This window comes from Ovis canadensis, chromosome 23 (genome assembly GCF_042477335.2).
Source record: "Ovis canadensis isolate MfBH-ARS-UI-01 breed Bighorn chromosome 23, ARS-UI_OviCan_v2, whole genome shotgun sequence".
Taxonomy (NCBI): Eukaryota; Metazoa; Chordata; class Mammalia; order Artiodactyla; family Bovidae; genus Ovis; species Ovis canadensis.
In genome coordinates this window covers 59,548,048-59,672,544 of record NC_091267.1, presented here as the reverse complement: position 1 = coordinate 59,672,544, position 124,497 = coordinate 59,548,048, and the positions used below count along the sequence as shown (strand labels likewise).

General features: G+C 42.6%; 1 protein-coding gene, 1 long non-coding RNA gene, 1 other non-coding gene and 1 pseudogene across 14 annotated transcripts; 1 reads left to right on the top strand and 3 right to left on the bottom strand.

Annotated features, from left to right (window-relative positions):
- Positions 1-29,304: 29,304 nt before the first annotated feature.
- Positions 29,305-110,244, bottom strand: ARK2N (arkadia (RNF111) N-terminal like PKA signaling regulator 2N). Of its 12 annotated transcripts, none has more exons than XR_011252295.1 (6): positions 109,385-109,727; positions 75,148-75,930; positions 54,837-55,019; positions 42,951-43,077; positions 37,381-39,827; positions 33,026-33,410 (listed from the first exon to the last, which is right to left on the bottom strand). XR_011252295.1 is itself a non-coding variant. In XM_069568456.1 (6 exons), the coding sequence occupies exons 2-5, from the start codon at positions 75,860-75,862 to the stop codon at positions 39,800-39,802; spliced, it is 1,053 nt and encodes a 350-aa protein (XP_069424557.1). In that variant the 5' UTR covers positions 75,863-75,930; positions 109,385-109,727; the 3' UTR covers positions 33,026-33,410; positions 39,760-39,799. The 12 variants fall into 12 exon arrangements, 11 of the variants coding, with proteins under 11 accessions (XP_069424553.1, XP_069424561.1, XP_069424560.1 ...); XM_069568456.1 differs by having other exon boundaries at positions 39,760-39,827; XM_069568457.1 differs by having other exon boundaries at positions 39,767-39,827.
- LOC138428149 (uncharacterized) lies at positions 109,823-111,031 on the top strand. Its single transcript, XR_011252296.1, has 3 exons — positions 109,823-110,260; positions 110,339-110,438; positions 110,569-111,031. It is a non-coding gene; the product is annotated as an uncharacterized lncRNA (long non-coding RNA).
- Positions 111,032-111,237: 206 nt separating this feature from the next.
- On the bottom strand, positions 111,238-111,341 carry LOC138428559 (U6 spliceosomal RNA). Its single transcript, XR_011252499.1, has one exon. It is a non-coding gene; the product is annotated as a U6 spliceosomal RNA (small nuclear RNA).
- A 1,942-nt stretch (positions 111,342-113,283) lies between these two features.
- LOC138428147 (glutaredoxin-3 pseudogene) lies at positions 113,284-114,539 on the bottom strand (annotated as a pseudogene).
- Positions 114,540-124,497: the final 9,958 nt, after the last annotated feature.

Genomic DNA, 124,497 nt, shown 5'->3' with positions numbered 1-124,497 from the left:
CCCTTTTCTCCACACCCTCTCCAGCATTTATTGTTTGTAGACTTTTTGATGGCAGCCATTCTGACCGGCGTGAGATGGTACCTCGTTGTGGTTATGATTTGCATTTCTCTGATAATGAGTGATGTTGAACATCTTTTCATGTGTTTGTTAGCCATCTGTATGTCTTCTTTGGAGAAATGTCTGTTTAGGTCTTTGGCCCATTTTCTGATTGGGTCATTTATTTTTCTGGAATTGAGCTGCATGAGCTGCTTGCATATTTTGGAGATCAATTCTTTGTCAGTTGTTTCATTTTCTGTTATTTTCTCCCATTCTGAAGGCTGCCTTTTCACCTTGCTTATAGCTTCCTTCATTGTGCAAAAGCACTTAAGTTTAATTAGATCCCATTTGTTTATTTTTGCTTTTATTTCCATTACTCTGGGAGGTGGGTCATTGAGGATCTTGCTGTAATTTATATCAGAGAGTGTTCTGCCTATGTTTTCTGCTAGGAGTTTTATAGTTTCTGGCCCTACATTTAGATCTTTATCTCCTGGCAATCTTGATTCCAGCTTGTGATTCATCCAGCCAAGCATTTGACTAAAAACAGGGCAGAATAATTATGGGGATGTTTTTAATTTTCTTTTTTGTGCTTTTCTTCTTTTAAAATACATTTTCTACAAGTTATTTGTTACCAGATTAATAAAAATTTCAGGTACCTAAAACTTTTCCAGGTACCTAACAATTTTACTACTCCAAACACCAAAGACTCCTCGGAGCCCACATAATTAAGTTAGTGAGAGACCTGTCTTGCTGGAAGCATCTGGGCAGTGATTTTTAACTCTTTGGGAGCTGCCCACCTCTTAGAGAGTCTGATTGAAGTTGCAGGCCTCTCTCCAGAAAAATAAACATAGGTGCAATTAGAAATCTTATGTGATTTGGTAGGAGGTTCTTGGACTCCATGAAGTCTGTCTAGGAAGTTCACATTAAAAGTTTCTGATCCAAGTAAATTCCAACCCAGGAGAGAGAAAGCAACTTAGTAAAGGTTGCCAGCAGGCTAGTGGCACTCAGGGTCCTTTAAGGCTGTCCACAGTCTGGCCCCCACCAACCTTCCCAGCTTTACCTCCCATTACTGGTCTCCACTTAGTGCATTGGGCCTTCTCCAGGCTTTTCTCAGGCATGCTCTCCACCCTTCTGTCCAGTGCCCTTTCTGCCCTCTACCTTCCAATCCTTTTCATCAGTATCAAGGTTGGCTTTAGCTGCATATAAGTGACCCCTAATAAAAATGGCTCAAATACCCAAGGGTATATTCTATTTGGGTAAAGTCTGAAGGTGAGCGATCCAGGGTTGGTCTGGTCATTCCATAAGTTTCCAGGAACTCAGGCTTCTTTTGCCTTTTTTCTCTGCCATCTTCAGTGTGCACAGCCAAGGTTGCCTCAGGGACCACGACATCTACCCAAAAGCAGAAAGAAGGGAGGTGGGCGGAGAAATAAAGGCACACCTCCCCCAAGTCTCCCTTCAGGAGCTTTTCCAGGAGTCCCAGGTACCACCGAGAGAAGCAAAGCTCCTAGACCCACCTAACCTCAAGGGAGGCTGGGAAATGTAGTCTTTCCCACTGGGCACTGTCACTAAGGAAGGAGGGTGGGATGGATACTGGCCAGGCAATCTTTAGCCTCTGCCATGTCACCTCTTAGACCCACTTCATTCGTGCAACCTTGCCCACCCACTCCAGCTGCCACGGGTGTCAGGCTCCCGTGCAACATTCTAGGCTGTCTGAGCCTTTTATTTTCCAATTTCCATCTCCAAAATATTTCATATTTTATTGCTATCAAATTTGGGGGACTTGATACATTGTAAACAGCTAATTTGTAACATTAATGCAACTCTTTTTCTTTTATAACCTAAAATCTATGTTCCAATATTGTCAATTGTCCCAATGTTCTTTATACCACTACAAAAAGCAAGTTTAGTAAGAGATAAGCCATTTCCGGTTCTTTTTGTCTGTAGATTGAGGGACAAAGCACTGTGTTCAAAAATTACATGGATTACTTTTTTTTCTCTCAATGTGTTTATTACATTTATTTCAAATACGGTCAGATCCATTTATTTTCATTTGCACTCAGTTTTACAGCTCCCTCCATCTGGTTGATTTCATACTATATATTTTTTAATGTATAGAGTATTAACATAATTTCCAAAGTCAACCTACAAAGTCAAAGAAGCACCACTCTCCTAAACTCCTCTCTGACCTCCCTCTCCCACCATCCCTTTTGTAGATAGCCAATTTCAGTAGTTTCTAGTTTATCCTTCCTGTGCGTCTTTTGAAAAAAATAAGCAGATACCATTATGTTTTCTTTCCCTTCTTTCTTACATGCTATATGCTCTCTTTTGCATTCTGCTTTTGTCACTTACAGTATATCCCAAAAATCACTTCATATCAGTTCAAAGAGATCTTCCTCACTCATTTCACAGCTGTGCCGATGTGGATCCCTTGAATGGACGTTCAACTAATCTCTTAAGGGCTTTGACATTTAGGTAATTTCCTATAGCTTGCAATCACAAATCATGCTGCCATGAACCACGTGTATTTAACTGATTTCCATGTTGTTGACCTGTATCTGCAGGGTAAGGGCTTCCCAGGTGAGGCAGCGGTAAAGAATCCACCTGCCAACCCAGGAGGCACAAGAGACATTGACCCCTGGGTTGAGAAGATCCCCTGGAGGAGGAAATGGCAACTCACTCCAGTATTCTTGCCTGGAAAATTCCATGGACAGAGAAGCCTGGTCCACGCGGTTGCAGAGCCAGGCGTGGCTGAGAGATGGAGCACTCAGGCACCTCTTCCGTGTGAGTTTCTGCAGCTCAGCTACTCAATGGAGGGCAAACCTGTATGTAGTTTTCTTTCTTTTTTTCTTTAAATCCTGGGAGCCCGTGTGCATTTTTTCCCTTTGAAACAGTCTCCCATTTTATTGCTTACATTTGAGAAATTTTGTTCTATTTATTTATTTGGCTGGGCTCTTTCTCAGTGTGGTTCAGGGAGTCTTCAGTTGCAGGGCATGGGCTTAGTTACTCCGCAGCATGATGGATTCTAGTTCCCCAGCCAAGGATCAAACCTGCAACCTCTGCATTGCAAGGTGGATTCTTAACCACCAGACCACCAGGGAAGTCCCTGTATGCAATTTTCTTAGGTGTTCACAAATTCTCCGTTGTGGAGCCTTGGGTCCCGCAATCCCACCAGCAACGTCTAAGACAGCCTGTTTCCCCACTGCCTCACCAACAGAGTAGATTATCAAAAGTCTGAAGTTTTGCCAATCTGATGAATGAGAAATGTCTCAGTGTAGTTTTAATTCAGTTCAGTTCAGTTCAGTCGCTCAGTCGTGTCCGACTCTTTGCGACCCCGTGAAATTAGCACTTCTTTTAATATTTTCACTTAAGTGTTATTGTTATATCATTTTGCGTGTGTGAGTTTTCTGTTAGATCTTTGGCACATTCTTCTAAAGAGAGATATCTTTAAAACTTCTTTTAAGATTAAAAAAAAAGTTAGGGAGTTCCCTGGCAGTTCAGTGGTAAGGATGCTGCATGTCCACTGCAGGGAACCCAGGTTTGACCCCTGGTCTGGGAACTAAGATCCAACATGCCCCTCAGCAGAGCCAGAAGCAAAAAAAAAATTAATCTTTTTTTTTCCTTCAGTTTTTATTATTTATGGAGAAGGAAATGGCAACCCACTCCAGTACTCTTGCCTGGAAAATTCCACGGACCTACAGCCTGAGAGGCTACAGTCCCTGGGGTTGCAAGAGTCGGACATGACTGAGCAACTTCATTTTCTTTCTTTCTTTTATTATTTACATGTTAGAGATATCTCATTTTATTACTGCCATGTAGCATCAACCTCCTCTATGCCAGGCACCATGCTGGGGACTAAGAATCTTACACCTGGGTGGTCACAGTTTAGAAGGAGAGAAGAATTTGACACAGTGTCCTGAGAGTAATAACATTGTTGTTGCCATTTAGCCACCAAGTCACATCTGACTCTTTGTGACCCCACGGACGGTAGCCCACCAGGCTCCTCTGTCCTTGGGGTTTGAGACATGAAAGGTGGGAGGAACTTCTGCTCCTGATGGAATCCAGGAAGCCTCCACTATCAAAACTATCAAAACATATCATAATCTATCAAAACTCCAAAACATAGACAGGTGAATAGACACAGGTGGGAAAAGACCCCGGGAGAGGAAGGCATGGCCGGGGTTCCAGGGCCCTTTCCAGCACTTTCTGCCTGACCCTGGGGCTTGGAGGCTGAGCTCAGCCCCTCCATCCCAGCCCTCTCCCTGGGCCTTCTCTGTGCCCTCCCATGAGAAAGAGTGCCACCAGCTGCCACAGCTACTCTCACTTACCAAGTTGGTTACACTAGTGGGGGGTGGGGGGTGGTTTCTGTTCTTCACTACTTTAGACCCAACTGCTCAGCTGTTTCAGGCACAGCTGGCCTTGCTGCCTTGACTGTGGGCCTGTGTGTGTGTGTGTGGAGGCGGGGTGTTGGGTGGGGGGCACATGCCCAGGAACACCCACAAGAAGTGCAATCCATTACCGAGAACTCATGTTTCTCTCACATGCCTACAACCTGTAGGTTTGCAGTTAACATTAGGCTACACCTCTCCCCTGCCACCTGAGACTCCCACCTTCCCAAGCTGGGGAGGGCTCTGGTCCTGTCCCCTGCCACCCTGGAGAGGGAGGGGACTCGTGGATTCACTGGGTTAAGTCTGAAGTGGTCTGGTCTGAAGTGGTCAGGGAGGGCTTGCCGGCATCTGTGGGGTCTGCAATAGTCTGGGAAAGCTGGGTGGGATTTAGAGAAGCCGGAGAGGCAGTGGGGAGCGTGAGCACCCTGAGGAAAGGCAGGGATCCAGTGTCCAGCACAGAGAGGAAGGTCCCCGGGAGCACAAGTCAGGACGAGCTGCGGTCATAAACAACCCTGAAACAGATCGCCAGTCCAGGTTTGATGCATGAGACAGGGTGCTCAGGGCCGGTGTGCTGGGATGACCCTGAGGGATGGGATGGGGAGGGAGGTGGGAGGGGTTTCAGGATGGGGGATACACGTACATCCATGGCTGATTCATGTCAGTGTATGGCAAAAACCACCACAATATTGTAAAGCAATTAGCCTCCAACTAAAATAAATAAATAAAAATTTAAAAAAACAACCCGGATTCTCGGAAGGGCTTGAACACAACAAAAACCCGTTCTCTCGTCTCCTCTGGGTCCCGCTGCCTTCTCTCTCCCTCTGCTCTCCACGGGGCACCTTTCTAGTGGATTTCGTATTTTCTATGCATGGACATTCTTGCTTGGGCCACATGTCATTGTAATGAATACAAACGGACTGTGTCAGGGATCTCCCTCTCTGACTTTTTCCTCTCAGCTCTGTTTTAAGCTCCTCCATTTGGCCTTCTGGACATCAGATCTGTTAGTTCCGAGACAGCAGCATGCGAGGTGGCATCACACAGACCCGACAATAGAACAGGGAGGCTGGTGAGCAGCTCACTGGACTTGTGAGCGCCGGTGGGGGTGGATTATCCCAAAGGGTGCCAAGTTATCCCAAAGGGCACCGCCCCGAGGCCCTTGAACATCAGAGTCTCAGCAACAACAGGGCCCGGCTCCTTAGACACATTACCACGTGGCCGCTGTGGCTGCCGTGTGTCCAAGTCCACCCAATTAAGCCCGGATTAATTCTACAGGTGTTGGCCTTCTGACCCCAGGGTGTGAGGCCAAGAGGGCCTGGTGCTGGGCTCACATCCAAGCATCCAGGAGGGTCCCCCAGAAGCTTCCTGGCAGGGTGGGCAGCTAAGAGGGCCATGCCTCAGTTCCCACTGCCCACCTGCCAAGAGCCCACCAGCACTGCAAGCCAGAGTTCTGATCAAGAGCCATCTCGGCCCCAACTGGCTTCAGGAGGGAAGTGGGGGTAGTGGGCCTCATTGCCGAGGAGACCTTCCCGTGTAGAACACGCTTCCCCAGCCCTAGGGGCTTCCAAAGTCACCTCAGGCAGACTGCCAATCTCCCAGTCCCTCCCCAGTCTGAGCACTTGAGGGCGGGCATTTGAAAATCACTCCAAGGCATTGCCAGTCTAGATAAAAGGCATCTAGACCTCAACACCTTCATGAAATGAATCGAAGCCTCTTTCTCCTGAGCAGGCACGTTGGCGGCGTGCACACCTGAGCCCCTCGGGGATCAGGGCTTCCAGGCAAGAGGGAAAGGGGCAGAATGGGATGCCCGAGAAAGACTGCCCCCTTCGCCACTCCTCACCAGCCAGCCCAGGTCCCTTCTCTGGTTCCAGGCTTCCCATCTGTTCCAGCTGTAAAGGGAAGATGGTCTGTGGGCTCTTCCCTCTCCTGCGACAGCCCCCAGCTGCCCATAGGAAGGATGGAAATGGATGACACCGGAGACGCTCCCCCAAACCCATCTCCCCAGCCTCAGACAAAAGAGAGTGGTCCGAGCAGAGCTGAAAGGAGACTCCAGCTGGACTGGATTTCAGGATGAGCCTCTGGCCGTTGGCATCTTGCCTCCTTGGTGGACAGGAAGGAGAAGAGGCTGCCACATACACCTTCCTCTTCACTCGTGGCTGATGTCAATGAAGGAAATTTATGTTAGCAGTAGCTAACATTTCTGAGCAGTATGTCTCTAGTTCTTTATGTGTTTAGGGCTTCATGTGCACCATCACATTAAGGTACGATGCTTCGATTATTTGCAGTATTTTAGGTAAGCAGGGAGATCCCAAGGTCAAGCGCCTGGCCAGGGTCAAATGGCTAGAGAGGAGGTGGGTCAGGGGTTCACCCCAGGCAGTCTGCCCTGCTCTGTGCTCCTCGGGAGCGGATGGCTCTGTTCAGCGGCAAGCAGGTCTGGGCTCTCCCAGGCTCCCGCTGACTCCCGTGAGCCCCTCAAGCCATAGTTCTCAGCCTCAAAGTGAGTGGGTATCAGATTTACTGGCTAATTCCCCCAAATGCCCCGTCCTCTCGCTTCTCCAGCCTGTATCAGAACAGGACCGGGTGAGGCGCACAGCCTGTAAGTGGAAGAAGCTCCCACAGTGATTTTGATGCTTCCCCGGGCCTGCCCCCAGAGCCCTGCTGCCTGGGGACCTGGCCCCTGGGGTCCCTGAGAGAAGCAGCCTTGGTCCCATCTCATGTTCTGAAGGAGCCCCAAGCCTGCTGCTGGCTTCCTGCACCTTCCCGGTAGTTCAGAGTTTTTGCACGTTTCCAAGGCAGGCACAGGCGTGTGGATGTGAGCACATCAATACCTGTGCCCCGGGCCAGGAAGCTTGGTGGGGGGTGAGAGAAGATTCTGCCCACAGAGATTTAACTTCTGGCTCCCCACTGCCCAGCCCAGCGCTCCCCTCACCTCACTGAGCCCAGCCCGCAGCACAGAGCTGGGGTTACTCCACTTAATTGTGCATAAATTTGAACATTTCCATAATTAAAAAGTGAGTTTTTTTCCTAATGGCTTGCAGGAAGGATCAAATGAAACACTGGCTGACATGTGCTCTCCCCGTGCAGGCGTGAGGCATGATGGCAGGATTATCCGGCTCATCTCTCTAATTCTCCCTGGAAGAGGGTCTGGTGAAAGCTCAGGGCACCGATCCTCACTGGGGGGAAAGACACAGAGGCCCTCGGAGAGTCACCAAGTCACCCATCTGTGGGGCAGGGACAGAGGGGCTTGGAGCTTACACAGTGTAGTTGTTTTGTCTGTTTGGTTGGAGGTGGAACTCTGTAACAAAAAGAATACAAAATGACAAATACTAAATAAAAGAAGTGCAAACTTCAAAACTGATCTCAGTTCAGTTCAGTTCAGTTCAGTTGCTCAGTCCATGAATCGCAGCACGCCAGGCCTTCCTGTCCATCACCAACTCCCGGAGTTCACTCAGATTCACATCCATCGAGTCAGTGATGCCATCCAGCCATTTCATCCTCTGTCGTCCCATTCTCCTCCTGCTCCCAATCCCTTGGAAAATAGCATGCTAAATTACAAATATTAAAAAAACTAAGAGGGAATACTGGTGATTCAGTCGTTAAGATTTCTTCCTTCCAATGTAAGGGATGAGGGTTCGATCTCTGGTCAAGAAACTAAGATTCCCACATGCCTTGAGGTAAAAAAAACCAAAACATAAAACAACAGAAGTAATATTATAACAAATTCAACAAAAACTTTAAAAATGGACTACATCAATAAAAGAAAAAGAAAAGAAAAAGCTAAGTAATACTACAAATTTCACAAAATATAGAAAAATAACATTTTAAATTCATTTACAGCCCAATCCACCTCTATTGTACTTTTCTTCTATCTTTTTTGGAGCTTTGTACTCTTTGATTACCTTTTCTTGAGAAAATTCTGTAACTGTTCTGTTTTCCACAGAGAAAATAGAAAGATAGCCAAGTCTTTCCTCTAATGTGGTTGATCTAAATTTGTTCTATGACTATGGATAGTTTAGAAAATGTTCACATTCACAAATTATTACTGGTATTGCAGGGTAAACGTTTACGATTATTGCTAAATTTGGGAAAATGTCTATCAGTTTCTTTGGATGTAAACAACAGGAATTCAGGGCATTTCAAGTTTTTGTGTTCAGATCATCCAAAAACTTAAACACACAAAAAAATGTGATAAATTATATTTCGTGTGCTTCTCATTTTGAGAAAAAGTATGGTGGGTATCATGTTTTTAAAAAATCATTCATGACACTGCTTAAGATGGTAAGGAGGGGGCGGGTTGGCTATTACAATGAAGTTTTGTAGAAGGGAGAGAGCATGCTCAACCCTAAATACAGCAAGAAAAGTGGGCATTTGCAGCCAAGGAGCAGGAGCAGGGTGGTGGTCAGTGGATGGAGAATTATGAAGAGGAAGCATCAAAGGGAGGGGTTACCTGCTGAACGCAGGATAGGGTGATCAGGCATCACCAGGGGGTACTGGAGGATGAGAGTGATCAAGTAACGGATTAGGGGAATCTGGCTAAATGGACTGACATAGCAGGAGTCTTGGGCAATGGAGAGACAAACACAGAAGCCCAAAAGTCAGGGCCAAGTTAAGAGAATTCAAAGGAGCCTGACTAGAGTCTAGTCAAGGAGAGAATCCTTATCAATCCTAGGACTGCACTTCCATTTTGAACTGAGATTGATAAGAATCAAAGTTTCTGATTTTATGCATTTGATGATCAGAAGAATGTTTCCCAGACTAGCTTCTGGCTTCATCGCTTCAAAGTTTATTTCTCCTGCCTACCCACCTGTTCACAGCCCAGCCTCAGGGGACACACTCACGTTGGGATACAATCTCTGGCCCTGCACCTTTCACAGTAAATGGCAGGAATATGCCCAGAAGCCATTTCTACACCAGCTAACAGTCAGTCCTCCACATGTGCAGGTTCTTCAAATTCAACCAACTGCTCATGAAAATATTTGGGGACAAAATTCCAGAAAGTTCCAAAAAGCCAAACTTGAATTTGCCATGCAAGTATTTATATAGCATTAAATGTATTGTATTCACAGACATGACTGAGCAACTGAACTGAACTGAACTGAAATGTATTGTATTCACAACTGCATAGTATTTAAATTTTATTAGATATAAGTGATCTAGAGATGATTTAAAGCAGGGATCCCCAACCCCCGGTAGGGTCCTTGACCTGTTACAAACTGGGCCACACAGCAGGAAACGATCTGGCAGGCAAGCAAGCTTCATCTGTATTTACAGCTGCTTCCCACTCATTCTACATTATGGTGAGTTATAAAATTATCTCCTTATATATCACAATGTAATAATAATAGAAATAAAGTGCACAAAGGCTTCCCTTGTGGCTCAGCTGGTAAAGAATCCGCCTGCAATGCCAGAGACCTGGGTTCGATCCCTGGGTGGGGAAGATCCCCTGGAGAAGGGAAAGGCTACCCACTCCAGTATTCTAGCCTGGAGAATTCTATGGACTTGTATAGACGAAAGAGTTGGACACAACTGAGCGACTTTCACTTTCAAAGTACACAATAAATGTCATGCACTTGAATCATCCCCAAACCATCCCCCCAACCCCCAACCACCATCTGTGAAAAAACCATCTTCCACAAAACTGGTTCCGGGTGTCGAAAAGGTTGGGGATCACTGATTTGAAGTATATGGGAGGGGACTTTGCTGGTGGTCCAGTAGCTAAGACTTCCGCACTCCCAATGCAATGCCTGGGTTTGATCCCTGGCTGGGGAACTATATCCCTCATGCTCACAAAGAGTTCATAAGCCACAGTTAAAGATCCCACATGCCTCAAGATCCTGCATGCTGCAGCCAAGTCCCAGTACAGCCGAATTAATAAATATATAAAAATAAAGGGAAGATGCTAACAGGCTACATGCAATGACTACACCATGTTATATGAGAGGCTTGAGCATCCCCACGGATACAGAGGGATGGTTATTCATGCAGCGGCCGCAAGGCCTTCTTCACACCACATGCCCATCTGCCTGCTGTGCACTCTGCCCTTTTCAAAGCACTGAAAGGGACATTTCGTGCAGCTTCACGACAAACAAAGACTATCTCTAAGTATCACCAGAACTTCCTGCTTCTGAGATTCAGAACCTCTAACCTGGATTTGCAGGGACCTTCTGATTGGCCGTTTCATCTCCATGTTATGTTCCAGTGTGTCCTGCACTCAGCTCTCAAAGGACCTGATTGCATCAGGCACATAGCACGGTATCTGGTATACAGATAGGGCTTAATAAGTGATATTCAACTGGATGAATGAATAATCAAGCGAGTATCAGTCCTTTAAGAACTCCATAGGGCTTCCTACTCTGACACTGCTTCTCTGTGAGTTTTGCAGTTTCAGGTACTATATTCTGTCTTTTCATCCCCACACATGGGCTGCTATCTGCCCAATTATCAGTCCTGAGTTTGGCCCAGCAAATAAGGTCATTTGCTGACCTTGTCATTGCCATCATAGTGACCATAAAACCTAAACAATCTACTTGACTTTCGAGGCCTTCTACAATCAACCCCACCCTAAATATTTATCTAGACTATGTTCCCTCTGACCCCCTCCCTAGGTTATTGTTTCAGTAAAGGAAGTAGCCTCACACATGTAAGAGGTACATTTACTTTATGTTAACATGACATTGACTGTATTTTAAATAGGTCAATTGTAGAAACGTTGGGGAAATCAAAACAGTCCAAAGTGAAAAGCATGTACGAGCATTAACATTCATTTTCTCACCCTCTCTTTTCAGTGAACACTTTCTGCTTTCATCAGAGTTCAGAGCACACCATTTTGCAAATGTTCTTCTTCTCTCAGTGATAACTGAACACGTTTTATTCTGCCTCCATGTTTTCACCTCTAGACACACGAATCTTCAAGGTTAAAGGAAGTGGAGCAGTGCAAGGGATCTTTGTCAACATTGTCTCAATGTTGAAATGTTGAAAAAGTGGCCAAGAACCAGCTTCTGTTTAAACACTCCCAATGAATGGAACCTCCCCCTCCCAAGGCAGCCGGTCCCACTGGTGGGGGAACTACTTTCTGGAAGGTGCTTTCGTTCTCTGTGTGCTGAGTGGCCTCTGGGAGCCTCCGTGTTCCGGTTCTGCTCTCTGGAATAGCACAGGAGAGCCTACATGTCTTTCCCGCCAGCCTGTCCACTCTTCAAAGGCTGATACAGCATGCACCTTTTCTAGGTTCAACAACCCTGATCTCTCATCCTCTCCAGTAGCCCCTGCACTCCCATTTGCACCAGTATTCTTCATAGGCTATTAAATCACTCGTTCAGGGAGAATTATAGGTACCTTTTACGTACATCTTCATGATCTATAATTTCTAGATTTTCTTCCATGAGCTTGCATTTTCCCATTAGAAAAAACATACAATGACATACACTGTTACGTCTCTGCTCTTCTGCTATTACTTCTTCTTTTTCTAAATATTTATTTATTTATTTGCTTGCATTGAGTTCTTTTGCTCTTATCAGGATCTTCATTTTGTTGTAGCACAGTAGTTGCGGCACATCGGCATGTGGGATCTCTGTTCCCTGACCAGGGATTGAACTCATGTCCCCTGCAATGACAAGCTGATTCTTAACCACTGGACCATCAGGGAAGCCCCTGCTGTTACTTCTTGCTCCTAAACAGCTGAATCCTTAATGCTACAATGACGTTCTCTGCTGTGCCTCCCTCCCACCACGTGCTTCCTCTGGCTCTTCAGGGGCTGGACCAGAGCCCTCTGGCTGCCACTGGGACCGCGCTCCAGGTTGACATCCGTCCCCTCGTCCCGCTCTGGGGGCAAAACTGTTCACACTGTGACAGACCTCACCTCCCCATCACCCTGCTCACGTCTCTCTCATGTCCACACGGACAGCACAGGAAGCTTTGCTCAGTGCTTGCCAAGATACTCTTTGCTTTTCCTAACATGCTAACAATAAATATGTTGAGTGATTGAAAAAAAGAATCCTTTGGTAATGGGGATTTGGGTTTGACATGATTTAATGAATTAATTCTGGCATGAGTATGGTTCTCTGTAAAGTGCTCCCGGACCATCTGTCTAATAATTCTAGAATGCTGTGGAGTGACATTAAGCTTACATCCCAGGAAGCATATTATTCTCTTTTTGAAAATCAGGACATTTTGCTCCCTCGGGCTGGGTAGTCCTTCTCTTCTCTAACCCATCCTACAGTCCTGTCTCCTCAGGCCATTCGGGATCATTCCAAGGATTTACCCTTCCCTGAACTCCTGTAATGACTCATAACCAGAAGGAACAGCAGCAACAGTAACAGCTACCACCTATTAGAGCTTGTTCTGTGCCAGACTCTTGGCTGAAGGGCTTTATATACCTTTATCATATGTATCAATTAATCACTGTATCATACTTTTGAATATATATAATTAAAGTTTTAATCACTTGCATAATGGATGCTATCATCATCCCCATTTAGCAGATGAGGAAACTTGAGATTCTGAAACGTTCAGGTTCCAGTGTTGCTCAATGTGCCTTAGCTAGTGAATAAACTCAGGTTTGTCTCAGTCCAAAGTCTGAGCTCTTACATCCAATCCCCCAGGTATGAGTATCTGTGTTACACAGTTTCACCTTTCACTTTGTACCATTCTCCTATTGTTTCTGGGACTTTCACCTTAATATTTCTGGCACCTCCTAGACAGCACCCAACCCACCAAAATGGCCTTAGGTACACTCCTTAGCTGCTAAGTGATCTTTCTTGAATGCTGCCCCTGGTTCTGTCTCTTGCTGGGAGCCAGCAGTATCCATCCCCTAAATGGCCAGGCACTGGAAGAAGCCGCCGTGGAGGGGTTGGGGCAGGGATGCCCAGGACCTGGCTGTCTCCACCTCTCACTGCAGGATGAAGAAGGGACCACCATGCAGAAACCAGAGGGATGTTCTCAGCCCACTGAGCCCCTGGGAGGATTGACACTGTCACGTTTTCCGCCTTCTGTTCTCTCCCACTGAGTCCCTAGGGGCCGAGGCCTCAACTGATAATTCTGATCCTCTAATTCTCAACAAGGTCTTTCTGGCTGGTAATTGAATTCCATATTTTCTCCCCAACCTAGTCAGGGGGCCTTACCCGCACATCTCTTGAGCAGAACACTGGGCCAGGCTTGCTGGGAGGGGCGCAGAGGCGTGGAGACCCTTCTCAGCCGCCACAGGTTCGTTTCGGGGCCACAGGTGCAGGCCGACCATGGGACCAAGTGGCACGTCCAGGACCTGTCCTTTGCAGGGCAGTCACTGCACTTAGGAGACTTCCAGGCCACAAACTGGGGAGGGTGTCTCGGAGGAGAGTGGCCTGCAGGCAGGATTCTGATAGACAGGAGGAGAGGGGGAGGACGGGCCAAGGCCTGGAGGTGGGAACACGGACGACACATTCAGTGACGAGTCAACCCGCCTGGACAGGCCTTCAAGCCTTCAGCCAAGGAATGACTCCGCAATGCTCAGGCCGCTGTCAAGCAGTGCGTGCAAGTGGTGGGGGTGGGGAGGCCGGGGGCCACGTGCCCAAAGGCCCAGTCTGACCATGCCTATCTCCAGGCCTCCTTCTACAGAACCAAGGGAAAACCTAGTGGTGGAGCTGGGTGCAGAGGGTTCCCCAGCTCTGTGCACAGATCACCCAGTGCATCGAGCCCGGAAACGGGCCATTTCCTCACCCTCAAGTCCCACCTGTTTCAATCTCTTCGGCAGGTGGGCCTCGGTCACATCTGACCTGTCTCGGGGTCACTAGCCCCTCCCTGACCTCTCCGCTCCAGCCAAGTTGTTCTCTAGCACATTCTCCACACACACCTCCTCATGGGCCCCCAGCGCTGACACTCCCCAGTGGCTTCCCAGGGCCCTCGGGTCCAGACGTGGTGATGACGCCTTCTGAGGCTTTGTTCCCTCGTCTCTCCAGGGTCATCTCTTGTCATATGAAGCTCCCAAGATACGGGGTTGCTGTGAGCCTTCAGCACATATAAGAAACCTCCTCCCTTGTTACTGTTGAGATGACCCTGCGGTCCCACTGGCCAGTAAGGATGGGTGCAGCGTTGTTCACACCCAGACGGCTTATCTCCAGAGCCCAGCTTCTTCAACACTAGATTATAGTCCCTTGGAAACTTCTATGGGCACCCCTCCAACCCAAGTTCACTCACAGGCCTCTGCTGCATTTAAGGCTTCTGCCTACATGGTGCTCCTCCCAACCCATGAAAGCTTTCTCTGATGCCTCACCCCAGGAGTGGGTGCGGGCAGTGATTGCCCTGCTTTGCTCCACATTGGCATCACCTGGGGATCTTTTTTAAAAACCTACTCATGCCTGACTCCCAGACTCCATGATCAGATTGCTGCTGGATGCCCCCGAGATGCAGCAAAGTCTGGTAACCACTGGCAGTCATTCTTAAATCAGAATATGCACCAGCATCCCCAGGTGGACTTGTGAAACAGATAGCCGGGCCCACCCCTGGTTTCTGACCCCGAGTACCCAGGTTAAGGCCTGAGAATTTACATCTCTAACAAGTCCCCAGGCTCTGTTGCTGCTGCTGGCCCTGAGACCATGCTTGGAGATGCCCTGAGCTAAGGAGTCTTCCAGAAACCCAGCTGTCTCCAGAATGTCCCGTGCTAATCACCACCCATGCACCCATCACATCTGTCTTATCTGTGTGCTTCTTTTCTTGGCCACCTCAGCCTGGCCAGGAGCTTCCTGCTCAGTTATCTGCAGCAACAGGTGTCAACACATGTTGGATCAATGAGCCCATGAGATGCCAGGCAGGCTCCGACTGGCACTCTGCAGCCATCATCCTGTTTCTGAGTGGGAAAGGAGCTGTTGTTATGACTGGTGCTGTCTTTACTGAGCACAGAGTGGGTGGAGTAAGTCGTTTGGGTCACAGGAGGAGAAAAGGGCAGAGCTGGGGTGACAGGGGCAGCCTGACTGTCCTTCCCTAGGAGACCAAGACCTAATCTCCATGACTCCCTCACCGAGATTCCCAGCGAATTTCAGAGCATAGGTCTCCATCTATTGGTAGGAGGGAGCAGTATGCTTTAAAATGACCTCATAAGGGACAGAACTGAGAAAACGAGATCAGAATGCACACAAAACGTAGTAGAGTAAGTATTGTTTAGTAAAATACACATGTGCGTACATCCATACTGGGTGGTGAGATAAAACGCACGTTCTACTGTGGCTCATGGTCCGAAAAGCCTGCAGAACCTTTTCCAGGGTGCTATCAGCGACTGCACTTTCACTTTTCACTTTCATGCACTGGAGAAGGAAATGGCAACCCACTCCAGTACTCTTGCCTGGAGAGTCCCATGGATGGAGGAGCCTGGTGGGCTGCTGGCTATGGGGTCGCACAGAGTCGGACACGACTGAAGCGACTTAGCAGTAGCAGCAGCAGTCAGCCAGAGAAGAGCGAGGTCGGCCCCTGCTGGGCGCCGCCAGTGTTACACCAGGAGCCTCCGTGGCAGAGGTGGGAAGAAGGGCCGGGCCTGACTTTCAGGACAGGTGTGGGAGGCAAGACCTGTTTTCTCTTGGGAGCAGTTCAAAATACAAAAAACTAATAATAAAAAATAAGAAATTTAATGAAATGTTCATCTGTCTTAATTTCTAAAGTAGGTGCTGCTCTGGTTGTCGGTCCCACACCGTCTTCCCTGTGGTCCGATTGCTTCATCCCATCCTCTCATCTCCCCAGGAGCTGAAGCTCTTGGGGGCATGCTGGGATCTTACACCCACCCCACACACCGGTGAGGCGCGGTGCTCCAGGCCCCCTCGCTGACTGATGAGCCAGCTCTGCAGAAGGAAGCTGTTGAGGGTCACCGGACACTTGGCTAATCATTCTGAGCACCAGGCAAAAAATGGTAAAGCTCCCTTTCCTTGTGGGCAAAAGCAGAGGGAAATGTGGCCTCTGGAGTGTATCAAGTAGCAACTATGAGGCAGGGGTTCGTAGAATCTATTTCATCACGTCTTTGTTCCTCCCTTATTATCCTCAGTGTACAGATGAGAACACGGAGGTCACGAGGCTGACAAGGTGCAAGTTCCAGAAGCTGGGCCTGCTGACTTCTAGGCCAGCCCCCTGGAGACAAACGAGGCCGTCGAGGGGACTGGGACCATTTCCCAGGTGGGCCTCTTCCTCCTGTAGCTTTACTCCATCTCCCACAGTCCCCCTGCGCTGTCCCCGAAGGAGCTGACACCTTACAAGGTGACAGACAGCCGCAGAGTGGCCCTTCCTGGCTTAGAGCGAGTTGCTGTGGTGGGTCTGGGCTTAAATCTTAGAGGTCCCCAAGCCCTAACTGAATCTGCAGTCCTACAGAAAACACATTTGGTGGGGGGTGCGGGGCAAGGACCCAGCATGCCCCCAAGAGCTTCTTTCTTCCTGGGGAGATGAAAGGATTGGATGAACCAGTCCAACACAGGGAAGTTGGTGTGGGACTGACACCCAGAGCAGTACTCACTTTAGAAATTAAGACAGATGAACATTTCATTAAATTGTTTATGTATTTTGTATTTTGAACTTCTTCCATGAGAAAACACATTTTCACAACTTTAAGCCACAACCACTTTCTGCTGGAGGATGAATCTGTCTAAAGGAAGCTTTCTTGTCTACTATGCGCCGGGATGGTTTGGGGTAGCCTGTTTGGGAGCTGAGGATGGCTGAGTTACTAGCGGCAGAAGGAACTGGAGATGAGGGCAATTAGCAGGAGGCAGATGAGGATCTGGGAAGGGATGAGGAGGAACAAGGTGCTCACAAAATGGCACAGGTGTGGGCTCTGCAAGGACCCAAACCCTCCACACGCCTAAATGTTTTGTGTGAGGTGATTTTGTAGAATGAGAGCATTTCATGTCCAAGCTTAAATCCATGCCAGAGCAGAGGGCACATGCAGACACAGGAACCAAGAGACAGAGGTGACCCCCAAACCCAAGGCCATAAGCATCTTGACGGGAGCTCGGGATTCCCAGAGGCACTCCACAGCAGACAGGCTCAACTGACGTTGGGGGGAACCCGAGTTTCCACAATTGCCTTTTGCTCACTTTTGGAACATCTGAGGCAAGAAAACAGACAAACTGCTCAAGGAGACTCATTTGGGAGAGCAGAGCAATACAAAATCGCAGTGCAAAAAAGGATCCCCTATAATCCATCAACGAGTAGTTATTTGTAGCCTGTTACCCCACCACCTCTCCCCTGCAGAAGGCCATGTCTCGCAGACATGCAAAAAACAAAAAGCCACCAGGTTAACCCTTGACAGTCTACACTCCCCTACCCAACTGTGTGTATAACGATGCCCACCCTGCCTCCTTCCAGCCTCAGAGGAAGTTTTCCTTACCTGATTCAACTTAGGGCACCTCTACTCTGATTTTTGGTACCACAGATGTCCATGGGTCCTCTCTTCCATCAATCATCCCCTTTCTGAATCCCTACTTGTTCTCTGTCATAGGCATATACAGGGTGTTTGTCTTTCTAACATCTTCCTAAGCTCTTCCTCTCCTCTATAGCTCCTTGTAGCTCATCCCAACACCCCTTTTGTTCACCTCAAAGCTCCTGGAAAGAATCTGTCCTTGTCTTCACTGACTGCCTTTCAGTGCTCCTTCCCCAACTCCAAGCTGACCTCTGCCCCCACGTTGCTAATGAAATCACATTAGTAAAGGTCCTCATTGCTAAACTAAATGGACAATTATCAGTTCCCACCTCCCCTGCCCCTCTGTAGCATGGACCTGCTGGCACTCCTGGCTCCAGGGAACTCTGGTTTTCACAGCCTCTCTCTCTCCTGGTTTTCTTCCTACCCCTGATCTTCGCAATCTTAGAACAGTTTCTCAGCTACAGCGCTACTGACACTTGGGACTGAATAATTCTTTGTCATGGAGATCGGACTTGTGTGTTGCAGGGTGTTCAGCAGTGTCCCTAACCTTCACTCACTCGATGCCAGAAGCAGAATCAACCCACCCCAACATTGCAACAACCAGAAATGTCCTCAGGCATTGTCACATGGCCCCTGGGTGAGAACCACTGCTCTAGAAGGGTACTTTTCTTCCACGGGGTTTTGCAGGGTTTTTTTGAGGAAGGGCGGTGTGGTGGTGATTTTTATCTGTGCTTTATGCTCATGTATAAATCTACATCTCCAAACGTCATACAGCCACCACCTGCTGCCTGTTTCTGCCTCTTCAGCACATCAAGTTCTTGGTGAACTCGGCCTCTTCCTGTCTTAGCTGAGATTCTCCCAGAAGCAGAGTCTGAGACAAGCATTCAGGTGTAGGCAGTTTAATTAGGGAGTGATCTCAGGAAATAGGAGTGAGGGATGGAGGAGGGTGAGCAAAGGAGGAAAAGCCAATACGAGGTCCAACATCAAAGTTAGTGCTGTGAGCAGTGTTGGGGTGCAGGGCCTCAATCCCACTGGATTCTCCAAAGAAGCATGAAGAATGCCTCCCAGATTTGTCTACCCACCCCCACAAATGTGAGGCTAGGCACTTATCCCCCACCTAGTGCAGGTGACGTGGGAGCACCCATCCACTGGCTCCCATCCTCCATTCTAGCGGGTTGTCCCAGGGCCATCTGGCTTCCTAGTTGGCTCAATTAAAGAGTTTTCCTGGTAATACAGGAGGCACAGGAGATGCGGGTTCGATCCCTGGGTTGGGATGAACCCCTGGAGGAGGAAATGGCAACCCACACTAGTATTCTTGTCTGGAGAATCCCATGGACAGAGGAGCCTGGTGGGTTATATAGTCCATGGGGTTGCGGAGAGTTGGACACAACTTAGTGGCTGAGCACGTATGCCCACGCCATTAACTCCCCCAACTTCTGGGCTTCTGGGTTACCTGTTGGTTAATATTTATTTTCACTCATTAATTTGGCTGTGCTGGGTCTTAGGTGCGGCATGCGGGATCTTAAGTTGCAGCAAGTGGGATCTAGTTCCCTGACCAGAGATTGAACCTGGGCCCCCTGCATTGGAAGCATGGAGTCTTAGTCACTGGACCACCGGGGAAATCCTGCTGGGCTATGTTTGAATGCCACAAGCAAAACAGATTCCTGTGGCTTGGAAGAAGGCTCTAGAATAGATAGATACCAGAATGGCGCACACCATGTGCTTGAATTGGGGGTGCTATCAACACGAGCCTAGGCTCACGAAGACCTATCACGGTTGCAGCTGAAATCAGGGGCTAACGAAGGGGATGCAGTACAGGGTACCCCAATCAGTCTATCCCTGCACACTACTCAGATCTACAGTAAGTCTATTCAGTCACAGAGGCCTCAAGGTAGCACTCAGTCACTCTGTCGTGCCCGGCGCTTTGTGACCCCAAGGATGGTAGCCCACCAGGCTCCTCTCTGTCCACGGGGTTCTCCAGGGAAGAATGCTGGAGTGGGTTGCCATTTCCTTCTCCACACAACGTAGTGGTCGGCCGTAATTATTCTAGTGAAAACACTTTGTACAGAAGAGTTAATGGGACAGGTTACAACCCGACTCGCTGCTACAGCAGGTCCAGAGGTTGATACTGCTAACCGCTACCTTCCTTCTCCACCACCTATTCAAGATTCTCATTGGTCTAGGTGGTTTGCCTGATGGGGTGACTCAGACCTACATCCCTGAGGAGGCTGAGCCCTCAGTGGACTCGGCCATGTCAGCTCAGAGTTGTTACAAGAGCCCATTCTTCTGATCCCACCAGGCATGGAAGCCCTGTGTTCGACATGTTTCTGAATGCATCTCCCGAGTTCCAGACGTCCTCTCACCTGTTACGAGTGGACCACTGAGAGTGATGGGGAAAGGGACCAATTCTACATTCACCCTTGATTCCTGGACCTATTCTTGCAACTAAGGACTCAGCGCCATAGAACAGGTTCACTCTGGGTGATACCAACCAAACCTAGTGTCTTCCTCAAGCTGGGACCTTAGCTGAGTTTTTGCAAATCATTCTATCATCCTACGAGATCCGCAACTTTCAGCAATTTGATATATACCAGACCAGAGGATTCCATGATCACATACCCATCGGCACACTTCCCTGGCCATAAGGTGGGTCTCTTAGGTGTTAGATGTTATGAGGCATCACACGTAAATAAGCCAGGCACTCTGTAAACCCTCAGATGGATGCTAGGATAGGTAGCAACCCCAGGAAGGAGGGTTCACTGCTCTTTCCAAGGTGGAAGGGGCCAAATGTAATGAACTGTCCTCAAGTAGCTGGCTGCTCAAGGACTTGGAACCTGTCTCTGAGCTGACAGTCAGTCAGCAATGACCGGCACCACCTTGAAGAGAGCCCCTGCCTAGCCTCCATGGCTACCCTATTCGTGGGCTCACTGTGCAAGCCCCAGTGGCCGAGGACAAGGCTGACCTCCACAGGGCGCCACGCTGTTCAGCACCTTCTCTGTGCTGGGTGGTCTCTGGCAAACACTAGCAGGAACATAATGACGACCCACATGCTTTGTGCCCGCTCCCACAGGGTTGCCCACATGCTGCTTCCCCAGACCTCCTTGCCTTTCTTCTTTTTCCCTTCAGGCCTGACTGACCAACCAAGCTCCTTTGTCGTAGCCCCCAGTACAGATCCTTATGGAATACAGACTTCTCCCTCTAGAGCATGCTGATGGACAGACACGCTGCTCCAAGTCCTGCTCACTGGGAGAGGCTCCACTCATCTTTCAGGCTACCCTGCTGGGGCTTTAGTGAAACCAGCAGTCTGTTTTTGGCTCACACCAACACATTGAACCAGAACTGGGATCTTTCTTCCTCCGGCAGCTCGTCACAAGAAAATGCTTGGTGTGAACTGAGGGAGAGCCATCTACACAACGGGGGTGTGCCTGGAAGGTCTGGGGAAGAAGCCTGTGCAGTTAGCCTATTTGTGCAGCTTACTTGTGCCCCTTGACCTTTTGCCCAATCCTAGATGTACTACTTCCATCTTAGACTGGACTCCCAACAGGAGTGACACATGAATGGTACAAAACCCAGCTCATCATGAGCAGTTGATGCCTTGGTCAATTGATACTGTGTGGTCAGGGCCCACGAGCATGCTGGGAGCTGCTTTTCAAGTGGTGAATAGTTCTCTGCTATGGAAGGCACAGCCTTGCCTCCAAAACATGTAGGATCCCATGGCACCCCGCTCCTACTGGGGCTTGCCAGACTCCACACCACACCCAATCCATCAAGAATACCTCCAGCACCACTCAATTTGCTGTGTCATAATGGTCCAAGCAGCAAGGCAGCTTATATTCTAGCCTGGGTTTGCTGAAGAGCACTTCCTTGCTCTAAGTGGCTCAATGAATGACGGCAACAGTACTTCCAACTGCAATATGTATTGTGTCCCAAAGCCGAAGAGGGACATAGCACGTGGCGCGGTCTCCTTAAGGCAGAGAGTACAAAGGGCAATAACCTCTCATCTCAGAGGGCTATGACACGGGACACCCCAAAGCCTCTGCTGCAGTCCCTATACCCTAGTCCTTCTCTGCATCTCCCACTCAGTGGATATAATAACCCATGAACCTCTCTTCCTGACTCTTCCTTCCTCACTCACATGCTGAATACCCCCATATTCTAACTAAATCGTGAAGACTCAACCTCATTAAGTTGATTTCTTTATTCTGACTTCTCCTCCCCGTTCTTCTTACCACCTGAGACAGCCTTGTTCATGTAACTGTTCAATTCCTGCAGAAGCTTCCTCATCAAATTTCCCACTTCCAATTCCCCATTTCACTGCTAAGAAGAGCTGCTTCCTCCTCCTCCATATAATAATTTGGGGTTATCATCATTTGAGGTACAGCTCCATTGCTTAAGTTTAGATGTTCATTTTCTGCTTCAAATTGCAGGCTTTTTGAGGGTAATACATGTTCTATTGGTGGAGATCAACAGCCAGAGCATCTGAGATGCTAGTGAGGCATTGAAGACCCTTTGCCTCATGGCTCCCAACTCATCTCCAGCACTCACCCACTTCCCCGCCAGTTGCAGCTCCTCCAGAGCCATGCTTTCCTTCTCACCTCAGTGTTTTCCAGAGCTTTAGAACAGCATCCACCCACACCCTCCGCCTTCTATCTCCCCTGACCTCACAGAGTTCCTACCATCCTGCAGACTTAGCTCACCGACATCACCTGCACGAGCTCTTCCTCTGTTTGTTCACTCTACCCCAAAGCTGGCTCAGGGAGCCTTCTTGTTTCCACTGCATTGAGCACTGTCTTAGCGCTTGTCAGGCTTTGTGACAATAGTTTGTTACACCAGACAGAGTAAGTTACCTGAGGGTGAGAGCTGACTTCCAGTCACCTTTGTGTCCCTGCGGTCTGGCCCAGTGCCTAGAACATAACAAGCATTTAGTATTTGCTGCAGCAGTGAAATATGCATGGTACAGAAGCAGCAAACTGGCAGCCTGCAGGCTAAATCAGCCCTGCAGACAAGTTTTATTTGGCCCACACAGACCCTGGCTGAGCTAAGTCAAATAGGATTGATTCATGTTACAGGGCTGGTGAGACTGATGACATGAAATTGGCCTCTCTTCTCTTCAGACTGCCTAGCCAACCAGAGCGATGTACTCAGGCAATATACCAGACCAAGGATGAGCGTGACCACAGCTCCCTGAGCTATCTATTCTCTGTCCCTTACTGAGACGCACCTGGAGTTTGGAGGTTTCAGTAGCCTCCTCACTGAGGTGGTCCCCCCTCACTGCAGTGGTAGGCCTGCAAGTATACTCCCTTCACAGATGAAGAAGTTGAGATCCAGAGAGGTGGCTGACCCCAGGAGGTCACACAGCTTGTTAGCAGTTATGGCAGACCTTGGGACATTGTAATTTTCACCACCCCATGCCAGTTATCACATACCCAAACTGCTGATTGCTTCCTTTGAAGCATTTCACTTCTGAAAAGATGTTCCAAGAGTTTAACTTTGCAGCTATGAGATCTCTTAGTAGCCTAAAGACAAGTTTAATTTGGTCGACGTGCTTTCTGGCTGAGTCAGCCAAATAGTGTTGATTGGTGCAGAGCTGGTAAGATTGCTGCCATCGACTTGGCCCTGGATTCACTTACTCCTTAAGACAATCCATAAGGCGAGTACTCCCAGCCCCACTTTAAATGAGTTAGCAACTTGAGGCACAGACAGGTTAGGTGAATGCAAGACTGACTCAGTGACAGTATTCACCAGTTTGCTCCTATCAGTTGTTACAATAATGACACATTTCAATCGCAGCTGACCTACGCCCTAGCCCTGGCGTATCCTTCCCACCATCCTGGTCACTCCCCAGGATCTGCAGTCCAGCAATGTTAGGGTTAATCCAACACCTGCCACAGGAACTTGCTTGAGCCCTACTTTCAGTGCTGGTTCTGACTGGTTGATGCCTGTGCTGAAGATTCTGCATGTTTTACCGCTGAGTGCAAGGTTCCCATTTTTAATTGTATACAACTTCAACGTCACAACAAACAAACGTACACTGCCAAGAGCCCAAAGAGCTCATCAGCAGAATTCAGCCCTCTACTTTGGGAAGTGGAAAACAACTAGATGAAACTGGGTAACTGGATAACCCAGCACTACATAAAACTGAGGTCCTAAGGGTGTTTCCTGCCTCAGCATCTGAGGGACACCACACACTCTCAGCAGTGAGTGACTCTCAGGAGCTGGAGACCAGGCAAGGGGGTGGCAGTTGCAGCAGAATCTCACAGAGGGCGAGGGCATGTCTGGCAAGAAACTGCCCCCACTGACCCCACGTGACTCACCGCCCAAGGGATGCTGTGAGGGCCGCTGCAGTGGGGTGTCAGCTGTCAGAAATGGGTCTCTCGCGACGGCTTTCTGAGCAAAAACCTGGGGCTGGTCTCAAGAGCTCACGGGCAATGGTCCTGACCTTGCCTTGAGGGCAAGCACTTACATTTCAGTGGGGAATGGTTGGTTTCTTGCTGAATTATCTTTGCCCTCAGCAAGCCGCCTCTCTCCCCATGGAGGGTAGATCTCCAGCTGAACTTGCATCTCAGGGTCAGGGCAGGTCACACCCCATAAGAAAGTTGGTCATGCCTGCCTTCCATTACTGTCACATTTAACCATTTGAGAAAACAAATTGTTTTCCAAAGTAGCTGTAACTTTTTTATATTCCCACCAGCAATCTGAGGCTTCTGGTTTCTCTACTTCCTTACCAACGGTTGTTGCTATTTGACTTTTTGACTTTAGTGGTCCTAGTAGGTGTGAAGTGGTATCTCACTGTGGATCGGATTTGCAGTTCCCGGATGACTAAAGATGCTGAGCCTCTTTTCAACTGTTATTGACCAACTGTATCTCTTCCTGGGAGATATGTCTATGGGTTTTTTTAAATTGTTTTTTTTTGTCTTTTATTATTGACTTGGAACAGTTTTTATATAGTCTAGATTCAAGACCCTTATCAGATATAAGATTTACAAGTATCTTTTACCAATTCCACAGGCTGTCATTTCACTTTCCTGATGTTGTCCTTTGAAGCATAAAATTGGTTTTGTTAAAGCCCAAATTATCAAATTGCTTTTGTTGCTTACGGTGATACATCCAAAAGGTGTTGTGGGCATCTAAAATGAATCAGCTTCAGATCTAACTCATTTCCATTAATATCATCTGCAATGTCATAAAGAACTTTTATTCCTTCTACTGAAGACAGAAAACAATCTTTAATTTTATTATGAAATATTTAAGATATACATAAAGGTGCAAATAATAACATACATCTGTGTCCCCACTACCCAGCTTAAGAAATTCTGCCAATAAACTTGAAATCCCTGTGTCCCCTCCCTACCTCCCATATCCAGAGGTATCCATTACTCTGAATTTGGTGTTTATTATTCTCATGCATTTCTTTATACTCCTACTATGTGTGCATCAGTATTTTACCAAAATGTGGTGTTACTTTGTCTGTTTTAACTTCATATAAATGGCATCATGTAGTACATATTCTGCAACTTGCTTTCCCCCCCCCCATTTCACAGCATTGAGGTTTATCCATGTTGATATAACTAATTTAAGTGTATAAATATTGCTCTAGTTCATTAATTTTCAGTGTCTAAATGTTCTATAAATACAAAGTTTACCTATTCTATAGATGAACACCCACTGAAATAGCCAAGACCTAGGAAAAACTAGACACTAAACTACTAACACTAAACATCTCTGAGCACGTAAACCAGTTCCTTTAGAACCACGGCTTTCCATATCTTCTTACTGCAATCCACAGTAAAAATAAATATATTTTATATCTTGACCCTAGGTACACATACACATATTTGTATGTAGATGTTTATCAGCATATAACAGAAGTTTTGTGTAACAATATTGTCTCCTGTTATTTCTATGTTGTTAATATCTCCTTAAATAAACAAAAGATGGTTTACGGACACTGAACCGACTTCATGACTTCTCTACCTAGGTTACTACCACCATTTAAATAAAAGTTGCTCAAGGTTATTATCCCAGATAGTGTAACTGCTGGGTCTTGGGTATCTTAGCCAGCTTGGGCTGCCGCAACAAAACACTATAGAGAGTGGGTGGCTTGAACAAAAGACACTTTTTCTCACAGTTCTGGAGGCTGCAAATCCAAGATCAGGGTGCTGGCATGGTCAGGCCTGGCTGAGTCCTCTTCCAGGCTTTAGACAGCTGCCTTGTACTGTGTCTTCCATGGAAGGCTGAGGTCTCCCTCTCTTCTAATAAGAACACAGATTCATCACACCATGGGGGCTCTGCCCTCACGATCTCATATACATTTAATTATCTGTCAAGGGTCTTACCTCCAAATAACCTCACATTGGGTAGGAGAGCTTCAACATACGCAAGGGAGGGAAGAGAGACCCAGTCAGTCAGTCTGCAGCTTGAGGTATATACATATTCAGCTTTTTACTAGACAATTTCACTGTTTTCCAAAACAGCTGTAGCAAATTATGCTCAAACAAGCTGACAAGTGAGCTGCCACTGTCCTGCCTCCTTATTGGATTTAACTGTGATCCTAACTGCCTCTTCCTATGTGGGGTGGTGTCCTGTAATAGGTACGTATTTCCATAATTAGTAGTGAACCTGTTTTCTGTGTTTACTGACCATCTGTATTTCCCTATTCCATAAACTGTGAGACAGGAAATCTGTCTGCAGAAAGAAGTTCCATGGCCATCCTGAGCTGGGGCTGAGAGGCATATGCAGGTGTGTGGTTCTGATGTTTAAATTGGTGACCACTTGCCTGAGAAAAAAGGCAACCAATCAAACATTACCTTCTTGGGAAAGGCTTCTTCCAATTCAGTTCAGGCCAGAACAAAGTAGAATCAGCAGCAATAAGAATGAAGGAAAAATAAGGTGGAGAAAAGACGTTTTTGTTTTTCTTAAAGTTAGAAAGTCCTAATTTGGACCACAAGAAAAAAAAAAAACCTACTCTTGCCACGTCAATCTTTGTAAATCTGGATATATTATTCTGCTGTTCTCAGTCTTCCAATCTGCAAAATGAGGAGATCAATCTGTACCACTTCTTAACCCCATGTGGAAATTCTGAAATACATAGTCTTTTAAAACTTTGAAAATAAAGTGTTTGTAGACATTCAAGGTATTGTGAGTATTAGTTATCCAATGCCTTCAAAACACTTGTGAGATGACAAAACTGTAAAACAGCCTTTTGGAGTGAGCCATTCTCCTGTATTACTGCCTGAAAAGCGATGCTTCTGCAGAACAATGAATTATCCCCTAAAATAACACAGCCCTGTCTTTTAATCTAAGAAAAGAAATTTTAGAAATGCTCCATTTTAAGGCGTAGACATCAAATCCCTCAGCAGTCAGATAGTCTTTCTGGGGTCTCCTGCATGCTGGCTCAGGCTTTCTAAGTATCAGTCCCTCTGCCCTCTGGTCTGATGTCCCTCGTACTGCAGATGCAGATCCATCCTAAAGTCAGACTTGCCTGCTTTAGACACAAGTCCAGGCGTAAGGGCTCAACTGTCCACAACATTGCACCTTCCCATTCTTATAACAGCAATCACGGAAAGGAAACAGAACGACTCCTCTGAGGTGTCAATTATCAAAACACAAAGGAAAAAACTGGTACCAGATAGTTTCCTTTGCCAAAGAATGGCAAGTTAGATCAACAGAATTTACAACCAAGAGATGCACCCCACCTGCAAGCCAGGACCTGTGAGCAGAGCGACCCAGCTGCCACCTCCTCCTCCTTTCCAAGGGTTAACTTCATTGCCAGCACTCGCTCTCATCCTTGACTCACATCCACCTACCAAATGAGATTTCAGGGCTTGGCAGAAAGGAAAGAAGTGGTGAATCCTTGCTACACAAAGGGATCCTTGCCTAAAGTCATCTCCACCTCGAAGGCATGCTACCCACAAAGTGGTGCAATGGCAGCTGAATTGAGCCAACAGTGTCACCACCTCAGCTGAGCTACTGGATGCTCTTTCCACATCTCAATGATGTTCACGATAATCACAAGCATCTCTTTCTGAGTTCATTGCTCCTTCCAGCATCTGCCACTGCCTTCTTCTGTTCCAGGCAGATTCTCCCAGTCAAAGCTCCACTGTACAGTCCAGGAACTCCTCTAACTCTGTAAACCAGGGCTCCCAAACACAGAGTCAACGAAGTAAAGAAAATCCTACCTACCAGTAACCTAGGAGAATCACTCTTTTATAGATCAGCAATATTGTTAAAATAAAACCTAAAAGAAATTCACCGTATTACTTCAGTTGCAAAACTGGAGCTAAAGAGATATTTCATAAAAATTTATGTAATTTTTCTCTATTAAGATTAAAGTTATAAATAGCTGTCATCTACTGTGAAAAAGATACAAATAAGAGAAGGCTCCCTAGTGGCTCAGACAGTCAAGAATCTGTCTGCAATGCAGGTGATCCACCCAGGTTCAATCCCTGGGTTAGGAAGATCCCCTGGAGAACAAAATGGCAATTCACTCCAGTATTCTTCCCTGGAGAATCCCATGAACAGAAAAGTCTGGCAGGCTACAGTCCACGGGGTCGCAAAGAGTTGGATACAACTGAGCGACTAACACTTTGACCTTCAAGAGAAGGCAAGGCCAAAAGCCAGCATAAGATAGAAAGAGGAAGTCAGAATGAGATTAATTACTAGCTACTGATTATTTTACTTACTCATGCCTTGTCTATTCAAAAGCAGCTTCCAAGAGCAAAAGGGTTCAGAAGCAAGACACTAAGTAAAAAAATTTCCTCCAGAGCCCAAGAAAAGAAGTTTCTCATAGGCACTAACATGTCTAGGTCTCAGACACAAGGTAGTATAAAAGAACCATTTTCAAAAACTAAAAACATTTCCTGATAACAGATCTCTTTCCAGTGCAAGTAGAAGAAAAATTCGATGAACATGAAGAGATCTAGGAGTGAATATTTTAATAAACATAGGCCCAACTCTCTCTGGTTCCTCATTCTCCTTGATGCGGAGTTACAAAAGTAATAAAATGCTAATACAGTAGCTCCTATCGTTTTGATAACCAAATTAAAAACCTGAAAATAGAACCAAATTAGGAGGAAAATTCTTTAGGCTATTTTTGAAACATCCTACATTTGCTTCAACCACAAGCAAAGCGCACGCAGTCACGGCATCTTACCCTGGCACGTTGGACTCTGGGAAGTAACTGTCAGCTGACTTTAGTTCCCAGGAGCAAAGGGGTCAAGCACTAGGGAGCCTTTAGTTGACTTTGAAATCTCACTGGTTCAAACTGGAACGGAAGTGGGGGCTACAGGAAAGCTGGTACAAAACTATTTTTATCTAGATCTAATACACCAAAGGCTACTTGCAAAACATTCTAGGAGTAGGATACAGCTGTTGCTTGGGAAAAAAATCAGGCAACTTAAACAATAAGATCTGATAACAAAATATAATTCACTCTCACATCCAAAAGCTAAACTTGGGAGCTGCTCCAGGCACCATCTAATTAACTGAAGCAGACAGGAAAAAAAAAAATCCTCAGAAATTATCTTTGTTTAAATACACTCTATTTTATTTTGTCTTAAAATAGTTTAACCTTTATGCTACAGACTTATTTCAAAAAACAGAAAATCTTATCTTGCACCAAAAAATATATATATAACACTCTGTTTTATTTTTTTTTCTCCAAAGACCATTAAATACTAAATGAAAACAGAAACTAAATAATGAACGTAAAGAAGAACCAAATTCTATTTTAAAAACTAGAGTTGCACATTTTAAAACATTAATTCCAAGCAATGATTTGTCGTCACTGCGTCAAGTCCACGCTCCAGCAACAGCAGATCCGTTAACCACCAAGTGCATTGGTTCCTAGCCATACAATGGCTAACATTTCATTTTCACGGTAAGAGGAGCAAAAGGCTCGAAAGACCTTTGTACTCTTTAAAAAACAAAACAGCAACAAAAAGTTATTTCCTAGTTATCCAGTGATTTTTTTTTTTTAAGATCACTATCCTTTAAAACTTGTTGAAAGAATAAGAAGTACGTAGTGTTTTAAATAAAATGAAAAATACAACAGCGTTGGACTAAAATACATGATTATTTTAAACAAACAGTGCACAATCTGAGGAGTCTGGTTAGGGCGCAGTCATTCTCATATATACATGGAAGTCGCATCATACACATACTGAAAAACAGGGATTGGGGGAGCTCTTTGCCTTTAAAAAAAACAACAACTTTAAACTCAAAGACAAAATTGTGCCCCCAGCTTTTTCAAGAACCTTGTGACACAGTATATGTAAAAAGCAGGCAACAAATTTGTTTTTAAATTACCTATGGTGCTAATTTGCTAAAAGTAACAACGAACAATTGACTAAATTAGCAAATTAGATGGTTCATACTCACAACTGGTAAAATGAAAGCAGAGTTTACAGGATGATCAGTTGCTATGAATAATGGAGTCCATTCAGTTTGGCCCCTTCCATCAAAATGAAGCAAGCAGCAATTACATCGCACAGGGCAATATGCAATAGCTAAGTTACCATTCTGTGGTTTCAAATTGAGGGAAGGGGGCCACTTAGCCATGTTCCTGCCAAAACCAATCTGTGACCAAAGTGTATCATTTTAGCAGAGATATTACTTTGAAGAGACTGTGAAGTATAAAGTGTTTATGTTACCAAATGCAAAAATGGTTAGAAAAGATCCCCTTTAAAGAAATTTTAAATGTCAGAATATTTACCACAGAATTTTATCATTAATAGCTTGCCAGAAACCACATCCCTACTCTCCTGGACCTGGCAATGAAAGAAGAGTTGAAACACAGTCTCTCTGTAGACAGTTAGAAGGTGGAAAAGTCTCAAACCAGTAGGGAGAAAAGCTGACTATTTCCACCATCTCTTCCCCTCCCTGCTTTCTGCATCTTAATTTTTGTTCTGGTGCACTAAGCCAGGCAGTCAGGGTGGTGGAAAAGGGACAGGTAAGGGCGAACTTTAACGCAATGCAAAAGCAAAAAGCCAGAAAAGAGCTTGGTTAAAACTCCACTCTCTGTTCCCAGCCCACAGTGCATACAACACACCGAAAGAATTCTCATTAAAGGGTGACTGTGAGGGACTAAAGAAAGTATGTCCTGGGAAATCACCTGCTCTATGGAAGTGAACAAAACACACTGCTAACGAAAGAACAGGTAATGCAAAAATGGTCTTTAAAATGGGGCTCTTGGGAATTCCCTGGCAGTCCAGTGGTTAGGACTCTGCGCTTTCACTGCTGAGGGCGTGGGTTTGATCCCTGGTTGGGGAACTAAGATCCCATAAGCCACCAGGTGTGGCAAAAAATTAAATTAAAAATGAAATAAAACGGGGCTCTGCCCTGATACTGGGGGAAAAATAAGCTGCAAAAACTTCAAGTCATATAACTCACTCTATCCTTTTCCCAATGATATTCCTGGAAAATACAGACCAGAAATTGTACATTTCTGCTTTGTCTAGCATTTTAATTCAAGTCAAAAACAATGTGTAACAGTAAAATCCAATAAATTAATCCTAAAGTAAAATGTGAAGGTCCAAGGATATACCAGTAGTGAATCTGCAGAAGGCCCTATTTTGCTCTGGCCTCTGGGTCTTTGGTTTTTGCCTGGAATTGTGGCCATGTATGAGGGGCTAAAACTGGAGGTTCACGATCTCTTCAAAAGCCTGATCTATTAAAAGTAGATACATAGGAAAATTAAAAGTTGATGAACAACAGAGGCCAGATCAAATGAGATGTTATCAGAAGAGAAGACATGCTTAAATATACTCCCATAGAAGGATACACAGACGAACTCAAACAGCAAGAAGAAGGGTGAAGGAATAAACGAGTCTTTACAAAACATAGAAGAAAAGGTCAGGCAGGTGGAGCCAGGCAGACTCTGACTCGTGTGCATGTGGGGGCTGTCTTGCTCAAAACAGCAGCCCCACAGCACCACCCCACACAGTGCCTCATGCAGAACAGGCACTTGGTAAACACGTGTCCACTGAATGGAAACTGAACACGGTCGTCCTCATGCTCTCACGGTGAGGAAGAGCCACCGAGACGCTCGGGAAGGGAGGCAAAGGGCTATAGCCACACTGTATGGTGAAAATGGAAACCAAAAAGAAAAAGCAAACAAAAACTGTGGAAAAACACAAAGTGAGGTCTTCTACGCCAATATTACTTCACTGTTCCCTGTGCACAGTATATAGTGTTCTAACTCTAGGTATTGCTTGTAAAATAATTCACTAGTAACTACAACGTTATAGGAAAAAAAGGTAGTAACTAATGCCATGAAACTCCAACACTGGCATTTCCTGAATTCCCTGAAGCTCCTACTACCCCTTATAATTCCTGTTAGATACTGCAAAATCTACAGTGCCATTAATGTGCTTTGTATCTGATTTTTATGATACATTTTGATCTTTCCACTTTTAAAAGGTAGAGGAGAAAAATACCCAAATACAGCATCAGGTCAACTTCAGCTCAAGCATTGAACAGTTGTTATGCATCCTTTTTGGAGAGACTAACTATGGAAAAAGGCATTGTCCTCTCAGATTTACAAGTGCCCGTAGCCTTAGAAGTCACACAACTTTCATATTACTAGCTATATACTTAGGCATAGTCTACCTAAGTAATAGGTTCTGTTTCTCCCATTGAACAAACCAGGGAGGGGGAAAGGGATCTCTCAATACGCTCTTCAGATGCTCAAACCTCATGGTGGGTATCTATCTGAAATGCCTCTGCCCTACAAGGAGATAGTTTCCAAAGGGTTATGAATTATTGCAACAAGGAGATCAACTAAGTCACCTAAGCAGTACTTATAAACACAAAGAGGGCATGTTAATTATTTGGGTTGTGGGAAGTCAGCCAGGAGCAAAGTTAGGAGAGAAGGCAGAAGACTTAAGCTAAAAGAAAAAGTTAACTTCTGTCTTCTATTTTTGAGGACAGGTTTTCAATGCACATGCCCTACTAGGTGCCAATAAGGACCTGACTAATATGTGTGCAAATGCCCTAAGACAGGAGTGCCAATGGGTGGGCTGACAGTGGTCAAGTCTACATATTAATTTTATTACACAGAAAAATAAATACAAGACTCAAAAACTGAAATCCATTTTACCTGGTAATTAAAATACCATTCTAAAAGGAGGGCAGAGTTTCCTAAGACTGCAAGTCACCAAGTAAAATGAAGTTGTCTAATAAACATCATCATTCTCATATTCCTACTGAGGGAAACAAGAAAAGAAATTCTTTTCTCTGTGATAAGTTATTTTCCTACGTGACTTCTTTTAATTTAAAAAAAAAAGGAGGGGGAAGGAGAGCAATTTTCCATGAGTTTTTGATTATACAAATGCCACAAACAGCTTCTGAGGCTGAAGCTATGACAATGAACTTCCATGTCACAAAGAGGAGGAGGAGGAAGTAGAGGGGAACAGTGCAGAGGACACACAGTGACACTGTATCACAGCAGGTATTTGCGTCTGCTGTCCTCATCCAACGTGAGGTCAACAACTTCTGCAGGTGAAGCCCAAGTCTGCTGAGGAGCCACAGCAGTCCATGACTGTGTTTGCCGGGCGCTAACATACTGTGTGCTGGAGCCATGCTTCCATGAAGAAACACTCTGAATCACACCTCCTCGAGGATGGACACACCTGCAATTGAGATGAAGAGCAAAAGCATGGTTAACCCTACCAGAGGAAGAAACAGAAGGCAATACGGCTTCACTGTATTAATACTTTTCCTAAGATAAGCCTACTACACAAGCTCATAAAACCCACAACCAATATCCTTCCCCCTTTTCCTCCTTCCCTATATGTCTGTCTGTCTGTCTGTCTCCCTGCCTCTCTCAGTGTAGCCTCAGTTCAGTTCAGTCGCTCAGTCGTGTCCGACTCTTTGCGACCCCATGAATCGTAGCACACCAGGCCTCCCTGTCCATCACCAACTCCCGGAGTTCACTCAGACTCATGTCCATCGAGTCAGTGATGCCATCCAGCCATCTCATCCTCTGTCGTCCCCTTCTCCTCCTGCCCCCAATTCCTCCCAGCATCAGAGTCTTTTCCAATGAGTCAACTCTTCGCATGAGGTGGCCAAAGTACTAGAGTTTCAGCTTTAGCATCAGTCCTTCCAACTAAGAAATGCCAAAAGCCTTGTCTCAGTCACAAGCTCCTGAGTTATATCTAGATCTAATACTGATAATGGACAAGATGTTGTTTCTCTGAATTCATTTAAGTCTCTGGAATCTTCAGGGTAGGGCAGCATATAAATCCCAAGCAAAATTAAGATGCCCAGTTAGTCTGAGCAAATGAAACAATAAGAAATATACGTGAAATCTGTTCTTAAAATAAGTTCCGTGCCATATTTGTTAATACTACTTCCAAAAACAGTTAACGGTAATACCCCTTTCACGGGTTAGACTTTTAGATGTCTATGTAAGTACTAGGTCATGAGTTAAAGAGGATTCCCTGGTGGCTCAGTGGTCAATCTGCCTGCCAGTGCAGGAGGCATGGGTTTGACCCCAGAGTTGGGAAGATCCCCTGGAGAAGGAAACGGCAACCCGCTACAGCATTCTTGCCTGGGAAACCCCAGAGACAGAGGAGCCTGGCAGGCTATAGTCCATGGGATTACAGAGAGTTAGATACAACTTAGCGACTAAACAACAAAAACGTGAATTAAAGATCAATTTTCCTCCTCTTGAAGGTGACAACAGAAAAGTCTGGCTAGTTCATCACAAACACTTACGTTTTAGTTCAGTGAAAATAACGAGGCTGAAGTACTTAGTTTAGATTCTCTAAAAGTGTTCTATAAGAGTGTCAGAACTACCAAGCTGACATATCTCGAAGTTCACCGACTGGGAGAGAATTGTTTCAGAAATATCTCCAGACTGAATTGCATATTCCAGTCAAATGATAGAACCATGAACCTCCAGGATGAGCCACGGAGTAAGTTTTGATTCAAATGGGAGGAAGGCAAGCAGCACAAGCTATCACTGCTCCTTACGCCGTCCCATCTCAACTGTAAGAACCATTATTACGCAACAGCCGTGAGAAGGGGCAAGCGGCATGATTCTAATCACACAAACTACTACAGTGGATCGCAAGCAGCTGTTCTGACAACCTGTATACAGTGAATGATGCTTAGTCACTTCAGAACTCTAATTTCTATTCCAAGCCACCTGCACCTCTAGGTTCAAAAGCAACATCAGAGTAACAACAGACAAAGTTTATTATAAGGAATTCATGGAGGCTGAGAGGTTCCCAGGTCTGCAGTCAGTAAGCTGGAGGCCCAGGAGAGCCAATGGTGTCGTTTCATCTGAGTCTGAAGGCGGAGAAGCAGGAGAACTGATGGTGTTTCAGTTTGAATTTGGCCTTCTCAGGTGGCTCAGTGGTAAAGAATGTGCCTGCCAATGTAGGACACACAGGAGATGTGGCTTCGATCTCTGGTTGGGTTAAGACCCCCTGGTCAAGGAAATAGCAACCCATTCCAGTATCCTTGCCAGGAGAATCCCACAGACACAGGAGACTGGTGGGCCATAGTTCATAAGGTCGCAGAGAGCTGGACATGACTGGGAGATTGAGGACGTATGCACAGACAAAGTTTAGCTACAGAACTGCCCCTGAGGATCCTTAAGATCACGGAAGGAGGCCCAGCTCCTACAAAGTCCAGCCTGAAAAGGACTCCCTTCCCAAGAGAGGTACCAAAAAACAGATCCCTTGGGGCCAAGTAGGGGTAGAATATGGACTTGTTCTAGTTATCAGAGGGCCATCATCTTTCCAGAAATGAGTCAAGCAGCTACTAATCCAGAGGCCACCATATTTTCAAAGAGTAGCTAGTGAAAAGCATTAAAATAAGACACACAAAAACCCACAGTCTGATCCAAATCTGTCCACTCTTTAAATACACTGAGATTAAATGATCAAGTAGTCATGGAAGAAAGTCAGTCAAAGGAGTCCATTCAACATTTTCAAGAAATGGTTCTGATGACTAATGACAACAGAATACCAAAATTATTACGTAGTTTCTCCACATTTGACACACCCAACAGACCCATGAAGTAGATGTGGAAGCTATTATCCATACTCTCACAGGGAAACTGAGGATTAAAGAGATTACATGACTTGTTCAGGGTCATACTGTTTGAAAGTGTAGGCAAGAGAACTTCAGGCCAAGTTGATTTCTGGTCCAATGTTTTCCACAACAGAATGTTGCCACTTAACAAAGGTGTGTATTAAACTGGGTAAGGTAAAATACAAAAGAGTCAGCAGGGTGCAAAGATAAGCCCAGACCAACAATTAAAAAACATAACGTTCTTCAACAGTTCAAATGCTCATTTATACAAGCAGTAATTGAAGTAAAAGCTGGCTGGAAACTTAGAAAAATCAGGGAATGAAGAGCTACCAAAAAGTCAATGTAATCTCTGACAGAACTGCAAGAAATAATTCTGAAATAAAAGCAGTATTCACTCCCAACTTTGCACTGCTCCTAAAACAATCACACAATGTAACATCAGGACATCAAGGAGTGGCTTTAAAAAGGACCTAATCCAATCTTCCCATTTTACAGAAGAGAAAACCAAGACCAAAAGACAACTTCCCAGAAAGTAAACCATGGAACCAGAACAAAATTAGGTCTCCTCTGGGGAGTTTATTTCCAACTAAATAACCATGTCTTTCCCAGACTGCACCTGAAGTATTATACACTATGGTTTATTTTAAGAAGACTGCTTAGCCGCCAGGAATGATACAATAAAAAGCAAAGCAGATTCTAGAAAGTGTCTAGAGTAGGAGAGTGAGAGGTTTAGAGAGGCTATTTATTAATGAGGAAAGGTTGAAGGACACATAATAAGGAGATAAGGCATTTCTTCAGCTAGATAAACTAAACCGCTTCTGTAGTTATGTCATAAATAGCTCCAGTTACTGGAAAACAAATTGGGCTACTTTAAGCAAAAAAGAAAATTTATTAGAAGTCACCTTTACTTGAGCACCTCAAAGAACCATCACTTCATGGCAAACAGAAGGGAAAAAAGTGGAACCAGTGACAGATGTTATTTTCTTTGGCTCCAAAATCACGGCGGACAGTGACTGTGGCCATGGAATTAAAAGACCCTTGTTTCTTGCAAGGAAAGCAATGACCAACCTAGACAGTGTATTAAAAAGTAGAGACATCAGTGCACCAACCATGGTGTGTCTAGTCAAAGCTATGGTTACTCCAGTAGTCATGGATGGATGTGAAGAGTTGGACCAGAAAGAAGCCTGAGCACTGAAGAACTGATGCTTCCAAATCACGGTGCTGGTGAAGTCTCAATCAAGTAAGTCAATCCTAAAGGAAATCAACCCTGAATTCACTGGAAGGGCTGAAGCTGAAGCTCCAACACTTTGGTCACCTGATGTGAAGAGCCAACTCATTGGAAAACACCCTGGTGCTGGGAAAGATTGAAGACAGAAGGAAAAGAGGGTGGCGGAGGATGTGATACTGGGGCAGCATCAGTGACTCAATGGACACGAATCTGAGCAAACTCTGGGAGGCAGTGAAGGACAGGGGAAACTGCTGTGCTGCAGTCCATGGGGTCGCAAACAGTTGGAAACGACTTAGTGACTGAACAGTAACAATCACCAATCCTCTTACTCTGTTTCTCTTCAAAATTTTAGATTCTCTGGAGAATGTGATGGTCCTTTCTTTGGTCAAAAACTTTTCTGTCTCCTATTAACTGCAACTGAAGGGCAGCTGCCAAAGAAGGGAGAATCACCATGGAAGGCAGCTCCTCTACGTACACAATCTTGAGAGCATAGTTAAGAACCAACAACTGTTTTCTAGAAGGCAAGTTTTGAATGGTCATTATTACACAAAACAGAATAATCTGTCTTTTAAACATTTAAGTAATTGCTGAGGCATCTGTCAGGAATTTGAATAAGATTCTGAATATAGGCGAACTATCCTGTTAGAAGTCAGGACAGTAGTTTCGGGGACAAGGAGGGGGACAGGGGAAGGTATAACTAAGAAGTGGCACAGGGGGACTCCTGCTTCTTGCTCTGAATGCTGGTGACTTGGGTGTCGCTACAAAAGCTAGAAGGCACACTTATAGCTTTTCTCTGTGTTACAAGCCAACAAAACATTCAAAACAATTTTTATGATTTAAGACCTCAACCACCTTAAATAAAATGGTAGCTAGGAGATGGATGAGGATAGAACAAGACTTTTAACACACTTTTTTAAGTACGGGGGGAAAAGGTCAAGCTGTATTTTATAAGATGGTACATTACAGAATAACTTAGATAAAAAGGAAAAAAAAAAACTCAGGAAGAAATGGGACTACAACAACTGTTATTAACCCCACAGACAGGCCCTATACAGGAGGCTCATGTGAGGCACCTCCCTGGTGGTCCAGAGGCTGGGACTCCACCCTCCAAATGAAGGGGCTCAGGTCTGATCTCTGGTCAGGGAACTAGATCCTGCATGCAGGAACTAAGCTCTGGTGCAGCCAAATAAATAAAAGTACATTTTTTAAAAAAGAAGGATGTGAGAAGCTCAAAATTTGGGAAGGTTAACTACCATAAAACAGTTCCATGTATTAGCACATATCCTTTCTCTATTATGAAAGATATGGGGTGGGAATATACTCATCTGTCTTACAATCAGTCCAATCAGATTCTAGTGCAGACACAAGCTTCTTCCTCACAAAGCATTTAATCTGCATATGACTGGCAACAGGTCTACAAAACGAGTCACATTTTGAGTCTTACAGCCAAGAAAAACTGCTTAGGCCTTACTTCCATTTCCCCCACCAATCCACTATTTATAAACAATAAGTTTTGATATAATAATTTCCTGCTCTTCATACACTAAAACCAATAAAGGAGAGACTTTGGAGTAGAAAGGAAGAAAAACACAGGAAGAGGGCAGGCTCTGATGATGATCAGCTGTTGATACAGTTAACTTACTATTCTAAGAAAACAACATTAAAAATTAATCATTTTTTGCTCTCATTTACAGATCCTGAAGGTGACCTCTTAGATAACATTCTTACTTATTTTTCTGAACTGAAGGTGGAATGAATCCTTGTAGCTTCAGGGAAATGCTCACCCACCCCCCTTGCTTTTTTAGGGTCAATGTTATCAAGTGGTTCTAAGATACAATCAGTCTTAAATGCAAAAGCCTTCCCACACTAATTCTTCTGCTGACAGGTCAATCAACATTAACCAACGACCACAGGACCATGTTTGTGAAAGGAGATAAGAGTCTGATTATTCATAAAAGCTTCAGAGAACAAGTACTAAGAGAACTGTTCCAACACAGTTTCATAACATGAAGACCCATGCTACATGCACTCATCTTCCTAGGGGAATTACCAATGAGGCTGGTAGAAGGAAAGAAGGAAAAAGGACAAAGGATAAAGAAAAATACTGGCAAGAGGGTCATAACTTAAAACTTATGGCAAAAGTAAGTGGGTGCAGAAGAACCAGAGATTTTAGGGAAGTTCCCACCTCACTAGCAAACAGCATCTTATAAAACTGGACTGTCCAAAAATAACACCTAGAAATGACATGTAAACAATGACGAGAGTTCATCACAGCAATCCAAGGCAGCCATAAAAGATGCATTCAAGTTAAGAAAGCATGCTTTCTAGCCTATAACTAGAAGACACATGTAAGCTAAGGGAATACGTCAAAATCTAAAATAAAAGAGCAGGGAAAGACGTTAGCATGCAAGAAAAGAAAAATGACTGTTTAATGGAAAAAAAAAAAAGACACGTCATAACCAGAATTACTGAATGCAAAGGTCAAAAAGCAATGTTTCTAACATGGAAAAATGGTATCCAATGCAAGTCAGAACAACCACAATCCCCAAAGAGAACAACTCATAAACGAAGTCTGAGTTTTTTAAAGCTCTCAGAAAGCCCACAAGGTAGAATACCAAAAGGAAAAACAAGAAAAGGTCAGCTAAATCCAAACAAAACATCTATACATGCAAAAAATCAAATTAGAACACAAAGATGGGGATCAAAACCTAAAACCTTCTTCCAAGTGATAACCCTGCCAGAAGCCCATCAATACTTCATAACTGCAACCCTAGACCTGTAAAAGAAACAAATTCCAGATGAGATACAGCCAGCTCAAGGGGCAATTTCAAAGCAACCAATAAGAAAGCCTCTCACCCGCCCCCATCCCCCAACCTGCTTCTCAGCTTTTTAACCTCAGTGTTTGAAAGACTACCAGGCTTCTTCTAAATAAAACTGCTGGACAATTTTTGAGAAAGGCACAACAGTCAGTGAGATTCTACTCATTCCTAGACCAAGGGCCAAAATAAGAGATCCCCTCATAATGATAAGAGTCCATTCAAAGTACTCCAACAGAATTTGTCAACTCTACCCACACTGAGATTTTAAGACAAAGCTGTTACTGCTAAGATATGATTTCCCCAGGATTCAAACTAAAAGATCAGAATTTAAAAAACAAAAACGTATCTTTATATTTCAGAGCCTGGTAAGAAAAAGTCCTCAAAAGTAATGTTATAGCATGTTATTTAAAATGTACCCAAAGTCATTTGGCTTAGTTAAGACTGAAATAAGTATGTTTGTTCATAGAGTAAAATGACAATCTGAATAACAGGCTGTAACAAGTTCAGAGAAGGGTGTACTAAAGATAATCTTTGAGTGTGTGTGTGTACTGAAGGTGAGAGAAACTCAGAATTTAAATCTACAAGTTTTAACAGAAATAATATAATTTCAACTACAGATAACAAAAATATTGGTAGGAAAATAAGCTGAAGATTTCATTACAAAAGGAAAGTTAAACAAAGAATCTGAAAAGGGTGTGCGTGCTCAGTCACTTCAGTCGTCTCTGACTCTGCGACCCTACAGACTGTAGCCCACCAGACTCCAGGGTTCTCCAGGCAAGAAATACTGGAGTGGGTTGTCATGCCCTCCTCCATGGGACCTTCCTGACCCAGGGATTGAACCTGTATCTCCTCCATTGCAGGCAGAGTCTTTACCGGTGAGTCACTGGGGAAATTCCTGAAAAGAAGAGTAGCATCTGTAACATTTCTAGGCACAAAGAAACAATAAAGAAGGGAGAACTGGCAGGAGTTATTAGAGAATTGGACCAAGTGATATGTCTCAGAATGAGCAAGAGCTCAAATAGACAACACAGGTCATGACCTAGTCTTTCCTACTTAAGTAGGAACACATGAGTAACACTGAATTAAAATTTGAAAAGTAAGTCAAGAGGAAGTTGGTAACTGGATAATGTGCTCCTGGCACAACAGAAGATAATTAACCTACATCAATCTATCAGTCAATAGGCAGAGTAAGTTTTATAGTACAGAGTTGGAAATGGAAAATATATTCTAGAAAGATCTTGACATGGGGCTTAAAGTCTAATAATGTCTTTTATATTTATACAGTGCTGAAATAAAATAATGACAAATGTATGCTAAGGGAAAAAACCTGGACTTCTATCTTCTTCATCTGATGAATAAGTGAGCTAGCTGGAAGGAAATACATGAGAAAATGAAAGAGAACATAACAGGAAAAAGTCTTTTACTAAGGAAGAGAACAAAGTATGAGGTAAGGAAAGGTTAAAGAATGAAAGTTCTTTCCCACCAGAATAGAGGGGAATAACCATTTAGAAAGACAAGAAAAAAGGAAGCAGCTATGCAGACATTTATGCCCTTGTATTTAGGGCATAAATACAGGATAGAAGGTAAAGTATTCTGATGGAGAATTAGCCACTTACGGGGAGATGGCTTGATAAATTACAATTTAACTCTACACCCTTAAAGCCCCAATTGTTTAACTAAAAAATCCTCTCAGAAAGTAAAATCTGTTCTCATTAGAGAAAGGATTCTTCAATTTACGTGCATGTGTATTTTGCCCCCACTTCTCCATTCCTAAATGCACCTTTTAAATAAGTCAACAGAAGAAATAAGTGCTGGTGAATGTTTTATTATCTTGCTAACCAAAGATCAAATCAGATCTAAAAATAAGGCAAGATACTATCTTGTATACCTACTTGAGGAAATCACAAAATCGTAACTCTTGTGGCACAGGAGAAAAATTGTTCACTACAGAGAATACAGATTTTTCCAAAAACGAGATTTTGTTTTGTATGTGTGTGTTAAATGTTTCTCAGGTGTATCTCTGACAGGGCTGCAACTAATTTTTAGGAGCATATCTTAAAGGAAGAGTCAGTAAATTTTTTCTGCAAAGAGCTAGACAATACATATCTTTGGCTCTGTGGACCCTAAGGTGTCTGAAGAAACTTCACAAATCTGCCACTGGAGTGTGAAATAGACAATACGTAAGTAAATAAGCATGGTCTGTTCAAACAAACCTTTATTTATGGATAAATAAATTATACTTGAATTTCATTTAATTTTTTCATATCAAAACATGTCTTGATCTTTTCTCCCAACCATTTGAAAACGTAGAAACGATTCTCAGCTTGAGGTCCATATGGAAAGACACAGCAGGCCACATCTGGCCCGTGGGCTCCAGCTTGCTCACTCTTATCTTAAAGAATGACAAACTTCACAAAATCATTTTTATTACTGCACACTAAGTCAATGTCCTACGGCTTTTTTAATTCCTAAGAAACAAGATACCCTAAATCACATGAACATCACCAGAAATATACTGTTAAGAACTGACTAAAGTAACTTGTAACTCTTCATGGAAGATAAGGGGAGGTGCTCTAAGAAGAGGTGTGATGTCAAATGTAGATTTTCCAATTATTTGTTCCCGATATATTTCAAGATAAACTGAAAGGCAAGAAAATATGGGTGAGAAGCGGGCAAGTATGGCAATACTTCTGCCGCAACTGAATAATCTGTTAAGCCATCTAGCCATTTGCTAAAAATAAGAGAAAAACATTAGTTCTGGTTCACATACATGTGTGGCCAAGATGCTTCTGATATAAGACAATCTGCAATACATTCTGAAGCCCATCAAGTGTCTATAATCAAAATGTATTTCTTTTTTTAAATTTTATTTTAATATTTTTTATTTTTTTTACTTTACAATACTGTATTGGTTTTGCCATACATCAACATGAATCCACCACGGGTGTACATAAGTTCCCACTCCTGAACCCCAAAATGTATTTCTTAAACTACAGGAAGCTGAGAAATAGCTCCTAACATTCATGCCAGCCATGCCGTGGCATGCCATACCATTTTCTTCTCTCCAATTAATTTCCTACCTTGCGTGTTCCTGAACCCCCACAATCTCCACTTCACTATCTGAAGAGGCAATATTAATTTCTTCATTGAGTGGTGCATTGCCAGCAGATGTTTTCTCACTTTCTAGGAATCCTGGATCCAAATGACCTGAGAGAGAAAGGGGAGAAAAAACTTAGCACTATATTTTGATTCCGTAAGAGCAGCAGAAACATCACACTGATGGATTTCTCCTCTCAGTTTAATCACTGAAACAGAGTGCCCTTATAAAAGCTTGCCTCCATGAAACTGTTACCTATGTCAAATAAAAAACAAAACAAAACAATACATACTGATTGTTAAAAGAATGTTCAAATAACATAGAAGTACCTAAGAGTAAGAATTCCAGTTCTCTTGCTTTCTACTGCCATTCCTTAGGAGAAAAAATTCTAGAGTATTCTGACAAGTGTGTGTATATAAATGTAGGTATGTATATACTGCAATAATACTCTATTTTGTGATGCTTTTTGCATTAAATTCTACTCTTTTAAATGACCTGTGGGTAGGTTTGTCTCCACTCAGGTCAAAGGAGTTCTCTACTGCTTATCATTTTAATATAACAAAATTCTAAACCAGACAAACTCAAGGGCACAAATGGAGTAAATAAAAGGATTATTAATATCATAGTTACACTGGGAAACCTTACAAAAGATTTAATAATTTTCTCTCAATTTTAAACAATTTTAACAATTTTCTCTCCAGGAATCCAGACTTGACAAAATCAAACCCAAAGGAATTCCCTGGGCAGTCCAGTGGTTAAGACTGCACTATCACTGCCGGTGGTGCAGGTTTGATTGATCTCTGGTGGGGGTGGGGGGTGGGGGAGTGGGGAACTGGACCCACAACAGCATCTAAAAGGGAAGACTAGAAGCAAATAGCAACTTTTGCCCTGAGAAACTGAAATATATAACCTGTATGTTGTTGACACTCCCCATTAGACAGAAAGCACCACACAATGCTTCACCCTGGAAAGCCCTGGAGCCTATAAGGACTTTCTCACAAAGATCTTCACAAAGCATCTATTTCATGGTGCAATAAAATGCATTTTCCAACACTATACATGAATTTAATAGAACTGACTCTCAATACAGGTTAATGGCACAGCACCAAAGTACACAGCTGTTTAAACAATTCTAAAAAGAGTTAAAATTCAGAGGGATTCCTCGGCACTCCTCTGGTTAGACAGGACTTCATGCTTCCAATGCAGGGGTTACAGGTTCAATACCTAGTCAGGAGAACTAAGATCCTACATGTCACAGCCAAAAAAAAACAAAACCAGAGACAAAGAGTTAAAAACCTATGTATTCAGTTCTTGAATATTCTGACTTAGAAGGATGAATTTCAGAATGTCTAAGAGTAAACATGGAGTAAACAGAGTTGTAACAGGTATAAATTTTCATTTACTCTTTAAAGATGTATTTTTATTTAAATATATTGTCATCTGATACAAAATTATTTCTATTAAAAAAAAAAAATCCAACAACTGTTGTTGTTATTCAGTCACTAAGTCGTGTCTCTTTGAGATCCCATGGACTGCAGCACACCAGGCTCCTCTGTCCTTCACCATCTCCCAGAGTTTGCTCAAATTCATGTCCATTGGGTTGATGATGCTATCTAACCATCTCATCCGCTGCCGCCCCCTTCTCCTTTTGCTTTCAATCTTTCCCACCATCAGGGTCTTTTCCAGGGAGCTGCCTCTGAGCATCAGATGGCCGAAGAACTGGAACGTCAGCATCAGTCCTTCCAATGAATATTCAGTTAATTTCCTTTGGGACTGACTCAACTCCTTGCAGTTCCAGGGACTCTCAAGTCTTCTCTAGCACCGTATTTCGAAAGCATCAATTCTCTGGTGCTCAACCTTCTTATGGCCCAACTCTCAAATCCATACCTGACTACTGGAAAAACCATAGGTTTGACTAGACAGATCTTTGTTGGCAAAGTAATGTCTCTGCTTTTTAACATGCTCTCTAGGTTTGTCATAGTTTCCTTCCAAGGAGCAAGTAGCTTTAAACTTCACAGCTGCAGTCACTGAACATGACTTTGGAGCCCAAGAAAATGAAATTTGTCACTACGCCCACTTTTTCCCTTTCTGTTTGCCATGAAGTGATGGGACTGGATGCCATGATCTTAGCCTTTTCTTTTTTTCATGCTGAGTTTTTGGCTAGTTTTTTCACTCTTCTCTTTCACCCTCATCAAGAGGATCTTTAGGTCAACTAAACCAATATAAATAAGATTTTATATATACAACTCTCTCTTCCCTTCTCACCTTACTCGTATCTATGCTTCAAGGTCAAGACAAACCTTGTACTTTCATACTCCTGCAAACTTGTAGTGTAATCCTTTTTGAAAATTTTGGACAGTCCCACAAGCATAAAAGACTTATAATTTATATACCCTCTGACCCTATAATCTCACCTCTGATAATTTAGCCTTACAGAAAACACTTTAAATAAGCAGAGTCATGATGTCAAATGATACTCACCAGATTGCTATGTAGAAACTTGGGAAAAATATAGGTATAACACACACAGAGTTACATATAACACTAAAACTATGCATGTGCTGGTTAAAAGCTATGAAAAGTAAATGATTGTGGGTCTTTTTTTTTACAATTCTTTAATATTATTATTTTACCTTTTTTTCTTCAATTGAAACTGATGCATATATGAGAAAACAGAAGGTTAAAGTCTTCTAGATACAACCAGTGACTGAAACTGCATTACAGTCTGCACAGGCTTGTTAGTGGGCTTCTCAGGTGGTGCTAGTGGTTAAGAATCTGCCCTGCCAATGCAGGAGATGGAAGAGACACAGATTTGATTCCTGGGTCAGAAAAGATACCCTGGAAGAGGAAATGGCACCCCACTCTAGTGTTCTTGCCGGGAGAATTCCATGGACAGAGGAGCCTGACGGGCTACAATCCATGGGGCTACAAAGAGTTGGACACAACTGAGTGTCTGAACACACGGCACATAGGCTTGTTAATCCTATCTATATTAAAGAACAGATAGGATTCTGTGTGGTATGGGCAGTGATGTTGAACTCAACAAGCATGCAAAGGTGACATCCACCAGACGGACCCAGTTTTGTTAAACCTAGGGCGGCTGCTTAAGTGGGATTCGGTAAACCGAGATTCTTGCTCTGACCCCAGTACTTTGTTTGCGGCAAAGCTTTTTGTCTCATTTCCACTTCAGTGCTGTAGTTAGACTGCCATCATGCACATAGTCCCAAACACACTGCTCGGGAGAAATACCAATTGACACTCTCCCTTTTCTCCCAAACTTCAGCTTTTCCACAGTCAGTATTTCAAGCAGACTTGCTGTGTGCAGCTCTAACAGTATACTTCATCTATTTATTTCTAAAGTAAGTTCTTATTTATGACATGCTATGCACTGTGCTTGGGTTTCCCAGGTGGCTCAGTGGTTAAGAATCCGCTTGCCAAGCAGAAGACATGGGTTCAATCCCTGGGTCAGGAAGATCCCTGGAGAAGGAAATGCCAACCCACTCCAGTATTACTGCTTGGAAACTCCCGTGAACAGAGAAGCCTGGCGGGCTACAGTCCGTAGGGTCACAAAACAGCTGGACACGACTAAGCAACTAAGCGACAGCAAATGCTCTGCGCTCAGCGCTAGGACTACTACAGGGAATAAACAAGGGAGGCAGAGCTGCCACCCTCAACCAGCTTACAGTATATTCACAGATACCAAGAACCAGTCCGTTGGCATTACGGTGTGAAAACTAGTCTGAGAGGGAGGCAAAGAATGCCCTCCATGCACAGAGAAAAGGACCATTTCCTAGACTGGAGAACAATCAAGGACACTGAGCTCGCAGGGAAGAGCAGGCCCAGGTGAAGGAAAGCAGCACAAGGAACACCATGTAGCCTTCAGGGTTGAAAATCACCCTTTAGGGTAAGATCTGGGGTAATGGTAGTAAAAAAAAAAAAAGTAATGAAAAATGAGCTGGTAAAGTCAGCAGAGGTCAGATCACGGGTAAGGAATCTGGACTTGACCTTGAAAACTAGGAAACCAATGAAGGATTTCGGCAGAGAAGTGACATGATCGGATTTTGAATTTAAAATTTTTTCAAGTATGGAAATAGAATGAGTAGCGGGACAAGAAATATTAGAGGCAAGGAAACCAGTTAGACTGCTATAGTTTCCAGGGTGAGAAACGGCTATGGCTGAACCAGGAAAGAAACAAAAGGAGGAACAGTCTGCATTTCTGTAGAACACACAGTGAGTAACCTTGGAAATTAGGCAAAGGAAAAACTGATGCCAAGGTTTCTGATGTAGGTAACTGGTGGCATTCAGTGCACCAATGGGCGTGTTGAGGGTGGCTGCTTAGGGCATGATGCTGCTGCCCAACAGGCAGTTGAAGTTACTACTGTTTTAAAGCTCAGGTCAGCAGTCTAAAGAGGAAATAATAGGTAAGTCCTCCCAATAGTGGAGGAGACAAAGTTCATCCAGAGGAATGAAGGGGGCCTAAAACAGAACCCTGACAAAAACCAGTAATTAAGGGATGGGCACAGGAAGAGGCGCTCACCAAGGTCAACCAAGAGACAGAAAGAAAACCTGAAGATATGAAGCCAGGGCACCATAAAGAGAGCACTTCTCGGAAGAAGTGCCTACAATGCCCAACAGAGAGACACAATAGGAGGAGGGATTAAGTATAGCCCAGTAGAACAGGTGATAAGATGACCATACACAACCCTGGCCTGGGGAACCTCAGAGGAATGATGGGACTGAAGCTACTGCAGCAAAGCAGGCTGAGGAAGAACAGAAGGGGAGAAGGAGCAGACACACTCGAAGACATCTGGCTATGGAGGAAACGGCAACAGACGGCACTAACAGGAATACGGGTTTGAGGGACAGGGATGTGTGCGTGCATGCAGTTATTTTTACCGGCCACATCTAGAAAACAGGCAGAGAGCAAACAGCTTTGATGGCAGAAAGCTGAGGTAATCTTGATCTGTAAAGAATGCAGAGGGCCATCTGCAGAGCACAGGTGTGAGTAGGATAGCAGAGTCAGTTTAGAGTAGGGTTAGAAAAGTGAGCTAGCCACTGTGAAGAAAGAATGATGCCTAAGGAAAGGAGGAAAGTGCTGGGCAGTACTGAGAGCCAAGGTGAGGCTACAAATCAGGAAGTTAATATGACCCTCAACTTTTCATCTGACTTTCTCCAGCATGGATAAAGGCTCTAAAGTGTGCATCCAGGGATCAGACTTGGCCAGCTGAGTACAAGAAAGTCAACTATGTAAGGAGCTGAGGATATCAGTAAAGGAGAGTTGAGCTGAACAAACTAGATAGAGGAAGAAAAATGCAACTAGGGGAGCTAAAAAAGGACTGTGTGATGGGTTCAATAAGGTAGAGGAATAGCATAGCAGGAAGTAACAGTCTAAGTATAGCTAAGCAAAAGGAGAGAGCATTAGGAAGAGATAAGAGGGAAAGCAATGGTTATGAGAAGTAAAATGTACTTCTACCCTCCCGGCCACTCACAAAATACAACCCTCTGGGGCTGCCCATCTGTCCGTCTTGTCCCGTGTGCATGTGTGGTAAGTGGCTTCAGTCGTGTCCGACTCTGCGACCCTATGGACTGTGACCCATCAGGCTCCTCTGCCCATGGATTCTCCAGGCAAGAAGACTGGAATGGGTCACTGTGCCCTTCCGCAGTCTTGTCCCCTACTCAACTGTCTTTCTCCTTTGCTCCAGCCACCTACTACTCACCTTCCTACAACTTTTCCACTGCCCTATGGAATGCCAGCTCTATGGAAAAGGGCACTGAACGTTCTCTTTGCCTCCTTGTGGAAACATGACTTTCTTGAAAATGCTGCCTCTCGCGCAGGCCTTTGATTCTGACACCTCAATGCAGCCATTTTCTTTATTGCTTGGTCTAAAAGTCAGTGTAAGACAAAACAAGGCCAAAGGGTGGGGTGGGGTCGGGTGACAGGATACAAACAAATTTCCTGGTGAGTGTTTACAACTCTAAACTAATGATGTGAGTATTCTGCCACATTTCCTCTCAGAGCCACTAACTAAAATGTGCCACACACCAAGCCTGTGGGGTGCCATGCTCTACAAGAGACCCCATGGCATTTTCCAGTAAGTCAGGAATGCATCCACTCCTCTATTTCAGAGCCAGGACGATCGGGCCTTTTCTCTCAATGTTACCCTCTTTGGAAAGTCGCACGTTCCTTTGGAAGCCCCTGCGCAGAGGTGAACCCTCTCTGGCCTTCGGGTCACCCCTACACGGCCCCAGCCAACACCCCTAGACCTCAAAGGAATCCAACAGCAGAGCAGGGCCTAAAGCACACACAGAAGTGAGTCAAAGATGCACGAGGTTCTTCAAATACTGTCAGTCGTAGTAATCTATTCCTATTCTAGAATAAGCTCTGCACGAAAAGCGTAAATATCACAGTTACCATATATTTGACTGAAAATAAAGCAGAAGATTTATATTCAGTTATTGTGGCAGCTGGGTGTCTGTGTAGTTCTTTGTGTGTGTAGCTTTTTGAAAAGATAACTTCTTTCATTTCATGAGAAAATTCTAAATTTCTGTCCTCCTACCTCCTACCTCTGACCTTTGCAACACATAAGTAAATCAGAAAGTAGACCAGAAAAGGTAGTAACTAAATTATCAGGGCAAATATTTCCTTTTTAAATCAGCTATCTAATGAGAACTAGTCGTAAGCCTATTTGCAGTATATAAAATTATTACACAGTGATGACAGTGGAATGTTAGGTATAAAAAAGGTTACTATCTTAAGTATTCATAGTTTCAAAAGAAGCAAATTATTACCTTGTGTTGAGCTTTTTCAACAAAAGTATTAAAAAACAACTTTAAAAAGTGGTAGAAAAGGAGATTAGAAACCTGAAATCTTACAGTCCACATGTAGCAGATAAACAAAATCTCCTTCACAAGACTTGATACGATAATTTTAAAGCGCTAACAACTGAAGCATGGTCATTCTGGTCTGGTTATAAAAAGCCCTGCTCTAAGAACAGGAAACCCAAGATTTTTTTTCTCTTCACTACAACTAAGCTTGTACTATGGACAAATCAAGATTACCAGCCCAATTTCAAGGATGGAGAGAATGTTCATAATCCACCTTCTTAAAAAGAAGGCTGATGGAAAAAATGAGATTTGCTTAGAATTTTTAATTTCTGAGGCAGGAGGACCTCTAAATTAGTTCAGTGTAATGACTGTACCAAGAGTACTTCAGACTAGCCTCTCTCGGCCTCATCTGCATTTACAGTGAGTGAGCCTTCAAGTCTTTCCAATGAACACTGAGAGTTATCTCCTTTACAATTGACTGCTTTGATCTCCTTGCAATCCAAGGGACTCCAGCACCACACAGTTCAAAAGCATCAATTCTTCAGCACTCAGCTTTCTTTATGGTCCAACTCTCACATCTGTACATAACTACTAGAAAAACTGTAGCTCTGACTACATGTACCTCTGTCAGCAAAGTGATGTCTCTGCTTTTTAATATGCTCTCTAGGTCTGTCATAGCTTTTTTTCCAAAGAGCAAATGTCTTTTAATTTCATGGCTGCAGTCACCATCCACAGTGATTCTGGAGCCCAAGAAAATAAAGTCTGTCACTGTTTCCACATTTTCCCCATCTATTTGCCATAAAGTGATGGGACCAGATGTATGATCTTAAGTTTTTTAAATGTTGCGTTTTAAGCCAGCTTTTTCACTCTTCTCTTTCACCCTCATCAAAAGGCTCTTTAGTTCCTCTTCGCTTTCTGCTGTTTGGGTGGTATCATCTGCATATATGAGGTTATTAATATTTCTCCCGACAATCTTGATTCCAGCTTATGCTTCATCCAGCCCAGCATTTCGCATGATGTACTCTGCGTAGAAGTTAAATATACAGGGTGACAATAATACAGCCTGGGCGTACTCCTTTCCCAATATGCAAAAGAAAATACCATGGGGGTCTGTTGAACAGTGATGTCCATGTCCTACGATTCACAAAAATCTACATGATTTATGGCCCAATACATACATGTGCTTTCATCCACTCCAGTATTCTTGCCTGAAGAGTCCTATGGACAGAGGAACCTGGAAGGCTAACAGTCCACAGGGTCGCAAAGAGTCAGACGTGACTGAGCAACCAGCGCAGTGTACAGAGACCCTCAACAGTCCAACTCAGTGCCTGGAGTTTATTCTATTGGGAGGGAGAGGAGGAAGATTATGATTAACCACTACAACAGTTATCTTAAACTCCAAACACAAGAATGGTGATCTAATTGATACTAATAGTCCAAGTCTCAAAACTATAAACTGGCAATGAAGCATAAATTCTATGAACATTTTGTTATGATACGGTAAGTATATTCAAATTCTCAAAACAAGTTCCGACTATGACAATTACATCAAGACTAGAAGGTATTCACTTCAGTTCAGTTCAGTCGCTCAGTCGTGTCCAACTCTTTGTGACCCCATGAATCGCAGCACGCCAGGCCTCCCTGTCCATCATCAACTCCCGGACTTCACTCAGATTCACGTCCATTGAGTCAGTGACGCCATCCAGCCATCTCATCCTTAGTTGTCCCCTTCTCCTCCTGCTCCTAATCCCTCCCAGCATCAGAGTTTTTTCCAATGAGTCAACTCTTTGCATGAGGTGGCCAAAGTACTGGAGTTTCAGCTTTAGCATCATTCCTTCCAAAGAAATCCCAGGGTTGATCTCCTTCAGAATGGACTGGTTGGATCTCCTTGCAGTCCAAGGGACTCTCAAGAGTCTTCTCCAACACCACCGTTGAAAAGCATCAATTCTTCGGTGCTCAGCCTTCTTCACAGTCCAACTCTCACATCCATACATGACCACAGGAAAAACCATAGCCTTGACTAGACGGACCTTAGTCGGCAAAGTAATGTCTCTGCTTTTGAATATGCTGTCTAGGTTGGTCATAACTTTTCTTCCAAGGAGTAGAGTAAGCCTCTTTTAATTTCATGGCTGCAGTCACCATCTGCAGTGATTTTGGAGCCCCCAAAAATAAAGCCTGACACTGTTTCCCCATCTATTTCCCATGAAGTGATGGGACCGGATGCTATGATCTTCATTTTCTGAATGTTGAGCTTTAAGCCAACTTTTTCACTTTCCTCAAGAGGCTTTCTAGTTCCTCTTCACTTTCTGCATATCTGAGGTTACTGATATTTCTCCCGGCAATTTTGATTCCATCTTGAATTTCTTCCAGTCCAGCGTTTCTCATGATGTACTCTGCATATAAGTTAAATAAGCAGGGTGACAATATACAGCCTTGATGCACTCCTTTTCCTGTTTGGAACCAGTCTGTTGTTCCGTGTCCAGTTCTAACTATTGCTTCCTGACCTGCCACCTGCCAATGCAGGAGACACAAGGGACTTGGGTTTAATCCCTGAGTTGGGAAGATTCCCTGGAGACAACAATGGCAACCCACTCCAGTTTTCTTGCCTGGAAAATTCCATGGACAGAGGAGCTGGGCGGGCTACACTCCACGAGGTTGCAAAGAGTTGGATATAACTGAGTACACACACACATACATTACTCACATACCTGCATGTCAGATTTAAAACTCACATACCTGCATGTCAGATTAAAAAAAAAAAGACTCTGAATGATCAATAAATGGCTTCATAAGAAAATACCATGGGGGTCTGTTGAACAGTGATGTCCACGTCCTATGATACACAAAAATCTACATGATTTATGGCCCAATACATACATGTGCTTTCTTGATACACTACATCCTAGAGAAATTATCACACATGTACCAAAAGACATGTACAGGAAATGCTAATGGTAGCATCATTTCAAATAGCACCATAAATGTTCAAGAAGAGAGTGGGTACGTCTGTTGTCATATATGCATATGCTGGAATACTAAACAGCAGTGAAAAGTGAATGGACTACAGCAGTACTTAATAAGAACAAACTTTACAACATGTTGAACTAAAAAAAAAGCAAGTGGCAAATGATTACCTTCTATGTAATACTACTTAGTATTTAAACATGCTTGTTTACAGATACAAAGCAAATGCAGTAAAACTATGAAGGAATACCAAATATTAAGTATCAATTTCAGGGGACTTCCCTGGTGGTCCAGTGGCTAAGACTCTGAGCTCCCAGTGCAAGGGGCCCCGGTTCGATCCCTGGTCAGGGAGCTAGATCCCACATGCTACAACTAAGACCCAGAGCAGCCAAATAAATAAATAAAATTTTTAAAAAAAATTAATTTCAAGGCAGTGCTGGAGTGGAGAGAGAAGAATAGAGGAACGAAGTCATGCATATTTGCCTCATCAAATACTTCTGTCATGTTTTATTTCTTAGAATTTAGAGCTAAGCACCAAAGGCTAATGTTGTTTTAAATGATCAAGCTAACAATTACCTGAACCTGAAAATGTGAAGCTTCCCCACCCCCACCAATGCTAATGACTTTAATGATATGGTAAGATGCCCAAATGCTGCACTATTAGGTTAATTCATATTAGACTGCTAAATTGGTTGTAGATCAGAAACTCAATTATTAACAATTCCAAAGAGTTCAACCTAATATTAAAATTCTCTATGAAAAGCAAAAAAAAACAAACAGTAACTGTTCATATTTTCCCTAACAATTCACAATAAAGTGGTCTACATCTACTGACCAGACTGCATTTAATGTTACAATATATACACAATACATAGTAATAAACACTTAAAAGACACTTGTTGGACAAAGCAAGTGTTTATACAAATAAAAACTGAAATCCAGAGGAGAATCACCTTGTCCAAGGTTAAATAGGCAGTTAGCAGTCACAACAGAGTTAAAACTAAATCAAGGTCCTGTTCCAAAATTAGTCACAATAAATTAATCGGAAGCTCAACAAATAAAGAGAAACTTTTTTATTTAGTTCTAATCAGGGATTATGAATGAATTAATGACAATGATCTGTAGAATTGTCTTTTACTTCCTAACAACTTCAATATAAAAAGTTCTAAATCATAGCCCACTGCTATTTTCGTAACACAAAACTCATTTCCCATAAAAATACTATTCTAGGTAGTTATTAAGCCAATGGAATTTATAAGTTAACTAGAAAACTAAAATCCTATAACAATAACGAAAATACACACTATAGAAGAAGTCTGTCTCTCAATCCCCTCTACCTCTTAAACTTTTCTAAAAACACTAGTACTTTTAGAAAAAGGTTTAAATTAGAAAGAATGTTGGAAGAAAGAGGTTTGGGGAACATACTGAAGGAGACTTGGAGGCATTGTGCAAGGTTTTCAAAGGTAACAGCAATAGGTTTCTTAGAGAATAAACCATCACTCTTAAGAATCATCACAGAACCAAGATAAACAATGCAAGACAGGGAGAAAGATTTTCCTGAGAGACAGCAACTGAAGAGTTGGAAAAGACAAAATGAGGACTAGTGTAGAGAAATTTACAGGGACACTGCATTAAGAGGCAGAACAACAGTGTGGCACTTCAGTGAACAGTCCACAGGGCAAACTGAAACAGCTCACTTCCCCAGACTGCAAGGTCACTCCCTGTTCAGAGTTAAGTGCGGGAATCCACTGGTGGGGGCAGGGGGGATTGAGGGTGGGGGGTGGGAGGCAGTATCAGGTCATCCGTCTGATTTTTACATGTTAGGCATTTTTAACTCAAGATGTCTACTGAAATCTACCTATGCCTACAATGATATTCTCATTTTTGCTTTCTTCTGATTAGTAAAGACAAATGACATGCTATCCAAATCTTTTCAGTTACATAGGGCATCCTGGATAGCTGCAATCATCTAATGTTAGATGTTTCTAGTTGGCCTGCTTTCCTAAGCAAGGAAAAGAGCTGCCAGGACACATGCATATTATACCATCAGAGAAGGAGGGGTAGGGATAGGGAGACCAACCTGCCTCCGCATTCAGCTCCTCTAGAAGCCCGCTGGTCCTCCAGGTAGCTCCTGTGTCCTGGCCTCCTACAGAATTACTGTGCTCTTGAACTACTGCAGCCGCCAATAAATTGTCCACATTTACCACTTCTGGCTCAGAGCCGGTGTCAGACATATCATAATGAGCTACAACTGGAGGTCCATCTAGGGAGGAAAGAAAATGTATACTTGTATCTAACTCGTGGGGTGAAAAATACTTCTATAACTAAAAGCCCCCTAAATGCCTGTTGCCTTTATCTTCTTATTCTACCTAGTCAGAAAAGCTGCACTTTATACAATCTAATTATTTTGTACATGAAATGAAAGTGAAATACTCCAGCTTACAAAGATGAGGGACACATTTGAGAAGGAGGAAAAAGGGTGTTATTATGAAGAACAAAGACAAGACTATACTAAACAAAAGTTACATTCAATTCCTGTCATTCTGCTAAAGGGCAAAAGATTAAGAGAAAGGGGACGACTATAGAGAAGGTAAAGCTGATTTTTTAAAGGAAACACTGATACAAACTATTAAAACCGAATTTATATTTTTTTAAGAGGATCAACCTAGTTTCTTCCTCTTAGTAGCTAATACTAAAAGTCCCTAGTAGAATCAGAGAAGAAAGTCAAATATATATTTTCCTACTTCAAGAGCTCTACTTGACCAACATCTATTTCCAGTAAAGCCCTTTTATAATATTAGGGATGTTATATATTTTACAACATTCTATAAAAAGATGAATGTGTGCTCAAGTCAGGTCTGACTCTTTGCCAGGTTCCTCTGTCCATGGGATTTTACAGGCAAGAATACTGGGGTGGGCTGCCATTTCCTACTCCAGGGGAATCTTCCAGACCCAGGGATCCAGCCTGAATCTCCTGTACTGCAGGCCGATTCTTTACCACTGAGCCACCTGGGAAGCCCCCAACAAAAAGATAATACTCATAAAATTCATCTTCAGGATTTGGATGTCTTGTGAGGGATATTTCTATTGTCTTTTCCCTGAGAAAAACAACCAGGTGACACTCCAAGGAAGTGATACACAACCTTATGGGTTATTTGAGAGGAAGATATTAAAACTTTTGGAAAAATAAAGATAGCCCTTCTTCTACCTCCAAATCACCCTAACTTGCTTAAAAGGGCAGCTGAGCTCTGAGGTAATTACACTGCAGTGATTCATGCTAAATAAATGAATATTCATGTTTTTAAAATAGATACATGCTTTAAAATGCTAGTGCTACCTTCTCTAATATAAAAGTAAAAAGCAAAAATCATTTTCGATCAACTATGAAGCATATCCCTTACTACTAACTGCCATTTTTGAATAAAATGCTTTTTCTCTCCCAACAGTTATAAAGCAAATCACTTAATTCCAGAAAAAAAATTTTTAATATCTAATAAATTAACAGTAAACACACCTATTTTATGAAACTCTTGACTATGAAGGAATACATATGCCAATGAATCATTAAAATAGAACACAATGAAGGATTACTGTTTTAATACAAACATCCATTGTGTAAACTGTCACTAAACAAAACATGAAACACACTTGGGGTACTTATCTCTTAAGACTAAGTTCCCAAACCATAGGCTTATGCGGCAACATTTTTAAAATAAAAAATGACCAAACATAAAAGTAAATGAGTTGTTAGGTGCCACCGTATAAGGAACAGACATGTCACAATGTGAAATTCTGACGATCATGACAATTTCAGCTGACTACTTAAAAATAATTTCCAATTTCCCCAAAAGGGTACATCAAGTTCATAAAATTCAACAGTGGTGCCTTAGTATCAGTTAGTAATAGATTTTAGACCAAACAGTAAAATATTGGTTCATGTTTGCGGTTTTTCTTTTCAAAAAAGAAAAGAAAGCTGTATCATTTATGGAGTTCTCGTCAGAGTTCAAAATGATTATTATGGAATCAAGATAATGTGGGATGTCCAAATATTTGGTTGCAGAAGATATGAAGGTCAAGTACAATATTGACTATTTGACCAAATATTCTATTTTTTAAAGGGTTTTATTGTGGTTTTTTTGTGTTTGGAAAAAAATAATAAAAGAGACTTATTTAAAAATTTGTATCACAAATACCATTCACAACCTCTTGCCCTCACACTCCCCCACCCCACAACTCACAACCACCCAACTGAGGCAACAGGTCAACAGTCAAGTCAAAATTGTACCCACTCCTACATGTAAACTCATGCAAAAAGTATAAGTGCAGATGTACATGCAGAGTAACATCACCTACCCATGGAAATAACTTGTCTGAAAGTCTTCATCAGTAGGATATACAAGCATAAACTTGTTATCTGGCTTCATTCTTGTATCTTCCATATTTCCAAACAGCACACCTTATAGCTTAGCTTAAATTTAGTATTCATCATAAACAAAGACAGTAATATTTTCACATTTTAATTATACTTAAAATTAAAATAAATTATCACTGTCATTTTTCATATCTAATATATTCAAACAATGACAAGTCAGTACTATATAAACTTTAATGAAGTCAAGGAAAGGTTGTTTTTCCAATTTTGCCTTCCAATAAGAAATCACAATTAAGCATCTTGTGTCCCAAGGTCATCTCACACTATCAGCAAACCAAAATTAAGTAAGGCATGTTTAAAGAACTAAGCATCAAGGCTTCGATTTTGAATCACTAAGTATGAATATTAGCTAACTAATGGGGACAATTTATGGTATTCTTTTAAAACATGATTTCTGCTACACAGCAAAATTAAGAGGTAAGATCCTTTTAAAATAAGTTATCTCTTGAAAGAAAAAAATAAAAGCAAACCACTAAGAGGAACTAGAAAAACCAGGAACATTAATAACAGAAGCAGCTATCTATACTTCCAATTTGATTCTATCGATTTATTACAGGAGGGAATAAGCATGAAGCTATTTCTCTTCCTCTGACTTGATTGTTCCTCTAGGATGCTAAAACAACTGTGTTGCTACAGTTTTCACTTTTGAAAACATCAAAATAGCAACTTCAAGTAAAATTACACATGGAAACATTTCCAATTTAAAATGCAGTCACTAAGCATTCCATGTTTACAACATAAAAGGTTATTCAAACTGCACATTCTCCCATTTGGTATCTGTCAACCATACATCATCAATTTATAATGATGAACTTTGTTTTTCTATAGTCATTAAAAGCATCTCTCTATAAAGGTAAATTTAACTCAATTATTTAATAACTACTTGGTCTGTGGTTAATCCAAGTGCTGTGTCCGATTTAAGTATCTTGAAATTCTTGCTGATCACAAGAAAAATAAAATGTTCAAAAATCCACTGCTTCATTTAAGAACATCAACTTGGTCTATCTCGTGCTAGACAGGTTTGTATCCTCTCTCTGACCTCCTAGTTTATAAACAGGTTCTAACTTTTCGAATACCAAAATACAGGTGTGGGACTCTCCAAACGGTCCAGTGGTTAAGACTCTGCGCTTCCACTGCAGGGGGTGCAGGTTCGATCCTGGTCAGGGAACTAATATCCAGCTTGCCGTACAGTTCGGCCAAAAAAGAAAAATGAAACAAGACATACACATCTATCTATTCATCACACATTCCTACTGCAGTGGAGTTTACCCCATGTGACTTTAAATCTTCTGTATTATCAACAGTGTTTAATTTTATGAATTAGTCTTCTTTTCAGTCAAATGTGTTCTCTTCTAAATCTCATGGAAACAATTTGAATCATGAAAACAAAACACAAAGCAAAACAAAACCTAACATCTATCCTCTATTACATCTATCTTTCCAAATCCCTCTTTCCAAAGCTGACAACCAAAAGCACAGAATTTTAAAACTATCTAATACATAAGTTACCAGTCCCATTTTACAGATGAGAAATTTTGAGTCCTAGGTAGGTAAAACCAGCGTAGTTTACAGTTGTTCTCAGTGGTGAGGGAATGGGAAATACACAGGGTAAGACTGGGAGCAGTATATGAAGTGCATAGACTTTGGGCAGCAAATACACAGGTTAAAATCCTGCCTACTTCTTCTCAACCTATGACTCAGCTTGTTCACAGGGTTATGATGAAGGTTAAAATATAACACAGAACACAACAGTTCAAATACTGGTCCACCTGCCCACCTTTCCATTATAAATTAGCACTTAACCCTACTTCTTTGTTTGCTTATGTTTGTGTAAACTCTGCTGTACACAGCCTGCATGCAAGAAGCTTTCAGAAAACATCACTGCCTGAGTTGGTACCTTCTACTGGTCATGGATTAACCCAAACTGTTAAGTAAATGCTTTGCTGGGATTCATTACGGTCATCACATACGTGGCTTTTGTATTTTTATTTTTGTTTGAAGTGAAATGTTAGCTTAGATGTATTCATATGAAAGTGTTTTAAAACCAAATAGAGGTCACTTTGGATTATCCCATATTTGGCATCATTCTTGCCTACAAAGCCCTTCCACTAACACAAGTGTTGTCAGACTCCCAGTATGAAATCTAATCAGATCTGGGAATCAGAAATTCCTCTTATATCCCATAGACATCTGGAAACGTCACTCCTCCTTCTCTATTGCTAAATCTTCGTCCCAAGGGAAGGTGGAGCAACAAACAGCGTTTACTCATTCAATTCCCATTTCAATGACTACAGTAATATACAACAAAGACCAGAATAAATTCCTTCTCTGTTTTACTACAGCCAGTTTCCCAAAACCCCTCATAGAAGAGGAAAGAAAAAACTTTCTTGCTGCTGTCAAAGGACCCCACAGAAGTTCTGTCTCCCTAGTCATTAAAGGTCCTAAGCTCAGTGCCATTATCTACAACATCTAAAGAAAGTGGGAGGAGGTAGAAGTCACTCTCAGTCTCACTCCAATAGTGAGATTCAAAAAAAGTTACACCTAAAAGAAGAGTTCTCAGAAATTACCTAGCCAAGCACTTTAGGAAGGAGGAGCATGTGTATGGTAGCCAAGTTAGGAAAAGAAGTGTAGGGAAAATGAGGTGTGAGCCTTAGGGATTCAAAGAAAGAAGCAAACCTCAATAGTTGGAAGGGAAATCTGCAGTTAGCAGAACCTACCTAATAAAAACTAGCTTTTTAGTAACACATCTAAATATTTACCAAGATGGAAAATGACTATTTGGAATAAGAAAAAATAAAATACCTCAGAAAATACATATGTTGTATTTTATTACTATTAATCTACATATATATGTAATATATGTACACACATACACAACTATTTGAAAAAAAGCAGTAACTTTCAAAGCATCTCTTGGAAAAGAAAACTATGTCAACCAGGAAAGACAAAAAGTGCCATTTCTAAAAAAACAACTTTAAATACCCAAAACTGGGTATTTTTTCTTTATAGTATTATAAAGCTATTTTAGTAAAAAGAAAAATAAGATAGTGCTAAATGAAAGTAAAATGCAGCAATATGCACTGAAATTCTATGTCATAAGTTAACAAATCATTTTTAAATAAAAATGAATTGATGCCTGTTTTGTGCTTTTCCCATTATATTCAACTCAATTATTAAAAATTTAGATGTTCAGTTTACAAGGGAGAAACAGAGTTTTAAGGATTACATCTGTTCTTACATCATACTGACAAATGACAGGTCATTTTGCCCTGAGAAGTTACCTATATTACTGATGAACAGTTAACTTTGAAAGTATCAAAGAGGTAAACAGAAATATTCAAGATTAAATACAGAAAACAGGACACTTGCAGAGGTCACCATCTTTCAATTTATCTTTGTCTTTCAAGGACAAATCCACAATTTCTGTTCTGAGGATTCAGATCAATGGAGAACAAAACTAAAACATCTACACTACATACAGGAAGGAAGAACATGAAAATCTGATATGACTTGAGCCACATCCTCATACCTATGTACCCTGCTAAAGACACATCCATTCAGCTTTTTGATTATTCCTCAAGGTAGGCTACATTTTGCTATTTTCTAAACAGTCTTTGATTTTTAACAGGGTAACTCAGAAGGACATATGAAGGAGAAGAATCTCTACCTTTTATGTTAGCACTGATATTTTGTTACTTCCTTTTTCAATATACCAACTGCAAAAAGACTGAAAGTTATCTGAAAAACACCATGTAAAATCTATTATTAGTGATATTACCTACAAACTAATGCCATTCATTTCATTACGGAAAAGCAGGTTTCTGTACTAAGGAACACCTAATGTGAATTAACTGCTAGGGAATCACTATAACTAATGTAAAAGGATCCTAGAGTAACAAGAAACATTTCTTTTTAAAAATTTTTATTTATCTAGGTCAACTGATACACTTCAAATGCAGAATTAGGTAAAAGATATAAAGAAAATGCAGTAAAAATAAAAATTACAGCAATTTGACAACATTCTTCCCAAATCTTAAAGTTATAAGACTTCATTATCAAAGAATACACTTCCTCATGGATTATTATTCCTTCATTTCTTAACATGTCTTCTATTTTATGTTGTAGTAATTTAAGACAATATGAAAAGATCTATTCATTACTTTGGTTTCAATCTCCACTAACTTTTCCTAAACTTCAGAGAAATTAAAAACAGAATCAAGAAAAAAATGAAAAGTAAAGAACTTGGAAGTTTTCACATTGATAACTATTAATGTACTCATACAACTGTTCTAGACAGATTAAAAACGACAAGTTCCTTATCTGTACAATGATTGAGGGCATATATGCCATTTTTAGAGAAGATTCTGTGAATTATTCTTTGAAAACAATTTTTATTAGAAAAGTTAATAAAAAATTAAATTTCAGTTTAATAAATCTGCTCAAATTGTTTTGATATTGTGTTTTCTCACATATGAAACCCCACAAAATCTTTTCCATTGTGCCCTTACTATTCTATTTAAATAATTCGAACAGGAGAGGAAATCAATACAAGCTAAGCAAAATTTAACAGGTAATTATTTTTAAAAGTCACCTTCTGTAAAATAACCTGCCCATGTTATCTGACTTGCATATAAACCTTAAGCAATAAATTTCACTAAATTGTGCTATATCTCGACCTTCAGTTCAGATCTGCTGTTAAATACACATAACTAAGGAATGACGAAAGCAATGAAGCAAAACGAACGAATTTGTGTATATTCTTTTACTCAGTCTGCTAATGAAACAAACAAGCAGTCCAAATCTTTACCTGATAATCTAAGAAATCAATTTTTCCCTCTAACTTAATCACTCTAACTTGTATATGGCAATTTTTTTACACACATTTCTGAAGCAATGAATGGATATATTAGTGACCTGAATCCATTAAAATCCCTGTAGACTATTGCATAGTTATGTTTCCAGCACAACCTGCCAACTATAGCATTAATAAGAATACAGGATTATTTCATAATTCTGAAGGTCCACACACCTACATGAGCGTGTGCACAAACACACACTCTTAAGACCAGGCTTATTCCTTTGACTTAGTAACAAAAAACAGGCTTTTCTCTTGGAGCCCCCAAAATGACACATCCTTTAAGTAAAAAAAAAACTTCATGCAAAATGTTAAGTTTTAAGATTTTAATTTTATTGTTTTGTGTTCTAACTTAAATTTTTGAGCTCCTATTACACTCAAGTTTTAATAATGCATACAAATTACACATTAATATAACTGAAAGGTATTGTGCAATGAGAGGCTCAAATAACCTGGTAATTCTAATCTTAATCTGCTGGTTAAATTTTCTTACAAATGATTAGGATCTAATATCCTACAGCACTGAACTAGGAGACTAGGCAGAAAACAGTCCGTAGATAGACGATCAGAAAACATATTCACCAGCGAGCCCCCTTAAATACCAGCAACTAAACTGCATATGTAGACATTAGAGAGACGACATAATCCAAATATGGGATAACAGTCTTCATTTTAATCTTTCCTCTATTTCTTTCAGAATTGATCCTTTTCTTGAAAACTGGACTGATTAAAATGAGCAAAGATATTTTAAATAAATAATCTGCGTTTGTCTTCTCTTTCTTTTCTTGCAGTCGTTCCCTACAAAGCACTGCAATATGCCAGTCCTCAGTGACTCTCCAAAGGTCATCTCCCTGCTGATCTCCCAAGCTTCTCAGAGAAGCAGAGGGGCCACTGTCTGGCTTGCCCTGGGGCCTGTAGACACTGGTGGCAGCCATATTTGGGAGCACATTCTCCTGGGATTATACTCTTTTCTTTTATTAACCTTTTATTTGGTATTAGGGTACAGCTGATTAACTGGGTAGCCAATTAACAATGTTGTGACAGTTACAGGTGGACAGCAAAGGGACTCAGCTATATATCTACAAGCATCCATTTTCCACCAAACCCACCCACCCATCCAGGCTGCCACATAACACTGAGCAGAGTGGGATTATATTCTTAAATAAAAAGCATTTCAACCATGTCTAGATCAACGCTAGATATGATCTACATCAATTAAAAGACGTTTCTGTCCAGCATTAGCCCTTTATACACCACAAAAAAGCCCAAACAGGAAATATTCCCTATACTTAAAATTCTAGGGAAATTAAGCCAGTTTAAGGTAAGTTAAGGGAAGACCAGGGTTCCCTGGTAGCTCAGCTGGTAAAGAATCCGACTACAATCCAGGAGACTCCAATTCGATTCCTGGGTCGGAAAGCTCCCCTGGAGAAGGGATAGGCTACTACCCATTCCAGGATTCATGGGCTTCCTTGGTGGCCCAAACAGCAAAGAATCCCTAGGTTGAGAAGATCCCCTGGAGGAGGGCATGGCAACCCACTGCAGTATTCTTGCTTGGAGAATCCCCATGGATAGAGAAGCCTTGTGGGTCCATGGGGTTGCAGGGAGTCGGACACAACTGAGAGCCCAAGCACAGCACAGAGCAAGGGATGAGCACTAGGCACTTCTAAAATAATACCTATATAAAAATGCCACCACATAATCCAAAAATAATTTCCACTTCTTAGTACGTATTTAGACTATGATCTTAGGAATACAGACTCTGCCTCAGTGAAGGAGAATAATCCAAAACAGCAGTCAAGTTTTTAAAAAACTATTAAAACTACTTCAAATAGTCAATACTTCTTTGTCCACAATACAAAAACACATTTTTCTGAAAGAAGAATTTTTAAATCAGACAATCCGGAAAAAGCATAATTATTCTAAAGCATATTTTAAAAAAAAGACTACTGTGTTTCAAAACAATACTCCTTAAGACAGCAACACATTTTCAAGACACCATGACAAACTGAAAATCAGGGGAAAAAATTGTATGTATGTTTCTGTTACAAAATTATTCTTTAGGTTAAACTTTTCAAACCACAAAATATAAAATTGTTTTGGAATAAATTTGTATATTTTAGCATATATTCTATGAATTAAATCAGTACATTCTGGTGTTCCTCTTCTTTCTATTAAACCCTCTCTTTCCGTATCTTTATACAAATTTATGTAGAAAAGGCTTCCTCAAATTTATTATGTTCGACACCTTCTCAAATAGTTACAATATTTTTACCGTGAGTATCAATTATTAAAACTTTAGCTTGATAATTCCACTCGACTGACATTTTTCTCTTTTAGGCAAAAAAGAAAAATCTGTAGATTTCCCTACTCCATTATCTAATAACAACAAGGATCAGAACATATCCAGTCAATACTAAGAATAATGTCTACATTATTTTTTATGTTATTCTTAAAGGATTCATTCATGTTTTCTATTTTAAACATAAAAAGCATTTTACTACATGCTTAATATATGAAACATTAAATCATGAAACAAAGAAGAAATCAGTTAAGTTCTTGAAGCAGTTATGCATGCATAGAAAAGCAGTCATGTTAACATGCTGAAATTGACATTTTCTTATATATAAAAATCCATGTCTAGTAAAATCTGTGATCCCACGGAGAAGCCGAATACAGAACAAACTTCCCCGAAAACATCTTAATTTCAAATAAATATTATAGATTAGCCAAAAACTTCTCACCCAAAACCAATATGCTCTTCTTATTGGCATAAAACAGGAAAGTTAAAAAAATATTAGCTGAAGTAGTTTACAAGTGCTGTGCTATCATGTCAGAGAAAAACCCGTCAGTTATAACTCTCCCAAAGTTAATTCCCAATTCTCATATATTAAGCTCTAAAAAGAAAATTTTTTTAAAAGTCATTTTTCACTTCAAAAAAGCAAAATAAATTGATTCAATCTATTACACTTAATTTACAAGGTGTAGATATCTGAATATAGAACTAAATAGAAAAAGTGATGACAATTTTTCTGAGTAGTTACTGGTAAATTACTAAAATAAAACAAAAGTCTTTATTGTTTGTACAGCTGACCCTAAAGTTGGGCTCCCACCTGCTGCACAGTTGAAGTAAATCCACACAAGACTTTATAAACAGTCTGTGGTCCCTCATCCATGAATACCAAGCACAGATTGTGCAGAACCACAGTTCATATTTAGTGCAAAAAATCTGCATATAAGACCTGTGCAGTTCAAACTCCTGTCGTTCTAATGTCCAACTATATATGAAACTCCAAATATATCACCTATCTTTCCTCTTGCAAAACATACAATCAGATCTTTTTCAAAGTTGAAACTATATTAAATATTCAAATAACCTTACTCATATTGAGAAGTTAACTTATAAATTTGAAGGGGAAAATATCATATTTTTATTGGAAGTAAATCCAGTAGGAAGTACAATTTTTATAAAAAAGCACAAGGTAATGTTAGCAAAGCTATATACACCTACTGAAAATTTTCTTCTTAACTTAGCTTTTCCTCACACTATTTCTCAGTCCTAGGCCACACTGGAAATCTATCATGTTGCAAAGCTAACAATGCTGTGCTATCTTCTCCCCTTTGACATACACCATGGACTCTTTAACATACCATTTATTTTCAGTCCAGGGACTGAAAACAAAATTAAATTGGTAGTACATTAGCCAATACATTTAGTCACTATTAATTTAAAAACTCATTCAACACATACCCTTAATAGAGTGACCATTTCATCTCTATCCTCTAGAGGTTACCCTTTACATCAGAGTACCAATTTCACCGGATTCTGCCAGGTAACTGCTTAGAGAGTTAAAGCTTAAAATAAAAACCCATCTATGTAACAGTGGAAAAATACTGTTTTTCTCACACATAAACTCAAACTCCTGTCTAATCTGCGTTCCTTACAGTATCTCACATAGCAGGTACAGAGTGTTAATTTGCTCAAAAAGTAGTTCATTCTTCCTGCACACAAAGGCTATTTCATACAAGTCATTAAAGACTAGCAACAAAATCAGTTCATTAAATGACTTATGAAAGAATGACATAAAAATGCTCATGCAATGTTCACTCATGACCCCCATAATGAGATTAATTACATCATTCCTTACAGGAATCACAAGCAAGTCAACACTGCTGTAGAGATTAATGCTAAGAGACTCTAAGGGAATTAACCACTTACCTATCTGGATTCACTAAGATTCCCTATTTTATATCTTACTGTTATTTATGTTTGGGGCATGAAAAAAGCATAAAGATGAGGATCACTCCTATCATCATATAAACACGGTTCTATGTTCCAAGCACATGTAACAAAACTCTAACTAGAATTCATAAAATTTTTGTTTTGAAGAACTGATTTTTTAAAAAGCAACTTGTTTGCTATTTAATGTTTAAAACATTACCAAAAGAAACTTACAATGGGCAAAAGCAGATAGTTAACACAATTAATTTTGTGATAGATTCAAAGGTTGTTCTATAATATTCCCATTTTCAACAAAGTTAATCAGAAAACGGTAATGTCTGAGAATTCTAATGTACTGTCAACATTCTGACAAGTCACAAAGGGCTGTTGCAGCAGTTCTTGGTAATCAGGCAACTGCATATAAGCACCTGACTGGGTGACAGGGGAAATGCCTTGGCCAACTAGTTGCATTTTAAGTTCCCTGGGTTCCAGTAGCTGCTTGTTCTCTTCACCAGTGTCAAGGTGAGTTAGTTTTTCCATCCACGTTCGGAATTTCTCTGCATCTTGGAATAACAGCTCATGGCCTCTTCTAGGACACTGCCTATAACGTTTCTAACACACAGCACCCCTGCCAAGTAATCCTAAAACTTCGCTGTGTACTCCTTCAGATCCGCCAGTATGACTGAAGTCAGTTTTAAATGCAGTGAGGCCATTTGATAAAACGTCATTAAATCAGAAAATTGATTTTTATTAAGACATGCTTATTCAGGAAAATGACTTAAGCATTACCAAGAACAGGCAAATAGATTCAGCAATGATAAGGAGCACTTAATTAACCAAACAAAAGTAATTCTGAGAAAAATAACATGACACTACCCTTTTTTCACAGCTTCACAATCTGCCTAGGATTTTGTATTTTGTACTATACAACTAACTACTCAAGTTTGAAAGTATACAGTAGCTTTCAAACTTGCTAAACATAAAGACCTGGAATGGTATAACAAATACCAAAACGTAGGCAGCTCCCAGGCATTAGGTTTGTTTTAAGCCCCTTGGGTGATTCCAGTGTACAACCCTGACTGAATATCACTGTATCCCTGAATATTTTCACACCATGACTTTAAAATTCTAAAAGTTGTTTTAACAGCTGACCCATAATAAGTCAGTATAAATAATTCTCAGTTAATTGATTTTCATCAACTATTCTTAAGTTAAAAAAAAATTGTTTTCCTTATGGAAAAACCACATAAAGGATATACAAAATCCATGTATACTGCTGTGTAATATTTTTTATAAACCCTGGTTTGTGTGAGGTACTAAAACATAAATCTCAAAAGAAAAAAGTTTTGTGGTTAAGTTTTGGATATACAAATCATATCCTCCTCTTTTGGGTAACACACTAATGGCTCTGAGTTGTCCTGCAGTAGACAAATCTGTTTCCACATGATCCAGCACTTTCCAAATGTGTGACAGTGTATACCTATTAATATCAAGTAGAACAGTGGTTTCAGAGGATTCCAGTTTTAGGATATGCTCTTCTATATACAGTGTTTTATCCTTGAACTAGGCCAGATTAGTTTTGGTTTGGGTCCCAAATACTTTGGGTTTCTAATAAAACTAATTATAATGAATTCTTTTCTTCAAGTAACTATTAAAAATGTTACCTCCTCAGATCACTCTTGCCTATGCTACCTAAAATAGCTATTCTACCCCATCTCTAGTTCATTTTTATCTGAACTCTTATATCTTGCTTTATTATCATTCATAATGTGTATTTCTACTTGAGAGCATATGATGAATTCATTTATTATCTGTCTCCTCAAAAAAGATTATGTTTCACGAGGGCAGACATGTTTCATTCACTGTTGCATTCCCAATGCCGCATAGCAGGTGTCCAAAATTTGCTGAATGGATGAATGATGGACTCAATCAGTCTTGGCCTTAACCATCTACCTATATCAAGAAGTCTGCCCCCATGAAGAACTGCCCCCATGAAGTGCTCTACTGTATTTATCCCAGAGTACTTCTGAAAATATAGTTTACTTTATCTCATAGTGGCTTTTTATGAATAGGCGAAAGAAAAGTTTCCCAGGCCTCAGTATCAAGAAATGCAGTGTTTCTCCTCTATAAAGAGAACTGCTTATATCATGCCATCTCACCTCTTTTCAATGCCTAAAAGGCTACAGGACAAATTTTGAGCCCAATTCTACCTAGCAAATAAAAACTTCATGAAGTTTATTGTTACCAACTTTTCCCTCTAACTTCATTTTATTCCTCCACCCCTGATTACTCCATTCCATGCCCTCTCTCCACATTAAAAAAAAAAACACACCACCTTATTTATAAGTAAACTTCTTCAAGAAGGACATACCTTTCCCCAAAGTATAACACATTTAGCTTATGGAGAAACTAAAAGGAGTTTGAAGTATATTAAACTTTCTTTAAACAGTTTATCCCCATTATAAGTGCTGGGTAAACTTTAGTGTATAGGACAGGAATTTATACAACTACTTTGATGTTTCAGATTCTCGTGCTGCTTATTTTTCAGCATTTAAAAGCTGAATTCAACAAAATGGTGTGAGAACACTTGTGCTAAGGACAGTGAAAGAAGATGTAGCCTTATAAAGATGACTAGCAGCAAAACACACTAAAAGCAAAGACATTTTAAAGTCTAAAAAGAGGACGCAATTACATCTGTCAAAACAAACAGGATGTACAATACCAAGTATGAACCCTAACGTGTAAACTATGGACTCTGAGTGATGTGTCAATCTAGGTACAAACGTTCCATTCTGTGCAGGTGTTGGTAGTGGAGGAGGCTGCACACGTATGAGAAGAGAAATAAATGGGAAATCTCCGTTTCCCATTTATTCTTATTACCATTTATTCTCATTTATCCCATTTATTCTCCTTCCGTTTTATTTTGCTGTGAACCTACAACTGCTCTGAAAAATACATCTAAAAAAAGAAAACCAACCAGGGACCATATTCTCATCTTAAACACACATGTGTCCTTTTAACACTAAAATATATCCTACTTTGAGAAAGACATATCAAAAACAAAGTTCATGCTTTTACATACACAAAGTTTTTAAGGGCACTCACCTAAGGAAATAAATTAGGAAAAACGCTGAAAATAGTATTTCGGTGCTTTAACATTAGAGATTGTCAGAGAATACCCACCAGTAACATTTCAAAGCTTCTAAATGTAAGGTAACATTATCTGGACACTGTAGTATTGAGGAAATCACATTTAAGCAATGCATGCTTTTAATATAACCACTTAAATGGAGAAAAATTTATAATTGCTCGTTTGTTAATTAATAAAGACTGTGCTGTGGTTTTTATAATTAAGAACATTTTAAAAAATGAGACTCTACTGTTCAGAACTTAACTGAAGCAGACTACAATGATTTTTAGCTATGAGAGACTTCACATATCACTGCTTAACTGAGTAGTTCTCAGTCTGGCTGCCCAATGTCATCACCAGGGAGCTTAAAAATGCTGCTACCTTTACGCGAAGTGAAATAAGTCAGAGAAAGACAAACATTGTATGATCTCACTTGCATGTGGAATCTTAAGGAAACCAAACTATAAAAGCACAGAGTAGTTTGGTAGAGAGTACAGAGTGCAGCAAGAATGAGTGAAGGTGATCAAAGGGGACGAACTCCCAGTTGTATAAGAAGAGTAAGTTCTAGGGATTTAATACACCATAGTGACTACAGTTAACAATACTGCATCATATATTTGAAAGGAAGACAACTTTCTAATACATAAATCGTAAGTATGCAAAGTAAGAGGTGTGTTATGCTAATAAATTTCACAATACATACATTTAGGAGAAGGGGACGACAGAGAATGAGATGGTTGGATGGCATCACTGACTCAATGGACATAAGCCTGAGCAAGCTCAGGGAGCTGGTGATGGACAAGGAAGCCTGGCGTGCTGCAGTCCATGGGGTCACAAAGAGTCGGACAAGACTGAGCAACTGAACTGAACTGACATTTATTAAATCAAGACTTTATATACCTTACGTTTACACAATGTCATATGTCAATTACATTTCCAAAAAGCTGGGGGGGCGGAATGCTGATGCCTGGGTCAGATCCAGAGATTCTGATTTAACAAGTCTGGAATAGAGCCCGGGCATCATAAGTTTTAAGTGCTCCCCACTCAAGTGATTCTAACACACAGCCAGACTGAAAACTGCACAGATACTACGTTCTTTGTTTGCATTTACTAAACACTGCTTTCAGGCAGTTTTCACCTGATTACACAGTCTTGGTATTTTGTTATCAGTGTATTTAATGAGTGTCCTAAACAGCTGCCAAAATACAATCAGATTTTAAATTACGGCCATGGGGCTTTCAGTCATCTCATATTCAATATAGGAAAAAGGTTACAGGATTCCCGACCTGGGTTTGGGGTCTCATCTTCCACTGCGAGTCCCTACAGCTTAAATTAATGATAAAATTTTTCAAGTAATTCAACCCTCAGTAGGTTACAAACCCTCACAAATCAATTTTAAACAAAAGTGTAGCAAGAGGAAAATGTGCAAAGAACATGAATAGACTGTTTACCAAAAGAACACAAATGGCCAGTATGATTTTTCAACTTCAATAGTGCTCAAAAGAAATACAAATTAACGCCAAGATATAATTCTTCCATCAAACCAGCAACATTTTCATAAACACTCAAAAGAGAGAAAATAATGCAACCAACACTTTAAACTCCTGGATGAAATAAACTCAATAAAGTCTTAAAGAGTAGTTTGGCAATATGTGCTGAGAGATTTAAAAGTGTTCATACTCTTCTTCATAATAGCAAAAGCTGAAAACAGCCCAAAGGGCCAACATTAGGGAAGTTATTTTATAGTTAGTTAAATTATTCAAAATCCACACATGGTTTTAGAGAGACTATTGTGTTTTGGTTAAATGCTCAAAATGCAGTATTAGAGGGAAAGAAAAGTATACATAGTATGATCAATTCTGTTATATATTATGGAAGGCAATACTCTTAAATGTTAACAGAAACAGGATTTTAGTCTTAGACTTCACATTTTTCTATTTTCAAATTTTTCTAAGGATTTACTACTTAAAGAAAATTTTTTTTCATTTCCAAGAGTTAAATGATCAGGCACAATAAGTCTCTACATAGGAAAAATTGTAAGGTAAAATGATAGCTAATCGTGAGGGATTTCATTGTATAAATAATTGTGGTGAGTTGTGAATGCTGAGATCCTAGCTTTAGGAGGGCTGAGCTGCTCCAGCCTGACCACAAAGGATTAAGGACTCAGATGATCTTAGCTGTCCTCTACAGCCTGACATTCTCCAAAATAGACCAATTAGATTTTCTAAACGCAAACCAACTGACCCTTACCCACCAAGATGGATACTATTTTTGAACCTCCGTCCAAGTGGTCACTTCCATGGTGCACTACTAAACTACACAAAAGTAGGTCACTATAGACAAGGCAGGATGAAGCTACAGGCTTCCCACGTGGCACAGTGGTAGAGAATCTGCCTGACAATGTAGGAGACACAGAACACATGGGTTTGATCCCCAGGTTGGGAAGATATCCTGGAGTAGGAAATGGCAACCCACTCCAGTATTCTTGCCTGGAAAACACCATGGACAGAAGAGTCTGGTGGGCTATAGTCCACGGGGTCGCAAAGAGTCAGACACAAGTGACCAACTGAGCACACACACACACGATGAAGCTACCGTGAGGTTTATTATACACTAAATATTCATGAAAAACATGTCACTGGAAAAACTTTTCTCTGCTGCCCACCCTCAATGATGCACATAAGCTGCTCTGTTCAGAGAATTTTTGAATTGAAGTCTGATGTCCGTTATTCACATTCACTAAAATAAACATTCCCTGGGGGAGTTCCACGGCCATCCAGTGGTTAGGACTCCATGCTTTCAATGCCAAGGGTTTGCATTCAATCTCTGATCAAGGAACTAAGATCCCACAAGCCATGTGGCACAGCCAAAACAAAACAAAAAACAAAAATTCCCTGCAAGAGCAGACTTTATATATCTAGTTTCAAAGTGATTTTACAGAAAAACTGATGTTTCTCACAACCCATGAAGAAATAACGCTCCAATAATAAAACTGCAAAGAATGATTAATAATATAAAAAGATCTATAAATGAGATACTCAATAAAAACCTTGAATACTCAAAACCACCACATACTATTTTCACATTAATATCCACTATGAAATACTCTATTTTCGCTCATCTCTAAGTCCCCCAAATGAAAGAACTGCCAGAATTATCTTGATATGATACTTCCAGATTCTTAAAAGAGAAATATATCAATAGTTTGGAAAACTTCAAGGAGAGAATGACCTAGTGTGGATACTAAGCTGCCTGTCAGCTAAACGCTAACTAAGACAACAAAACCACTTTGTAAACATCTGTGGTCCAAATATCAAACTCAATTATTATGCATCACCAGGCACTATGTAAGTTTGCAACATTATTTTCACTCTTTAAAAGAAAATGCATTAATTGTTAAAATTGTTTGGCATAAGTCAACATTTAGCATAATTCCTTCAGTGTTTAAACTGCTGCCAAAGTTGATAAAGCACTTCTGAACTACTAAAATTATTTGCAACTTAATGAAAGTGTAAAGCAAGAATATCAGTTTTTATTCTCCCTCTTGGTTTCCATTCTGTATAAATCACTGCAGGCAAATTCCAAATCCCAGGAGATTCGTTGTTAGACATACCCAGTTTAAGTTCACCTGAATGTCCACGGTGTTGCACTCATGTTTCAAGTCAGTTCACAATTTATCCTATCTTTACAATCTATGTAACTTTTCAGCAAAAAATCATGCCCTGTCTTGCTATTAGGGCAGAGTGTATCCCTCCTGCCCCAAAGTTATAATGTGACTCAAGAAAATAAGGTACACATAATTATGACAACAGAAAAGGCCAATCAATGTCAAATTTTTTCAGGGATAACAATGTGGATAGTTGAAATGAACTTCCTAATATTTAAACTTAAGCTGTTCTATCTTTGTCACTTTGCATAATTCTAGGAAAAACCATTCATAGCTGCTTATGTGTACAGCACCTTCAGAAATGCGGTGTGCAGCCCAAATAGTCATGTATAGTGGCCCTGTGGCTTACCTACCATTTGGTTCTCCATGATTACTCTACATATTTTCAAAACAGAAACTAAATTATAGATACAGATAATTTACTTTGGTGTTTCGGTTGGTATACCATTCAGAAGAGACAAGAAATAGATGACTGGCATTTCAGAAGTTTTAGATACTGGTCAAGGTAGTCAATTAGCAGAGGGGTTTGGAAAACATGAACAAAGCACACCTAATCTATATAAGCCAAACAGGGAGAACGTCCTTGAAGGTATTTCTCATGCCACCTCTACCATGGGGTCTATCTTAAAAGAGAATTTTTGTTCACCCACCTTCTCTGTTTCCATAAAAAGACAAAGAAGCATCGGGCAGTTACATAAAAATCTGTTTAGTGAGTGGAATTAAGCACTGTATCAAGAGATCCATTATGATCATTAGTAGATTAGTACAGGACCTAAGAATGCATAAACAATTGTATGGTTGTTAATAGGCTTTCCTTAAAACACTAAATATAAACTGTAAATATACCTGCCTTAGAACAACCCCAGTGTCTGCTCCTCCCATGCAGTCAACTGATGGGCTTCAATTAAACCCTCTCTCCCAGTAGTTATAACACAGGGAACTACCAAAGGAATTCAACAGATATTAAAACAGTAAGCATGTCCAACAACTGTTAGGAACACATTTAATATACTCTATGCATGATACTTTTATTGTTAAGTTGAACACCTATAAAATCATTCTTGTTACTGAGTTTCTGTAAGTTTGGTTATAGATTTAATTAACCAATATGATTTTTATTGAAATATTCTTCATGTATCAGCAATATGCTGATGTATAGAATCAGAAACCTTTCAAAAACTAGGAGAAAAAAAGTCACCCATAAAACTCTGAAAACCAAAACTTCCCCCTCTTTACCATAGCAACAAATAACACTGTTGTGATCTATTACATGCTGACTACTTTACAGAATATTCCTAATCAAAAGTCTTCAACAATGAGAATTCACCCAATTAAGGACTGTTCAGATCTCATTTTTCTTCCACTAGGAAATCTCAAGACTGCCTTCATAGTACACAGTATCAGATGAAGTAATATAGAGAAAGCAGATTATGTCAAACATGTAATAAATTACAGACTCAAATCAATGAGAGCTGGAACAGTGGACTTATACTGAACTTTTTAAACTTGGGGGTGTTAAGGGGGACATTTTTCAAAAAACATTCTTTTCAAATGCAAGTGACAACGAGCTAATCATGCACTGAATGGAGGAGAAGGGGAATGCATAAAACTACTGTTTTAGCAGGAACAGTTATTAGAAACCTTTAACAAAAGATAGAACATGTTATTTCAGACACCATCAGCTTGAGCGCAGTGGCTATATAATAAAGCAAGGTGCCTATTCCTGAGGAGTATGTACTTGGTAATAACACTGAACAGTCAGTATTAGATCTAAGCAGTGCTAGAAAGGCAATGATGGGAGTTCAGGTAGTGGGTTACAGAGAAAGAGACTTGTGAGAAATTCCATTCTTTAAAAATAATCTCGTCTCTATCATTAAATTTTTTTTTTCGGGCTGATGTGCTAAAGTGCACTAGAAACCTCAAAACAGATTTTTTAATTGGCGTGTCTTGTTAATACACTGCAGTCTTCAAATTTACATAGAGCTGCAGGTCTCCTGGATTTTTTTCAAGTGTCACTCATCTAACTGAGCCCAAGAGCTGAGAAATGCCATGAGGTGCTCTACAGTCAGTTTAAAAAACATCCTCTACCTGGTATCTCTGCAGTGATTGTCTTGCTGCTCCCTGAAACCTCTTCATCATCACCTGATGAGCTCGTGCTTGAGTCACAAGTCAGGTCACTATCACTGGTGCTACTGTCCTGTAACAGGTTATATTTCTTCCGTGCAGCAGCCTCCCGTTTCTGCCTCAGTAGCCTGATTCTCTCCTTGTGCTTTTGGCTCCGATGACCTTTAACCTTGGCAACTCGGCCGTTCTGTTTATCACTGGATTGCCGGTTTTTCTTGGCAGCCATGGTGGATGTTTCACTTTCGGATCGTGATCGGCGAGACTTCCGCCCAACTGCCGCACCAGACACTCCAGAAGGGTCTCCTTCTGCCGCTGTTTCTGCCTGGGACGGTTCATTTTCCTCTGCAGAAGACAATGTATCTGAGTCGGCCAGGTGGCCGCTAGAGGAAGGGGAAAGCATGCAGTGGTTAGAGGAATCACTCTCATAAACTCGGCCAGTTGTCGGCTTGTCACTCTCTGTGGATGCTAACTGAGACTCAGAAGAGTCCCTTCTCAGTTCCATCAACAAGCAGGGCATTGAAGAAAGAACTGTAGAATCTACCACACCATCTTTTGGAACCTGAGATTCCAGTTCCACAGATCCATCTTCCTCCTTAGCTGTCTCTTGTTCAGATGTTTTTGGTGGCACTTCAGACTCAATGAGTTCTTCAACTTTTCCCACTGCCTCCTCCATCTTCATTTCAGATTTTCAAGTTAATTCATGGAGCAGTCTAGGAAACTATGTCAAAGATGTAACAGGAAACCAACCTGTACAAAAACACACAAAGATCAATGAACAGAAACGGCAGGTCACTGAATCAACACAACATTCCTACCTTTCTAAGTGGATAGTAAAAGTAGCCATCATATGGGCCTCTAAAATATATGTATCTATTAATTGCTTGAACAAGTCAAAGGACTTAATGCAACCAAATACCGGCATACATGGCTACTAAAAATGGCACAATATTAATCTTCTATTACTCAACTTGCAAGGCCAGAAAGCAACCAAACAAGTATTCTCAATGTTAAAACTTTATTTAAAGTGTTCGAGAAAAGGATCCTCAAAACTCTGATATAGGTAGCACACATTTTTAACTCTAATATAAATGCTTCAAAAAACTGATCTAGAACAAGTTAACTGGAATGATTACTTTTATGTTCAAATCTTCAAAGAAAAGAAGCAAGGGAGTGAGCTACAGGGGAGTGATATCAAATGCACAACTTCGTTAAAGGAAAAAACCCATCAATTACATGCATTTGACAAGTGAACAACAGAAGTAATTATGTGATCAAAGCTGCCTGCCATTTTGCTCAATAGAAGCTACTCTAGACAGGCATTAAGCCAAAAAACCTGAATCTGTTGTTTCATCTGTTCTTCCTATTTCCCATAAACCTTTCATCATGCTGAATACGAGTCTAGTGTTTAAATGTATGTTTTGTTTCATAAACAACAGCCACTAAATACAGATAAACTACTTTGTGAACCCAGAAAACCTAATAGTCTCTATTTTAAGAATGACTTAAAGGGTTTAAAAGAAAACACCCTACACACGAATTATCCACCTCCTATGCTAACTCTAGAACCTAATATCTTTCCCCCACTGTGTGTGCTACAACTCCACTTACTCATAAGAGAAACAGGACTTAATCTTTAACCACAAAAGTTGTGACCAATACAGCACGAAGTTCATTAACTGGTAGTTTTTAAGAGAATGCTAACAACGTGTAAGGCAAGTAAGTATGTCACCCTGAACAAATGATGTTAAAGAAGGCAATTATCATAATGTCCCACAAGTCACAGACAGACACAAACATTAAGCTGCATGGTGTTAGTAAAGGTACAATAAGACATCTCCATTACATCATTCCATGGAGTTCCTTGCGAGATCACTATGTGGTAGACAGCAACTGGAGGATAACTGAAAAATCCTTTCATTGATCTGATATGACAAGTCTTTTTGCTTACTATAAACATAAATGCTCTACCTATCTGTTATTTTCTCCCCCCCTCAGGTCCTGTTCTTAGCTGCTGACAAGACGGGCATTCTGCAGCTTCCCTGGTAAAGAATCCACCTACCATTACAGGAGACACAGGCTCAACTCCCCATCCAGGAAGGTCCCACACGCCACGGAGTAACTAAGCCCGAAGCACCACAACTGCTGAGCCTGGGCTCTAGAGCGCAGGAGCTGCAACTACTGAGCCCTCGCACCACAACTTCTGGAGACCACAGGCCCTGGAGCCCACGCTCTGCAACAAGAGAAGCCACCACGACGAGAAGCCTACGCACGGCACCTAGAGCAGGCCCAGCTCGCACAGCTAGAGAAAGCCCGCGCAGCAACGAAGACCCAGCTCAGCCACGGAAATAAGGAAAACAGGCATTCTGATGAAGTTTCCCTGACACATTCATGAAAATCAGAACATTCATGACCACTGGAAACACTTATAAATTAAAAATCCCATGGGACTTCCCTGGCAGTTCAGTGGTTAAGACTCCACACATTTCCACTGCAGAGGGCCTGAGTTCAATCCCTAGTTGGGGAACCAAGATCCCACATGCCACAACCAAAAAAAAAAGTATAAATATATTTGTATCATTATTAATTTTTGAGCTAAAAGAAAAACAGCATAAACGTCATTGCAAACACCACTCCAAAAGGAATGTAACACCACTGAAAGCCAACAGAGGGAGTAAAAGTTAAATCAAGAAATGAAGCATGCTGACAGAAAAGAGAAAAATAAAAGAAAATAAAATATTTACAGATATGCAATATCCTCGGGCAGAGGAATAAAACAAGGTTTTCTAACTGAATAAACATGAGAGTTGACTCTTCTGCAGAGAATGAAGTTATATACTCTAGAATAAGTCTTCTTAAATACCAGAAAAGACACTAAAATGAAAAATAAATCTGTTCAAATGATCTTTAAAACTCTTGTTTCAAGTAAATAAATTATGTGGATAGCACAAATAAATATAGACTGTTTCTCCTTGTAAGAAAACATAACAGTTATCAATGTCTTTCAATATGACACATCAACCTTTCAAGTTCCTTCAATTTTAAGTATTGAGATTTATAGTGCCTTCTGTTTCCTAAAAAAGCAACCAGTATTGCAGGCAAAACCACTTAAATATGTCCATATTAATCACAAACACTGGCATCAACCATAAATAGGACATCATAGTATGACCATACAATGTGGCCATAAAGAATAAAAAAATTCTCTATATACTAATATGGAGCATCCAATACATAACATTAAATGAACAAAAAAGATACATTATACCATAATTGTAAAATGAAAGAAATTATATGAGTTTATCTATACATGCACAGAAATCTCTGGAAGGATTGTAAAGAAGAGAGTAATACCAGCTGCGCTGGCAAGGAAAGAGTGACTGAGACACAGGAGTCAAAGACTTTTTACTGTACAAGAATTTTGTACATCTTGAATTTTGTATCACATACAACTCTACTCAAAACTCCATTCTAACATAAAAGTCTACTGAAAAGTCTTCTGAAGGAAAAAAGGACTTATCTTTTTTCTGCTCAGGACACCAATTACTATTTAGGTCAAATTTAGTCAGTTAATTCTATTAGAAGTTCTCCCCATAGTGGAATTTGGTCGTAATTCATAAAACAAGGCAAAAAGTAAAACAAAGTACAAATAAAAACTCTAACAAAATTCTCTGCAATGGAATAAAGATGAAGTATCCAAAACACCAGGGGAAAAGATGTCATATGCACATATTAATCCTCCCAGATTATTTACTGCATATATGGTTTTCAATCAGGGGGAAAAATGTGGGATTTTCCTGGTAGAGGTAGTCAAATGTAGCTGGCATTAGAAATGATAAAATTATCAAATGGGAGTTGCATCTTTGAGATAAAAGACTCTCAACCCTCTAGTTTAATGTTCAGAGGGTTTTTCAGTGAATTTACATTCAAATGTGAAATCCACAACAATTAGCATTTATCGTATTAGAATAGCATTCCCACCTCCCATGCTATTTGTCCCTCCAATCTAAAGGCAATCAACCCCTTTCTGTGTATATGTATATATGTATACACTGAATATGTTATTAAAACCTATCCCCTCTTATCTCTCTAGAACCTTACATTATGATTATTCCTTGGCACTCATCAACCTCTCACACTCAACTAGACCATCTGTTCATTCATTCACTAAAAAAATAATCTACTTCTGCCTATCACTTCAACCTCACATCTCCCATCTCCTCCTCCAGGGACTCTTCTCTTCTTTCACATCCAACTATTAACAGAGCTGTCCAAACTTCTTCCTCTATTTTCTTACCTCTCACATTCCCTCTCCAACCAATTCCACCTGACATCTGCTTCTATCAAACCAGTAACAGTTCTTCCCAAGAACATTAATGACCCCCATATCTCTGAATCCGACAGACAGATCTAACCTAATGTCTAAGCAGCATTCTACGCCTCACCACTCTCTTCTCCTGAAACTGTCCTTCTTTGGCCTTCAGGCTTCCCTGTTTTACTTCTGGCTGCTCTTTCTTGGCCTGCTTTGTAGGATTAACTTCCTCTACAGAATCCCACAGTCATTAGCCCAGGGCTAGGTCTTCTTCCTGCCATCAAAGTGAGCTACCCTCCACTCAGTTTCCACTACCATCCCTATACTTGTAATTTTGTTTTTCCATCGTAGACTTTCTCTGAACTCTATTCCAGTCTTCTCAAGCATCCATTTGACATCATTTAGATTCACAAAGAGAATCAATTCACTGTAATCCATCTCTTTACTACCCTACTCTGCTCTCAGTCAACAGTATTACTACTATCTCAGCTGCTTATGTCAAAAACCTGAGGGTTACCGTCGACAGTGCCTTCTCCTTTATTCACTGCATCCCATCACTCACTAATTTCTATCAACCCTACATCCTAGTTTACTAGTTTGTCCACTACTCTGTCTCCACTGTTAACCACTCTAAACACAACCACTACCATTTATTTTTCAATGGGATGATTGACAATCAACTCTTGACTCTGTATTCAGTCTTGCTCCTACCCACCAACCTATTCTTCATACAGCAGGCAGAACAGTATCTATACAAGGCAAATCTGACATGCTTATATGGGAAAGTTTTAATTTTTTTTATATTTCACATACTTTCTATAAATATGTTAAAAATATACTGTAAGGTTGGGGTGGCAAGATGGGGTGGGAAGGAGGGAGAGATGACCAAGAGGAGAGAGAAGTTAAAGGCAGCTTGAGCTTTGCTGATGCTTTTCTCTCCCCCTTTAAAAGACTTTTATGTAATTTCAAAACCTAGCTGTCAATTTTGGACAACGAAAATGCAGCATTTTATTAGTCCCGTACTAATTAAGAAACTAAGGCAACAGAAGATGAGAACAGGTGGAAAAGGTAAACCATGGAAAGGTCTGCTCTGAGGAGACAGTGAAGTGATAAGCATCAGAGTGAACAAGGGGCTTCCCTGGTAGGCTAGTGGTTAGGAGTCCACTGGCCAATGCAAGGGACACAGGTTTGATCCCTGGTCCGCAAGGATCCCACACGCCGCAGAGCAACTAACCCCACGTGCCACAACTATGGGGTCAGTGCTCTGGAGCCCGAGAGGTGAGACTACTAAAGCCCACACAATCTAGGGCCCACGTTCCACAGCAAGAGGAGCCACCGCCAAAAGAAGCCCGCACGCTGGAGTAGCCCCGCTGCTCACGGCAACAAGAGAAAGCCCTCGCACAGCAACAAAGACCCATCACAGCCAGAAATAAACAGATCCTTAAAAAAAAAAAAAAAGTAAATGAGGCTACTAGGAAAATCTGGAGGGAGTCTGTATCGTAACAGACCTCAAAAAGCATAATACAAGGTGAAAAAGCAGGTCTGGGGGTTTGTGAAAAATGGAAAAGGGTTTAACATATGCTACGGAAAATCTGACAAAATAAAACTGCTAAGTACAATGATTTACATAGCGTGAAAGAGAGTTCACAATACTCATTTTCTAGAAACCATTAACACAAACAAGCTAAAATGTGATTGTTCCCTACTCAAAACCTCTGTCAAAAAGACAAAAAAAAACCTCTATTCATACCTCCAGTTTCATCTTGGGCCACTCACAGCCTCGGTCTCTTCAGCCTAGAAAGAACGTCACAGAACCAGCTTCTTTTAGATCACTGGCCTTTCCCACTCGTTCTGTGCCTTACCTCTTGCTGGGTACTCTTCACCTTATCAGAATAAATACTGCTTCCTTGGGGATAGCCATGGGCACCTTACAAACTAATAAGATCCCTAGTACATACGCATATTATATACCTATCATTCCTCAGGACACTGTGCTTAACTGTAGTTAACTGTGTCACTGTTTAATGTCCATCCCCCATATATTAACGGCAAATTAAATAACCACCCCCACCAGCTGATTGTCCCTATGATTAACAGGCAAAAGAGAACACAAGGCAAAAATTATGATCAAAACAAAAGGTGTCATTCTAGTCTTACATGGCTCAAAGACAAACATGATGGGAATTTGTGGAAGTTTTCTTCTGACTACAAATTTCTCTAGGAAGTCGAAAACAAGGTGGTGGGGAGGCTGATCACAGGACTGGGGTGAAACAGTGGTGAGAGAGTCCAGAAACTAGGGGAGTACAGCATATGATCTCCAGACAATAAGGACCCACTTCACGGGCTGAAACCATGAATTTAAAGCACCACAAAAGTTCCAAGGTACACATGGATGTGTCTTCTCCTTTCAAGTTCAACTGTGTAAGTCTAAATGCAGAGGGAGAATTTGGATTTAACCAGAACTGTACTTTCACCAAGCAAGTAAAACAACTCAAGAAAAAAACAAGACTGTTAAAAAAAAAAAAAACAAGACTGTGTATAATGTTATGATTTTACTGTTCTAACATTAAGAAGGTATATAGCAGTGCAAATGCAGTGAACCTATAGAATAGACATCCCACTGGAGTAACGGTATACACTGAACTGGAAAGATGGAAGGTGTTAGTCCAAAAACACTGAATGAAATTGAGATTACAGAAGGGTCGTGAGATTGGAGAAGGAAATGGCAACCCACTCCAGCATTCTTGCCTAGAGAATCTCGTGGACAGAGGAGCCTGGTGGGCTGCTGTCCATAGGGTTGCACAGAGTCGGGCACGACTGAAGCGACTTAGCATGCATGCATGCAACAAGACCTAAAACAGTGCTGCGATAGTGGCTCAGCTGGTAAAGAATCCACCTGCAATGCAGGAGACCTAGGTTCGATCCCTGGGTTGGGAAGATCCCCTGGAGAAGGAAAAGGCTACCCACTCCAGTATTCTGGCCTGGAGAATTCCATGGACTGCATAGTCCATGGGGTCGCAAAGAGTCAAACACGACTGAGCAACTTTAAGACAATGGCACAGCCCAAGAACATGACATAAACTGATTAGAACTAACTAGGTCCAAGACTAGGTGGCGCAGCTGTAAAGAATCTGTTTGCCAATGCAGGAGACACAAGAGAGGTGGGTTTGATCCCTGAGACAGGAAGATCTCCTGGAGTCGGAAATGGTAACCCACTCCAGTATTTCTGCCTGGAAAATTCCACGGACAGAGGAGTCTGGCAGGCTATAGTTCATGGGGTTGCAAAGAGTAGGACACGACCGAGCACACACACATGGCTGCACACTTCAGTATACGCATGGATGACTGTTCTGACACTACCCACTCAGTTCCCATAATGTTTGTTTTCTACCCTAATTCAGCCACTTAGCCATAGTTATCCATAGTCATACTATATGACCTGTGCTTCTTGAACTGTTGTATTTTTATTCCCATTCCACCATTGGTGGATTTTGGGGGTAAAATATTCAAAATCAGATACTAGAAAATTAAAATGCTGTTTGTCATGACAATATCAAATTGCTATAAGTCTCTGATCAGTTATTTGTAATTTCTACAGTTCCCTCATTGCAGACAGTCATTCAGGGATAGCACTTTGAGTAGCACTGTTGCAGGATAGTGAGGTGTGGTTACGTCCCAGGTCTCAAGAATTAAGACAAAAGTAAGAATTAAAAGTAATAATAGACAAAATGACACTAATCAAGGAACAAAAATCATTTCAATATAAAGGGGTCAGTGGCTACAAGAACACCGCAGTATAGGGATAAATGAAAGAGAAAATTCATTTGAAAAGTGGCAGAGAGGAACAGTAGATCATTTACCCTCCTTCTCCAGACCAGAGGATAAGGGCTGAAGGAGAAAAAACACAGCCACCCCTTACAAGGTGAAGCAGTGCCTTCCCCTCCAGGGAAAGCCAGATTTCTACTAGTATCAGAAGGTAGAGGGCCCTCACTCCTAGAGCCAGAGTTCCACAAAAGAAGCCACGGTTTCTATTATGAACAGTATGAAAAGGCAAAAAGACATGACACTGGAAGAAGAGCCCCCCAGGTCACTAGGTATCCAATATGCTACTGGAGAAGAGCAGAGAAATAGCTCCAGAAAGAATGAAGAGGCTGAGCCAAAGCAGAAACTATGGCCACTTGTAAGTAAAGTCCAATGCTGTAAAGAATAATACTGCATAGGAACCTGGAATGTTAGGTCCATTAGTTAGGTTAGGTTAACTGAAATTCGCTCAGTCATGTCTAACTCATTGCGACCCCATGGACTATACATAGTTCATGAATTCTCCAAGCCAGAATACTGGAGTGGGTAGCCTTTCCCTTCTCCAGGGGATCTTTCCAACCCAGGGACTGACCCCAGGTCTCCCACATTGCTGGCAGATTCTTTACCAGCTGAGCCACAAGCCACAAGTTAGGTCTATGAATCAAGGTAAACTGGAACTGGTCAAACAGGAGATGGCAAGAGTGAACACTGACATTTTAGGAATCAGTGAAATGGACAGGAATGGGCAAATTTAATTTAGAAGACCATTATATCTATTACTGTAGGCAAGACACCCTTAGAAGAAATGGAGTAGCTCTCAGTCAACAAAACAGTCCAAAATGCAGTACTTGGCTGCAATATCAAAAATGATGGAATGATCTTGGTTCATTTCCAAGGCAAAGCATTCAACATCACAGTAATCCAACTCTATGTCCCAACCACTGATGCCAGAGAAGATGAAATTAACAGTTCCATGAAAACCTACAAGACCTTCTAGAACTAACACCAAAGAGATGTCCTTTTTATCACAGGGGATGGGAATGCAAAAGTAGGAAGTAAAGAGATACCTGGAGTAACAGATAAGTTTGGCCTTGGAGTATAAAATGAAGCAAGGCAAAGGCTAACAGAATTTTGCCAAGAGAACACACTGGTCATAGCAAACATGCTCTTCCAAAAACACAAGAAATGACTCTACAAACGGACATCACCAGATGGTCAATACTGAGATCAGATGATTATATTCTTTGCAGCCAAAGATGGAAAAGCTTTATACAGTCAGCAAAAATAAGACCTGGAGCTGACTGTGGCTCAGATCATGAACTCCTTATCACAAAATTCAGATTTAAATTGAATAAAGTAGGGAAAACCACCAGGCCATTCAGGTATGACCTAAATAAAATCATTTATGATTATACAGTGGAAGTGACAAATAGACTCAAAGGATTATATCTGATGGAGTACCTGAACAACTATGGACAGAGAGGTTCATAACACTGTACAGGAGGGAGTGATCAAAACCATCCCCAAGAAGAAAAGAAACACAAAAAAGGCAAAGTGGCTGATGAGGAGGACTTACAAGGAGGAGGAGAAAAGAAGAGAAGTGAAAAGCAAAGGAGAAAGGGAAAGATATATCCAGGCTGAATGCAGTCTAAAGAAGAGCAAGGAGAGGTAAGAAAGCTTTCTTAAGTGAACAATAGAAAATTAATAGAATGGGAAAGAAGAGATCTCTTCAAGAAAATTAGAGATACCATGGGAACATTTGAGGCAAAGATGGGCACAAAAAAGGACAGGAACAGTAAGGACCTAACAGAAGCAGAAAAGATTAAGAAGAGGTGGCAAGAAGAACTACAAAAAAGGTCTTAATTACCCGGATAACCATGATGCTGTGGTCACTCACCTAGAGCCAGATATCATGGAGTGTCAAGTCAACTGGGCCTTAGGAAGCATTATTACAAATAAACCTAGCAGAGGTGATGGAATTCCAGTTCAGCTATTTCAAATACTAAAAGATGATGCTGTGAAAGTGCTGCACTCAATATGCCACTAAATTTGGAAAACTCAGCAGTGGCCACAGGACTGGAAAAGGTTAGTTTTCATTCCAATCCCAAAAAAGGGTAATGTCAAAGAATGTACAAACTACTGCACAATTGCACTCATTCACATGCTAGCAAGGTAATGCTCAAAACCCTTCAAGCTAAGCTTCAGCAGTACATGAATCAAGAACTTCCAGATAGTCAAACTGGATTTTAAAAAGGCAGAGGAACCAGAGATCAAATTATCAACATCAGCTGAATCATAAAAAAAACCAAGGAAATTCCAGAAAAACATCTACTGCTTCACTGACTGCACTAAAGCCTTTGACTGTGTAGATCACAACAAACTGTGTAAAATTCTTTCAAGAGATGGGAATATCAGATCACCTTATCTGCCTCCTGAGAAACCTGTACACAAGTCAGGAAGAAACAGTTAGAACTGGACATTAGAACAGACTGGTTCAAAATTGGGAAATTAGTGCATCAAGGCTGTATATTGTCACCCTCCTTATTTAACGTCTATGCAGAGTACATCATGTGAAATGCCAGGCTGAACGAAACATAAGCTGGAATCAAGACTGCCGGGAGAAATATCAATAACCTCAGACACTAGATGATACCATTTTAATGGCAGAAAGTGAAGAGGAACTAAAGAAACTCTTGATGAAGGTCAGAGGAGAATGAAAAAGCTGGCTGAAAATTCAACATTCAAAACACTAAGATCATGGCATCTGGTTCCATCACTTCATGACAAATAGATGGGGAAAAACCGGAAAAAGTAGCAGATTTTATTTTCTTGGGTTCCAAAATCACTGGAAATGGTGACTACAGCCACGAAAAAGACACTTGCTCCTTAGAAGAATAGCTATGATGAATCTAGACACAATATTAAAAAGCAGAGATATCACTCTGCCAACAAAGGTACACATAGTCAAAGCTATCGTTTTTCCAGTAGTCATGTATGGATGTGAGAGTTGGACCACGAAGATGGCTGAGCACTGAAGAATTGATCCTTTCATACCGTGGTGCAGAAGACTCTTGAGAGTCCCTTGGACTGCAAGATCAAACCAATCAATCCTAAAGGAAATCAGTCCTAAATATTCCTTGGAAGCACTGATGCTGAAGCTGAAACTCCAATGCTTTGACCACCTGATGTGAAGAGCCAACTTGTTGGAAAAGACCCTGATATTGGGAAAGACTGAGGCCAGGAGGAGAAGGGGCGATAGAGGATGAGATGAGTAGATGACTCATCTCTGACTCAATGGACATGAATCTGAGCAAACTTCGGGAGATAGTGAAGCCTGGTATGCTACAGTCCATGGGTTAGCAAAGAGTTGGACATGACTGATTGAACTGAAACAAACAAAAAAAATGAAACAAGCAAACAAACCCTACACCATAATCCCATGTTTATTTAGTGCAAAACTGGACAAACTGAAAAGACACATCATACATGGATAAATAGATGTGCAGTTGTTGCTGTTTAGTCACTCGGTCATGTCCGACTTTTGTACAACTCTATGGACTGTAGCCTGCCAGGCACCTCTGATCATGGGATTTTCCACGCAGGAATAGTGGAGGGGATAGCCATTTCCTTCTCCAGGGGATCTTCCCAAGCCAGGGACAGAACCTGCATCCTGCATTGGCAGACTGATTCTTTACCACTGAGCTACCAGGGAAGCATCTAGTTGTGTTTTAAGAAGCAAGGAAATGGTTACCAAAATGTCAAGTCCAAAAAAAAAAAAAAAAAAAGTCAAGTCAGTTGTTATTTCTGAGTGAGACAGATGTGATGGATTATGAGTACACAGGGTTCCTAAGTATCAACAGGGCAAGACCTCTGGCTGTGGGCAAGCAAAAATGAAAGTTGCTGAGTCATCTTCAACTCTTTGCGACCCCATGGACTATATATGGAGAATTCTCCAGGCCAGAATACTGGAGTGGGTAGCCTTTCCCTTCTCCAGGGGATGTTCCCGGCCCAGGAATTGAACAGGGTCTCCGGCATGGAGACCAACTGAGCCATAAGGGAAGCCCATGGGCAAGAGACGGGGGGGTCAGCAAATCTCCACAAAATGAAACTATAAGGCAAGACAAAATTGACAGAAGCAGCCAGTTTCAGTGCTCTGGAAATCAGTCAAAAGCATACACAAACAGAAGTGCTGATGCTTGAAGACCTGCAAAATTCTGATTAAGAATAGTGAAAATCTGTCTTGCCTGAGGCTGCTCCTGTTTTCCCCCTACCTCTAGCTCAGTAGGTTCTGCCTTATAGATAGGGGGCATGCCCTGAGGACCTGCCAGTTTGCACTAACAAAGAAGCCTCATTCAGTTTGGAGTGGATGCCGGGGCACTGTAGGTGCAACTGCGATCTCAGCAGCAAGAAATCAGGGCAGTCATAGGTTCTACTAACCTAGGGATATAGTCACAAGTGAGGCTCAGCATATTCTTGGCTGAGGCTGTGTAGTAATGCAGAGGAGATGCCAAAGGGTCCAACAGAAAGTAAAACCTCGGCAGACTTGAAAATGGGCTGAACTTTAAAATGGGTTCCCCCATCCACATACCGGTCCATCAACAAAGAACAAAAATCCTTCCTGCAATGAGGTGTTTGAGCACAACTTTTTGTCCAAGCACTGACTGGCCAATAAGCTACGCTAGAAAGGATACGAGCAACCAGGCTTAAAATTTTAAACAGGAAGAAAAGAAAAAGCAGAGACGAGAGACACATTTCACAAATTTACCCAGTTAGCTAAAGGAAGAAAGAGCCATGTTTTCAAAGGGAAAAATGATCAGAATCCAAAGTTGCTAAAATATTATCTAAAATGTCCAGTTTTCAACAAAAAATTAAGAGACTTCCAAAGAAGCAGGAAATGTGCTCCATTCACAGGAGATAAAAAGTCACTAGAGGGAATTCCCTGGTGGTCCAGTGGTCGGGACTTGGCACTTTTACTGCCAGGGGCTCAGGCTGGATCCCTGGCTGGGGAACTGAGATCCTGCACGCCGCAAGGTGTGGCCAAAAAAAAAAAAAAAAGGCACTAGAAAAATGAGTTTCCTCAGAAGTTGGGCTTAGCAGACAAAGACTTCAAAAGAGTTATTTGAAATATGTTCAAAGAACTGAAGAAAAATATGCTTTAAAAATTACAGGAAAGTGGGCTTCCCTGGTGGTTCAGTGGTTAAGAATTCGCCTGCCAATGCAGGAGACACGGGTTCAAACCCTGGTCTGGAAAAACCCCATGTTTCAAGGCAACTAAGCCCACGTGCCACAACTACTGAAGCCCACGCACCCAGAGCCCATGCTCCATAACAATAGAAGTCGCTGCAATGAGCCAAGCACTGCAACCACGAACAGCCCCCAAAGAGAGAGCTGCAACTCGAGAAAGCCTGCTCACAGCGACGAAGGCCCAGCAAAGCCACAGACAATTTTTTGAATTATAGGAACATGTGGTAACAATGATTCCACAAGTAAAGAACCTCAATTAAAAGATACAAACCAATAAAAGAAGAACTAAATGGACATTTTGCCCATCTGAAAGGAAAAATTCACAACAGCCAATTCAAGATGGAAGAAAAAGAATAAGGGAACATAATAAGAGCTCAATAGAAAGTATACAATCTGAAGAATTAAAAAATTAAAGAACAATGAAAAAAGCCTTAGAAATTTATGGGACAACATCAGGAATACCAACATGTGTGCATAAGAAAATCTTTTTTAAAATACAAGATTGTACAAATGACTGATTGTAACACTGTATTGCTAGGTTTATAATACACACAGATGTTATATGTATAAAAATAATAGCATAAAAGGAGGGAAAAGAGAGAGCTCTCCCATACTGGAGAACTGTTTCTGTATTTTCTTGGATATAAGCATTAATCTGAAGTAGAAGAATGTGGTAAATGAAGATAAAGATGCAATTCCCAGCGTAGCCACTAGGAAAATAACTCCAAAACTATAGTTGAAAAACAACCCCTACCTCCAAAAAAAGCAGTAAAAGTAAATACAGAAGATCAACAACACAAAAAAAACAAGCCATTAAAACATAAATAACAAAACGGTAACAGTAAGTCTAACCATATTAATAGTTACATTAAATATAAATGCCCTGAACACTCCAATCAACAAGCTGAGTTTGTCAGACTGGATAAAAAAGATCTAACTGTATGTAGTTTTCAAGAGACATATCTTAGATTAAAAAAAAGATACACTAGCAAGGAGAAAACAGGAAATCTAACACATATCAATATCAGACAAAATTAACTTTAAGAAATATTGCTAGAGACAAAGAGGGACACTTCATAATGATACAAAAGAAGTATCAGGAAAACATAAAAACCACAAATGTATACATTACTTATAAATATGTGCACTTAACAAAGGTTCAAACTACATAAAGCAAAAACTAACAGAATATGACGTTGTTGCAAAAGTAACTGCGGTTTTTGCATTATTGAACTTTGTCATTTGATACTGGAATACTTTCTTAAATAAACGTGGTTATGTTATCCATAATTGTAATACACATTTCTCGCCTTATGTTTTTTTGCTAATGACCTATTGTTGTTTATTTTGTAATTATTTTAGACTGTAAATGACATTAGACAAAAAGCAAATTAGAGCGATTTTCTTATTCGAGTTCAGATGGGTCGTAAAGCAATGGAGACAACTCTCATTAACAACAATGTATTTAGCCCAGGAACTGCTAAAGAACATACAATGCAGTGGTGGTTCAAGAAGTTTTGCAAAGGAGACAGGAGTCTTGAAGATGAGGAGCACAGTGGCCAGCCATCAGAAGTTGACAACGACCAACTGAGAGCAATCGTTGAAGCTAATCCTCTTACAACTACACTAGAAGTTGCCAAAGTGGATTTTATACAACAGACCACCCCAGTGCTTGGACCGAGAAGCAGCTTCAAAACATTTCCCAAAGCCAAACTTGCACCAAAAAAAGTTCACGGTCATTGGTGGTCTGCTGCTGGTCTGATCCACTACAGCTTTCTCAATCCCAGGGAAACCATTACATCTGAGAAGTATGCCCAGTAAATCAATGAGATGCACCAAAATCCACACCATCTGTAGCCAGCATTGGTCAACAGAAAGAGCCCAGTTTTTCTCCATGACAACACATGACCACAGGTCACACAACGAATAAGTCAAAAGTTGAACGAATTAGGCTATGAAGTTTTGCCTCATCCACCACATTCACTTGACCTCTCACCAACCAACTACCACTTCTTCAAGCATCTTGACAACTTTTTTGCAGGGAAAATGCTTCCAAAGCCAGCTGCTGCTGCTGCTGCTGCTGCTGCTGCTAAGTCCACTTCAGTCGTGTCCAACTCTGTGTGACCCCATAGATGGCAGCCCACCAGGCTCCCCCGTCCCTGGGATTCTCCAGGCAAGAACACTGGAGTGGGTTGCCATTTCCTTCTCCAATGCATGAAAGTGAAAAGTGACAGTGAAAGTGAAGTCGTGTCTGACCCTCAGTGACCCCATGGACTGCAGCCTTCCAGGTTCCTCCATCCATGGATTTTCCAGGCAAGAGTACTGGAGTGGGGTGCCATTGCCTTCTCTGTCCAAAGCCAGCAGAGGGCAGAAAATGCTTTCCAAGAGTTCACTGAATCCTGAAACACAGTTTTTACACTGCAGGAATAAACAAACATTTCTCATTGGCAAAAATGTGTTGACTGTAATCGTTCCTACCTTGATTAATAAATAAGTGTTTGAGCCAGTTACAATGACCTAAAATTCACAGTCTGAAACTATAATTACGTTGGCACCAACCCAACAGAAAGGAGATAACACTAATAGTTGCAGATGTCAATTCTCATTCTAAATGGATAAAACTAGACAGGAAAACAACAATAATATAGATTTTTTAACATTATTAACAAACTCAACCCATAAGACATACACAGAACAATACACTCCTTGGGATGGTTAATGGCATATACAATTGGGTACAGGGTAACCATCCAAACTAAGATGCAGTCTATAAGAAAAGTAAAAGGACAAAAAAAATCAACTATGATTTGAGTTAGATAATGTTCATAGGAACACAAGTCTCAAAGGAAAAAAAAAAACAGAAATACAACAGGACATTATCACTATAAGCAGAGGTGATAGCTGAATATATCAGCTCACCTAGGAGGAAAACAGTGAACACAAAAGAGATTATACAGTCTTTTTAAAAAATTGTAAGGTTCAAGATGGCAGAGTAGAAGGGAGAGTGCTCATTTCCTCCTGCAAGAGCACCAAAATCACAACTAGTTGTTGAACAACCACCAAGACACTGGACTTTACCAAATAAAAGATATCCCATGTCCAAAAACAAAGTCGAGGCTGCAGTGAGACAGTAGGAGGGGCACAATCATGATAAACTCAAATCCCACTCCCGCCAGGTGGGTGACCCACAAATTGGAAAAAAAATATATACCGAAGAAGTTCTCCCACTGTTGGAAAGGTTCTGAATCCCACTTCAGGCTTCCCAGTTTGGCGATGTGACAAGGGGACTGGGAATCCCCAGGGAATCTGCACCTTGAAGGCCAGTGGAATTTGATTACAAGACTTCCACAGGACTGGGGGAAATGGAGACTCCAGTCTTGCAGGACACAAACAAAACCTTTTTTGTTTTGCCAAGACCCAGAGGAAAGGAGCAATGACCCCCAGAAGACTGAACCAAAACTACCTGCTAGCGTTGGAGGGCCTCCTGTGGAGGTGTGGGTCAGGAGGGGCTCACCACAGGGACAGCGGCATTGGCAGCAGCAGTTTGGCATAAACCCTCTTGAAGACTGCCATTAACCCGAGCACAAAGCCCACAGGGCTGGGTTGCCTCAGGCCAAAAAACTACCAGGGAAGGAGTGAAACCCCATCCATTGACAGATAATCGGATTAAAGCTTTACTGAGAAAGGCCCTGTCAACCAGAGCAAGACCCAGTTTTCCCAGCACTATTCCCTCCCACCAGAGAAGCTTACACAAGCCTCTTAGCCTCAACCATCAAGGAGCAGACAAAGGAAGTAAGAACCAAAATCCTACAACTAAAACAAAAGTCACAATACAGAAAGTTACTCAGCATGAAAAAGCAGAAACTTATGTCCCAGATGAAGGGACAAGATAAAAACCCCAGAAAAACAACTAAATGAAGTGGAGATAGGCAACCGTCCAGAAAAAGAATTCAGAATAATGATACAGGATCTCAGGAAAAGAATGAAGTCTAAGATTGAGAAAAATGCAAGAAATGTTTACCAAACACTTAGAAGAACTAAAGAACAAATGAACAGAGATAAATAATACACTAGAAGGAATCAACAGCAGAATAACTGATGCAGAAGAATGGATAACTGACCAGGAGAGAATAGTGGAAATCACTGCCACAAAACAGAATAAGGAAAAAAGATGAGAAGAGATAAGCACAGCCTGAGTCCTCGGAGACAACATTAAAGACACTAACATTCACATTATAGAGGTCCCAGAAGGAGAAGGCAGCTTCCCTGAAGCTCAGCTGGTAAACAATCCTCCTGCAGTGCAGGAGACCCTGGTTCGGTTCCTGGGTCGGGAAGATCCCCTGGAGAAGGGATAGACTACCTACTTCAGTATTCTTGGGCTTTCCTGCTGGCTCAGATGGTAATGAATCTGCCTGCAACATGAGAGACCTGGGTTCAATCCCTGGGTTGGGAAGATCCCCTGGAGGAGGGCATAGCAACCCACTCCAGTATTCTTGCCTGGAGAATCCCCATGGACAGAGGAGCCTAGCCGGCTACAGTCCATAGGATCCCAAAGAGTTGGATAGGACTGAGCGACTTAGCACAGCATAAAAGGAGGAGAGAGAGATAAAGGACCTGAGAAAATATTTGAAGAGGTAAGAGCTGAAAACGTCCCTAACATGGGAAAAAAAATAGTCAACCAAGTCCAGGAAGCACAGAAATCCCTTCCCAAGCAGGAGAAACCCAAGGAGGAATACCGAGACACATAGTAATCAAACTGACAAAAATTAAAAGAAAGAAAGAAAGTGGAGTCGCTCAGTCGTGTCCGACTCTTTGTGACACCATGGACAGTAGCCTACCAGGCTCCTCTGTCCATGGGATTTTCTAGCCAAGAGTACTGGAGTGGGCTGCCATCTCCTTCTCCAGACAGAGATAAAACATTAAAAGCAACAAGGGCAAAAACAACAAATAATCTACAAGGGAATTCCCATCAGGCTATCAGCTGATTTCTCAACAGAAACTCTACAAGACAAAAGGAAATGGAATGATGTATTTAAAGTGCTCAGAAAGTTCAGTTGCTCAGTCGTATCCAACTCTTTGCAACCCCATGGACTGCAATATGCCAGGCTTCCTTGTCCATCACCAACTCCCGAAGCTTGCTCAAACTCATGTCCATCGAATTGATGTTGTCATCTAACCATCTTATCCTCTGTTGCCCCCTTCTCCTCCTGCCTTCAATCTTTCCCAGCATCAGGGTCTTTTCCAATGAGTCAGTTCTTCTCATCGGGTGGCCAATACTGGAGTTTCAGCTTCAGCATCAGTCCTTCCAAAGAATATCCAGGATTGATTTCCTTTAGGATGGACTGGTTGGATCTCCTTGCAGTTCAAGGGACTCTCAAGAGTCTTCTCCAACACCACAGTTCAAAAGCATCAATTCTTTGGCATTCAGACTTCTTTATGGTCCAACTCTCACATCCATACATGACTACTGGAAAAACCGTAGCTTTGACCAGATGGACCTTTGTTGGCAAAGTAATGTCTCTGCTTTTTAATATGCTGTCTAGAGGGAGAGGGTGGGATGATTTGGGAGAATGGCATTGAAACATGTATAATATCATGCAAGAAACGAATCGCCAGTCTAGGTTTGATGCAGGATACAGGATGCTTGGGGCTGGTGCACAGGGATAACCCAGAGAGATGGTATGGGGAGGGAGGTGGGAGGGGGGTTCAGGATTGGGAACTCATGTACACCCGTGGCGGATTCATGCCGATGTATGGCAAAACCAATACAGTATTATAAAGTAAAATAAAGTAAAATTAAAAAAAAAATATGCTGTCTAGGTTGGTCTAGGTTTTCTTCCAAGGAGTAAGCGTCTTTTAATTTCATGGATGCAGTTTTTAGTTTTGGATGCAGTTACCATTTGCAGTGATTTGGGAGCACAAGAAAATGAAGTGTGTCAAAAAATCAGAAGTTACCAGAGGGTAGGGGAGAAGGTGGGGGAATTAATAAGGAGAGATCTTCAGGGCAGTGAAACTATTGTTGGATTCTGTAATGACAGAACCCCTGGTAGCACAGCTGGTAAAGAATCTGCCTGCAATGGGGGAGACCTGGGTTCAACCCCTGGGTTGGGAAGATCCCCTGAATACATGGCAACCCAATCCAGTATTCTTGCCTGGAGAATACCCACAGACAGTGGAGTCTGGAGGGCCATGGGGTCACAAAGAGTTAGACAGGACTGAGCAACTAAGCACAGTAATGATGGACAGGCATTTGTCAAAACCCAGAGAACTGTTATATTGTGTTATTCAACAGAGTGTCTCTTTTTCAACACAGAGTGAGCTTTAATATAAATTTGAACTTTAATAACGTGTCAGTGTTAGCTCATCAATTGTAATAAACAATAAACATCAAACTAATGCAAAGTGTTAATAACATGGAAAACTGGAGGAGGGGGGCATGAAGGAACTCTCTGTATTTTCTGCTAAACTTTTCCACAAACCTATAACTGCTCTAAAAATAGTCTATTAATTTTTTTAATTAATGCTGAGGGAAATTTGTGGGCTTAGAGCTGCTAGGAGGGCCAACTGTGTCCTTATGAGAGGAATGCCCGGCTGGAAATGAAGCCCACAAAGAACAGCAGGAAAGAGTGAGAAAGAAAAATAGTGCCCAGATGATATCAAATGAGCTCCCAGACTCAACCAGGCCAGTTGTACACTGGACTTATTACAGTTAAATGAATCTATCAGAGCTCACTTTTGCTTTTAAAAAAATCCGTACGGTGACACACACACGTTACAGTCCTCTTCTGCATAAACATCTCCACAGAAACTAGGGTCATGGCACACAGACCACCACTGCAATCAGTGGCTACAGACTTCACGGAACGGTAACATGAGCACAGACTGCGTTACTCTGGCCTGTGCTCTCAGCATCAGAAAACCAACGCCTCCAAGCGGCACTGCGAGTGCTGCTGGTCAGTTTTAGCCACAACATAAAATACTCAACCATGAATTAGCTGAGACCTCTTGATGTTTTCAAAAAGTTTCAAGGAATTTTTTTTTTAAAGATATGGGAAATTTCATTTGAAAAACTCCCTAAAATAATATTTCATTCAGTCACTAATGATTTTTAAAAACAAACTGGTAGTTACTTCATAAATATTCTATTGATATTCTTTCTGCAACAAAGAACTGCTTTCAGCTCTAATCTCAAGAACACAGATTCCTTCCCAACGAAATCTTTTCAATCATAGAGTTTCCATTGATATAACTGTGGTAGTATACTTTCTGACTTGCTCACCAAACTCAAAAACCTTACATATTTTAAGAGGATACTGATATCCCTTAGCAAATGCTTGATGCCTGAATAATCAGACAGCTTTAGAAAACCATATCAGTGAATATGATAGTACTTTGAGTCACAGGACTCCATTAATAACAAATATATATAAAAAAAGAAATTCATAAATGTTTTACTGCCTATTTGTAGGCTTTTATAAAAGCTGTAATTTTAAAAGATAGAATAAGTGATCTATCCACACTGACAACTTATCTAAACAATTATATTTAGGGTTTCAGAACATTTTAATTATTTTTATTAATTACTGTTCATAGTTAACCTGAAATGTATAATCCTCATTTCTAAGAAAAGAATATGTAGGTCAATGGCCAAGTTATATTTAGATATATTTAGACAGATATATTTAGAACAGTTTCTGAATTTCCAACATGCTTCTCAACCTAAGACTAAATCATGCTACACAAGTAGTCTCCTTTAACCAAAATAAAAAGAATTCTGAACACCTGAGTATTTACAAAAGATAAAGTAGGTTACATTTAAAAGATGAAGTTTTAATACAGATTCCTTTTAAAACAAGATTTTGTACTATATCTGAAGTCTCATATTCAAAATTTGGTTTTTGTTGCTAACCATCTGTAGATGACCTGCTTCTGGGCAGCCAAAAAGACCACCCATCACGCACACACATTTGTGGGGAACCTAGTGCTAAAATTTAGTTTTGTCCACAAATATACAAGAACATATCACCTGCATAAAGCAAGGCACATCTACATTTTACACTAGAGAGGGCAAACAAGACTGCTACTTGCTTAGAAACTGTGGGCAGTTTCTTTATATAAATTTCCTTACAATTAGAATAAAATTAAAATTTTTTTTTTTTTTAGCTTACAAGGTATGTATTGCTCAAACTTCACTTCAGCATCATTTCTGTCTCTTTAGGCTCCAAATTCTTCAACACACCTTCAAGGTATTTTGTACTTGCTGTTCAAATTGCCAGGAAAGAACTCCCCCAGCTCTTTTTGAGATTGGCTCTAATATTTCATGTATTTGCAATTATTGACATTTCAATTTAAATTCACATTAAAAAAGCCTTCCCTGAATGCATTAAATGCATCCTCTCACCCCTAGCCCATTATTCTCTTTTTAAGTGCCTAAAATTATCTTATCTATATGTCTAGTTTATTGCCTGTATGCTTCATAGACTGTAAGATATAAGAAGGCAAAGATTTTGTCTCATTATTATAACCAAACCACTAGAAAAATACCCAATGTGTAGTAAGCATATAATATCTCTTGAACATATTATTTTTGTCTGTTTGTTTTTGGCCTTTCAGCATGCAGGATTTCAGTTTCCTGACCAGGGATCAAACCATGTCCCCCAGAGTGGAAGCAAATTGTCTTAACCACTGGACTGCCAGAGAAGCCTTGTTCTTAAACATATAATCAGTTATTTATTTTAAAAAAGACATTTTGCTAGGCCATGTGGATAAGAAGTTCCGTATCATTTTAAGATAAAATGTTTTATTAAAATAGCATCTTAAAGACATCTTCATTTTTTAAATTAGCATTTTAAAATCTCACATATTTGTTAATAATGTACGGACCGTTTAAAATTCTAAAGGACAAACTGCTGCTGTGCGGTTAATTCAGCACTGACTTTTAACTACAAATAGATCGACCGCATAGCACGTGTCTTTCAAATATACGTAATAATGATACAAGGCGCTTTTTTGGGGTACAAGGCTTTAGAAATTAATTTTTTTTTTCAGAAAGTAGCCACCAGATATGCAAATACATGCCATATCCTTGCTTAGATCTATTACTCAATTACTACAAGCTAGTAATATTTAAAGAACACACACCAGGAATTCTTTGGCAGTCCAGGGGTTAGGACTCTGCTTCCATTGCAGGAGGCACAGTTTCTATCACTGATGAGGTAACTAGGACCCTACTCGTGGTGTGGCTCAGCCGTCCAAAACACACCAAGCCACTTCATAATCTGTTTTTCCCACAAATATATTAGAATCCATCTTTTGCATAACAAGATATATCTACATTTTACACTTAAGAAGGTAAACAAGACTGCTCCTTTGATAGCCTTCCCTAAAAACAAAACATCCATCATTTTTATTCATTTTATAGAAACCACACAACCACCATTTTTTGTTATCTTCATATGTGAAGAAAATGGTACAGTTTTTCACCCACTGTACTTATTTAGCATTATGCCCAAGGAAGGCCAAATGGTTTATCTATTAAAGTAAAAACTATGCCAATAAAGGAGAGAAAAGGAGCTATTAAGCCAAGGAGATGCAGTTTAGTTTCATTGCAATCTAGTCTAAACAAATTTTTATTTTTTATCTGGCCGCACTGCCTGATCAGAAATTGAAGGCAGGGTCATGGCAGTGAAAGCACTGAGTCCTAACCACTGGAGCACCAGGGAAGTCCCTAAAAACATTTTTTAAAGTTCTTTTTTAAAAATAGGCTTAGCTTGAAAATCTAAATACTATTAGATGACTTACAGTTTTAATATTCAACTACACACTTTTATTACCGAATTTATGATTCAAAAATGATGCACTTTCCTAGCACTAAAAAAATCAAAGCAATTGGACTGTTTCTACATTTTTGTTAAAAATATTTAGTTCTTACATAGATGAGACTTAAAAGTCATGTGACCACCAATAAGAATGTAGCTAACTCTAAGATAACAGAATTTCCTCCTTTCAAGACAGTAATGATATGAAACAGATTATAGCATGCATCTCCTTCTAACTCATTTTTTAAGTAGTAATAACTTCCCTAATATGTAACTGGAATCGAGGTTTAAAAAAAAAAAAACACTCGACAAATCAGTCACGTGTCTTTAAAACCACTCTTGGGTCTTTGTCAAACTTTGCCTACTCTATACCTAGAAACTTTTTAAAATGCCTGGCGTGATCTGAAGCTTTGCCTGGTTTGGATTTTATTTTACTTTACTTGCGTCTGTGCTGGCAAGGCTTTGCTGCTGTGTGTGCTTTTCTCCAGTTGCAGAAGCAGGGACTACTCTCTCGTTGCCGTGCGGGGGCTTCTCACTGCAGTCGTTTCTCTTGGTGCAGAGCAAGGGCTCTAGGGCCCTTGGGCTCAGTAGCTGTGGCTCCTGCGCTTTAGAGCACAGGCTCAGCAGCTGTGGATCACAGGCTTTTGGTTTCAGTTGCATGTGGGAGCTTCCCAGACCACGGAACAAATCTGTGTCTCCCGTCAAGTGGTTAAGACTCCATGCTTCCACTAAAAGGGGCATGGGTCTGATCCCTGGTCAGGGTAGTAAGATTCCACATGCTGCATGGCGCAGCTAAAATATAAATTAAAAATAAAAGAGAAGTTTAAAAAAAATTTACATAGAATCAGCATTATTTCTAATAGAGTAATTTTCATTTTATCTTTCCAGATAAAATAGACAAAACAGACCCAACTGCAAACAGCCTAGTAAAGCTGCTTCCTTACATTTAGAACACTACATAAAGTGACTGTATATTGGCTGGCAGATTCTTTACCACTGAGCCCTTGTTTCGTTTTGTTTTTTAATTTTATTTTTTATTATTTTTTTTTACCCCCAATAAACAAGAACAAGAGACTGGGACCAGAGAGAGCACTGCAATCTATTAAGATAAAACTAGATTGAAGCAGGGCTTTCAAACCGTATTGTGTGCTTACTTCTGGCTGGGATGAGCAACTGTCACAGAAAGACTGTCACAAAAACTGATTCTACAGTGTTATACAAGTTGGATATCAGAACAGATATTGTGAAAATCTAATGGTGAGAGAGAATCACAATACTAGCAATTATTTTTTAAAAAATTGTCATCTAACAAATATTAACCGATTTTTCTAACCATGACACACAAATATACTGCTGTAAGAGGATGATATTTTAAAGCAAACCACCTCCTCCTCCACACACATACATAATGATCAAGAACATTTAACCTCAAGAAATCAAGTATTTACCTTATAAGTGGGGAGAAGGGAAATAATACATTATGACAAAGCAATTAAAGATACAACGTATTTGTATCGATGTTTTATCCTCCTCCCCAGCCCCATTATATTACAATCTTCTTTGAAAACAGAGATTATGTTAATCACCCTCAGTTCCCCACAGTTCCTAACATAATATTTAACAAATACTGGTTGAATTGATGAACTGAATCACTTAAAAATAATCACCAAGACAACTAATGAAATACTGTGTCTGCTTAGCAGTACTAGTGACTTGTATATAAAAACATATGCCATCACATGGACTTCCCTGGTGGTCCAACTGTTAAGACTCCATGTTTCCACTGCAAGGGGCACGGGTTTGATCCCCAGTCAGGCAGTAAAGATTACACATACTGCATGGCACAGCCAAAAAAGTAATTAAAAATAAAATAAAATAGAATAGTTTAATATATATATATATTCCATTACATAGAATCAGCATGATTTCTAATAGAGTAATTCTCCTTTTATCTTTCCAGATAAAATACACAAAACAGACACACCTGCTAAAAGTCTAGTAAAGCTGCTCCCTTACATTTAGAACACTATATAAAGTGACTGTATATTTATAAGGATGCAAAACCAGACACCATGACACTAAGCATCTTAAGCCACATAATGCAAACAACGTAAAAAATAGTATTTTACTAAAAATCTAAATGAAACCCCCTCTCCAGATATTCAGTTCTTAGAAGACATTCTACAACAGTGATGTTCCCAAATCATTTAAAATAGAAAAATTAATCTCCTTTCTATTTTATATACATAAATACTAACATACTCTAATGACAACAGTATTCTTAAGTACCAATATCTCAGAATAAATTTTGGTTTCGAAGGACTTCTTTCAATTATTTGTCAGGATTTGGGGTAAGCTTTTCCACTGAGAAGTTGTAGCATAGATAATGTGGACAATGCAGAAATCAAAACTCAAGATTGGGGTTCCTTCACAGCTCAGTGGTAAAGAATCCAAACTGCCAACGAAGGAAACACGAGTTCGATCTCTGGTCCAGGAGGGTCCCACATGCTGCACAGCAACTAAATCCACATGTCACAGCTGCTGAGCCTGCGCTCTAGAGTCCGGTTACCTCAACTGCTGAGCCCACACGTCGCGACTGCTGAAGCCATCACGCCCCAGAGACCATGCTCTGCAGCAAGAAAAGCCACGGCTGTGAGTCTGCGCACTGCAACCAGAGAGCAGCTCCCACTCTCGGCAACTACAGAGAAGCTCACACAGCAACAGAGCCCCGGCACAGCCAAACTAAACAAACATATGCATTCATTTAAAGAAAGATCAAGACTGAAATAAAAACATCTACAGAATCACAATACAGTGGAAACAACCCTTTTCTGCACAGCAACTCATCTCTTCCTTTCCCTCAGCTCTCAAAAGAAAAAGGTTGAAGAAGCTATAACTATAAGCAAGACCGAGTATAAAAGACTCAGAACTGGGAATGATGTAAGGCATTCAGAGTAAAGAACTATGAGTAAGTAATGGGCAATGAGCATTATCAGCTGCTAACACTGCAGAGACCCAAACATTAAGCGCCTCCTGATGCAAGTATGCAGCATCACCTATAAAATATTTTTGACCCCTCAGAGAAAAAATAGAAAAAATGAGAAAAGAGATAATGTATTACAGAAACCAAATCTGCTCAACCTTTAAACCTAATTAACAAGACGCACAGGAGACTGGCATACCACCACAGCAACGTTAACTGGAAATTCACATTGTGGGAGGGCTCCTGTTTCTTCAACAGATAATTGTCCAGGAAAAAAAAAATGGGGCGGAAGCGAGGGTGGCACCTATGGATTACAAAACAATGCAGAGACCTACTGGACTCAATCTGAATAACTGTAAAAACACACTTATGAGATAGGAGAAATCTGAACATTGAATCAGATGCTATCAAGAAGTACTGCTATTTTTCAGTGTGATAAGTTATTTGTTTTTTTTTTTCCTTCAAGAGTGAATGTGACTAAAACACACTAGAGTGAAAAAGGGCTAGAGTGAAAGGAACACTAAAAATTAATGCAGCTGAATGGATCTGGCCTACTCAGAACTGAAAAATAAATTATGAGATTGCAACCAGGGGAAGAGAGCAGCTTTACTTGCTTGTCAGCCAACCTCTTCTCCACTGATATAAGCACTATAAATAGGCCCCGAGTGATAATGGCTGCTCAAATCACTTCATGTTGTGGATACTACCACCACTGACATGTATCTGGCCCAGAACCAGGGCTGTGAATAAACTAGCATCAAGAAAGAAGCCAAGGAAGTTATCAAATGCAAAGAACGCACCAGCGCTAATGACAGACCCTCTAAGTACTCATAAGCACTATCAGTGTAAATCAAGAATGATTTTAAAGCACAGGTTCTAGATTTCCTCCAGGATTTCTGCTCTGGCCATTTTCTATTTCCCTCAGAAGAGGGTGCAAATAAAGATGGGTTGCCACATGCTGGGACCGGAGGTCCCCTAAATATTGCCAAAAACCTATCATGCCCTCAGGCTCATAGCAAATAGTAGAGATAAATAATGGGAAACCCTTGATGATATAATGCTGATTTAAGAATAAACTATGCTTCTACGCTAGGTTAAAACTAAGGCAGACAGGATACTGCTTAAACTCTTGACCACATGAGGTTTTTGTCCTTAGTACAGAAAGGAAAACAGTCCTGTTTTCCTAGAATTTTAGTCCACACCCAACTTCCCTATCCTCAACAATATCTTTCTCTAATTATAACACACCTAACAAAACGTCGACTCTGGATATCATAGAAGCTGTTTTTTTAAGCCAGACAACTCAGTCAAAAAATAACTTCTACTGATTCCTTTGGTCAGTATCTGGTTTCCTGAATGTTAACCATGCTAATGAAAACTTGAATTTCTGTCTTACCTAAACACAATTCTAGTTTATCCACATTCTTGGGAATGGCTGCTGCAAATAAACAAGATCTAACATTTAATTTTGTTGCTCTCTGAACAACAATCAAAACAAATTTACCAATACATGGACTTTAAGTCCAGGCAGAGAAGAAAGTATTTGGTACACGAACTGGCAGTACAAAAAAGAACATTCAAATCTCCAATCATTTTTTTTTACTCTTACAGACCCATTTAAGAAAAAAATCATTTTCCAATATCTGATTTAAAATTATTTTATAAATGAAAAGGCTAACTCCATACACTAGTTGTTTGGCTATCCAATACTTTTTTTCTCCTACAGCCTGCTTTTCTTCTCCACATTTTAGAGCAGGAAAGAAACAGAAATCATCTGGTTCCCTAGAGTTGAGTTCCTTCCACATAAATTTATTTTTGTGCCCATCTCCACCTGGTGCCTGAGTGCTCAGAAAATGGGTTTTTAGTTTAACCAGGTATAACTACCCACCCTCAAATTAAGTTCTGCAGACAGATTTCTACTTTTGATTAATCTTCACGTGTAATGTGAGAAACCTGGGTTCAATCCCTGGGTTGGGAAGATCCCCTGGAGGAGGGTATGGCAACCCACTTCAGTATTCTTGCCTGGAGAATCCCCATGGACAGAGGAACCTGGCGGGCTACAGTCCATAGGGTCGCAAAAAGTTGGACACGGCCGAGCAACTAAGCACACAGCACAACTAGAAAATACTCATCCAAGTAGTTTTAAAAGTAAATAAAGTCAAATTAATAACTCAGGATTCATAATAACTCATCTATCTATTGGCTATTTCAAGTGACAGAATCTGAGCAAAGAGGTATGAGGTATCTATTTTGAATAAAGACATGAAAGAGAATAGAAACAAAACTTAAACTCTATTAATGGATAATAGACTTGTGGTTGCCAGGAGCAAGACAAGTGGGGGAATGGACAGAAAGTGGGGTTATGCAATACAAGCTAGCATATACGGAATGGATGAACAATGAGGTCCTGCTGGATGGCCCAGGGAACCACAGTGGACATCCTGTGATAAATCATTGTGGAAAGTAACATAAAAAGAATGTGTGTGTGTGTGTGTGTATATATATATATATACACACACACACACAAACACACACACACACACACACATATACCTGTACACAGCCGAATCACTTTGCTGTACAACAGACATTAACACAACACTGGAAATCACATACACAGTTCAATAAATAACACACATTGCAAATTATTTTAAAATCATATTTACTATTATTCACTTCTATTAAAATGCTATGATAAATGTGTACAACATATGTAACACATATTCTCTCTCCTGGCAGTTTAGAAATACAGGAGAGTAAAACAAGCAAGGTAATTTTAGTTTCACCTTGTCCCTTTCTTTTACCACAAGGACCTGTAAGCCGTATGTGAAAACTGACAACATCAATCTCACTTCTGCCAAAAGAAACTGCCCACACAGAAGCAGAAAACACTGTTTACTTCCCTAAGTTCAATCATGAGTTCTGAAGAGTAAGGTAAGCAGTTTCAATGAAAGATAAAAGGATTTAGAAAATTTCATGACACCAACCACATTTAAGACTGGAATTTGACAACTAAAGATAAATATCAATTTATCAAATTTGATTGAAAATTTGATAATTTGATTGATACCCTACTGAGCTTACATCTATCCCTCTGTAAACTCAAGGCACTGGCCACACCATCCAAAATCACTGATATTCACATCTTTGCTTAGGCTGTTCCCTAGCCTAGAATGTCCACCTGGAAATCTATTTCTAGTTCCAAGTTTAAATCTGTAAGTTTCTTCAGCCTACCAACCTTCAGGTGGTAGATTCAGACAAAAGTCTAGTATTCAACACTATAAAGAAATGATTAGGTTTGTACAAAAGTAATTGTGGCTTCATACAGTGAATTTTAAATCATTATAACTAGGCTCATGCACATTTTTATTAATCAACTGGAAACCATTACAATCAACACATTTTTGCCAACAAATCAGTTTGTCCCTACAGTCTAAAAATCCATGCTTCAGTATTCCAACTATTGGAAAGCATTTTCTGCCTCCTGCTGGTTGTGGAAGCATTTTCCCTGCAAAAAGTTGTCTAGATGCTTGAAGAAGTGGTAATCGGTTGGCAAGAGGTCAGGTGAATATGGCATATGAGGCAAAACTTTGTAGCCCAGTTTGTTCAACTTCTGAAGCACTGGTTATGCGACATGCAGTCAGGCACTGTTGTGAAGCTGACCAACGCTGGCTGCAGGCACAGTTTTCAGTGCATCTCATCAATTTGCTGAGCATACTTCTCAAATGTAACAGTTTCACCAGGACTGAGAAAGCTATAGTGGATCAGACCAGCAGCAGACCACCAAACAGTGACCACGACTTTTTTTTGGTGCAAGCTGGGCTTTAGGAAATGCTTTGGAGCTTCTTCTCAGTTCAACCATTGAGCTGGTTGTTGCCAGTTGTTATATAAAATCCACTTTTCATAACACACCACAATCTGATCAAAAAATGGTTCATAGCTGTTGCACAGCTTAAGAGCATATGACACTTTCAAACACCGATTTTTTTGACTTTCAGTCAGATCACGAGGCACCCACTTATCGAGGTTTTTCACCTTCCCAATTTGCTTCAAATGCCGAATGACCACAGAATGGTTGATACTGAGTTCTTTGGCAACTTCTCATGGAGAAAGAGGAAATGGCAACCCACTCCAGTGTTCTTGCCTGGAGAATCCCAGGGATGGTGGAGCCTGGTGGGCTGCCGTCTATGGGGTCACACAGACGGGGACACGACTACAGCGACTTAGCAGCAGCAGCATGTAGTTTTAAGAGGATGAACTTTGATGACTGCTCTCAATTGGTCACTGTCAACTTCGGATGGCCACCACATCCTCATCTTCAAGGCTCCCATCTCCTTTGCAAACTTCTTGAACCATCACGTTAGCAGGTCCTGGGCTAAATGCATTGTTGATGTTGCAAGTTGTCTCCACTGCTTTACGACCCATTTTGAACTTGAATAAACAGATCGCTCTAATTTGCTTTTTTGTCTAACATCATTTCCATGGTCTAAAATAAATACAAAGTAAATAGCAAGTAATAAGTCATTAGTAAAAAAACAAAGTGAAAAGTGCCATTAAAATGATGTGTAACAGGACTTCCTTGGCGGTTCCAGCGGCTAAGACTCCCCAGCTCCCACTGCAGGGGCTGAGGTTCAATCCCTGGGAACCAGATGACACATACACACCAGACCTGGCACAGCCAAATAAACAAATAAGTGAAATTTTTAAAATGATGTATAATATAACCACATTTATTTAAGAACATATTCCAGTATCAAATACCAAAGTTCAACAATGCAAAACCACAATTACTTTTGCACCAACCTAAATATTATGCCATGAAGAGACACAGAGGAAGCTTAAATATGTATTATTAAGTAAAAGCCAATCTGAAAAGCCAGCCTACATACTGTATGATTCCAACTATATGACATTATGGAAAACGTAAAACAGTGGTGACAATAAAAAGATCAGTGATGGCCAGTCATTGCTGGAGGTGGGGTGGGACACAGAGATGGACAGACAAGAGCATTTTTAGGGTAGTGAAAGTACTCTGTAACACCATAAGGATGGATACATATCACTACACATTTGGCCAAATTTACAGAAGGTACAACACTGAGAGCAGCAGTGTAAGCTTAGGAAAAGAAAAAAAATTAAGTTTCTTTAGCATCAAGGCCTGCCAGTCACACTCACCACTAGAGAGCACCAGCAACTAGAGCACTACTTGGCGCACAGCAAGCGACCAATAAATTCGTGCTGGGAGAATGAAGAAGTCCCATCGGAATGTCTGGTCTCTGTTTTCACAATGGCTCTTCCCCTCTTCTGTAGTCTCATAACTTTTTACTCAATTATCAATGTCTATTTCATTTTTACTTACACAGCAAAGTTTATTTGGCCCTAATAAAAATAATTACAGAATACCTAAATCAGTGTGGTTCCAAAGAAAACACATTAATAGTACAACATTTTTCACCTTTTATAGATTTTCTCAATTGCTGCCAATTCAGTAAATATGAATATAAACTGTTTTCATGGTGCCAGTTACCTGCAAGAAAATCAGGAAGGTCTAAGATGGTTTATCAGAGTTAAACACAGGGTCTCCGTCTCCAGTGTGCGTGCGTGCGTGCGTGCGTGCGTGCTCAGTCGCCTAGTCATGTCGGACTCTTGGTGATCTCATGGACTATAGTCATCAGGCTCCTCTGTCCATGGGGATTTTCCAGTCAAGACTACTAGAGTGGGTTGCCGTGCCCTTCTCCAGGGGATCTTCCCAACCCAGGGATCAAACCCAGGTCTCTTACATTGCAGGCGCATTCTTTACTAACTGAGCCACCAGGGAAGCCCGTGTGTGTGTGTGCGTGTGTGTCTGTGTGTCCGCATACATATATCACTTCCAAACTTTCAAAAGAAAGAAAACATTCTAAGTGTCCATATGTCAACTTTATTCATGCACACATCAAAATAAAACCATAAGACTGATGATCCCAGCAAAACCACCCCTTGAATAATGAGTAATTACACAACCCCCTAGAAGTTACTAGTCATACACTAAGGGTAATGTCACATATGAAACAGAACCTTTGAAGAACAAACATTGAGCACTCAGTTCTCTCAGAACCTCATTAAATTAGAATCTAAAGGTAAATCTATCTTTAATCATGCAAACTATACAACAAAGAGCATTTATGACACTCTTTCATAAATGAATTTAAGAGTAATACAAACTGAATTAGTCAGTAATGTAACATTGTGAGCTTAATATGAAGCTAACAATAAAGTTTCCAGTTCCAAAATCTAGTCCATCCTATTTTTCACAAATGTCATAAAAAAAAACTTTCCCATTAAGAAATCATATTTAGCTGACACTTCAGGTGTAATTACCTTGAAGCTTCTCCTTTCCTATTCTCTGTTTTGAAGTTTACCTCTTTGATAACATCATGAAAAACGGACGGTTTCACATCTCAAGATTACAGTGGTACTGAAAAGCACTCTGAAGGAATAAGATTTAGAAATGTCTTTATTTCTCATTTTATGAAACTGCATGAACTGTCACTAAAGCTCTTCATAAAGTAGCATATAGGTCATCACAGTAAATTTCACCTTAAGTTTCCTGAATTCAAATTTAATTCCTAATTTTATATTTACTGTGCATAAAGCACTCAAGTAAGTATTGTATTACTCAGACTATTTGACAAAAATATTACACTTCCTACTAAAAAAGATCAACGCTGTCACTCCTCAGGACATCAGGTAACAACTGTAGGCCTCTAAAAATGCTTGTTAAAAGGCAATGTTCTTACTGAAAGGATCCAGATTGCCAGGATCAGCAAAACCACATTAGAAAGTTAATAGCCTCCCTCCTTAAAATATCCCAGGAGAAGAAAGAGAGTAATTTCAAACTGTTAACACACGACACTACACAAGAGCCTAAGCAAACCTGCCAGATGTATTTGTAATGAAAAGGCCCAACCTTGACAAAGCATCATCAGTGGGTTTTGCATCCTACTGGGTGGAAGGACTCAGAAAGCTGAAGCTCGGGCGAGAAACCAAAAGCACATCCAGCACAAACTGCTCAAGCGGTTCAATCTGGAACAGGCACAGACGTTCATTCCTTCAACCTGTGAGCATCTATTCTGTGACAGCAGAGAGGACGATTTAAAAGGGAGAATGGATGACGGGCTGAGGTTCTGTGGGGAGTTGCCGCCCCAACAAAACACTGAAATCGGTGCTACGAGAAAATAAAGTACAAAGTACGAAGTACCACTGAGGAAAAGAGAAAGATGATGATGACGAAATTGAGGCTCGTCAGGTTACATCCTCGTCAGGTTTTTCTAAACACAGTTGACAAATTCGCCAGAAAGAGGTCAATTGTGGAGACTGACACATCCCTCCCACTGACCAGGGGGGCGTCTGCCGACCGAGGAAGGTAGTGGAAGCGTCCGAAAACGCAGGCGGCGCCAAGCCGGAGAGAGCCTTCCTCCCTCCTCCCAGGCCTTAACAGCCGCGGTGCTGGGGCGGCCGCCCGGGCTCTCAGAGGAGTCCGAGCAGGTGTCGGCGCCAGATTCCCGGCTCGCGAGGCCAGCAGAGTTGGCAAAGCCGCCGCGGCCGCTACGCCCGGCCACCCGGGGCCCCGGAAAGTTGCGCGAAAGACAACTCCGGGGCCGCGAAGCCGCTCCCCACCCACCGCGCGCGGCCCACGGGCTGCGACACCTCCAGCCGCCAGGGAAAGGAATCCACCGGGGGCAGGGAAGCGGGGAGAAGGGTTCGGCCCGCCGGGCCCGGAGGACGCGAGGGTCACCGGCGAGCCGGTGAGCTAGCGGTCGGGCTGTTTTCGTCCCTCCAGTCGGCCGCTACCCGGGCCGCGCCTCCCGCCGGGCTCGAGGCTCGAAGACCCGGCGCCCGACAGCCCTGCCCGTCACGACCCCGGGGCCCTAAACGCCGCAGAAGCCTCGCCCGCGGCCCGCACCCCGTCCCTCAGAACCTGACCCCCGCTTCCCCGGGAAGCAGCCCGGGTCCCACGGCTCGGCCCGGAGCCGGGCCGCGGCCCTGCGCCCCTTCGCGCCTCACCTGCGCTGCGCAGCGGCCCCGCACCTCGTCGCCCGCTCCGCGCGCGCCCCGTCGGGGCACGCACCGAGCCCCCCCCGGCCGGGTCCCTCCGGGCCGCGGCGACTCGGAACGCGACGGCCCCACCGTCGCCTTCTCTCCTCGGCACAAGCTCCAGCGACGAGTAGAGGGTTGCGGTCAGGACCCCAACCGGGGTGGAGGGGAGGCCAAAGCGAGCCCCACAACCTCCGCAGCCTCCTCCACCAAGTCCCTTCACTCGTCCGCGCCGCCCGGAGAAAATGTCACCAGAGGCCGTTCCGCTCGGCGCCTCACTTCCGCCCGGAACCACAGAGCCCTGAGCCCGCCCGGCTAGAGCGGCCGCTGCGACGGGGGAAACTCTAGGGACGAGCGCTGGAGGCCGAAAGGAAGCCAGACAGCGCCATCTGGCGGGACGGACCCCACGCTCCTCCGGCTGCAGCTCGCCCGGCGTGCGGGCATCGGCCTCCCGGGTTTTCCCACGCTCCCTGTATCCGCTCAGGCAGTTCCCTTCTAAGAAATGTCTTGCCCCGGGCGCGGGGGGCGGGGGGGGGGGGGGGCGGTCGGGAAGCCAGTCAATACAAGCCACGGGCAATGCCCTAAGAGAAAGTCGGCGCTCCCTTTTCTGTACGCTGCTCAGGACTCACCCCTCCTGAAGCGTTTACAGAAGGAAGCTCTTGGCGTTTGAATCCTTGAGTCACGCCGGCAAGGAAGTCCGCTCCGTTCTCTCCCCCACCTTTTCGCGGATGCCCACGGCTCTGCTCGCGGAGACTTGGCTGGCCTCTCTCATGCAGTGGCATCAACATTCCGTTCAAGTTTTCTGGATGAACCTTGCACGCCTTGCAGACAGACCGCCACCTGCTGGTGAGTCAAGAGTCCCCCAGGGAAACCCCGCTCCGCCCCCTACGCGCTATGCAGACGCCCCAAATCCCACCTTTGCAGTCACTCCGGATTTGCACTAGCGCGCCCTGAGTTCTCGACGCCCTTCGCTGAGGTCTGGGGTCGAGGGAGAAACGTGCTCGACGCGAGACCTGGAAGAAAGGTGAGGTGGGCTTAAGAAGGAGAAAGAACAAACCTCACAACGCTTCGCTCTCCCTAAAAGCAGGGTTTTGAGAAATAAATGAATACATAAGGGCTTGAGGAGAAAATGTCAAAGGTATTTACCTTTTCAGGAGCCGTGCTGAGAGTTGGGGTGACGTTCCAATGGAGGACATTCTGAAAATCACAGCGCCGGTTCCATGCTTCCCTCAATGTCAGTCTCCCCTTTAGATCAGGCCCTCCAGCTCCCCCAGTTCACTCATAAGCCTACTGCCTACAGGCATGGCAAATTTCCATTCCCTAATGAGAAAATTGATAAAATAATTTAATAATAATAGCTAACTTCTCTGAATGCCTGTTATGTGCAATGCACTGTACTATGCATCTAAATGGATTCATTCATCTAATTCTCACAAGAACTGCATGGGTTTGGTGGTATTCTTGGCCCCAAATGACAAAAGTGTAGCCAGACAGTGGTAAAGTGACCTGCCCAAGGTCGCTCATCAGAAAGCGGCATGACACAGACAGCCCATCTCCAGAGCCTGCATTCTCAACTGCTACCACCATTCAATGAGAACATACTATGTGCCAGATAAACATTTTGTTTATGTGTGTTATTTCATTCATTTATTCCCCTGCTTCCTTAATCCTCAAGGAATTTGAGAGGTTTGGGGGGTAGTGACAAGAGCCCAGGCTCTTTCAGGAGAAAAAGAGAAAAGAGCTAACTACTAAGATGACGGCTGTCGGTCTGAAATGAATGACTGAATATGGACAAATACATTGTTTTCCTTTTTTTTCCACTAAAATATAAGGAACGCTTCTCGAATTTGCATGTCATCCTTGTGCAGGGCCCGTGCTAATCTCTGTATCCTTCCAGTTTTAGTGTATGTGCTGCCAAAGGGAGCACTACATTCAGTTTTAAAACAGCCTCTCCACGATCTTATCTCATCAGTGCTGCAGAGATGCTGAAGTAGGACCCTGACTTCTGCGGTACTGACTTGGCTCCTTCTGTTTGATACCAACAAGTCGATTCACTACAGTGAGTGGGCTGCTTATTTTTGGAGTCTGGGGAGTTTGATATCCTAATTACTAGTATCCCTATTACTGCCCGGCTTCCCTAGTAGCTCAGCTGGTAAAGAATCCACCTGCAATGCAGGAGATCCTGGTTCAATTCCGGTTGGGAAGATCCCCTGGAGAAGGGACAGGCTACCCACTCTCCGGTATTCTTGGGCTTCCCTTGTGGCTCAGCTGGTAAAGAATCCACCTGCAATGTGAAAGACCTGGGTTCGATCCCTGGGTTGGGAAGATCCCCTGGAGAAGGGAAAATATTCTGGCCTGGAGAAGTCCATGGACTCTGTAGTCCATGGGGTCGCAAAGAGTCAGACACAACTGAGCAACTTTGACTATTACTGCCATATTTAGATTCCTAAATAGGGCGCTAGCTGTCTTCTTCCCCTTCTGTAGGAGCAGGAAGTGCTGGACAGCTGATCCTGCTTGTCTTGGAATTGCCTCCTGGAATCTCCTGTGTGTTATATACTCAGCCCTCCAAGCTCCTGAAATCTCATCTCCATAAAACCAGCCCAGTCTAAACCACATCCTGTTGCCTCTGTAGGAAATTTCTCTCGAGATTCCTCTGCTCACAGACACTGTCCTACCAATGTGTCCACTGTTGCCCTATCTGCGGAGCTGCTGCTGTATCACATCCGTGGTTCTACTCAGTCTGTCATAAACCCTGGAGGCCCAGCCCTGAGTCATCTTCAGCTTCATTGCTTGTAGCTGATTCATCATTGGACCTGGGGCTGGGCTGACAGCAGGAGCCTAGTAGAAAGCATGGCGTGAGCCATGGCGTCAGGATGTGGCCGGCCTTGCTTTGACTAATCTGTTCTCTCCCGACTGAGCAGGTTACTTTCAAAATTTGCCCCCGTAAGGCAGACTCTATTGTTAGAACCACTGGTTGGATGAGGGAAATGGGGGATCCAAGGGATGGAAACTTCAGCTCTGGGCTACCCCGCCTCGTGTAACCACCCTGACCTTTCCACCCCGGCCGGCATCAGCAACCTCTGCTGCAATCTCCCCGCACCTGCCATGAGTCCATGGGATGGCTGAGTGCAGCGAGGGGTGGTGTTGACCGTCTTCACTGTGGTGGCCTCATAATTTCATTCAGGTCACCATGTCCAGAGTTAACATCCCCTGTTCTGCCTCACAGCGTCACCCCACAGAATTAAAGTAATGTCCCCATATTGGAAGGCCGTCCGGAAGCGGACTGAGTAGTAGAAAATGACTTGGTCTCCAGGACTGAGAGCTCTGGGGTCTGGACAGATCTGGGTGTGGATCGGGTCTGCCTCCCTCGAGCAGAGTGACCTCCAGGCAGTTCTGTAACCTCCTTGAAACTCAGCATCCTCGCCTATCAAACAGCTTCTCGTGAGGGGTGAGGGTGAAATGAGTTTAGGTAAAGCTCCCAGCACAGCTTTTGGCTCACAGAGAACACTCGCAACAAGGCCATCATTCGGATGGCAACATTCCAGGCCAGCGCCTCCTACAAGCACAGACTCACGTGGGTCAAGTATGGTGGTGTTGCCATCTCGAGGGACTCATATTTCCAGAGCAACAAGTTCACGTGGAACCAGATGGAACAGGGCAAAAGGACGCCATGGAAGTGGAGGCACACCACCACCGCCCCGCTCTGGGGCTCTGGGGTGGGTGATGGCGGCTCCTCTCTCTTGGGTTAAGTCCCTCTTTCCAATCAGGTGACACCCCTTCTATATGGAAAGTCTGTAAGTCTATTAAAAAGTGGAATAAGTGCAAAGGACAGTTTTAAGTTTTTCAACAAGTATGTGTTAACCTCTCTCTTTTTTTTTTTTTTTACACAATTTTAATTTTTTATTTTTAATTGAACTTGAAGATGTTTACTGTGTTCTAATTTTGGTGGAAAAAAGGTCACATACGTTATTTAGCACAGCCTTGTGAAATATACAAAGCGTAACTGAGGATGAGCGTTCTCCTCCTGGTCCGTTTCTGAGGACTAAACCGCGAACTGCTCCGCTGAAGGAAGCCTTCCTGCAGTGGGTGGGCACCAAGTCTACCATTCACTAATTTTCTCCTTTCAGTATCGGCAGCAACTCCCCATTTTCTTTCAATTCCTTAACGATGTCCAGTCCTCCGACAAGATCCCCCTTCACATACAGCTGAGGGTACGTCGGCCAATTGGAGTAAGCTTTTAATCCTTGCCGAACTTCTTCATCCTCCAATATATCAAATGTCTCATATTCAATCCCAGTACTATTTAGTATTTCCAAAATCTGTCTGCTGAAGCCACACTTAGCTTCCTGTTTGTTTCCTTTCATAAAGAGCATCACAGAAGCTTTATTTGTCAGTACTTTGAGTCTTTCCTCTAACTTGGGGGCTTTGGGGCAAATCGTATCTAGTTCTTTAGATGCTTCTAGCTCCTTGATTATATCAAGTCCTCCTATGAGCTCTCCAGAAACATAGAGCTGGGGATAGGTGGGCCAATTGGAATAGGTTTTGAGGCCCTGACGAACTTCTTCATCTGAGAAGATGTCGAAACTGCTAAACTGAATATTATGTTTGTTAAGAATTTCCACCATCTGCTTGCTGAAACCGCAGCGCGGCTCCTGAGGCGTCCCCTTCATGAACAGCATGCAGGGGGCGGCGTGGGTTAACTTCTTCAGGCGCAGGCTGAGGTCCTCCTTCGGGTGCTCCCTACCACTGGGCGAGAAGGAGCCACTAGACGCGTGTCGCTGAACCTTTTTGGTCAACTCTGGGGCATGGGCACCATCTAATCGGTCGATTTTCTGAGAATTCTTGAAAAACAGAAAGGTGGGAACAGAACTAATTTCATATTTCTCAGATACTTCAGGAACAGCTTCCGCTTCCAACTTCACAAATGAAGCTTGTGGGTGCTCTTTGGCGAGCTCGGCCATCACGCCGTTCATCTGAGCGCACTGAGGAGCCCATGGTGCCCAGAAATGGACCACAAGAAGGGACTTGGCTCTGAGGCGCAGCAGTTCCTCAAACTGCCCAGCTGAGCCGACCTCCACCACCGCCGCCGCTGCCTCAGCCGCCCCTGCCGCCATGCTGCCGCCGCCAGACCTAACCTCTCTTTTAAAAAAAATTACCTCTTAAAAAAAAAAATTACCTCTTTAAAAAAAAAGTTACCCTGCACCATGTGGAATCCTCCTGGACCAAGGATCAAACATGTATCCCCTGCATTGGCAGGCAGATTCTTAACCACTGGACCACCAGGGAAGTTCCTCTCTTTTTAAATAAAAGAAGAGCCCTGGGAATTACTCAGTAGTCTAGTAGGTAAGACTACGCTCGCACTGCAGGGGACATGGGCCCCATCCCTGGCCAGGGAAATAAGATCCCATATGCCATCAGTTCAGTTCAGTTCAGTTCAGTTGCTCAGTCGTGTCTGGCTCTTTGGGACCCCATGGACTGCAGCACGCCGAGCCTCCCTGTCCATCACCAACTCCTGGAGTTTACTCAAACTCATGTCCATTGAATTGGTGATGCCACCCAACCATCTCATCCTCTGTTGTCCCCTTCTCCTCCTGCCTTCAATCTTTCCCAGCATCAGGGTCTTTTCAAGTGAGTCAGTTCTTTGCATCAGGTGGCCAAAGGATTAGAGTTTCAGCTTCAGCATCAGTCCTTCCAATGAATATTCAGGACTGATTTCCTTTAGGATGGACTGGCTGGATCTCCTTGCAGTCCAAGGAACTCTCAAGACCATAGAACATGGCAATAAAAAAAAGAACAGCTCTGTGTAACAGCGCCTGACCCTGTGGAACCTCTAGGGTGGGAAGGGTGAGGATTTCCCGATGCTTCGTCAGTACTAGTACCCACCGTGCATCAACACAGTTGCTTTTCCATTCATGACATCTGCCCTCCTTTGCACCAGTCGTGTGTCTTCTTTCTCATCCATCCGACACAGCAGAGAGTTCCAAGGGGGTTTGACCGAGTTGTCCTGCTCCGCGGTGAACACGCTCCATACGTGGATGGGCGTGGATGGAGGAAATCTAAGCACTGAAGCTGGGGAGACACAGAAAACTGAAAAGATGTTAAAACAAGTAAGTGGCGCCAGATGCCTAGTGGGTGAGAAGCTGGGAGGAGGGCTGCCGGCTTGCAGACAGCTGTTGAGAAGGAGGAGGGCTCAGTGCCTGGAGGGCAGCGCTCGGGCCGACCTTCCTCGCAGCCACCTCGGTGTCCTGCTCAGGGCCTGGCAGACAACACGGAAATAAATGTCTGTGACTGAAGGACAGCTGTGCAGAGAAGCTGACCTTTGGGGGCAAGGGGACAAGAGGTGGAAAAGTCCCTGGGATGTCTGAGGGATGACAGCCTGAGGGCCTGGCTGCCCATGGCTGGACAGGGATAGTGAGAGGCCTGAAGGAGTAAGTCAGAGGCTTAATGTGAGTGGAAGGAGCCGGGGCTTCGTTTTTTAAACACTAGTGGGGAAGCCATGTCCGAAGTTCTCACCAGACTTATGGGAAGTGTTCGGGTCAAGGCCAGCAGAAAACGGACCCTCCCGGCCCACTTGGAGAGGAAGGAGAACATGGACCCCAGACTGTCCATGGCAGTGCGGGTAGGAAAGCTGAGGGAGGGAGGGAGAAAGTCGAATTGCCAGCCGCTGGAGAGAAAGAAAGGAAAGCTTTAGAAAAGAAAGGACGTGTCGCAGGGAGGAAGCCAATTCTGACTCCATATTGGAAACTGTTTGAATTGCTTTTATTATTATAATCATACTCAATGGCTTGCCTGGAGGACCCTGCCCCTCTGCTTGACTGTAAACTGAAGTGCCTTTGTTCAGTTCGGGGAGGGATAGTTTGTCCCTGCCCACCTGTGAATAGAAGAGATTAGCACACCCCTTTTGAAGGCTGGACATTCCCTTGGAGATGTTTTGCAAGACTGAAGACCCTTTCACTTTGCTTCCCCACTGCTTCTCCCTCCCTATTCTGCCTTTTGACTTTAGTTCCTCATTGCTTCTTTCTCTCTGATCTATAAAAGAACCTGGCATCCAGACCCCAATAAGATGGTTGTTTTGAGGCAGTAGCCTGCCATCTTTTCGGTCAGCCGACTCCCCGATTAAAGTCTCTTCCTTGTCTCAGCACCTCATCTCTCGAATTCATTGGCCTACCAGACTGGTAACAGAAGTACCTGGAGCCCCAAGGACCTTCCCTGTGGGTGGCAGATAAGACACATTCCAAAAACACAGAGTGATCGGGAAGCAAAAACTTGTAAAAGCCTCTGGGTGACACCGGCTTTGAGGAGAGCATCTCTAGTCCTCCACCTTCTCCCCTGCAGCTCCAAAACCTGAAGCCTTTAAGTGGGAACAACATCAAGGGACTCTGGGTGTAATTTAAAAACTTATATTTGCTCTTTGTCCCAGGTCTCTGGCACAGAGCTCATAAAATGCTTGGAATTTCCTGGGTGATAGGAGGGCCTTTTGTTATTTGTAAGAAGCCCAAATTCAGGCTAAGGAAGTGATTCTTTTTTTTTTTTAATTGAAGTATAATTGATTTACAAAGCAAGTGATTCTTGGTGGACCCCTAGGGTAGCTTCTGGATGGGGGGGGCAGTTTCTCAGAACTATCCCTTGAGGAGAGAGAGGGTTGGAACTTTCAGCCCCACTGCCACTTCTGGGAAGAAGGTTGAGTTCAGTCACCAAAGGCTAATGGTTTCATTAACAATGCCTACATTCTGAAACCTAAATAAGCCCCACCTGATGGGGTGGAGAGAGCTGCCAGGTTGCTGAACACACTCAGATGCTGGGATGCTCTCTCCTACAGAGCATGGAAGCTCTGTGCCAGCCCCACCCCCGCGACCCTCATCCATGTGCTGTTCCTGATTTGTATCCTTGGTAATAAACCAGCAACTGTAAGAAAAATGCTTTCCTGAGTTCTGTGAGTCATTCTAGCGAATTATCAAAGGTAAGGGCAGTGGTAAAGAACCTGCCTGCCAAGGCAGGGGACGTAAGAGATGCGGATTCGACCCCTGGGTCAGCAAGATCTCCTGAAGGAGGGTATGGCAACTCACTCCAGTCTTCTCGCCTGGAGAACCCCATGGTCAGAGGAACCTGACGGGCTACTGTCCATAGGTCGAAAAGAGTCGGACATGATTGAAGTGACTTGCACACACACAAGGAGGAACCACAGAACTCCTGAATTTGTGATAGTCTGCAGAACCTAAGTGGGAGTCCCATAAGCCCAGGACTGCTGCTTGCACGTGGCATCAGAAGAGGGACAGTCTCGGGCTGAGCCCTGAACCTGTAGGACCTGCGCTGATTCTGGGCAGTTAGTGTCAGAACTGAACTGAATGGCTGGACACCCAGTTGTCGTTGGAGAACTGGTGTCAGAAAAGAAATCACATATGATCCTAAGCTTTGACTTGAAATAAATACGTTATATTTGGTTTCAAATAAACATGACAATTCTCTCTTCAGACTCCTCACCTCCCTTCCCTGTGACGGCAACTCCCTCTTCGTGGGCAGCCGATGCTGTCAACACCCAAGCCTCTGGAAGGCAAGTTCAATGCTTGCCTGTCCCGGTGGTATGGAAACAGAAAGGAGTGCCTCTGAGCAATTCCTCTCTCCTGGTGACAGTGCAGGAAGCATTCCTGGATGGGGAGGATCCAAAGTTTCCTCATTTGCCTGTGGTAAGCAGCACGTAAGCTAAGAGTCTTAGGAGAGCCCAGGAAAGCACGCCTGCCATTCAGTCTCATTCTGCACACGTCCATCAGAGTCCTGTCTACTAAGCGCAAGGCACACCATAGGCCCTAGGCGTGGTGTTGCTTCAATTCTCACCACAGTCAGCAAGTGTTAGTCAGTCACGTTCTACTCTTTGCGACCCTGTGGACTGTAGCCTGCCAGGCTCCTCTGTCCATGGAATTCTCCAGGCGAGAATACTGGAGTGGGTAGCCATTCCCTTCTCCAGGGGATCTTCCTGACCCAGGGATTGAACCCAGGTCTCCTGCGTTGCAGACAAATTTTTTACCATTTGAGCCACTGTAAGAGCTGGACCATAAAGACAGCTGAGCACCGAAGAACTGATGCTTTCGAACTATGGTGTTGGAGAAGACTCTTGAGAGTCCTTTGGACTGCAAGGAGATTCAGCCAGTCCATCCTAAAGGAAATCAGTCCTGAATGTTCATTGGAAGGACTGATACTGAAGCTGAAACTTCAATCCTTTGGCCACCTGATGCGAAGAACTGACTCATTTGAAAAGACCCTGATGCTGGGAAAGATTGAAGGCAGGAGGAGAGGGGGACAACAGAGGATGAGATGGTTGGATGGCATCACCGACTCAATGGACATGAATTTGATAAAACCCTGGGAAATGGTGAAGGACAGGGAAGCCTGGCGTGCGGCAGTCCATGGGGTCGCCAAGAGTCGGACACGACTGAGCGATCAAACAACAACCACCAGCAAGGGGAGGGAGGTTTCACAGAAGAGGATACAGAGGCCCAGAGAAGACAGCGTGCCTGACCAAGACCACACAAGCTAAATGGGCAGAGCCAGGATTCCTGGAGGAGAACATGTTACTTCCCTCGAGACCATGCATAACAGGGTTCCATCTGGAAAAACTTCACAGAGGCAGAGGAGGGACATGAGGGAGGAGAAATTAATTCCTTGAGGAAGAGGAAGTTTTTGACCAGGGGCTTGGAGAAAGAGCAGGGCTTCCAAGGACAGAGATGAAGAGAAAGGTGCCCTGGGCAAACCAGGTCTGGCTTGAGGGAACTGCACTCTGAAAGCACAGGTACCACCAGACAGTGAAATAGGTGTGTTTCTCACACAAGTGATGGATCAGGTATTGTGGTTTGGGACCTCATCACCCACCCTCCAGTTTTGTTTTTATCTTTTTACTGATTAATTCCAACAATGTTCTCTTGTTTAGAGCTTATCTTGACCACTTCATTAGCTGCTCCAAGCGGTCCTGAAGGGTAGTGTGAGGTGGGTGTTGTTAATAGCTTGCAGAGATTATATATCCAACTGATACAAGGAGATTCTGAATAAATGCTTGTTTTTTTGGTTTTTTTTTTAAGTCTATTTGGTTGCACCAAGCCTTAGTTGGGAGAAGCACATGGCGACCCACTCCAGTACTCTTGCCTGGAGAATCCCGTGGACAGAGGAGCCTAGTGGGCTGCTGTCCATAGGGTCGCACAGAGTCGGCCACGACTGAATCGACTTAGCATGCATGCATGCATTGGAGAAGGAAATGGCAACCCACTCCAGTATTCTTGCCTGGAGAATCTCAGAGACAGAGGAGCCTGGTGGGCTGCCATTTATGGGGTCACACAGAGTCAGACATGACTGAAGCGACTTAGCAGCAGCAGCAAGCCTTGGTTGCAGCGTGCAGGATCTTTAGGTTGGCACATGTGAGATTTTTAGCTGCCGCACTCAAATTGCTTATGGTGGCATGCAAGATCTAGTTCCTTGACCAGGGATCGAACTCAGGCCCCCTGTACTGGCAGAACAGAGTCTTAGCCACTGGACCACAAGGAAAGTCCCAGTGAATGTTTGCTTTGCATGAATCAATGAGTGAACAACTTATCCAAGGTCACCAGCACTAAATAGGAGAATCAGGACCACTTTTCTCTACAGCCTCCAAATCCCAGACTCTTCACTCTTGTTTGTAGCTGGGGGACTTAGCAATGTCATTGTGTGTGTGTGTGTGTGTATTGAGGGTAGGGAATTAGGCTCATTATTGTGTTTTATAATGTGCTGATCGTTTGAAAAAGGCTTGGGGCCTGAGAACAATACAGGCATTCATTAAAGTACTTCAATAAACTGACAGCAGCAACAATAATCTAAAATTAAACGAAGCAGAGTATCTCATGTGACTCCTCTCTTGAGGAGTCAGTGCAAAAGCACCAGGCTTTGGGAAAACAGGATGGGGCTCTCTTGGAGGAAGACAAAGCAGAGATTTACAGAACCTATGTGGGAGGCAGCAGACGGGAAGGGCCCCCACCAGCCAGGCGGGCAAGTCCCCAGGAACATGGGATACAAGCCTCCCCTCCTCTTCGAGTAATTGATTCACTGGGAAGCATGAGTAGCCACCAGGCCGAGGAAGGAGGCTTAGAGATCACCTCTTATTTTGCAGAAAACTAGTATATGTTTACTAATTATCCTTTTTGGAGACAAATGTTTCTTAAAGCACTTACTGGAACTGTTCTGGCTTTAAAAAGAAAAATTGTTGATCTATTATTTTCGCCTGTGCTGGGTCTTCATCGCTGTGCGCGGGCTTTCTCTAGCTGCTGTGAGCGGGCTTTCTCTAGCTGCTGTGAGCGGGCTTCTCATCGCCATGCCTTCTTTTGTTGCAGAGCATGGGCTCCAGGGATCGAGGGCTTCCATAGTCGCAGTGGCACGGGGTCTCAGTTGCCCCATGGCATGTGGGATCTTCCCAGACCAGGGATCAAACCGGTGTCCCTTGCATCACAAGGCAGATTCTTAACCACTGGAACGCCAGAGAAGCCCCGTTCTGGCTTTTTAATTCTGCTTGTGATTTCTGCCCTGAGGCCTTCATAGTCCGTAGACAGGCCAAAGGCCAGCTGTGCAGGCGTCATCTCAAGGTCCCTTTCTGAAGTGACGGGGAGGCCGCCTTGGGTGAGTATAGGCTCACCACAAGTCCAGGATGTTTGCAAAGCTGGAGAGTGTGTGCCGAGCTGGCTCCATCCTTGTCATGCACGAAAACACTCAGCTTGTACCGCAGATGAGACAGAGGGATGTCTGCTGGCCATCCCTGCCCTCAGAGAGCTAATGGACCCTAGTGTCTCCTGGACAAGTTACCTCCACTATGCAAGGGGGCTTACAGAAGGCCAACAGTTTGCTTTGTTTTTACCCACTAGGTCCAGCACCGCCCTTCCGCACCCGACCCCCCAACCCAGTCAGTGCCTTCACCTCCTGCCGCTCAAGGCCGTAGGACTTCAGCCCTCCTTGTCTCTCTCCCCCACCTTCTGACAACCAAGACTTCCTGGTCTAGGGCTCAGTCTCTGAAGTTTCTACTCTTTGTTTTAAAAAATTAATTAAGGAACCTAATTCTTGCTAGAGTGATAGCTGACTAGCAGATTACCCCTCTGAGGTGATGGAATCCTTTGTCCAACGAAAATAAACACTTCCCTAGAAGCTGTCAGGAAGTGACATAAAAGGAAGGCGTTTAAGACAGCAGGCCAGGTCAGCTGGGGAGAGGAAGGTATTTTTAGCTCACCAGGTTTTTCAGCATTCTCAAATCACCACGTTCTGACGACCTAGAAGAGCCAGTCTAACACAGAGTCATCTGTGCGATCTCACCAAGGCCTAACGCCAACTATTTTGCATTCCTGGTGTACCAGGAACCTGGGAAATACCAAGAAGCTCTAGAATTTACAACCCGAGAAGACAAAAATATCCCAGAGAGAACAACAGGATGAGAGCTGAGAAGTGAGTTGGTGCTATTGGTTATGAGTGCTATGATAACTCAGAGAAGGAAACGACTGATGCTGTGTGGGAGGAGTCCCGCTCGATGGTGGGATGAGACTGGGTCTGAAGTGTAGGTGGAACACAAATAAGGAACGTTGCACGCCCATTAAACTTCAGAAGTTTCAAGAGCCTCTCTCCTCAAATCACCCAAACTGGATTTCCCATCGCCACAAGGACTGCAGGGAGCTCGCTTCCAGGCTGGCAGGTCACATCCTTTGGTATAATCACTTGCCTTCAACTGCCCCTTGGGAGAAACGTGTTCTCAGCCAAATCCTGAATCGACGTTGTTGTGGCATAAAAGCCAGGAACACCTAGCAGACAGCTCATCTACCTGGAAAGCACAAAAGAGATTGCCCGTGGCTACAAGGGTGGAGGATGTAGAGTCCCTGCCTGAGGGCCTGCCAGAGTCCAGGGCAAGAGGAGACTGGCACCAAGGAGTCACCCCAGCCAGTCCCCGTTCCGCTGCCTCTGCCCCGTCTTACTCCTGCCTCTGCTCCCCTCTGGGCTAAGTTGCTTCAGTCGTGTCCATCTCTTTTCGACCCCATGGACTGTAGCCCACCAGGCTCCTCTGTCCATGGGATTCTCCAGGCAAGAATACTGGAGTGGGTTGCCATTTCCTTCTCCAGGAGATCTTCTGGACCCAGGGATTAAACCTGTGTTTCTTTCTTCTTTTATTTTTGCCTCATAATAGAAGAATGATTATCAGAACAAATTCCATGACAAATCATAAAAAATAACCATTCTTTGAAAAATATCCATAAGACCAACTGAAGACAAATGCACAGAGGTGCCTCCAAGAAGCCAGACAAACAAGCTACCGATCCCAAGGTGAAGGGTGAAGGGGAGAGGAGCATGGATTTGTAAATAAAAAAATTGTACAGTGATCACCATGGGGGGGTAAGGGGGTGGACGGAGGTGGGGTGGACGACTGCTTGTTTCCGTGGGACAGCTATGCGGAGCATGGGGGTGGGGTGTGGCGGGGGCGCCAGAACGAGCATCTCCTCACACACTTGAACATCGGGGAGGGGCACAGGGCCTAGGCATTGGGCTCCATGTCGGCTAGACATAAACACAGACATGCATCACCCCCTGAAGCCCAGACCTGCACCCGTGGGCCTCTGGTCCCACCTCAGTGATCCCACCCCCAGAAGTAGGTCCCTTCTCGCAATCAACATGAGTGCAGATGCCAGGCAGGGTGGGTGCACCCCCACCCCAGGGTGGTCTAGCTGGGGCAGCCCCACCCCCCTGCCAGTGGGCTCTGTGTCCTAGAGGCTTCCCCCACCAGGAAGGAGGGGCCGCGCTCTGCTGCCTGGCTCCTTCCCAGCTGAGAGAATCCTGAGACATGAGCTGTTCCTGGGGGGCTGTCCCCACCCCCACCCCCACAGGACTGGTGCATGGAGGCCTGAGGGGCACTCAATTAGTGCCCACAGCGTCCAGTGGACGGCGTAGGGTGCGCTGTCCAGGGAGCTTCTGGAAGTCCCGGGGTTTTGGCCACTCTGTCAATGGCTCACCTCACTTGGTGGTTCACTGGAAGCCCCAGAAGCCAGATACAGGGTCAGCAACCTGCGTGGTCGTGCTCGGTGTGGGCTGTGCCTGGGGCTCGCCGTGAGTGTGGATGAGCGTGTATCTGTGTGTGTGGCCGACTGACCCACACGCTGAGTTCGGCAGTTGTGTTGGCACCAAAGGCTCACAGCAGTGGGCTTCCTGCCCCAAATGTCCCCACAGGCTGCACCCCTGCCCGGGTCACTGCCCTCTGCCCAGCCCAGCCCGCACCCTGCCTGCCCCAAGTCCCGGGGCATCACGGGGCACCCCCCTCCCCAACCCTCAGCTCTGTGTTTGGCACCGAAAGACCACACTGCCCATCCCCTCGTCCCCCATCTGGTCCTGGCCAGCGCAGAGGGATGGGCAGTGAGCATGTGCCCCCCAGCCCCCAAGGGGGAGCGGGGCTCTTCCAGGCCGGGGGAAAGTGTGGGGGACGGCTGCAATGGCACAGTGACTTTTTCCTTGAAGCTAAAGACAAAACGGCGGTGATGGAGGGGCGCTGGCACATGGCTGGATGCTGGCCCTTGGCGTCGGCCACAGCGGCAGCTGGGCCAGCAGGCCGGCAGGGTGGCAGGGGGGTGGTGCTGGGAGGTGAGGAGAGGGCCTGGGCGCCCATGGGGCTTCAGCATGTGGGCACATGAAGGGGGTCTTCGTGGTGAACTGTCTAAGCCGGGAAGAGGCCGCAGCAGTGGGTGGTGTGGAGCGGTAGGGCCCAGGGCCCAGGCCGAGGCCACCCGCCCCGCCACCTAGGTCAGGAACCTCTCTCGTCGGGGGCGGGGGCGGGGGAAGGAGGGTTGGGAGGCCAGGGGTCCCACAGTGTGCCTGCTGCGGGAGGCTCCTCGGTGGCAGGGCCGAGGAGGGTGAGGACAGGCTCTGGGCGACCAGCCGGCCTCTCCCGACCTGGGCCAAGCCCATGGAGCCACGCAAACCCGTGTTCCTTCTGTCTCCTGCATTGGCAGGCAGCTCTTCACCACTGTCGTCACCTGAGAAAAGCTGCTCCCTTCCAACTCCCTTCAAACGGGACAGCTCCTGTCTGCCCTGCCTCGGCTTCCCATCAC

Coding starts and splice junctions, on each gene's coding strand:
- ARK2N (XM_069568451.1), bottom strand. CDS start 75,862: ATGAAGATGGAGGAGGCAGTGGGAAAAGTTGAAGAACTCATTGAGTCT. Junction 55,020..75,147: donor AATCACTGCAGAGATACCAG/GTAGAGGATGTT, acceptor TTTCCTCCCTAG/ATGGACCTCCAGTTGTAGCT. Junction 40,766..42,950: donor GGGGTTCAGGAACACGCAAG/GTAGGAAATTAA, acceptor TCTTCTTTTCAG/GAATTTCCCCAGTGACTCAC.